The sequence below is a fragment of the Pongo pygmaeus genome, chromosome 7 (assembly GCF_028885625.2).
Source record: "Pongo pygmaeus isolate AG05252 chromosome 7, NHGRI_mPonPyg2-v2.0_pri, whole genome shotgun sequence".
Classification (NCBI taxonomy): domain Eukaryota; kingdom Metazoa; phylum Chordata; class Mammalia; order Primates; family Hominidae; genus Pongo; species Pongo pygmaeus.
The window spans coordinates 70,502,743-70,624,638 of record NC_072380.2 but is presented as its reverse complement, the minus strand read 5'-3'; the positions used below and the strand labels follow the sequence as shown (position 1 = coordinate 70,624,638).

General features: G+C 38.0%; 2 protein-coding genes and 1 non-coding gene across 9 annotated transcripts; 2 read left to right on the top strand and 1 right to left on the bottom strand.

Moving 5' to 3' along the window:
- The first annotated feature begins 1,584 nt into the window (after positions 1-1,584).
- LOC129043329 (small nucleolar RNA U13) lies at positions 1,585-1,688 on the top strand. Its single transcript, XR_008504420.2, has one exon. It is a non-coding gene; the product is annotated as a small nucleolar RNA U13 (small nucleolar RNA).
- Positions 1,689-4,337: 2,649 nt separating this feature from the next.
- On the top strand, positions 4,338-79,633 carry NSMAF (neutral sphingomyelinase activation associated factor). The gene is given in 32 exon segments (XM_054497746.2): positions 4,338-4,579; positions 4,581-4,618; positions 20,414-20,503; positions 28,111-28,189; positions 28,285-28,352; positions 28,432-28,468; positions 32,105-32,155; positions 39,890-39,961; positions 40,246-40,293; positions 40,399-40,451; positions 53,968-54,097; positions 55,857-55,928; positions 57,660-57,768; positions 60,274-60,450; positions 61,526-61,605; positions 62,128-62,218; positions 62,315-62,378; positions 63,594-63,645; positions 63,744-63,864; positions 64,254-64,385; positions 65,712-65,754; positions 66,060-66,223; positions 67,943-68,051; positions 69,327-69,385; positions 72,656-72,723; positions 73,518-73,585; positions 74,019-74,142; positions 75,427-75,510; positions 76,539-76,689; positions 77,143-77,245; positions 77,383-77,492; positions 78,933-79,633. Coding segments are annotated over 32 exon segments (2,868 nt in total). The 5' UTR covers positions 4,338-4,453; the 3' UTR covers positions 79,028-79,633.
- Positions 79,634-80,305: 672 nt separating this feature from the next.
- On the bottom strand, positions 80,306-109,487 carry SDCBP (syndecan binding protein). 7 transcript variants are annotated; one of them, XM_063668792.1, is made up of 10 exons: positions 109,341-109,387; positions 101,393-102,912; positions 98,110-98,175; positions 92,231-92,309; positions 90,898-91,007; positions 87,143-87,304; positions 84,989-85,164; positions 83,395-83,566; positions 82,553-82,644; positions 80,306-81,471 (listed from the first exon to the last, which is right to left on the bottom strand). In XM_063668792.1, exons 2-10 carry the CDS (start codon positions 101,438-101,440, stop codon positions 81,417-81,419), a joined length of 960 nt encoding a protein of 319 aa, XP_063524862.1. In that variant the 5' UTR covers positions 101,441-102,912; positions 109,341-109,387; the 3' UTR covers positions 80,306-81,416. The 7 variants fall into 7 exon arrangements, with proteins under 7 accessions (XP_063524862.1, XP_063524864.1, XP_063524863.1 ...); XM_063668794.1 differs by having other exon boundaries at positions 87,143-87,301; XM_063668793.1 differs by having other exon boundaries at positions 98,110-98,172.
- Positions 109,488-121,896: the final 12,409 nt, after the last annotated feature.

Below are 121,896 nucleotides of genomic sequence, written 5' to 3'. Positions count from 1 at the left end.
GGATGGACATTTTTGAAGTGAAAGTGAGGGAGTAGGGAGGGGGAAATCAGGGGCTGAATAGAGTAAGGGAATTAAAAATCTAGAAAGGATCGGTCTGTGTAAATGTGATTAGGTCAGCTGTGTCTGCTAGCTGGTCATTACTGAAGTTGAGATTCTATTTTCTCACAGAGCCTGTAAGACAAGGCCCTATACTTCCTAATGATTGCATTTCAAAGGAATAGATTTCAGGTCCTTGAGAAAGATACTGTGAGTTGTAGGAGACACATATACATCTTAAAGGGACAGCGAAGTGATTCACAATTGTAAGCCCTTTTTGGCAAATGTTCTAAGACAGGGTGGTCAGAGTACACCTTTTACTATGTCAGATGTTGGCTTTACTATGTCAGATGGGGCCTATGTCAGATATTGGCTGGAATGAATAGTACATTCTTTTTTTTTGAGATGGAGTCTTGCTCTGTCACCCAGGCTGGAGTGCAATGGTGCTATCTCGGCTCACCGCAACCTCCACCTCCCGGGTTCAAGTGATTCTCCTGCCTCAGCCTCCCAAGTAGCTGGGATTACAGGTGCCTGCCACCACGCCCGGCTAATTTTTTATATTTTTAGTACAGAGGGTGTTTCACCATGTTGGCCAGGCTGGTCTCAAACTTCTGACCCCAAGTGACCCGCCCACCTTGGCCTCCCAAAGTGCAGGGATTACAGGCATGAGCCACCCATACCCGGCATAAGTAGTAAATTCTTTTAATTGCTTTGCACTTTCTCAGACAGGTACATTAAGTGGGGCTGGGTTATGCTAGGGATGTGGCCTCAAGCTGTTAGAAACTATGTTTGTTTGTTTAAGTCTTTTAATGTGGGGGATGGGGACTGGACTAAATTATTTGTGCGGGGAGTCTGGTTTTTACAGGCCAAGGTTGAGGCCTAGTTGAGAAGTGGGTTCAGAGGAATTTGGCTAGAGTTGGGTTAAGGAGAGATTCTTTAACAGTCTCTGCCTATTCGATCACATCTAATCTTCCTCTAATGTTTAACTTCAAGAAGATAACTTACATTCTGGGTTTTTGTTGTTGTTTTTTCCTTATTCCAGCCAAATTAATCTCTCTCCTCTGAACTCACAGAGCCTTTTGTAGTATTTCTCATAAAGAAATTGATCATGTACCTTTTGACAAATTTTATTATCTTATTTCATTGTGTACCTGCTCATGTATTTATTTCTTGGTTACCAGACAGCATCACAATTTCCTCCAGGAATGTTGACCTAAAGTGTTCAGGTTCTGCACAGCACTTGGACACATGGAAGGGACTCAGTCACAGTCAAAGAGTACCCAGGCACCTTCATTCATTCCCAGAATTTTTAATGGGTGTGCTCACTATACATAACATTTTGTCCAGTGCTGCTAGGGGTCAAATTCAAAAGACCCAGCCACAGTTTTTATTCTTGGTTTCCCTACCTTCTCTTCACAGTCCTGCGACTTACTAGAGAAAGTTGATATGTACATTTACCTTGAAGCTTTTAAAAATGTAACCCTGCAAAACCTGATCTTTAAGACAGTATGAGATATGTTTCCACAAGCATACAATTTAGAGGTTTGGATCCTTTTGTAGTTCATAAGTGTGATGATTGGGTGTTCATGTGCAGCTGTGAGATGTGCCGCCCTTGAACCTTGTTACGAGTTTGGCACATTACCTGTTTAACGTGAAAAAGAAACTTAGAGGCTTGCTATTCGAGAATCCCTCAAAGTTAAATAACCAGAGGCTCATTCTCAGCATATATTAAGAAGTTATAACCACATTGAGATACCACTCATACCCACTAGAATAGCTGTAAACAAAAGTCAGGTAATAACAAATACTGGTGAAGATGTAGAGAAACTGGAACCCTTCTACGCTGCTGGTGGGCATGTTAAATGGTACAGCCACTTTGGAAAACAGTCTGGCAGTCTCTCAAACATTTAGACATGGAGTTACCATATGACCCAGTTCTATGGTGGGCAGGCCTATACAAATCTATCTCAAAGTCCCGGGATGCCGGGAGGTGGAAGAAAGAGGCTGACAAATAAAGTTCCTTGGGAAGAAACATTTAAAAGCACTAAGGAACAGAAGCCATGTCCATATCTGTGTCTTGGGCAGCAAGATGAGATGGTGGATTGCTGTGCTATTAACCCCCAGACTCAATCCTTTTTTTTTTCTTTTGAGACAAGATCTGTCTCTCTCTCTGTATTGCCTAGGTTGGGGTGCAATAGTACGATCATGGCTCACAGAAGCCTCAAACTCCTGGACTCAAGTGATCCTCCTGCCTCAGCCTCTCCAGCAGCTGGGACTATAGGTGTGTGCCACTGCACCCAGGTAATTTTTATTTTTTATTTTTTGTAGAGACAGAGTCTTGCTTTGTTGCCCAGGCTGGTCTCGAACTCCTGGCTTCAAGCAATCCTCCAGCATCAACCTCCAAAAGCATTGGGATTACAGGCATGAGCCATCACTCCAGCCCCTTAGGGCTTATATACCATAGGGGAGGGGTGGTTCAGAAGGGATGTGTAGGACAATTGAAGTATAATAACATCAAGTTGTTTGAATTAAGGACAGAACATACTAGGTAGATACCTGCTCTTACACAAGGAACAATAGATAAAGTAGAAATCTTAGAGGCCTTCCCAGAATAGGGGTCAATCAGAAGCCAACACGGAAGATTAGCTTCCAAGATGGAGCTGCTTTCGCCTCCACATCCAGCAATTCCACTCTTAAATTCCATTTCCACTCAACAGAAATGGAAACATAGGTCCATAAAAAAACTGTACATGACTGTGTACAGCAGCCTTATTCACAATAGACAAAATGTGGAAACAACTGAAATGTCCATCAACTGATGAATGGATAAACAAAATGCAACAGAATATGCTCCAGCAGTCTAAAGGAATGAAGTACTGTACAGATACATGCTACGACATAGATGAACCTTGAAAAGCATTACGCTAAATGAAAAAAGCCAGACACAAAAGGCCACATATTGTATGGCTGCATTTATATGAAATATCCAGAATAGGCAAACCCATAGAGACAGGAAATTGATTACTGTTTGCTAGGGCTGGGGTTTGGAGGGTAGAGTTAGGAAGAGTGATAGCTAGAGGGTATGGGTTTCTTTTACATGTGATGAAAATGTTCTCAAATTGTGGTGATTGTTGAACATATCTGGAAATATACTAAAAATCGCTGAATGGTACACTTTAAATGGTTGACTCGTTTGGTATGTGAGTTATATCCCAATAAAGCTGTTACATAAAAAAAAAGTCATGCGACCAATTATTTCAACAATCAAGAGACTGTGTTAAAGATTCTTTGCTTGGCCAAACTTCAGTTAGGCTTCTGAATCTTCTCCCAGGTCCTTGTGTGCACTTCCTTGTAAATGCAGTGTTAGGAAGTAACACTGCCACGGCAGTTTAGCAAGAATCCCCCACCCTCCATATGTGATCAAAATTCTTTACTCCCTACCCTTGGTATCTGACCCCCTGGCCTGCTTTCACTGGGACTCCTGTTAGGTTGGTTCAAGCCAGAATTCCCCCCAGAATTGATGTTTCCTCTTAGCAGTTTTCTGAACACCTGCTCCTTGCTCCTTGGCTATAAATCTCCACTTATTCCTGGTGTATTTGGAATAGTTATGATCGAGTTGCCTTCACCCCTTTAACTTCCGTCTTTTTTTTTTTTTTTTTTTTCACAATTGAGGACCCCAAACGTTGTTATTTCAAGTCCTTGTGGCCAACAGATTGGTGGTTTATGGACCAGCATCCCTTTTTAGGCGTAAAATATTTAAAACGCAGCCTGCAATGGTTGGTAAAGTGGTGAAACGTTTAGTGTGTGAGGTCGGATCCTAGTCTGGCCGTTGGTCCTGGCGATCCTCTGAGGCGGCCTGAGTTTGGGGGCGCCTCGTGTCACCGCGCGCCCCTCCTCCGGGCCTGAGTCACGGTGCCGCCGGAGTCCCCACGCGAGGATGCTGCGGTGAGCGCGGCCGGGACGCCGCGTCGGGCTCTCGGCAGCCCAGCGGCGCCGCACGGGAAGCCAGGCCGGCAGCCGCGCGCTCCCCAGCCGGCCACCAATCCCGCCCTCCCCGCCTCCTCCGGACCTCCTCGGCGGGCGGCGGCGGGGCCTGGCTGTGCGCTCTGCGCTCGCCCGCGCCTGCCCTCCATGGCGTTTATCCGGAAGAAGCAGCAGGAGCAGCAGCTGCAACTCTACTCCAAGGAGAGGTGCGCGCCCAGCTGAAGAAGGGCCCAGCCGGGGGCCTGGTCGGGGCCGGTCGTGGGGACGCCGGCCGGAGATCTGAGGGACGGGAGGCGGCGTGGCGGCCGGGCACGGAGGCAGGGGCCAGACGCGTTGTCCAGGGCCTGGGCTGGGGGCTGTGGCGGAAACCTGAGGTCGGGGTGAGAGGCCGGGGGCCTGGTCTGGGCCGGAGCCTGCCGGGGACAGGAACCGGATGACGGGCCAGGCCAGATTCCGCGGCAGAGCCGAGGCACGCCGAGCCAGCCGGCAGTGCAGGTCCCGGCGGCCGCGGGCAGCTCACCCGGAAGGCCGCGCGGGGTCCGGGCGTGCATCCCTACCCGGGCGCCCGGCACGCGAGCCCGGGCGTTCGCTGGGGAGGGTGAGTACGCTGCCCGGCGGGCACCCCCTTTCTAATCCTTCCCCTTAATCGGGTCCAGGCACTCGGCGCCGGCGCCGCAGAGTTGGTCGCCGGGCGGCACCGAGCAGGCCGGCGACCACCCGCTCGCATTGCTGCGCCTTTTTCCTGCCGACTCCTTTAGACACAGGACTAGCTCCATGCCCTGGAAGGCTGGGAGGGGGGCCGCCAGAAAGGCCTGATTCTGAGGAAAGCCAAGGTCCTGCCTCCCAAACACTTGCTCCCCGCGCAGTGGACCTTGTGTTGGAAAGCTTTGCGGTCGAAATCGCGGTGCGGCAGCGGAGCACTCATTCTCGCCGGCATCCCAGTAAGGATTTGGGATCCCTCGAGCTAAAATGGTCTCACAGCAGTTCCCTTTCAGAGATTCTGGACCTGTCCCCAAGGGAAGTCTCATAAGAAAGCTCACTTTGGCTTTATGTATAGTTCCCAGAGCATTTTTGGTGACAGAAACAACTTGCTGGGTCTGCAGCTCAGATGCCAAAAGGAAAGGGGGGCTGAATCATTTTACAAACACACTGTTTTGATTGTGACAGTTACAGATCTTCCAGTGCTGCTAGCCTGTCACGTTGTCTCATCAGTGAATACCAGCAAAGCAGGTTACACGTGGGAATACAAGTGCAGACTTCAAGATTTGTCTGCACCTGTTTTATAAGGGTTGACTGGACCCCTTTGATGCAGACATTCATCCTTCTCTAATCTGTAATGTTGGTCTAACCAGTGTGTCCACAGTACGAAATGTCATTTTTCTACTGTAGAGAAGAAGATACGATACACAGAAAACATATCTCAGATATGACTTTCAAAAATGTTTCTGGTGATGTGATTGGGTTTTAGTCACAGAAAGTGTTGTTTATTAAATAAGTGAGTCCTAACTATGTAACTCACACTTGGGGATGCCTTTCTGACTGAATTTGTAATGCATTTTTCTTGTGGGAAGAGCTTGAGTGGAGTTTCTTTGTTTAGTACCAACAATATTAAGACTTGTTTGTGCTCTGTGTTGAGTGGGTGAACATTCATATTTAAATTGTGAGAACTTTGACACACTTGAATTGCCATCATGTTGTATGATATGAGTCATTCGTGCCAATACTGTGGCCTCTTTGATATACAGGGAAACGTTTTATCGTTGGTTCTGGCTGTTATTTCGATGAAGTAATTTGTGTTCAATTTGGCTAGCTCATACAGCTCCGTGGTGTCACACAAACCTTGAAACCTGTACTTACATTTCCATGTATATGCTGCTTTGTTAGAATTCATTGATTAGACAACAGCGTGATAGGCTGGCAGTGTTCAGAGAGAACTCTAGCTCTCGCAACCAAAACATTTATCTATCCAGTCAGGAGGCATCAACTGTTCCTGAGCATCAGTCATCTGAAAAAGTTGGCGCCATGTGTTTTATATTTATTTGAATTATAACTTGCTGAGTGCCCAAACTGTTTAGTGCTCTGCCCCATGGCTTTGCAACCTGGGCTGATGGGCATACTCCATTCAATGCATAGAATACACATTTGAATGACAGGAATCTGTCTCACATCAGGTATGCACTAGAATCAAGGAGTCTCTTTATAAATCTTAGAATTCATTCTGAAACAGAAGAATATTTTAAGGCAACTTTATTAAGCCCCAAATTTACCATTTCTGCCCAGATTTTTCCGGGTTTATCCCCTTGCGTCAATAAACACAAATTAGCAAATGGATTGGATTGGTCATTGGCTCCAGCATACCCAAGAAAATTGTTACTTTCCTTGGAAAACTTGAAGAGGGGTTGTTTCAGAGGTTACCCGTGAGAGGTCTCAACCTGTTCATTGTAAGTTCACTGGCGGCTCTCATGGTAATTAAGGGATTTTAGATTTCCAGAGCTACCAAATATTGACCCCAGAAAAGAAACTTGAAATGAGCATTTATTTCTCTTATTGTTAGGTTGATGTACTTTGATATTCCTGCAAAAGCAGAAGCATAGAGACTGACTAGGAGATTCTTGCATTGGTGGTTTAAACCAAGGTGGTGGCAGAATAAATGGAGGAAAGTGGATGGATTCTAGATGTTTTTAGGAAGTGTGATTGACAAGTCTTGGTGTGGTGTATTATATGTGAGAGGTGATAAAGGAAGAATTCCAGCTAGGATTATCTGATAAAATACAGCACACCCAGTTAAGTTCGAATTTCAGTTAAACAACGAATAATTTTTTAGTATAAGTAAATGCGATAGTATATGCAATATTTGGTATATACTTATGCGAATTTTTTTTTTTTTTTTTGAGACAGAGTCTCGCTCTGTTGCCCAGGCTGGAGTGCAGTGGCGCGATCTCGGCTCACTGCAAGCTCCGCCTCCCGGGTTGACGCCATTCTCCTGCCTCAGCCTCCCAAGTAGCTGGGACTACAGGCGCCTGCCACCACGCCTGGCTAATTTTTTGTATTTTTAGTAGAGACAGGGTTTCACCGTGTTCGCCAGGATGGTCTCGATCTCCTGACCTCGTGATCCACCCGCCTTTCCTCCCAAAGTGCTGGGATTACAGGCATGAGCCACCGTGCCCGGCCCTTATACTAAAAATTTTTAAAGTATATTATTTATCTGAAATTCAAATGTAACTGGGCATATGATATTTATTTGCTAAACATGGGAATTCTACTTTCAGACTTCTGGTTTGAATAACTATAAAGTGGTGCCATTTATTGGTGATGTTTATAAATAAATGTTTTGGTAATTTTAAGGATTAGAAAACAGACACTTGGCCATTCGAAATAAGTATACTTATATCCTAGTTAAGATTTAGGTGGCAGGCCGGACACAGGGCTCACGCCTGTAATCCCAACACTTTGGGAGGCCAAGGCAGGCAGATCACGAGATGAGGAGTTCAAGACCAGCCTGGCCAATGTCTAATAAAAATACAAAAATTAACCAGGCGTGGTGGCGTGCGCCTGTGGTCCCAGCTACTCAGGAGACTGAGGCAGGAGAACTGCTTGAACCTGGGAGGCGGAGGTTGTAGTGAGCCAAGATGGCGCCATTGCACTCCAGCCTGGGCGACAGAGCGAGACTCCATCGCAAAAAAAAAAAAAAAAAAAAAAAAAAGATTTAGTTGGTAGGAACCATATTGATTTTATTGTTTTTTAAAAATGTCCTGTGCAGGTGTTGGTGAGGGTAAATTGAAAACATTTTTTAAAGGCAATTTACATGTCTTCCTTGGATTTGTCAGGGATGGCAGGTGTATACAGTAGATGACGATATTATACAAACTGTTTTTATTTAAGACATTTCTATTTTAATATGAGATATATTAAAAGGTGGGAAGATCGCTTGAGCCCAGGAGTCCAAGGTTACAGTGAGCTATGGTCATACCACTGCACCCCAATCTGGGTGACACAGTGAGACCCTGCACCCCAGTCTGGGTGACACAGTGAGACCCTATCGAAAAGAAAAAAAAAAAAAAAGACATTTCTATTTTATGATTTAGAAGTAGACTAAAGTAGGCGAATTGTTAAATTTTTTTGCTTTACTATCCACCGTGGAGTGTTGGGATGACAGCTATTTCTTGGGTAATGTAGAAATTTAGATACTTGCCCAGGTGCCATGGCTTACACTTGTAATCCCAGCACTTTGGGAGGCCAAGGCACAAGGATCGTTTGAACTCAGAAGTTTGAGACCAGCCTGGGCAACATAGGGAGAACTTTTCTCTATTTAAAAAATAAATAGGCCAGGTGTGGTGCCTCATGCCTGTAATCCCAGCACTTTGGGAGGCCAAGGTGGGTGGATCACTTGAGGTCAGGAGTTCGAGACCAGCCTGGTCAATATGGTGAAACCCTGTCTCTACTAAAAATAAAAAAAAAAAAACTAGCCGGGTGTGGTGGCACACACCTGTAATCCCAGCTACTCGGGAGGCTGAGACAAGAGAATCTCTTGAATTTGGGAGGCAGAGGTTGCAATGAGCTGAGATTGTGCCATTGCACTCCAGCCTGGTCAACAGAGTGAGACTTTGTTTCAAAAATAAATAAATACATAATAAAAAAGAAATTTAGATAGTTGAGATATGTTTCCTTCTGAGGAAGAGTCATAGTTTTATCTCTGTAATGTCATAGAATAAATTCTTAATTGTGGTTTGTAAGTTCCACAGTTTGCCACTCAAGGATGGAAATTGGTGATCTTGAATTCTGTATTTGGTGCCTACATATTACATTAATAGTTTAACAGGCACTTTGAGGTTTCAACTTTGTTTCGGACATTCCATGAGTGTATAAAGTGTATAATATTCTTGATTATGCTAATATTAACTTTCTTTTTTTTTTTTTTTGAGACAGAGTTTCCCTTTTGTTGCCCAGGCTGGAGTGCAATGGCACGATCTTGGCTCACCGCAAACTCCGCCTCCTGGGTTCAAGCGATTCTCCTGCCTCAGCCTCCCGAGTAGCTGGGATTACAGGCATGCGCCACCATGCCTGGCTGATTTTGTGTTTTCAGTAGAGATGGGGTTTCTCCATGTTGGTCAGGCTGGTCTCGAACTCCCGACCTCAGGTGAGCCACCACGCCTGGCCTAACTTTCTTTTACTCAATATGTTTGTTTAATCAATTGTGTCTATATTTATTTTATAAAAAGCACTTGGCGAGAGGGCAAAGTGATTGTGGTACTTCGGTTTAATCTTTCATTTCTAAGGCTTATCATCCCAGTCTTTTCAGATCTGTTTGTGGGATATACCAGGTGTTGAAAATGGAGATCAGTGGAGATAAAGTCAGGACTTAATTCGTCAGGAATGCCGATAGGTCCCAAGAAATCTACCTGACTATGACTTAAAGAAATAGGGTTTTTTTTTCTCACATGAAAAACAGCGGGAGAGGAAATAAATGTTGCAAATTTCTTGGTTAATTTAGACTCTATATTGACTTTACCCAAAATGTATTACTAGCCTACCCACTTACTTTCCTTTTATCTCAAATTAACCTCTTCCAAAGTGGCTACCATTGAGAAGTCACAGGAATCTATTCATTAAATGGGTTTTGAGTATGTAAGCTATATAATTTTCATTAAAAATTTTTTTAATGTGATATAAAATAGGAATGGTCATTTAAGGAATTCAGTGCTATTTTTCTTCTAAATACCATTGTCATTTCATCTTTTAACCATCAGATATTTAGAATTGTGTCTTAAAATGTCCAACTCATAGATTTTGAAAATTATCTTTTTGTTATTTTTTTTAACTTGTATTCAGTAAGTAACTTAGAATTGTTATCTTCTTGGTGAGTTGAATTTTTTATCAATATATAATGACCTCTTCTAGTAATTTTTTTTCTATTTTGTCTGATATTAATATAGCTATATCAGTTTTCTTTTGGTTATTTGCTTTGTATGGGATTTTCCATTGTTTTACTTTTCACTATCCTGTGTCCTAAGGCTTTAGGCCTGTTTCTTATAAATAGCTTATACTTGGACTTTTTTTTTAATGATTCATTTTGATAATTTTTATCTTAATGAATTAGTTTAGTCTGTTTACATTTATTATTACAAATATATCTGAATTCACTTTTATTTTTTAGTTTTGTTCTTTTATTTTGCCTTCCTTCCCTTCTTCCTTTGGATTAAATAAGGCCCCCTTGCTCTCTTTCATTTTTCCCCAAAGAGTATGGAAGTTGTATATTTTATTTGTTTTTCTAATGCTTATCCTTAAAACGTTAGCATATTAAATTTAAGATCTGAAGCTAATCATTATCTTTACTCTCCTCTCTACCAATGTAAGAACGTTGGAACACTTAACTCCTGTGCCCCCATCCTCAGTTATACTCTGTTATTGTCCGGTATTTTTTATCTCTATTTTAAACCTACAGATTGTGCATTACTAATTGCCTGGTTAATGCTTCTGTAGTTTTACATGCATATTTACCATTGTTTTTGTTCAATATTCCTTCTTACATGTCATGTCCTCTTTACGGAATTATTTTCTCTTTCCTGAAGAATATCCTTTAGAAGTTCCTCTGATCAGGGTTGGATGATGATAAACCACCTCTGTTTTTGTCTGTCTGAACATATCCTTATTTTGCTTTTGCTTTGAAAATCTGTTTTGCTAGATGTTTAATTCTCTCAGCATTTTGAAGATTATCCAAACAAAGGCAAAGGGCTAGGGAATATGCACCAGACTTGCTGGAGTGCTCTGGGGTGTTGGGGGGTACCTCACAGAGAAAGGTCAGTGATAGTTGTGCCTTGTCCCCCTGGGGCAATCTTCAGCTACTTGGCTGGGCCAACTTCAGACTTGAGGAGAAACCAGCACTCCAGGAGTGACCAGGGGCCAGAGTACAGTAGGACCATACTGTGATGGAACCTTGGCTCACTCATCCCAGCTCAGCATTTGTGGCTGCAGGATATCCTCACCTCCTTGCTGGCTTGATTGGGGCTAAGTCTGTATAATGTGGCAGAGTTTTTTCCTGATTGGGGAAACACCAGCCTTTTTCCTGGCATGGTTAGGGGGCTGGGGTTCAAGCCTTGTGGTTGATGAGGTTTGATTGCCTTAAACACAGTCATAGCAGTTTTCCCTGAAACTTTGCAGGAGGCCACCTTCTCTTCTGGGAGACCAGCCTGCAACAAACCAATATTGTTAAGTCTAATTGTTCTTTGTAGGTAATCTCTCTTTTCTCTGGCTGCTTTTAAGATCTCCTCTCTGTAGTGTTTTGCTGTCTAGATATAGATTTTTTTTTTTCTTCATCTATCCTGCTTGAGCTTCCTAAAGCTAAAATAGTTTTGGAAAATTTGGAGCCAAGCTGAGCTAAGGCTAGAACAAATGTTCTCTGATCCAAATCCAACCTCTTTTCCACTGTACCATACTGCTTCTATTTTAAATACCAGGTTGTGGGCTACTGGCCAGTGCTTATTTTTATGGTATCCTTGAAGTTTAGACTGATTCAGGAATGAATGAAGCCTGTTTTATGTAGATATCAGAATCTTGTTAGTCAAAGTGTGGTCCACAGGCCGGTAGCGCATGTGTGCCTTGAGCTTGTTAGAAATGCACATTCTTAGGCCTCACCCTGGAACTGCTGCCTCGGAATGTGCATTTTAACAAGATCCCCAGATGATTGTGTGCACACTAACCTTTGTGAAGCGCTGCTCTAGATAACAGTAATTCAGCATTCATCTTGATTTTTTACTTGTTTGCTCCTTCCAACTGAACTTCCTTCTTTAACTTCTTGATAGTACATGTAAAAAGGCTGAGGGAAGCCTCCTGCCCTGCACTATGACCCTTGATGAAGAACCTGGAGGACTTTGAGAGCATAGATGACATTTTTACCATTTCTTCTCATAAATTGCTGAGACTTGAAAATAGAATTGACTGGCTTTATGGATGGTGTCAGTGAAAGGGATTTTGATATCTGAACCATCTTGGCTGGAAGTCACTGCATCTCACATAGTCAGGGAGAATGTAATTTGCTAGAGTCTAGCTGAGTGATAGAAAGCTTTAACCTAATTACTGAAGGGAAGGGCTAAAAAGGCCAGATGAAAGAGTGGAATTGTTTAAATTCATGAGAACTCTTTCTGGGAGGGAAGAAGGGCCAGTAATTTATAGGAGAAAACAACTGGTACAGGAACCAGAAATGATACTTAGTCCCTCAGATGTCTCTCTGCAAATGTGTAGAACATGGATAATAAAATGAGCCAGGTCTTTTAACGAAAAAGGATTAATGTGTGTTTTAGGTGTCACTGGAGTTGGGTAAGATGAGACCCAAGATAGGAATCTAGTGTTGAAAAGCTGCAGACCTACCAAAAAGGAAAGACCTGCCAGGAGGTGAGGCAGTGGGCTCTGAATGTTAAGAAGGTATACATCTGAAGGGAAATCTATGAAACCCCAGGAAAAAAACCCAGAGAACACAATTGGAAAGAGGAACAAAGATAACATGGTTGTGTTCTTTTGTTACAGGCCACGTTAAGTGGGTGGAAGAAATGGTGGCTGTGTACTTGGTGTAAATGGGAAAACAGGAAGTGGCAATAGAGATACTGGCTGAAATGCTTAGTGAAATCTAAGTACAGTTTATTGACTTCCTTTGTTAAAGTTTTAATTTATCCTAAACTTGAGAACTTTACTTAATTCTGAATATTAAAGACAAATTATTAACCAAGTAGCAATGAAATGAACCATCATAAAAAGCAGTCATATCAAGTTGTTTATTGCTGGAGCTCAGGAGAGTTGAGAGGGATCCTGTCATACATAGAACCTAGATTTTTAAGAAAGCAGATATTGAAAGTTCCAAGGAACAAAAAAGATAGGTGCTGTTACTGGACAGTTTGGAAAGCATATTGACCCAGGAAGTTTGTGAAACTGTCAAAAATACAATTAAGAACATCTAATCCAAATGATCTTTTGTGAGGAGTTACAGAAAATTAGGCAAGCTTGCATGTTGGAAGGAAGCTAAAAAAGAAAAAGAAAATCAGGCTAGCAAATAAAGAATGGTTGTACGGGTAGTATTTCTCTGAGTTTATAATTATTAGTTTTAATATAAAACAAGAAGGTTATACATAGTTAATTTCAAAAAGGTTAAAGCCCCAAATGAGTGGAACCTTTGAAAAATGGTACAGATTAAAAAAATAAAAACAAAAAAACTTCCAAAGTTGCCTTTGGAACTAGGAAGTACTGGGCTGCTGCCTAGGCCTAGCCTGGTACCAGGTGTAACATTGATTTATGACAGGGAAAGCTCTTATTTTGTACTCTATTAATAATACTAATCTTCAGACTGAAAGAGATAGGATGAACTTTCGCAAGATGGGTGAAGATGCAAAGGGTACCCAAGTGCTTATGTCTCCTGGCGTAAAATCCTGGGAGAGTTTGAGTGTAGAACCACGAATTATCTCAATGATCTAAGAACTTTGAAAGGTGCTGAAAGAACATGTGTGCATAAATAGGTTTAATGCAAATTCTAGATCAGACAGATTATTTATAAACCACTAGAAGAGGAAGTTGTTGTCACCAGTCCGCAGCATGAACGTCATGCTGCTAATTCAAGAGAGGTTTAATTGGCTCACAGTTCTGCAGGCTGTACTGGAAAGAAGGATGACACTGGCATGTGCTTGGCTTCTGGTGAAGCCTCAGGGAGCTTTTACTCATGGTGGAAGGTGAAGTGGGAGCAGGTACATCACATCGCAAGAGAGGGAGCAAGAGAGAGGAGGAGGAGGCTCCGGACTCTTTTAAACAACCACAGCCAGATCTCATGTGAACTAACTGAGCATGAACTCACTTATTACGAAGGGGATGGTGCTGAGGCATTCATGAGGGATCTGCTCCCATGATCAAGTCACCTCCCACTGGACCCTACTTTCAACATTGGTAGCTCCATATTAACATGAGATTTGGAGGGGACAAACATCCGAACTATATCATTCTGCCCCTGGCCCCCTAAATCTCATGTTCTTCTTACATTGGAAAATACAATCATTTCTTCCCAGTAGTCCCCCAAAGTCTTAACTTATTTCAACATCAAGTTCATAGTCCTAAGTCTCATCTTACACCTACCTCTTTCCACCTATGAGCCTGTAAAATCAAAACAGTTGATCTACTTTCAGGATACAATGGTGGTACAGGCATTGGGTAAACATTCCCATTCAAAAGGGAGAAATCTGCCAAAAGAAAGGGGCAGTAGGCCCCATTGAAGTCTGAAACCCAGTAGGGCAGTCGTTAAATCTTAAAACTCCAAAATAATCTCCTATGACTCCTTGTCCCACACCCAGGGCCAGTGGTGTAAGAAGTGGGCTCCTAAGGCCTTAGGCAGCTCTGCCTCTGTGGCTTTGAAGGGTGCAGCCCACTTGGCTGCTCTCACAGGTTGGAGTTGAGTGCCAGCAGCTTTTCCATGCTGAGGTTGCAAGTTGCTGATGGCTCTACCATTGTTGAGTCTAGAGGGCAGGTGGCCCCCTTCTCATAGCTCCACTTGGTGGGGACTCTGTATGGGGGCTCCAGCCCACTTCTCCCCTTCACACTACTGTTGTAGAGGTTCTCTGTATGGGCCCCATCCTTGTAGCAGGCTTCTGCCCGGGCTCCCAGGCCTTTTCACACATCCTCTGAAATCTAGGGGGAAGCTGCCAAGGCTCCTTCATGCTTGCATTCTGTGCACCTGCACACCTAACACCACATGGCAGCTTCCAAGGCTAATGTCTTGCACCCTTTAGAGCAGCAGCATGAGCTGTACTTGTGGCCCTTTGAGCCATGGCTGGAGGTGGAACAGTGGGTCTGCAGGGAGCAGTGTGTGGGGTAGTGGGAACCTGGGCTTGGCCCCCTAAGCCCTTCTTTCCTCTCTTAGGCCCTCTGTGGTGGGAGGGACATCCTGAAAACTTCTGAAATGCCTTTGAGGCCTTTTCCCCATTGTTCTGGATATTAGCCTTTGGCAACCTTTTAGTCATGCTCATCTCTCTAGCATGCAATTATTCCATAGCTTATTCCATAGCCGGCTTGAATTCCTCTCCTGAAAATGCTTTTTCTTTCTCTGCAACATGGCCGGGCTACAAATTTCCCAGAGTTTTATGTTCGGCTTTCCTTTTAAATGTAAGTTCCAACTTTAAGTCATTTATTTGTTCCTGTATCTGATTGTTGGCTTTTAGAAGCAGCCAGACCAGTTCTGAAACCCTTTGCTGCTTAGAAATTTCTTCCGCCACGTACCCTACCTAAGTCCTTACCCTTAAGTTCAGCCTTCCACAGAGCCCTAGGAACATGGACACAAATGCAGCCAAGTTCTTTGCCAGTTTATAACAAGGGTGACCTTTGTTTCAGTTCCCATTCATTTCCTTATTTCCATCTGAGACCATGTCAGCCTGACCTTCACTGTCCATATTCCTATTTGCATTTTGGTCACAACCATTTAACCAGTCTCTGAGAAGTTTCAAACTTTCCCTTGTCTTCCTGTTCTCTTCTGAGTCCCCCAAACTCTTCCAACCTCTGCCTGTTACCCTCTTCCAAAGCTGCTTCCATGTCTTTACATATATCCATAATAAAATGCCCTACTCCCTGGTGCCAATTTTATGTCTTAGTCTGTTTTTGTTGTGCTATAAAGAAATACCTGAGGCCGGGTAATTTACAACGGAAAGAGGCTTAATTGGCTCATGGTTCTGCAGGCTGTACAGGAAGCAAGGCACCAGCATCTGCTTGGTTTCTGGTAAGCCTCAGGGAGCTTTTACTCATGGCGGAAAGTGAGTGGGAGCAGGGTATCCCATGGCAAGAGACAGAGCAAGAGAGAGAAAGGGAAGGTCCCAGACCCTTTTAAACAACCAGAGCTTGAGTGAACAGATTGTGAACTCGTTTATCACCAAGGGGATGGTGCTGAGTCATGAGGGATCTACCCCCATGATCCAATCACCTCCTACCAGGCCTCCACCTCCAACATTGGGAATCACATTTCAACATGACATATGGAGGGGACAGAACATCCAAACTATATCACTGTCCAGTGTATTACTGGGGGGATGTTTCCAATGGTGGGTAGTAGGACTGCGATCTTGCCTTGTCTATAACAGTTTTCTTAATTTCTTCTTTATTCCAGAAATCATTTTCGGAAGCTTCTTAAAAATGGCCAGTTTAATTAAATCAACTCTCTAGTAGGGGCACTGTAGTCTAGCTTCATTCAAGGCTGGTGTTGGGGTATTGAGAGTAGAGGTGGCAAATACACAGCACTCCTGTGCTTTCCTTTGCCTCTGCACACATCACGAGTGTCATGGCATCACAGCACTTCTCCCAATGAGTTTGGGTTACACTTCTTATCACAGTGAAGCCTGTTAGAGAAAGCATTGACTAGCAAAACCTTCTGGATCCACTGTAAATACTGTTCATCAGCTGAGTGTTGAATAATTGTTGAGTGGAATGCAAGGTTACTCCAGCTATTTTAAGTTCTGGTTAGGTGTTGTACAGTAGGCTTTAAAATTTAGGTGACGTGAGAATAGGAAAACATCTTTTTGGGAATGTTGAGTTGCTCAATGAGGAAACTTCTCTAAAGAGAATGAAACCACACCTCTGTAAAGGAGGATTAAACTAGGAATATATAGGGGCAGGGCTAAGAGTCTTCTAAAGAAATAATTTACAGTCAGATACAATACCAAAGGATGAGACCATCCAATTACAAAACAGTGATTTTAATTTTTTTTTTTTTTAAAGCATGGACTCTTTTACTCTGTAAAATGTAGTTTGAAAATCATTGTTCTAAAAATCATGAAACTTAATTATAATAATTTTTACATAGAAAAATTTTAAAGCGGGTATAACAACACTTTAGTAAAAAGAAAACATAGGCTCAGAAAAGTTTCATAATCCTTTAACTTCAAACAATATGATTTGGTTATATCCCTTCACTATGTGTTTTACATTTCTTGCAAAATATGCATATTGATAAATTAAGGAGGCTATAATTAATTCACTTATCAAAATGATGACTTTAGTTCTAAAATAGTTGATATGATTATATTTTAATAATTATGTGGAAGAATTGTCTCTGAAGGCTACTTGTGCTTCATAGAAATAAAATTATGCCATTGTCTTATTGAAGAATACTTACTCTATTCTTCCCTCTCTATAAGAGAAGGAGTGAGGAGATTAGGAAAGAGAAGGAAGGATGCGTAACTCCAATTCTGTCTTGTGACTATATTGAAATTCAGATTAAGTATTGATAGTGTGCATTTTGTTTTGCACTCTGGCAGTTTACCCTGTAATTGATTCTTGTTCATGGATTTAAATACGGAGGACAGGTCAATAAAAGTTACAGATTAGGATGGTAAAACTGGTTTCTGCTATCATTTTTAGTTTTTTGAGTTACTTTTCTTTTGGTTCGGATGATGATGATGATGATGATGATTTTGAGACAGAGTCTCGCTCTTGTTGCCCAGGCTGGAGTGCAGTGGCATAATCTTGGCTCACTGCAACCTCTGCTTCCCAGGTTCAAGCAATTCTCCTGCCTCAGCCTCCTGAGTAGCTGGGATTATAGGTGCCCGCCACCACGCCCGGCTAATTTTTGTACTTTTAGTAGAGAGGTGGTTTCACCATGTTGACCAGGCTGGTCTCGAACTCCTGACCTCAGGCAAACCGCCCACCTCGGCCTCCCGAAGTGCTGGGATTACAGGTGTGAGCCACTGCACCCAGCGTTTTATTTTTCTTTAATGAGTATCTCTTCTGGTGTCATGAATATAACTTCTTCTTCGTAGGGATATTAATTATAGTCTTTTGACCTTTTCTTCTGTTCTCTGCATTGTGTTTAGTCCTTCAAGTTGCATTCTTCCTGCTTGCTTTGGCTTTGTTCTTTCATCCTAGAGGCTGTGATCTTGGGCTGTTCATTCATATTTAAATGTGAAGCATGTAATTCTGTGTCACTGGGAATGGGCTATTTCAGTTGAGTTTCACTGTGGGTTGATGTTGTAGAGACCTGGCTTTTTCTCTAAGGCTATTTAGTTTTTTCCAAAACTAATGTACCAGACTCCTGCCTGGAGTGATATATGGATGAAGCTGGAAACCATAATTCTCAGCAAACTAGTGTTCATCTATTCCATGTTTTGCATAGTCATCCTCTTTTCGCACTACAGTCCTGCTCTCCACTGTGCCTGATGCCTAGTGTGGAGCCTCTTGTTCCACTTTTTTTTTTTAATAGAAAAACCACATGCCAGAGTGCAGTATGGTTAACCCATCAGGAAAAGAATTGGGGGCCACTACCCTCATTCACTTTTAACCACCCCTCATGCTTTACAAACCGTGTCCTCTTGGTACCTGATCCTGCAATTTCTTTTTTTTTTTTAATTATGCTTTAAGTTCTGGGGTACATGTGCAGAACGTGCAGGTTTGTTACATAGGTATACACGTGCCATGGTGGTTTGCTGCACCCATCAACCCATCATCTACATTAGGTATTTCTCCTAATGCTATCCCTCCCCTAGCTCCCCACCCCGCCAACAGGTCCCCCTGTGTGATGTTCTCCTCCCTGTGTCCATGTGTTCTCATTGTTCAGCTCCCACTTATGAGTGAGAGCATGCGGTGCTTGGTTTTCTGTTCTTGTGTTTGCTGAGAATGATGGTTTCCAGCTTCATCCATGTCCCTGCAAAGGATATGAATTCATCCTTTTTTATGGCTGCATAGTATTCCATGGTGTGTATGTGCCACATTTTCTTTATCCAGTCTATCATTGATGGGCATTTGGGTTGGTTCCAAGTCTTTGCTATTGTGAACAGTGCCGCATTAAACATACGTGTGCATGTGTCTTTGTAGCAGAATGATTTATAATCCTTTGGGTATGTACCCAGTAATGGGATGGCTGGGTCAAATGGTATTTCTAGTTCTAGATCCTTGAGGAATCACCACACTGTCTTCCACAATGGTTGAACTAATTTACACTCCCACCAACAGTGTAAAAGCGTTCCTATTTCTCCACATCCTTTCCAGCACCTGATCCTGCAATTTCTGAACTTTTTGGAAATCCAGTGACTTGAACTGGTTTTCTCCTGATGGTGCCTTCTCTGGAGGCATCTGAAATTCTGATTTCTGAGCACTGCTTATTCGCCCGGTCTGCTTTCCATTTCTCCCAGATTTGTTCATGTCTCTTCTGTGCTTTAATAGCTCTCCAATTTGCTTTAGCCTGTGGGTTTTAACATTTAAAAATAGTTTTATTCACATTGTAGTGGTGTTTCAAGAGGCAGTGAAATAAACATATATGTGTAATCTACCATGTTTAATGTAAATTTCTTCCTCCAACACACTGGAACTTAAGGCCCATCTCGAGTCCCACACTTTTCATGAAAGCTTTTGCCTGTAACTCATTGATGTTTCCTGGTCCTTATCACAAAACAAAACAAAAAAATGCCTGTTTTCATTTCTTTGTCATGTATTTGTTGCTGTAGCCATACAACAAAATTAATAATTTTTCTTAATGACTTCTCTTGTTTTTAAAAGTTTAAATCACTTTCAACTTTAAAAAGAACTATATTTCAATCCCATTCAGTTTGGTTTACTCATTTTACTTATTAAACACCCATTGTGTAGACAGCATGGGCTGGTTATCACAGGGGAATATCTAAAGATCTGTTGGCTGGGTCGGTGGCTCATGCCTGTAATCCCAGCACTTTGGGAGGCCGAGGTGGGTGGATCACCTGAGATTGGGAGTTCGAGACCAGCCTGACCAACGTGGAGAAACCCTGTCTCTACTAAAAATACAAAATTAGCCAGGCATGGTGGTGCATGCCTGTAATCCCAGCTACTTGGGAGGCTGAGTCAGGAGAATTACTTGAACCCAGGAGGTGGAGGTTACTTGAGCTGAGATTGCACCATTGCACTCCAGGCTGGGCAACAAGAGTGAAACTCCATCTCAAAAAAAAAAAAAAAAGATCTGTCTCCTAGAGGCATGTGTTCTTGTGGGAGTAACTCAGATAACCATGAGACAGATGTTGGGGGCAGGGAGGTATGACAGGGAAGAGGCGGGGAAACCTAGCATTGTTCACTCAGGGGAAACAAATGCCCAAAATTCCGTAAGTAGGAAAGCGCTGAGCTTTGTTCAGATAAGGATAAGTTTAACTTCACAAAATTCAGGGTTTCTGTAAAAGAGTAGTACATCCACCTGGTGAGTGATTTTATTTTTGACATAGTAGTTATTTGGACACAAGGCAGGCCCAGCTATGTACTTCCCGCCACTGGGTAGAGAGGACTGCCTGTCATGATATACATGCTTCATAAGTGTTTGTTAAATTCATGAATGGAAAAGCTTTTTGGGATCAGACGTTTTAAATATATTGCCTTCTTATACTTACTAAAAAATAAACTGAAAGTTGTTTTCTCCCCCCGAATCCAGATTTTCCTTGCTGCTGCTTAACTTGGAGGAATACTACTTTGAACAGCATAGAGCCAATCACATTTTGCACAAGGGCAGTCACCATGAAAGGTAAGGAAGCTTCGGTATCTCCTTGGACAAACAAACCTTTCTGATATCTGAACTTTTAAAGTTAAATGTGTGATCATATAGGTGTTAACTAAAGAAAAAATTAGGCTTTAAAAAAATTAAAGTAAATATTATTTAGACTTTTATTGAGGATTATAACCTAGGAGAGTCTTTTGGAGAGTTTTTGCTATGTTTATTATTTTATCTCCCATGAAGTTTTTTTCATCTTTTCTCTTATTAGGGAAGTAATGAGAAGAGTGTATTTAAAAGTTGTAATTGTAACTTGAAACCTTTTTCAAAGCTAAAAAGCATTTGTTCCAATTCTGGGGTAGTAGATATCTTAAGCTTGATAGGACTCCAGTCCATCCCATCATTATTTTGTTGCATCCCTCTTGTGGTTATGCAGTATCCTCTGTTCTCAATTATTCGGGTGACAATGTTATAAAGTAATGATTATAAACCACAAGAGTGGTATAAAATCAGCACTTTCAAAATGAGTAATGCGATTTGAACTAGAAGCAAGATCTGATTTCTCAGTATCTTAATAACTATTACTCACTACTATAAAAACAGATTGTTTCTTTGACTTTACCTTTTGAAAGCTATGTACAAAAACGTGTGATGAAGCTTTTTGTTTGCTTAAAATGGCAACTTAGAATTAACTAAGATGAAAATTGTTCCAGCAAAAGTGTATCTGCTAATGATTTCCTTTTGGGAGGTTACTTAACAACTGTAAGCCATAACTTAGGAAATTCTTTGACAGTAGATAAATCCGTTTATTTTTATTATTCTTCAGGTTTTATCCGTAAAGGATCAAAAACACGTGGTATTTGTTTAAATACAAGCTAAAGTAAAAATCACTTGGTTTTTTTGTTTAGTAGCTTATGACATCTATTTTCTTGGCATTCAATCAAATTAGACAATTATTCATCCCTGAACACAGCACCTTGCTTTCTTATCTCTGGAATTTTGCTCATATTCTTTTCCCTAATTCCATATCATTTTCCTTCCAACATTCTTCTATCGTATATCATCATAATGCCTTGCTTAAAATTAAATGTACTTGTTTATTAATAAAATACAACTACAGGTAGCAAACTGAAACCTGTTTTTATAATTTTAAAGTAACTATTAGGGCAAAATGGTACAGCCCCATGTAGGTGTATTTGGTAATATCTGGTAAGATGACATGTGCATTAACCTATTGATCTAGCAATGCTACTTCTAGGATACAATTTCAAAGAGAACTGGCAATTATATAAATGGACATATGCGCAAGGTTATTTATTATAGCACTACTTGTACTAGCAAAAGACTAGGAACAATCCTACAGGAGACTGACTGAACTGACTGATAAGGAATGGCCACATGATGGAGTACTATGCAGGTTCAACAAGGAATGAAGTTCTTTGTAATGCTGTGAAGTGATCTCTACATGTATTAAGTGTAAAAGCAAGGGACAGGATACTGTGTGTCATAAGCTACTTTTGTCAGAAGGGGGCAGATTTATCATTAGGTTTTTAAAAATCGGAGGCATAAACTGAAAGCTAGTGGAGATGGTTATCTACACAGAAGAGGGGAAGGATCAGGAGAACAATATAGAGATGGAATGAGGACTTCTCCAAATGTACCTTATTGTGTAACTTTCGTTTTGGAACCATATAAATATTTTATAGATTTTTACTACACTTTATCTTAGCTAAGAGGCTGAGAGGCCATCTTTTGTAGATTTTTAATATAGAATTAAATTTAAAAAGAAACAGTAAGGCCAGGTGTGGTGGCTCATGCCTGTAATCCCAGTACTTTGGGAGGCCGAGGCTGGTGGATCACTTGAGGCTAGGAGTTCGAGACCAGCCTGGCCAACATGGTGAAACCTCGTCTCTGCTAAAAATACAAAAATTAGCAGGCGTGGTGGTGCACCCTTGTAATCCCAGCTACTTGGGAGACTGAGGCAGGAGAATTACTTGAACTTGGGAGGCGGAGGTTGCAGTGAGCCAAGATCATGCCACTGCACTCCAGCCTGAGTGACAAAGCAAGACTCTGTCTCAAAAATCAATCAATCAATCAATAAAAATAAAAAAGAAACAGTAAACCCTAAAAATCAAAGAGAAAATGAAACAGTTCAGGTGTGGTGGTTCACACTCGTAATCCCAGCACTTTAGTAAGCCAAGGCAGTACGATCTCTTGTGGCCAGGAGTTTGAGACCAGCCTGGTCAACATAGCGAAACTCTGTTTCTGTTTATTACAGTTATATATTAAAAAAAGAAAAGACAAGAAACAAATGAATTTAATTATAAAGTTGGAGTTAGCCACAGAAAATTATTTTAATCAACTTTACAATATAATAATTGGACTGTGTATCTCTGGTAAGATGAAAAAGAATTGCAAAGAAGTTGAAAAAGAATGTGAAGTGATTGTAAACTTTCCAGTTGCAATATTGTTGTTAATAGTATACTATTAGTATTATTATTTTGAAACTATTTTATACACGCATGTATATGTATTTATATAATTGGATAAAACAATTGAATAAGTATGGCCAAGACTCAGATTTTCCAGTATAAAAGAAAAGGGACATACATGTAATATTAAAGAAATAAAGCCTTTTTCATGCACTTTCTTCCTTTTTTCCAGCTTTATTGAGATATAATTGATGAATAAAAATTGTATATATTTAGGGTATACAATGTGATGTTTTGATATACATACACATTGTGAAATGCTGACCACAATCAAGCTAACTATCATATCCATCGCCTCACAGTTACCTTCTTTTGTGTGTGTGGGAGTAAGAACATATAAGATCTACTCTCTGAGCCAATTTCAAGTGTACGATACAGTATGGACTGTAGTCAATAGCTCTACATTAAATCTGCAGAACTTATCCTGGATAATGGACAACTTGTGCACTTTGCCCAGCATCTCCCCATTTCTTCCACCCCCTTTAATTTCGTGAAGTTTAACTTACTCTTGCCTTAACAAAGCTCTGAGCTTTCCCACCTAAAAAATTTTCATAAGTTCCATTCTAGTCTCTTCTTTGAATTCAACTCTTTTAGATTCTACATGAAATCATGTAGTATTTGTCCTTCTGTGGCTCGCTTATTTTACTTAGCATAATGTCCTCCAAGTCCATCCACATGGCCACAAGTAACAGGATTTCCTTCTTTTTTGAGGCTGAATAATATTCCATTGTGTGTATGTATGTATGTCTATTTTTATATGTTTTATATCCATATATATATCATATTTTCTTCATTCATCTATCAATGGAGACTTAGATTGATCCCAAATCTTGGCTACTGTAAATAATACTGTAATGAACATGGGAGTACAGATACATCTTCAACATAATGGCTCCATTTGCTTTGGATGTATACCCAGAAGTGGGATTGCTGGATAGTATGGTAGTTCTATTTTCAGTTTTTTGAGGAACCTCTGTACTGTTTTCTTTAATGGCGAAACCAATTCACATTCCTACCAGCAGTATATAAGGGTTCTCTTTTCTCCACGCTCTTGCCAACAACTGTTATCTTTTGTTTTTTGATAATAGCCATCCTAACAGGTGTGAGGCAATAGCTCAATGTGGTTTTGATTTGCTTTTCTCTGATGATTAAGGCTGCTGAGGATATTTTCATATGCTTGTTGGCCATTTGTATGTCTTCTTCTTCTTTTTTTTTTTTTTATTGAGACGGAGTCTCACTCTGTCACCTAGGCTGAAGTGCAGTGGTGTGATCTCTGCTCACTGCAACCTCTGCCTTCTGGGTTCAAGTGATTCTCCTGCCTTAGCCTCCCAAGTAGCTGGGCGTACAGGCGCGTGCCACCACTTCTGGCTATTTTTTTTGTATTTTTATTAGAGACGGGGTTTCACCGTGTTAGCCAGGATGGTGTTGATCTCCTGACCTGTGAACCACCCACCTCGGCCTCCCAAAGTGCTGGGATTACGGGCGTGAGCCACCACGCCCAGCCATTTGTATGTCTTCTTTTGAGATATGTCTATTCAGGTCCTCTGCCTGTCTTTTAATAGGCTATTTGTTTTCTTATTATACTATCAAGTTGTTCGAGTTTTTTATGTATTTTGGATATTAGCCCCTTATCAGAAGTATGGTTTTCAACTATTTTCTCCCATTCTGTAGGTTGTCTTTTGACTTTGTTAATTATTTTTCTTGCTGTACAGAAGCTTTTTGTTTTATGTAATCCCATTTGTCTATTTTTGCTTATATTGCCTGTGCTTTTGGAGTCATATCCAAAATATTGTCCAGACCAATGCCGAGAAGCTTTTCCGTATTTTTTCTTTCAGCAGCTTTACAATTTCAGGACTTACATTTAAGTCTTCAGTTCATTTCAAGTAGGTTTTTATGTATGGGATGAGGTAAGGGTTCACTTTTATTTTTTTCCACGGGGATATCTAGTTTTCCCAACACCATTTATTAAATAAACTATCTTTTCTTCATTGTGTGTTTTTGGCACCTTTGTGGATGATTAGTTGACTGCATATATGTGGATGTATTGTGTTCCATTGGTCTGTATGGCTGTATCATGCTGTTTTGATTAATGTAGCTTTGTAGTATATTTTGAAACCAGGTAGTTTGATGCCACCAGTTTTGTTCTTCTTGTTCAAGATTACTCTGGACCAGGCATGGTGGCTCACACCTGTAATGCCAGCTACTCAGGAGGCTGAGGAGGGAGGATCACTTGAGGCCAGGAGTTGGAGACCAGCCTGAGCCACCTAGCAAGACTCCATCTCTAAAAAAACTAAAAATTAGCTGGGCATGGTGGTGCACACCTGGAGTCACAGCTACTCAGAAAGCTGAAGCAGGAGGATTGATTGAGCCCAGTTTGAGGCTGCAGGGAGCTATAATCATGCTACTGCACTCTAGCCTGGGTGACATAGTGAGATCTCATTTCTTCAAATGAAACAAAACAGATTGTTTTGGGTGTTTCGTTTATTTTGTGATTCAATATCAATGTTATTTTTTTTTTCTGTTTCTGTTAAAAATGCCATTGGGAGTTTAATAGGGTTTGCTTTTAATTTGTAGATTGCTTTGGAAAATATGGACATTTTAGCAATATTAATTCTTCCAGTCTGTGAACACCAGATATCTTTCTATTTATTTGTGTCTACTTCAGTTTCTTTCATCAGTGTTTTGTAGTTTTCAGTGTACAGACTTTTTACCTCCTTGGTTAAACTTATTCCTAAGTGTTTTATTTTTCCTTTGGTGCTTTTATAAATTGAATTGTTTCTGTAATTTCTTTTTTGGATAGATCATTGTTAGCGTATAGAAATGCAACGCTGGTTTTTGTATATTGATTTTGTATTCTTCAGTTTTACTGAATTTGTTTATTGGGTTGAATAGTTTTTTTGGTAGAATCCTTATGGTTTTTGTATACATATAAAATCATGTTATTTGCTAACAGAGACAGTTTAACTTTTCCAATTTGGATGCCTGTGCTTTCTTTTACTTGCCAAATTGCTCTGGCTAGGATTTCCAGTACTATGTTGAATAGTAGTGGTAAGAGTGGGCACCTTTGTGTTGCTTTTCTCTTTAAATGACAGTATTTCTTACCTCTATCTTTTGAAAAGGCCTAGAAATAACTCAGTTGCAATCAGCACCAAGAATCTGGTCTCTTAATACCACTTCCCACTGAAAGGATGGGGGTTCTTTGGAGAAATTGCTGATTCTAAGTCAGAGGCAGGGAATATGTAAGATGAACCTGGGACATCCTGTCATACTGGCAAGTAAGGAAGGTATCAAAGACTACTGTAAATGAATTAAAAGGATGCAGGGGCAAGTAGAAGATGCTAACATTGGGTCAAAAATGGGACAATGTAAGCGTCAAAAAAGAATAACCTCTGCAGTGGATTGAAATGTTTCATAAATGTTAAAATTCATGAGTACGTAATTTTATAAATATGTGTGTTTGTGTGTGTGTGTATAATCTTAACCAGTTATCCTCGAAGGATAGGAAGACAACAACTCATTTTTGTGACACTTGATAAATAAAGGTAAAGAATCAAGCATTTTTGTTATTTTCCTTGTATAAATTGTACTTCAGGGTAGCCAAATTGCTGATAAGTAAAGTTGTTCTTTGTTGTCAAATTCTAGCTCATAACGTAGAAGGAATGATAAAATTTCAATGCCTAATGGAAGAATGGATTCACAGCAGGGCTTGGCAAACTATAGCCCTTGGGCCATATCTGAGCTGCCACTTGTTCTCGTAAAGTTTTACTGGAACACAGCCATTCCCATTTGTGTACATACTGTGTGTGGCTGCTTTCCCTATAACAGTGAAGTTGAATGGTTGTAACTGAGACCATATGGTCCACAAAGCAAAAATATTTACTATCTGGCTCTTTACAGAAAGTTTACCAGCCCTTGATCTAGATAGTAATTTTCAATAGCTGCTAAAACCTTTAGGTGAGAGAAGCTGCTGGGAAATTTTGTAATGGCTATATGGAGATTGACATCACCTGATCCTCTGGGTGCCTCTGGATGTGAAGGCAGTACCCGTGTACTACCTTTGAAAGTATTTTTGTCAGAAGATCTTATAAATAATTTAGAAGCAATGCATAGGTTGGAAGAATACCACAGAGATGCATTCAGCCAAATTCATAATGTGGGAAAATTATTTTAGGTTAAGAGATGTAAAAGACATGTCAACTAAATGTATAATGGACTTTGTTAGGATTTTGATTTGAGCCAACTGGCTATGAAAACACATTTACGAAATAGAAAAATTTGAACACTGGTTGTATGCATGATGACATTAAGGAATTATTAATTTTTTAGAGTGTGTTCATGATTGGTCACTTATTAAGAGAGGCTATCTTCAGAGATTTTTGCTAAAATATTTGTGGATAAAGTATATGATGCCAATAATTTTCTGTGTTATTCAGCAGGGTCCCAGGGGGTTATACACAAGACAAGAATGACCACATATTGACAATTGCAGAGCTAGGCCATTGGTACATGGGAGTTTTCTATTCTATCTGTATATGTTTAGAAATTTCATAAAAGTTTTTATGTTACTATTGGATAATTTTGGGTATTAGAAAAGTAAATGCAGTTAACAATTTGGAAAAATGATATGAAATGATATAAAATTTCAAAAACCCTTTGAGAAAGAATTGCAAACTAAGTCATAACCTTCAGTAGAATGGGCCTTCTCATCTGTTTAGTACATGTATATTGAGCACTGAGAATAGAAAGCCAAAGTAAATATTTACTGCTCACAAAAGAACAGGCAGTGTTACTCTGGGGTGGGATGAGTGTAGGTATTCTCAGTGTGTAAGACTATTTCTCAATGTGATGTTTCTTGGATTCATTAAGTTTCTAGCCAATAGATGCTGTAAACTATATGGAGATACACATATAAATCAAAGAAGTTTAATTAAAAACTCTCTAACATTTGAATTGTAAATGCCAATATGAACCACTATTCTGTGTTTTGTTTTACCAGTTAATTTAAAAATAGAGACGTTCTCTTTATATGCATTGTTGATCTTTTATTATGTGATGCTTTCGTAACCTGCTTTCTAGTTAAAATGTACTATGATTGTCTTCTGATTTTTGTTATGCTCATCAAACAATCTGTTGTACTTGGATCCCTAGGAAAATCAGAGGCTCCTTAAAAATATGTTCAAAATCGGTGATTTTTGAACCAGATTCAATATCCCAGCCCATCATCAAGGTAAATACATTTTAAATACGAACAGAAACATTCCTATTTTTTGTGTATGTCTTACCTTTCCTGATTTTTATAATATTTCTCTCAATTTTATCCAGATTCCTTTGAGAGACTGTATAAAAATAGGAAAGCATGGAGAAAATGGAGCCAATAGACACTTCACAAAGTATGTCATTTTCACCACTGTTTAATTTTACTTCAACCAAAAAGCTGTATATATTTAATGACTTTTATCTGTATTTTAGGGCAAAATCTGGGGGTATTTCACTCATTTTCAGTCAGGTAAGCACATAATAAATATTTTTTCCTAATCTGAATGAACATTCTTAGATATGTGCATGAATGAAATCATTTGTAGAGATATCAGATGAAGACCACGGAATAGAAATCGAATGCTTTTAGAATTCAGTCATTGAGAAATGTAGTTTTAAAAAGATGTGATCCCTAATGGGCTTCTTCATGTTTATTAAGTGTGTGGTATCTGTGGGCTTGCGGTTTTGTCCTTGGAGCTCTCACGATTTATGATTTACGAGGCTTGAAATGAAGGGATGCAGCTCTTCCCGTAGCTTCCTAGCTATTTAGAAGGTGAGAGGCCATTGCCATGCCACTTAAATGATCTCAGGGACTTAGGACAACCAAGGCAATGACTTGGGATTGGTGGTCTTGTATCATTATGACCCTTGTGGTGATAACCTTTTGTTCATTCCAGATTTATTCCCTTTACATTTACGCACCCACCACTGCACTCAATATAGGCAGGACAGCATTGGCAATAAAAGGTCAATTAAAACATGCTTTTTCTCCTGTCATATTATTAATTAGTATGTAGATTTAAAAAATTGTAAATAAGAAGGGACTACTTTCTTTTGGCTCTGGGTTTCATCTGCTTTGTCTTTAAAGCGAAAGGGTTAGCAGATGTTGCCTTGACAGCTCTCGTTCCTTGGGGTGTTGAAGTGTTCAGAGAAGAATTGTTCTGGGATGAAGTAAGGGGTAAGAAAAGCTGTGGGAACAAAGATGCATTGACTTTCTGACTTCAAAACTTGACTTAAATCCTCTCATGCAACAGAGCAGAGTGTCCCTAGGAGGCAGATGGGGAGGGGAAGAGCATGCTCCCAGCACTTTTTCTATCACTGAAGCCTTTTGTTCACAGAACACTTTTAACATGCGTTGAAAGTTATGTTATGAAAGCTGAGAGGTAGCAGATTATTTGATTTTCTACATCTACCTTCCACGATTCTATTAATTTTAAGGAAGAAAACATTTCACAGGCTTCCTCGACTTCATGTTGTTTTAACTGGTATATGTGAAGACAGTGACAACCATCTACTGCTCTGGGGACCAAACATCGTTATTAATAATTCTGGTCCACCTCCATACTCTCATGTCTATCGTGTCATTTTACTTCATGACCTGTTTCCACAAAACCCATATCTTGAAAGGAAGAGGTACTTTTTGACTTGGAGATAGGGTTTTCATTATAAAACTATACATTTTAGTTATTTTAGTAAAAATTTAATAACTTTGAGCTTAGGAATAAAGCCCCCAAATTCCTCCACCTACTTTTAATAGTTTATGGAAGAGGTCTTGTATGAAACCAGCTCAAAACCAGCCCGACACAAGCTACTCTTTCAAGTATTATTTAAAGCTTCCTGTGTCAAGTATACAACCAGGCAACTTTTGGGTTTTTTGATTATATACTAGGTCACAAGATCTCAGAAATATGATATGGTGCTTTATATTTAGAGAGTTTTGCTTCCAATTTTTTTTGTTGCTGCTAAAGAAGGGTGTGTGCATGTTTATATGAATAACAGATTCAACTCATGGATTCAATAAGTATTCTATTCAAGGCTCTGGCAATCTAGGGAAGAACAAGATATCTGAAGCCTTTTGCTCCATGGACTTTACTTTTCAATGGGGGAGACAGACAATAAACAAATGACTCCTCTAATGTCAGGTAGTGACAAATGCTATGAAGAAAATGAAAGCAAGACAGAAGGCTAGAAAATGATAAGGAATGTTCTCGTGCTGCTTTAGAAAGAGTAGTCAGGGATGCCTCACTGAGAAGAGGCCACTTACCAAGAGACTCAGAAGGCTTAAGGCATTGAGCTGTGCAATTATCACAAACACTGGCATTCCAGGTACAGAGAGTGCGGGGCAGAGAAGCCTGAAGGTGGGCATGTCCTTGACAGGTGGGAGGCGCAGGAGTGTGAGTGCTCCTGGGGTGCACGAGTCAAGGAGAACACTCAAGGGAGGCTGGAATAGGGGCAGGGACCATGTCATGCGAAGCCTTGCGGGCCAAGGTAAGGACTTAGAATAAAGCGCAGAGAGAAACTGGAGAGCTGAAAGAGAAGGGGCGTGTCTGATTTGTATGTAAGTCTCTCTGGGGGCTGGGTAGAGAACGCGCTGTACAAACCAGGGCAAGAGTGGAAGCAAGGAGACCTATTGGGGTGTTCCAGGAATCCAAGTGTATTGAATCACGATGGTGAGAGGTGGTCATTGTCTAGGTATATTCTGAAGAAAACCCAACAGATGTGCTGACGGATTAGTCGCAGGGTATAAAAGGGAACAGTCAAGAATGACTTCAATGAGATGGACAGTAGTGCCCTTTACAGTGATAAAGAGAGTTGGGAAGGAGCAGGCTTCAAGTAGAATGTGAGATTTAAGATGGCCACGAGAACTCTAAGGGGAGATGTCCAGCAGGCATTTGGATGCATCCATCTGGGTTTCAGAGAGGAAGCAGAGGTTAGCAAGACATACTGGGGAGCTGGAAGTTTCTAGAGACTTTTTAAAGCCCTGTGGCTGGATAAGATTTCCTGGGGACTGAGAGTGGACAGAGTGGTGTGAGAACTAAGGCCCTGCAACTCTCTAACTTAAGAGATTGGGAAGAAAGCAAGGTCCAAAAGTAGATGGAAGGAGTAGCCAGTGAGGTTGGAGAGAAGCAGGAGCAGGTGTCCAGGAAGCCATGTGGAAAACTGCTTCAGGAAGAGCCATCAGCTCTGTCACATGCTCCGAGAAGGAGAGTCAAGGAAGACTTGAGAATTGATTATATGGTGATGTGGAGATCTTATGCACTTCATGTGACCATCTAAAAGTGGTTTCAATAATATGGTGGGGATGAAAACCTGTCATGGGCCCAAGGGAAGGCACAGATAGCTCTTGCAATGAATTTTGCCACAAAAAGGAACAGAAATGGCAAAAGGAGGATGTGAGATTCAGGGGAAGTATGTGTGTGGGGTGTGTGTGTGTAAAAGGGAGAGAGTGCAGTATATAATCCTAAGAGCAAAGTTTTTGAATATCTGACAGGTTTGGGGAGGTGTTCACATTCTGTGCCCTAGTAGAGGGGCTGGAATTTGAGAGCTCAGGCAACTTCCATTGTTGCAGGAGGAAAAGCAGTGATGAAAGTACAGGTACAAGGAGATTGATGGCTCTGGTAGATGGTGTCACTTATTCCACATAGTTATTAATATACTATGTGAGGACCGGTGGCCCAGTGCATGTGAAAACACCATGTGCCCAGATTACCTTTAAGTTTTCTTTATGTTAGTGAACATATTTCATACCACAGTAACTTTGTTTTACCTGTTTCTTCAAAAATCAGCACCTGGATTAGCCTCCTTCCCTGTCTGCTTGGTTACTTGGTGCAAGTGATGGCATTCAAAAATGTCTTCTATATTTATTTATCTTGTAATTGTTGCTATCTTGTTGCCTGGATGATTCTCTTTTTAATTTGATATTTGTTATTTTAACATCAGTACTTTAAAGCCATACTAGTACTAATACTAAAGCAAATACTTCTGGAAATAGAGATTATATAACAATGATTTAAAACTTTTGATTTATAATGTTCTGGTTTGTAGTTACTCTTTACAATGAAACATTTTGGTTATTATTTTACAAGTATTGCTTTTTTTTGCTCAGGTATATTTCATTAAAGAACATAATGTTGTGGCACCATATAAAATAGAAAGGGTAAGTAAAGCTTTTCATGTATTTCCAGCAATTTATATAGTCATTTTGAACAATAAAATTTTGTGACTCTGTTAACATCTTTAATCAAATATAATAATAATGAGTATTTAAAAGCTTCTTACCTGGAAGTTATAACAAAATTACCCAAGGGAGCCACAGATTTTAGTTCAAGAGAATTCAATTAACTTTTTGACTTAAAAAAAAAGTGCCTAAAAAAAAACACCCAAATTAGGTTAGAAATTAAAATCAGAATATGCATTATTTATAAGATTGTTTACTGGGTGTTACTGAGAATTTATTTACCAGTACATTACTAAAAAATTTAGTTTTAAAAATATTCTAGAAATATTTACTGGTTATAACATACTCTTATTTGAGAACTCAATAATAATTTGTAAGTACTCTTAATTAGGTAGAAACTATGAGTAGACTTGGATACAATGTCTGGTTCCCTGGGACTTTTCACTTAAACATAGACATTTCATTTAACTATTCTGTACTTTAATTCTTTATGCTTCAGCTTAATACATAGTAGAGGGATAACTCCTACTAAAAGAGAGTTTTTACAGGACCTAAGGACAGGGCTAGTGCTCCTTATGACATCTGTGTGAATAGGAAAAGCTACCGTTTGTGGGCAAACATAGTCCCACAGGCTGAATCTGAATTTCAGTTTCAGGCCAGTCTGCAATCTCTTAGGTGGCACAAATTGTATACTCAGTGGCCTCTGGGTTTTACGGACAAGAAATATTTGCGTGTGCTGATTAGTCAGAAATTATAAATACTGAGGTTTAATTATTCTCAAGTGGTGCTTTTGGCATTTTGGGCAGGATGGTTCTTTATTGTGTGGGGCTGTCACTTATATTACAGCTCTTTCCCCTAACAAATGCCTCTCGTACACTGCTCCCCTTGTTGTTGTTACAGCACCTCCACACATTGACAAAAGCCTCTGGGGGCAGTAGGAAACCCTACCCCCAAATTGAGAACCACTCACCTGGGGTGCCCTCCCTCTAAAGGCTCTTGTGAGAGCCAGCTGAATTGCATACCTGCACATGGTTCATTGAAAGATTATGTGAAAGGAAATAAAAGTGAGGTTGTCTGAGTAAAGAAAAGCTCTTTTGCTCCAATGTGAATTATAATACCAAAGCATTCTCAGATTTAAAACAAAAAAAGGGTGAGGTGGAATGACAGCAGCAAGATGGCAGAATAGGAAGTTCTAGCCCCTTCTTCCTCCTGTGAAGACACTGATTCAACAACACATGGACAAATTCCCTTTGTGAGAAACCTGGAAACCAGTTAAGAGGATCCTGTACACCCGGTGAGCATGAAACTAACCACATCAAAGCCGGTATAAAAATTTGTGTCACTATCTGGCCATCATCTGTCCCACACAGCACCACATGATTGGGAAGAAATTTCCCAGCCTCTAGCTTCTCCCTGGAGAGGGAAAGAGAAAATTGGACTATACTTCCAGAGTTCTGACTTTTCAGGGGAGCTGCCCAAGGGACTGGCTTCTGTCTCTTCTGTCTCAGAGTACAGATGGAACCCTGCATACTCTAGATGCCTGGAACCACTGATAACAAAAGAGAGCTGGGTAGCACGCTACGGCTTCAAAGGACCTGTGGTACAGCAGACATATAGACACGAAAGACAGCAAAGGATTCCAAACTTCTGAAAAAAATGAAACCAATAAATTTCTCTAATTAGGAATCTACATGCATAAGTCCAGAGAAGACACTTCTAGAAAAGGTTTGAGAGGCCTCCAGCATCTCTAGCCAGGCTGATTAATGAAGGTCTCTTTCTCTGTGTGAAGCCAGTCCTTAAAGACTGGAGAGGTAACTGTTTTTGTTGTTGTTGTTGTTTTTAATGTGTGGATATTAGCACAAAATTAGAGGGAGCACAAAGAATCAGAGAAAAATAGTCCAATCAAAGGTACAAAATAAATTTTCAGAAACCAACCCTAAAGAAAAGGGGCTATATTAATTACCTGACAAGGAATTCAAAACTATTGTCATAAAGATGCTTTATGAGCTCAGGAAAATTATGCATGAAGAAAATGAGAATTTTAACAAAGAGAATATTAACAAAGATAAAATATAAAGAGGAAATGAACAGAAATTTTGGAGAAGAATGTAGTAACTTAACTAAAAAGTTCACTAGAGGAGTCCAGCACAGACTATAAAGCAGAAGAAAAAATCAGCAAACTGGAACACAGGTCTTTTGAAATTATCCAGTTAGGGGAGCTAAGAGAAAAAAGAATGAAAAAGAGTTAAGAAAGCCTAAAGTACTAATGACACACTGTCAAGTGGACCAAATACATAATATGCGAGTCCAAGAAAGAGAAGAGAGAGAGAAAGAAACAAAAAGTGTATTTAAAGAGATAATGGTCCCAAACTTGCCAAAACTGAGGAAGGAGATGGACATCCAGATTTAAGAAGTCTTCCACATAGGAGGACTTCAAAGATGTCCTTACCAAGATGCATGATAATCAGATTATCAGAAGTAAGAGTTAATTTTGAAAGCAGCAAGAGAAAAGTGACTGGTCACAGAAGAAAGTCCCCATAAAATGATCAGATTTTTCACCAGAAAGCTTGCAGGTCAGAAACTTGGATGATAAATTCAGAATGGTAAAAACAAAACCAAATAAAACAAACAAACAAAAACACCTGCCAACAAAGAACACTGTATCTGGCAAATTGTCCTTGAAAAAAATGGAGAGATAAGGACTTTTCCAGATAAACAAAAGCTCAGAGTTTACCGCCATTAAATCTGCTTTATAGGAAATGCTAAAGTGAGTCCTTCGATTTGAAACAAAAAGATACTAAACACCAACATGAAAGTGTAGGAATTATAAGTCTTGCTGGTAAAGGCAAATACAGAATACTGTAGTGCTGTAATGGTGGTGTGTAAATCAGTTTAATTCTGGTATACAAATTAAAAGACTAAAGTATAAAAACCCCATAACTAGAAATCTGTGTTAATGAATACACAGTATAAATGGATGTAATTTGAGATATCATTAACATAAAGGGAGACAGGTATCTGAAGGAATAGTTTTTGTATGTGACTGAAGTTAAGTTGTTAACAGATTAAAAGAGATTATTATAACTGTAAGATGTTTTATATAAGACCCATGGTAACCACAGAGAAAATACCTATAGAAGATACACAAAAGAAGAGTTTTTCCAATATTATCGTCTAGAATTTTTATGGTTTCAGGTTGTAGGTTTAAGTCTTTGATCCATCTTGTGTTGATTTTTGTATAAAGTAAGAGATAAGGATCCAGTTTCATTCTTCTACATGTGGCTTGCCAGTTTTCCTAGCACCATTTATTGAATAGGGTGTCCTTTCCCCACTTTATGTTTTTGTATGCTTTGTCAAAGATTAGTTGGCTGTAAGTATTTGGCTTTATTTCTGGGTTGTCTATTCTGTTCCATTGGTCTATGTACCTATTTTTATACTAGTCCCATGCTATTTTGGTAACTATAGCCTTGTAGTATATTTTGAAGTTGAATAATGTGATGCCCCCAGATTTGTTCTTTTTGCTTAGTACTGCTTTGGCTATTTGGGCTCTTTTTTGGTGCCATATGGATTTTAGAATTGTTTCCGATTGACAAAGGTATTTTGATGGGAGTTCTGTGAAGAGTGATGGTGGTATCTTGATAAGAACTGCATTGAATCTGTAGCTTGCTTTAGGCAGTATGATCGTTTTCACAATATTGATTCTACCCATCCATGAGCGTGGGGTATGTTTCCATTTGTTTGTGTCATCTATGATTTCTTTCAATAGTGTTTTATAGTTTTTCTTGTAAAGCTATTTTACCTCCTTGGTTAAGTATAACCGTAAGTATTTTATTTTATTTTTTTTGCAGCTGTTATAAAAGGAATGGAATTCTTGATTTGACTCTCAGCTTGGCCGTTGTTGGTGTATAGCAGTGCTACTGATTTGTGTCCATTGATTTTCTATCCTGAGAATTTACTGAATTCATTTATTAGATCTAAGAGCTTTTTGGATGAGTCTTTAGAGTTTTCTAGGTAAATGGTCATATCATTGGTGGACAGTGACAGTTTGACCTCCTTTTTTCCAGTTTGGATGCCCTTTCTTTTTTGTCTGATTGCTGTGGCTAGGACTTCCATTACTATGTTGAATAGAAGTGGTGAAAGTGGGTAACCTTGTCTTGTTCCAGTTCTCAGGGGCATAGGCAAAGAATTCATGACTAAGAACCCCAAAGCTAATGCAACAAAAACAAAAATAAATAAACGGGACCTAATTAAACTAAAAGGCTTCTGTACAGCAAAAGAAATAACCAGCAGAGTAAACAGACAACCCACAGAGTGGGAGAAAATTTTCGCAAACCACACATCTGGCAAAGGACTAATATCCAGAATCTACGAGGAACCTCAAACAAATCAGCAAGCAAAAAACAAATAATCCCATCAAGAAGTAGGCAAAGAACATGAATAGACAATTCTCAAAAGAAGATATACAAACAACTCGCAAACATATGAAAAAATGCTCACCATTACTAATTATCAAGGACATGCAAATTAAAACCACAATGAGATACCACCTTACTTAGTGAGAATGGCCATAATTAAAAAGTCAAAAAATAATAGACGTTGGCATGGATTTGGTGAAAAGGGAACACTTTTACACTACTGGTAGGAATGTAAACTAATACAACCACTATAGAAACAGTATAGAGATTCCTTAAAGAATTAAAAGTAGAGCTACCTTTCAATCCAGCAATCCCACTGTCAGGTATCTACCCAAAGAAAAAGAAGCCATTATGTGAACCAGACACACGCACACACATAGTTATAGTAACACAATTTGCAATTGCAAAAATATGAATCCAACATAAATGCCCATCAACCAACAAGTGGATAAAGAAAATGTCCTATATATATACACCATGGAATACTACTCAGCCATAAAACAAAATGAAATAATGGCCTTTGAGCAACTTGGATGGAGCTAAAGGCCATTATTCTAAGTTAAATAACTCAGGAATGGAAAACCAGATTATTGTATGTTCTCACTTATAAGTGGGAGCTAAGATATGAGAATGCAAAGACATAAGAATTATATAATGGGGCCGGGCACGGTGGCTCATGCCTGTAATCCCAGCACTTTGGGAGGCCAAGGTGGGCGGATCATGAGGTCAGGAGATCGAGACCATCCTGGTTAACACTGTGAAACCGTGTCTCTACTAAAAGTACAAAAAATTAGCTGGGAGGCAAGTGCCTGTAGTCCCAGCTACTTGGGAGGCTGAGACAGGAGAATGGTGTGAACCCAGGAGGCAGAGCTTGCAGTGAGCCGAGATCGCACCACTGCACTCCATCCAGCCTGGGCGACACAGCGAGACTCTGTCAAAAAAAAAAAAAAAAGAATTATATAATGGACTTTCGGGGCTTAGGGGGAAGGATGGGGGGTGATGAGGGATAAAAAACTACATATTGGGTACAGTGTACACTGCTTAGGTGACAGGTAAACCAAAACCTCAGAGAACTTATTTATGTAACCAAAAACCACTTGTACCACAAAAACTATCAAAATAAATTTAAAAAAAAATGAGGAAGGAATCAAACTATGTCATGATAAAATGTCAACACAAACACAGATAGAGGACAACAGAGGACAAATGAGCTACAAGACAGAAAACAGTTAAAATGGCAACAGTAAGTCCTTCCCTATCAATAATTACTTTAACTATATCAAACTCCCCAATCAAAAAATATGGAGTGCCTGAATGGATTAAAACAAATAAGATCTAAAACTATATGCCATCCGCAAGAGACTCATTTTCGGTTTAAGGACACACATAGGCTGAAAGTGAAAGAATGGGAAAAAAATATTCCATGCTTGGTAATCAAAGGAGAACAGAGCTGGCCATACTTATATCAGACAAAATAGGCTTTAAATAAAAAACTTTCACAGGAGACAAAGAAGGATATTATGTAATGATAAAAGGGTCAATTTGTCAGAAAGATAAATAATTACAAATGCATGCATTAGTCAGGGTTCTCCAGAGAAACAGAACCAATAGGATGTGTGTGTACATACGTACACACATATATATATACATACATGCATACATGCATACATACATATGCATATACATATATACAGACATATACACTCATCTAGGGGTATATTGCTGTATATATGTATATACACAGAGAGAGAAATTGATTTATTATAAGATATTGAATCATGTGATTATAGAGGCCAAGAATTCCAGACCCAGGAGAGAGCCAATGTATAGGGTTTAGTCTGAGTCTGAATGCAAGTCTGAAGGCAGGAGAAAACCAATATCCCAGCTTGAAGACAGGAAGAACGAGTGTTTTTCCCATTTAGCCTTTTATTTGATTTAGGCCCTCAATGGATCAGATGAGGCCCACCCACATTGGGGAGGGCAATCTGTTTTACTCAGTCTCCTAATTCAAGTGCTAATCTCATCCAGAAACATCCTCACAGATACACCCAGGGATAATGTTTAACCAAATATTTGGTCACTCTATGGCCCAGTCAAAATGACATATAAAATTAATCATCACCATATGTATGTACCCAACCTCAGAACATCTAAATATATGAAGCGAACATTGATAGAACTGAAGGGAGAAATAGATAGCAACACAATAATGGTAGGAGATTTCAATACCACACTTTCGACAATGGGTAGAACGTTCAGATAGGGCATCAGTAAGGAAACAGAGGACTTGCACAACACTGCAGACCCAATGGACCTAACAGACATGCAGAGCTTTCCACCCAACAACAGAATACACGTTCCTCTCAAGCACATGGAATATTCTCCGGGACAGATCACATGTGAGGTCACAAAACAAATCCTAACAAATTTAAGAGGATTAAAATCATATTGTGTATATTTTTCCAATCATAATGGAATGAAACTAGAAATCAACAGCAGAAGGAAAACTGAGAAATTCACAAATATGTGAAAATTAAACAACATTCTCTCGAAAAACCTATGGGTCAAAGAAAAAAAACAAAAGAGAAATTTTAAAATCTTGAGATAAATGAAAACATGATATACCAAAACTTAGGCGATGCAGCAAAAGCAGTATAAACAGGGAAGTTTACAGAATTAAATGTCTACGTTAAAAAAGAAGAAATACCTCAAATAAAAATCCTAACTCTAGGCCAGGCGTGGTGGTTCACACCTGTAATCCCAGCACTTTGGGAGGCCGAGGCGGGTGGATCACCTGAGGTCAGGAGTTCGAGATCAGCCTGGCCAACATGGTGAAACTCCGCCCTGTCTCTACTAAAAATGCAAAAATTAGCCGGGTGCGGTGGTGCACACCTCTAGCCTCAGCTATTCGGGAGGCTGAGGCAGGAGAATCACTTGAATCCAGGAGACGGAGGTTGCAGTGAGCCGAGATCATACCACTGCACTCCAGCCTGGGCGACAGAACAAGACTCTGTCTCAAAAAAAAAAAAAAAAAAAAAAAAAATCCTAACTCTATATCTTAAGGGTTTGGAACAAGAAGAGCAAACTAAACCCAAAGTTAGAAGAAGGAGGGAAATAATAAATAGAGCAGCAAATTATGTAGACTTGCTCCCCTAGAACTCTCATTCCAGGGGGGAAGTTACACTAGGTAAAACATGCAGATTTTATCATAGCAGGTTCTGTACACGTGTTCTTAAAGTAGCATAGTTTGGCACACTGCTTCTCTTCCTGTATTTTGATATCTTCCCCTTTTTGTTAGGGCAAAATGGAATATGTTTTTGAATTGGATGTTCCTGGGAAAGTGGAGGATGTTGTGGAGACGTTGCTTCAGGTAAGCACTTGCTGGGTAGAAAATTCAAAGCAAACTGAGGTAGAAACTGTTTTTATAAATTTCGTATTTGTATACCTTACCCAAATAATCATCTGTTTTCTAAATATGTAGCAGATTGACTTAAAATGTTGAATTTTAAAACTATATATTAGGAAGAAGCCATAGGTATATCAGAAGTAATCTTGACTGTTAACAGAATGATTGCTGTTTCTCATTGCTTCTAAAGAAATACTTCATATCATCTGAGAGAAAAAATAAATTCATGTCTGTTTATGATACTGTAGCTTCACAGAGCATCCTGCCTTGACAAATTAGGTGACCAAACTGCCATGGTAAGTATTCCTAACAATGTCTGTCTTTGATTGTCAATTAACTTGTATTGATATTTTACTTATAAATACTTATATTCATACTTTTTTCTGGTTCTGTTTTAATAGATAACAGCTATTTTGCAGTCTCGTTTAGCTAGAACATCATTTGACAAAAACAGGTAAGTTTCTAATGATCTTTCCTAATTAGAAAAGCAGTGGACATTTTCATCTGTTTGCCTCATTCAGCAAATCCAAGCCTGGTGTCATCATTGGTCTCACCCAAAACCTGCTTGTCTTAGAGAATGGCTCAGCCTCAGTGCAGGAGAACTCTCTAGGGCTTCCTCAACTCTTCTCCATCCTGATGTCTGTCAGTCAGAAAGGTCTGTTAGATGCTTCAGTTTCTGCTTCTGTGTTTTCACATTGTGTTGCCTCAGTTCAGATCACCGTCACCTCCCACCCAGAATACTAGCACAGCTTTTAGCTCACCTCCCTGACTCCATCTTCCCTTCTCCACTTTTCTTCTCCTCCCTCTACCTGACATTGTTTTACAATATGTTCTTTCTAAGGGCCAGGTGCAGTGGCTCAGGCCTATTAATCCCAGCACTTTAGGAAGCCAAGGTGGGAGAATCACTTGAGCTCAGAGTTTGAAACCAGCCTGGGCAACATAGTGAGATCCTGTCTCTGCAAAATCAAAAATCTAAAAATTAGGCTGGGCACGGTGGCTCATGCCTGTAATCCCAGCACTTTGGGAGGCTGAGGCGGGCAGATCACGAGGTCAGGAGTTCAAGACCAGCCTGGCCAAAATAGTGAAACCCTGTTTCTACTAAAAATATAAAAAATTACCCAGGCATGGTGGCAGGCACCTGTAATCCCAGCTACTCAGGAGACTGAGGCAGAAGAATCACTTGAACCTGGGAAGCGGAGGTTACAGTGAGCCAAGATCATGCCATTGCACTCCAGCTCAGGCGACAGTGCGAGACTCCATCTAAAAAAAAAAAAAATTAGTTGGGCATGGTGGTGCACACCTGAAGTCCCAGCTACTTGAGAAGCAAGGTGGGAGGATCCCTTGAGCCCAGGAGGTCGAGGTTGCAGTGAGCCATGATTATGCCTCTGTACTCCAGACAGAGTGAGACCCCATCTCAAAAAATAAAAATAATAAATTTAAAAATGTCCTTTCTAAACAACTTATTTGATCATATCACCTGCCCATTTAAAATTCTTCAAGATTGAAACTAGACTCCTTCCTTACACCATCTACAAAAATTAACTCAAGATGGATTAAAGACTTAAATGTAAAACCTAAAACTATAAAAACTGTTGAAGAAAACCTAGGAAATACCATTCTGGACATAGGCCACAGCAAAGATTTCATGATGAAGTCACAAAAGCAATTACAACAAAAACAAAAATTGACAAATGAGACCTAATTAAACTAAAGAGCTTCTACACAGCAAAATAAACTATCAACAGAGTAAACAGACAACCCACAGAATGAGAGAAAATATTTGCAAACTTTGCATCTGACAAAGGTCTAATATCCAGAATCTAGAAGAAAGAAGCAAAAAATGAACAACCCCATTAAAAAGTAGGCCAAGGTCATGAACAGACACTTTTCAAAAAAAGACATACATGCAACCAAAAAACATCGGAAAAAACGCTCAATGCCACTAATCATTAGAAAAATGTAAATCAAAAGCACAATGAGATACTATCTTATACCAGTTAGAATGGCTATTATTTAAAAAATTTAATAAATTTTGAATGGCTATTATTCAAAAAATAACGTGCTGGTGAGGTTGCAGAGAAAAGGGAATGCTTGTACCCTGTTGGTGGCAGTATAAATTAGTTCAGCTACTGTGGAAAGCAGTTTGGTGATTTCTCAAAGAACTTAAAACAGAGCTACCAATTGAACCAGCAGTCCCATGATTGCATATATACCCAATGGAAAATAAATTGTTCTACCATAAAGATACATGCACATGTAGGCTTATCACAGCACTATTCAAAATATTAATAGCAAAGACATAGAATCAACCTAAATACCCATCAGTGGTAGACTGGATAAAAGAAAATGTGGTACCTATACACCATGGAATACTTTGCAGCCACAAAAAAAGAGATCATGCCCTTTGTAGCAACATTGGATGCAGCTGGAGGCCACAGATGGCGCTGGAGCAAATTAATGTGAGAATAGAAAACTAACACTGCATGTTCTCACTTATAAGTAGAAGCTAAACATTGAGTACAAATGGACACAAAGAAGGGAACAATAGACACTGAGCCTGTTTGAGGGTGGAGGATGGGAGGGAGGAGGGTGAGGATCGAAAAACTGCCTATGAGATACCACACTTATCACCTGGGTGACAAAATAATCTGTACACCAAACCCCCAAGACATATATTTTATCTATATAACAAACCTGCATATGTACCCTGAAACTAAAATAAAAGTTAAAAGATAATAAGAAAAATTAACTCTTTGAGAGTAGGAACTTGTCTGGTCTCTTGCATCCACAGAATATGGTATATTACAGTCAATGAAATTAATGGATTCTCTCCATTTTACTGCCATTGCATTTTCCCAGACCCCCATTAGCTCTCCTCAGTCTAACTGGAATTATTTCTCCTCCTCCAGCCTCTTCATATGGTCCACAAATTATCTTCCTAAAACAAACATGATAATTGCCCACCAACCAGCTCCTAGAACAGTAACAAGCAAGAGTTTTCAATAACAGTTAATTTAAATACCTGTCTTTCACTGACAATATCAAAGGTTACTATACCAAGAAACAAATAGTCTTTTACAGCCATACACTTTAAAATTCCCTGGATTATTTCATATTGCCGAGAGAAAGTGATACAATAAAAGGCCATTAAAATATAAATAAAATAAAAATTTTCAAGACCCCCCATCCCCAGTGCCTTCAGGATAAAGCCTAAACACCTTAACATGGCCCCAAGACTCTTAGGTGCTAGCTCTTATTTACTACTAGTCGTTGATGATGCATCTTGAATTCCGTGCCCTAGTTATTTGCATTGCCTGCAGTTTCTGTTGTGCCACATTGTCTGTTACCTCTGAGCCTTTGTTCTTGTTCCCTCTGCTTAGAAAACTCATCCTCCTTCTCTGCACCTGGCTGTTACTTATTCTTCTTATTTCAGCTGTGCTCTCAGTTCTTCTAGAAGGTCTTTCCTGAGACTTCAAGTTGCAATAAGTACCTACCTACGGCGCTCTATAGGGTCCAAGAGAGTACACTTCTACTGTTCTAATGGTTTTTTCATTGACTTTCTTGGCTTTTCTTAAGTATACATTTTGTGCAAAGATAACATTTTTGTATTATCCCATTCTCCTACTTGTTTATTGCCTTATATTAAGGAGATTTAGGTGATTCGTCTGTATCTTCGTCTCTGGTACCACTAAGTTAATTATTATACCTTTATGGTAACTATTGATACCTGGTAGTGCAGGGCCCCAGACCTTATTTTCCTTTTTCACTTATGTCTTCAATATTCTTGGTCTTAGGCACTGCCATCTGAATTTAGAATCAGCTTGTCAATTTCCATAAAAGCAATTGTGCTGGGATTTTGATTGTAATTGCAGTGAATCTATAGTCTTCTCTCTATTTATTTAGGTCCCCTTTAATACATTCCTTATGATTTTCTTCATAAAGGTCTTTCCTATCTTATGTTATTTATTCCTAGTACTTCATATTTGTGATGGTATTATAAATGGTATGTTATTAAAATTTCATTTTCTGTTTATTGTTGATATATAGAATGCAATAGGTTTTAGTGTACTCATTTTGTTTTTAGCAACCCTACTAAACTCTGTGACCAATTCCATTAACTGTATATTTAGATTCTTTATATTTACAAAATCTTATCTATGAATTATTTGCAGTCTCTATTCACTATCATTTTTATTTTTGATTTTTGCATCTGTAATCATTCATCCTTAGGACAAAGCAGAAAGTACTGGTTGAATAGGTTCATTTATTTATGGATTATTATGTGCTAGGCTTTTGCTAGAAGCTTATGTTTATAAATGAGAGTAGTTTGTAATATTCTATTTTATTGCTACCTTTGTGAGATTTGGGAATCAGTCATCTTGACCCTTACCCTACATTTTAATGTGTTAAAGAACTTGCCAGTAAAGCCATCTGGCCAGTAATGTGTTTTTTGTGTTTATGTTTGTTTGATTCTTTCTGTGCTTCACTATATAGCATTAATTTTATTTCCATTTTTATACTGGCAGGATATATTAGGTAAGTGAATTGCTTAGGGAAGAATAGCTTCCATTTTAGAAAGGAAAGGGAATAATAATAAGAAGAATTAGCTTCTTCTGACCTACTTAGAATGTGTCATTTTTCCAAGTAGCAATTTAGACTTCAATTCTGGGCTTCAGCATGACATTCATTTAAAAAATGGTTCACTGTGAACGTTTTAACGTATCCAGTTGCTGAAATGTTAGGCTAAAGAATTTGGGGGAAGGGATTTTTGCGATACGAAATGAAATATTACAATGTTGTATACTTTCTCTAGAAGAAAAAAAGGTAAACTGCTAAGATAAGCTTTCATCATATTTCTGCGGAGATAATTTTTTGTTAAAGGAATATAAGGAAAACTATTTTTAATACTTTTTATTTTGAAAAATTTTAAACTGTAACAAGTTGAAACACTAATACAATGAAGGCAGGTCCCCTATGATTCATCAGATGTTAATTTAACATTTTGCCAAATTTTCTTTAAGTCATGCCTGCTCCTACTCACATTGTTGCTCTCTGTGTGTTATTTGTATGTATAAATGTGTATGTTTGTATTATATATATAATATGTATGTATATATTTTTTCTGAACCATCTGAAACTAAATTCCGAGGTATCATAACACTTCTCCCATAAGTACTTCAGCAGGTACTTGTTAGAAGGATATCCTCCATTCCTTGATACCATTATCATATTCCATTAGCAATAATTCCATAATATCATCTAATATATCATATAATAAATAAAATCATAATAAAATATAAAATCATTAAAAATATAAAATCATAATATCATCTTATAACTTCATATTAAAATTTCCCCTTTTTTAAAAAAAATTATAGTTTAAGTTCTAGGGTATATGTGCACAAGTGCAGGTTTGATACATAGGTATACATGTGCCATGTTGGTTTGCTGCACCCATCAACTCATCATTTACATTAGGTATTTCTCCTAATGCTATCCCTCCCCCAGCCCCCGACCCCACGACAGGCCCCGGTGTGTGATGTTCCTCGCCCTGTGTCCAAGTGATCTCATTGTTCAGTTCCCACCTATGAGTGAGAACACGTGGTGTTTGGCTTTCTGTCCTTGCGATAGTTTGCTGAGAATGATGGTTTCCAGCTTCATCCGTGTCCCTGCAAAGGACATGAACTCATCCCTTTTTATGGCTGCATAGTATCCCATGATGTATATGTGCCATGTTTTCTTAATCCAGTCTATCATTGATGGACATTTGGGTTGGTTCCAAGTCTTTGCTATTGTGAATAGTGCCACAATAAACATACATGTGCATGTGTCTTTATAGTAGCATGATTTATAATCCTTTGGGTATATACCCAGTAATGGGATGGCTGGGTGAAATGGTAATTCTAGTTCTAGATCCTTGAGAAATCGCCACACTGTCTTCCACAATGGTTGAACTAATTTACACTCCCACCAACAGTGTAAAAGTGTTCCTATTTCTCCACATCCTCTCCAGTATCTGCTGTTTCCTGACTTTTTAATGATTGCCATTCTAACTGGCATGAGATGGTATCTCGTTGTGGTTTTGATTTGCATTTCTCTGATGACCAGTGATGATGAGCATTTTTTCATGTGTCTGTTGGTTGCATAGATGTCTTCTTTTGAGAAGTGTCTGTTCATATCCTTTGCCCACTTTTTGATGGGTTTGTTTGTTTTTTTCTTGTAAATTTGTTTGAGTTCTTTGTAGATTCTGGATATTAGCCTTTTGTCAGATGGGTAGATTGCAGAAATTTTCTCCCATTCTGTAGGTTGCCTGTTCACTCTGATGGCAGTTTCTTTTGCTGTACAGAAGTTCTTTAGTTTAATTAGATCCCATTTGTCTATTTTGGTTTTTGTTGCCATTGCTTTTCGTGTTTTAGTCATGAAGTCCTTGCCCATGCAAGGATATTGCTTATGTTTTCTTCTAGGGTTTTTATGGTTTTAGGTCTAACATTTAAGTCTTTAATCCATCCTGAATTAAAAATTTACCCTTTTCTACCCCAAAAGTCTTCCTTAAAATACTTTATTTTGTAATGATTGTAGATTTAAGAAGAACAGACCAAAAGATAGTACAGATTTCTCTTTCATGCCCCACTCAGAATCCCTGTTCTGTTTAGTATGTAGATGCTGCCATCTTTTGTTGGACATAGTCCTAGATATTTGATTGTTTGATACTATTGAAAGTTTATTTTCCAACTATTTGTTACTGGTTTATAGAAATACAGTTCTTTTTTTAATTGGCCTTGTATACTATGACTCTTCTAAATTTACTCATTAGTCTTAGAGTGTTTTTTGCTAGATTCCATGGAGTTTTCATGTACATAATCATTTAATCTGTGAATAATGACAGTTTCACAGAAATCCCTATGGCTTTTATTTTCTATTTCTTGCCTCATTGCACAGTTTTATTAATAGATGTGGTAGAAATGGACATTATTGCCTCATTCTTGATCTTACAGGAAAAGGGCTTAATGTTTCATCATTCAAAGATGATGCTAGCTGTAGGTTTTTCATAGCTGCCCTTTAACAGAATGAAAATGTTCCTTTCTGTTCCTAGTTTACTGAGAGTTTTTTCAATAATGGGTTTAGAATTTTGTCAGATATTTTTTCTGCATTCATTGACATGATCATATTTTTTTCTTTATTCTGTTAATGTTTTGAATTACATTGATTGATTTTTTTTCAATATTAAACCAACCTTGTATTCATGGGCTAAATCTAATTTGAGAACATGATGTCTTATCTATTTTACATATTACTGGATTTGCTTTGCTAGTATTTCTGCATCTATATTGATGAGGGATATTGCTCTGTAATTCTCTTGTAAGGTATTTTTCAGGTATGGTACAGGTTATGCTGACCTCATAATAGTATGGAGGTTTTCTTTATCTCCTGTTTTCAGAAAAGGTTTGTGTAGGATTGGTGTTATTTCTTCCTTACATTTTTAATAGAATTTATTGATGAAGCCGTCTAGGTCTAAAGTGTCCTTTGGGATTCCATTTATTTACTAGGCATAGGACTGTTCCATTTGTCTATTTCTTCTGTTACTGTTTTGGTAACTTGTGTATTTCAAATAAATTGTCCATTTCATCTAAATTGTCAGACGTATTGGTATGAAGTTGCTAATGTCCTTTTAATGCCAGCAGCATCTGTAGTATCTACCCTTCTTTCATTCATTATGCTGATACTTTGTGTTTTCTCTCTTTAAAAAAAATCAGTATTGCCAGGGCTTACCAATTTTGTTAATCTTTCAAGTGACCACATTTTGACTTTGTTGATATTTTTCTGCTTTTTCACTTTACTTATAGTTGATGTCTACTTTTATGATTTCCTTCCTTCAGCTTGCTTTGGTTTTAAACTTATTCTTGTAGCTTTCTAAGAAGAAAGTCTAGGTCACCAATTTTATTCCTTCCTTTGTAATAGAAGCACTTAAACTTATAATTTTCTCTTTAAGCACTGCTTTAGCAACATTCTGCAGATTTTGATATGTTTTTTGTTACCATTAATGTAAAAATATTTTGTAATTTTCTTCATCATTTCTCCTTTGGCCCATAGGTAATTTAGAAGTATGTTGAACTTCCACATATTTGGAAATTTTTAATAGATATTTTATAGATACTGATTTATAATTTAATATCTGATCAGAGAATATGTTCTGTGTGATTTCAGTCTTTTGATATTTGTTCATATTTGTTTTATGGCCCAGCATATGGCCTATCTTGGTGAACATTTCACATGCCGCTGAAAGGAATGTGAGCTCTGCAGTTGTTGAAAATAGTATTCCATAAGTGCCATATGGGTCCAATTGGTTGATGGTCGTTTGGATCAAATATATTTCATTAATTTTTTTTGTTGACTTGTGCTATCAGTCACTGAGAGAAGGATGTTAAAATTGTCAGTGGTGATTTATTTCTTTTCTTATTTCTGTCAATTTATGCATTTTGTGTTGTGAAGCTCTGTTATTAGATTCATATACATTAAGATGAGTAATGTCTTCTTAATTAATTGATCCTTTCATCATTAGGAAATGTCCCTCTTCATTTGTGATAGTCTTTTTCTTGAAGCCTGCTTTGTCTTCCTTTAAAGTAACCACATCAGTTTCCTTATGTGTTGTGATTGCATGATACATCTTTTTTTGTCCTTTTACTACTAACCTGTGTATTTATTCTGTTTTAAAAAAATATATACTTTAAATATATAGTTGAGTCGCTTTTTATGCATTCTGACAATCTCTGCTTTTCAATAAAAATGTTTAGATAATTTATAATTATATAATTATACACTAGCTGGTTTTAAGCCTAGTATCTTAGGATAGTCATACATCACTTAATGACAGGGATATGTGTTGTGGGATTCAGGAGGACAAGAGAGGGACCTTGGGTTAAAACAGGAGAATCTTTTATTGAATGCACCCAGGCCCAGCTGACTCAGCGTCCAAATGACTGGGCCTGAAACAAAGACAGCACTTGACTTTTATACACACTTCACCAAAGGGGTGGGCCAGCTTGAAGCAAGCTTACAGTAGTGTGAAAGCAGGGATACAGAGGCAGGACAAAGACAGATAATCAAATTGGAACAGGTTCATAACTCAGGATTGCACATAACCATTGCTATGCAATCCAGATGTCCATTATCTAGGTTTGCCTAGGCATGGGCTTATCCTATAACATTCACTATGGCACCCAGGTGGCCGTAACTTGGGCCTGCTCAGAGGCTCATGACCTTCACTCTACTGCTTAGATAAAACAATACTTGAAGTCAGTAGTTACAGAGAAGAGGAATCTGTAAACTCATTCCATAAAACAAAGGAAAATTTGTTTTTCTTCTCCCTATGTTAAAGGAGTGCTGGGAGAGTCTTCAGAGCACATTAGATAATATTATCAAGGCTTTTCCTGGGTCTGGGCTGCGCCTGTTGCTGCCTCTGAGACAAGTCAGCCTAATACAGGAAAACTTATTTCTCTTTCTTTTTAATTTTATTTTTCTTTAATTTCCCGCCTCATATGTTATGAGAAACGTGTCGTTAGGCAATGGTCATTGTGAGGACATCATAGGGTGCACTTATACAAACCTGAATGGTACAGCTTACTACACACTTAGACTATACAGTATAGCCTATTGCTCCTAGGTTACAAACCTGCACAGCATTTTGCTGTACCACTTGAGTATCCCTGATTCAAACATTTTAAGTCCGAAATGCTCCAAAAGTCCGAAATGCACTCAAAAATTTTTGAGTACCAACATGATGGTCAAAGGAAATGATCATTGGAGCAGTTTAGATTTCAGATTTTGTAATTAGGGAGGCACACCGATATGATACAAACATTCAAAAATCCAAAATCCAAAACACTTTTGCTCCCAAGTGTTTTGAATAAGGAATACTCAACTTGTACTAAACGCTATAGGCAATTATAATATAATAGTATTTATGTATCTACATATAGAAAAGGTAGAGTAAAAATATGGTATTATAATTTTATGAGACCACTATTATATACAGTGTCATTGACCAAAATATCATTATGTGGCACACATTGTTTCTGTATTTATTTCTTGGTGTCTCATTTTTTTTTGTTCCTCTGTTCCTCCTTTTCTCCCTTCTTTTCGGTAATTCTAGTATTTTTCAGGACTCCATTTTATCTACTCTATTGACTTTTTAGCTGTAGCACTTTGTGTTATTTTTAGTGGTCATTCTGGAGATTACAATATGTACCTTGTGCCAGAGTGTACCTTCAGATAATATTATTTCATGCTACTTTACACCAATACAAGAACCTTACTCCAATGTATTTCCATTTAGCCTCTCCTGCCTGTTATGATCTTATCTCGTGGCTAATTTATGCATATTCCATAAAACCCACAATACAGTCTTCTTATTTGTGCTTTAAAAATCAATAGCTTTTTAAAGAATTTAGATACATACATGTGTTTGCATAGAAATTAAAAATACTAAAAAATATTTTTAATACTTAGATATTTAGATGTTTATAATTTCCAGTCTTGTTTCCTTTCTGCAAATCTAGTATTTCATCTGGTATCATTTTTCCTTAGTCTAAAACACTTTTTGTGGCATTCATTACAAGCTGATCCATTAGAGATTAATTCTCTCAGCTTTGTCTAAGAAGAAGATATTTATTTTACCTTCATTTTTGAAGGGTGTTTTTGGATATAGAATTCTAGGTTGGCAGGTTTCTTACCCCTTGAAAGATTGTCATTCCATTGTTTCCGGTGAAGAGCCCCATGATTTGAATTGCTGTTCCCTATGTACGATGTGGTTTTCTTGTGCTCATCCTGCTTGAGGGTTTCAGAGTATATGATGGGGAAATTCCTACTATGCTGTCAACACAAAACCCTTCAGTGATCAGCTGTGGGGCTTTTTCCTATACCAAGGAGTTCTCTGACACCAGTTGGGTATTCTACAATTCGATTCAGACATTGTCTGCCTGGAGTTAGCACAGACCCCAGAGGTTAAGAGCTCAGTCCAGTAAGGCTGCCCGCCTCACCTCCGATGCCAATCACAAATCCAAGTTGTCACCTGTGCTCTGACCAACTAGCTATAAATCAGAGATTCCCACAACACATTCCTTGGGTTTGATCACTAGAATGGTTCACAGAACTCAGAAATATTTACTTATGTTTACCAGTTTATTATGATAATAAAGGACATGATAAAGGGTACAGATGAACAGCCAGATGAGGAGATGCATAGGGTGATATCTGGAAGGAAGGGTCCTGAGTGCAGGAGCTTCTGTCCCTGTGGAGTGAGGGTACATCACCCTCCTGGCACATAGATGTCTTCAGCAACCCAGAAGCTCTCCCAGCCTCATAGTTTAGGGGTATTTATGGAGACTTCGTCACATAGGCATAGTCAAATATTAACTCAGTCTCCAGCCTCTCTACCTTACCCTGAAAAGGGCGAGTGTGGCCAAAAGCTCTAAGTCTCTCATCAGGGCTTGGTCCTTCTGGTGACCAGCACCCATCCAGGATCCCATACACAGTTGCCTCATTGGAGCAAAAGATGCTTCTGTAACTCAGGAAATTCCAAGAGATTAGGAGGTCTATGTCAGGAATCAGGACCAAAGACCAAATATTAGAACAAAAGATGGACCTAACACCTCTGTCACTCGGGAAATTACACAAGTTTCAGGAGCTCTGTGCCACGAACTGGGAGCAGAGACCAAATGATATAATTTTTTTATTATGTCACATAGAGTTTCAGAATAACATGCATCTATGAACTGATATCTTTCATCAGTTCTCAGCCATTCTCTTCTCCATTTCCTCTGTTCTGTTTTCTGTCTTTTCTTCCATAATCAGTTATACTTAAGTTAATATGTTTAATATATTCCTTCAGATCTCAGATACACACTCCTATATATTTTTTTCATTCTTTTTTCTCCTTTGGTTTTGTTTGAGTTAGGACACTTTTTATTGACCTGTTTTCAGCCTTACTGGACCTTTCCTCCACTGCATCCAGTCTGTTGTTAAGATTGTTTAGTTAATTCTTTGTGATATCAACATTTTTATTCCTATATTTCCGTTTGGTTCTTTTTCATAGTTTCTATTTCTCTGCTGAAACTCTCTGTCTTTTCACATGTGTTGTCCATCTTTTGTTCTTGTTGACCCTTTTCTCTTTTTTTTGAGACAGGGTCTCACTCTGTCACCCAGGCTGGAGTGCAGTGGCATAATCATGGCTGACTGAAGCCTCATCCTCCCGGGCTCAAGTGATCCTCAGCCTCCTGAGTAGCTGGGACCACAGGCACATGCCACCATGCCTGGCTAATTTTTTATTTTTTGTAGAGATGGTATCTCAGTATGTTACCCAGCTGGTCTCAAACTCTTGGGCTTAAGTGATCCTCTTGCTTTGGCCTCTCAAAGTGCTGGGATTACAGGTGTGAGCCAACATGCCTGGACTGTTCTTGATCCTTTATCGTATTTACTATAGTTATCTTAAAGTCTTCCTCTGATTGATCCAATGTCTGGCACACCTTCTATAGAGTCTTTTCTCTCTTGAGCATGAGTCATATTTTCTTGCTTCTTTGTTATGTATTATAATTTTATTGTATTGTAATTTTTTTATTGAGCAGTTTGTTAAAAAGGAAGTGTTGAGACCAAACTAAATAATATTTACCTCCAGAAGTGGTCAAGCCACCTCTTATTCTGTCAGGCTACTTGTACAGGGAGGCTCTGTCAATCAAATCTGTCACTGAGCTGCATTAAGACTTTGTTGCACCTGTGGTTAAATTTAAGCCAACACTGCCTACAACTCTATTGAGGGAGTGATAAAGACTTTCTCTTCCACAGGACTTGGGATCTCAGCACTTGAAGGATTCTAGAGGTATCTGTGCTTTATAACTGAGCCATCAGGTTTCTGAACTGTGGGAGATTTCCCTTGTTTTGCACCTCAGTCAACAGCATTTTTGGATCTCTGGGGAGCTTTCTTCACTCTCCAGTCTCAACTCTGGCTTTCCATTTCCCTGAAGATCTCTCTTCATTCTGCAACCCTTACTCACTTCTATCATAGGTTGCTCCTCCTCCTGCCACTCACCTGTTGATCTTTTCTTTCCTTTTTGCAATCATGTTCATTTAGGTTGCTTTACATGCTCAACATTCCAGTGGGTTTTAAAAAGCTATGAAGATTGTTCAGTATATCCAGTTCATTTTGGTTGTTAGGGTGAAAGCTTCAACAGTCTCTTATAGCTTTCCCATCCTAACTTGAGGTGGAGATCTTCCCCTGTATCTTTTTGTCCTGTCACTTATAAAGAGATTTATTTTTAACCCAGTTATTTCGGTAATTGCCTTAAAATGTTGATGATTTGGTTATTTTCCCTTATTTTTTCTTAAATCAGTAAAGCAGAATGAGAAGGGACTTTGTTGATTAAATATTTTAGGAGTGGGTAGTGAAGAGATCATTTTTCAGAGGTTTTCTGCAGTAAATTCACAGAGGGATATACTAAAAAATATACAAAGGAATATACAATTACTCAAATATATTATAATTCAAGTAATTATAATTATGTAGTCAGAGCCTTATAAAGTGTAGTGCGAAATAAATGCCACTTGTGTCAAAATGGTTTATAGGACGATAAAAATAATGACAGAAAAATAGGAAATAATTTAAATGTAAGAATAGTTTCAAGGCCTATTTATTTTGGGGGGAATGAGTTTAGCTAAGGGTTATTTGGTATTATTTATTTGTCTGTCATGGCTTCTGTGGTAGATAATCTCACCTATTTCTTTGAAAAATGAGTTTTTATCATGCCATTTCTAAAGAGACAGTTTTATCTAAGCAATCAATTTATATTACCATTTTTCTTATATTAAATGTAGTGTTTAGACAAATGTCATAGAAAGTCACACTGTAGCCCCCTTAGATAAACCTAGAAAGTAGATAAATTTCTGATTTTTCTTACTTTTGCTGAAAATCCTATTTTCAGGTTCCAAAACATTTCTGAAAAGCTGCACATGGAATGCAAAGCAGAAATGGTGACGCCTCTGGTGACTAATCCTGGACACGTGTGCATCACGGACACAAACCTGTATTTTCAGCCCCTCAACGGCTACCCGGTGTGTAGATCGCAGGGTCAGGTGGGGAGCTGCCCATGTTTAAGCTGTTTCCAGACTATGGCCTCACAATGCCAGGGACCTCACTTTTTGATGAGGATCAAGTCATGTCCCCGCCCACCCCCTTCACAGGCAGCATCTGTGTGTTTTACAAACACCGTGTGTAATCGTGATGTGGAGTCTCCGAAGTTTGAATTCCTCTGATCTGTTTTCAGTCATGTCAGGGGCACTTGCTCTCAGTGTGGTGAAAAGAAACCCTGCTCCTCCCTATTTTAGTAAAGGGTCGCTAGAGATTTAGACCTTTCTTCTAGGAGGCATTTCCAAGAGACCAGTGAAATGTACTATGATTAATAAGAAATAGATTTTGAAATATATTTGCTTATATATACACAGATGTTGGTATTTCTTGCTTCTGCTTAATGATGAACAACCTCAGTAGATCTGAATTTTTCCTGAAGGAGCACTATGAGCAGGTCCAGCTAGTGCAGAGGTGCGTGTGGAGATCCTGCCATCTGGCAGTTGTGGGCTCCTGCTAGGATGTTGGAAACAATCTTCTCTTTCACAATGACACCAGACTTACAAGGCCAGAAAATAAAGATAAACTTAGATATCCATGCTGAAACTTGTAAAGATTTGTTGCTTATCTAGATCTGGCCACTTTTTAGCATGATCCATTAAAAGAACAGAAATCCTAACGTACCCTGGTAGTGCTGTGGGGCCATTTGGCAGGGCCCAAGAATTCTGCCAGAGAAAGTTCCACCTTGGAAATTTTCTAGGCTGGTCATTACAGGGCACTAAAACATCTCAAACTCTCCTGAGTGAAAGATTATGCTATAGCGATTGTGTCCACTAGGTGGTGGGGCTCACTTTCCTAGTTCTCCAGTAGACACTGAATGCTGCTAGCACAGCATTCTCAGGGAGTGTAATAAATTGGCTTGGCTGCTACTATTGCTCGGGTCAGAAATTTTGAGAAAAAATGTCTGTGTACCCTAGCTTCACAATCCATGATATGGGCCTTTACCCCTTCCCAATACTGGCCAGGATCCTTGACCGGTCATTTCCAAGACCTGACTCTGGGCCTCCAGGGCAGTTTCCACTGTCGGACAGACTGACCTCTGCACACCCATCATCCCTCCCACTTGGGAGGAGGACCACGGAAGCATAGCCATTAGCCAATCTCTGCCTTTTTAAACCTCCTTTCTCTCTTACTAGCGTTTTAAAATTATAGAAAAGCAAGACGATTTTCTTATTCATTAACAAAGAAAAAATTTAGGGCCTTGCTTTATACTTTAGTAATTTGTGAGCCTTAATACACTGTAATTTTTAATGAGATAACAGACAGGATTCTTTAAAAAAAGATGTGTGTCAGTACTAAGCAAACTATTTGTCTAAAAAAAGATAGCAAGATTCCTGAGAGGTTATTTATGCCGGTTCTTTATATTTCTTATCACCGCACAATCTAACCTGAAAGATATCACCCCACCCCAAACTAACCTGAAATGTCCCTGAAGATAGATGATTGCATTATCACTTGGGGGGTGCCACATGGCGGGGAGGAAGACTTGCCCAAGGTCATAAAGCTAGTGAAAGATGTCAGAGCAGAATGGGAAACCAGATATCACCTTGTTCCAAGATTTCCTTTTCCAATAGTTCATTAGGAAGGCAAGATTTGATGATTTTTTTTTCCCCTTTCTGATACTACAGAACAACTGCTAATTGTGTCAGAACAATAATGTTTGAGATTGTCTTTCTACTTTTAAAGAAACCTGTGGTCCAGATAACACTCCAAGATGTCCGCCGCATCTACAAAAGGAGGCACGGCCTCATGCCTCTGGTGAGTCCTTGGGAGGCTGTGCTGGGGCATGATTGTCACACTTTCAGTTTAGCCAGCAGTTTATTGACAGTAAACACTTATGGGATGTCTGAAAGTACAAGTACATTGTCTTGTAAGAAAATAGACTCTGATTTTGCTGTTCTTTCTTTTGGAGAAGCTAGAAATTCATAAAGAAATAACTCCTTCATGTAGAGAAGAGGTTCTATTATGAAATATTTTTGGCTCCAAGAGCAAGAGGTCTAGAGTGCCCTTGAGTTTCTCATTCCTGCATTGTCAGTTTCTGGGCTCAGGCTAGAATGATCTGTGTAAAACCAACCCTGTGCTGTACTTGCCTCCACCATTCATAGCAGCTAGGTCTCAAAGCAAAATCTGGAAGATATTACAAAATTACTTCTTTAGTGGAACTAGTATATTCACAGTTAACTTATATTAATTCAACCTTTGGGCTGAATGACAAAATAACCATTTAAAATCATATAGGCAGTTCTTTCCACCATTCCCTGAATAAGTGTGTTTCTATACTTAGGTCCTATTTTTGACACATGTCTTACTTTAGTAACCAATCCCTACAGAAGGTATGATTCCACGTGTTTTAATTCGACACCAATAGAAATTCATTTTTTCTCCTTTGAAGATTAACCAGTAACTTGGTGACATTACAAAAGCATTGTGGAAGTTTAACTCTTATTTTTGTACTTTTAATTTGTGAAATTCTACTGTTTTGCTGCCTATTTTACTTAAAAGGCCATTCTTCCATTTCCAGCACTAATAGCAGATCAGGGAAACAGATAGTATTAAAAATCTCCTCCTTTGGGTATAGAGCTGCAGTCAGAAAAAGAGAAGAAATTAACATTGATTAAGTGCTTTCTATGTAACAGGCAATTTACATATAATGTTTCATTTATTTGCCATTATAAGCCTTGTGAAGTAGATAGTATTGTATTTTACAGGTGAAGAAATTGAGACTCCAGGGGTTAACTTCCTAAGCTCCCAGCTAGTACATGGTGAAAGCCTGTATTTGAACCAAGGATAGCTCTGGGCTTTCATCCTGGTTTTGTCTGTTCCTTTGCTAGCTCAGCCTTACTAACACTATAGTCACAAAGCTCATAGGTTTTTGTAAGATAATAATAATGTATTAATTGAATGGGTTATTCAATTATCAATTTGTTAGGTGTGCATAATTATTATTTATTAGCTGGGCATGGTGCGCCTGTAGCCTAGCTACTCGAGAGGCTGAGGTGGGAGGATCAATTGAGCCCTGGGAGTTTGAGGCTGCAGTGAGCCGTGATCACACCATTGCACTCCAGCCTGGGCAACAGAGCAGGACCTGGTCTCAAAAAATATATGTGTCATTTAACTTATGAAAGAAAGCTAAACATTTATGTTTGAAGAAGAGATGTGAAGACATGGATCAGCTATTTTTGAATTTCAAAATAACAAGTTCACAAAAGCTATTATTAATGAAAATATTCAATACCCAAGGTGATTTACAAAGTTTAGCTGAGATACTATCTTGTTCTCAGAACATTTATAAACACAGCATATATATACACACAAACATATATGTGTATATAGATCACTGAGTTAAATTTATAGATTGAAAACAGGAATATAAGTTATAAAAATAAACACAAATGTTTAACTGAATGTTTTTGTAATTATATACTTATATTGGGATTGCAAGATGAATACAATGCTATTTATTTTATTCTTTTCTTTTTGAATTTATAGGGCTTGGAAGTATTTTGCACAGAAGATGATCTGTGTTCCGACATCTACCTAAAGTTCTATGAACCTCAAGATAGAGATGATCTCTATTTTTACATTGCCACATACCTAGGTTTGGTGCTCATCCTTCATTGTTTCTTTTTTTTTTTTTTGAGACTGAGTCTCGCTCTGTTACCCAGGCTGGAGTGTAGTGGCGCGATCTCGGCTCACTGCAACCTCCGCCTCCTGGGTTCAAGTGATTCTCATGCCTCAGCCTCCCGAGTAGCTGGGACTACAGGTGCCCGCCACCATGCCTGGCTAATTTTTTTTGTATTTTTAGTAGAGACAGGGTTTCTATTCATATGAAGGTAGTTCAACTCCTAAGGATCTGGGATAGGAAATAAGAGAAGAAAAATGCTATTTCTAGAATCGTCTCTTTGTGGTTCTAATTTCTTCTCATCAGTAACTATACTTGCCAAAATAATATTTTTAAAATTCTGAGAAATATAAATTCACTTTGATAATAGTTCATTCTGAATGTATGTTTTAAAAACTCTAGATAAATATATTTAAATGCTCTTATATTTTAACATCCTCCAAATTGAATGGATTTTGAAGAATCCACTCAAATATTTTTATGTTCAGTCAGGTCTTACATTAGTTTATGAAAACCAAGACTCAGTTTTGTACTGTGAGGCAGTGAGTTATTCACATGTTTGTGATCATTGATTGTGGTCAGAACCACAAAGCTGAAAGACTGCAAAAGGAACATGTGAACATTCTATGCTCAATATACTGACTTTGGAGTGGAATTTGCTTTTTAATTAATGATATTTCCTCAGTTTTTCATGGAAAATGTGAATTTTCCCACCTTTGCCAGAGAAAATACTTATATTATGATGTTCAAGCCCAAAGTTTTTTTATTACATTGCAAGGCTAAATTAAATTATTCTAATTTACAAAGTTGCTAGATAACTGGAAAGGAATTATCTTTAAAAATGGATTTTGGGGCTAGGCATGGTGGCTCATGACTGTAATCCCAGCACTTTGGGAGGCCGAGGAGGGAGAATCTCTTGAGCCCAGGAGTTCGAGACCAGCCTGAGCAACGTGGCTTGACCTCATCTCTACAAAAAAAATTAAATATTATCTGGGACTGGTGGCGTGTGCCTGTAGTCCCAGCTACTCGAGAGGCTGAAGTGGGAGAATTGCTTGAGCCTGGGAGGTCAAGGCTGCAGTGAACAGTGATCACACCACTGCAATTCAGCCTGGGTGACAGAGTGAGACCCTGTCTCAAAAAAAAAAAAAAAAGGATATTGGGATTTTATTAATATCATCTTAATGTGTTTGCTATTTTAGTGTACCACAAAACTATTTGTGAAATTTGTAGTAAAGTACATCTTCCCTTAGAAATGAAATTTTACTTCAAGGAGGAATACTTGGCTTTCAGTAGGGAACATATTTTATTTTAAAGTAGGTTTATATATATATATATATATGTAAGTAGTTATATATAGTTATATATAGCTAGTATTTTGTTCGTACATTAAGCTATTCAAGGTAACTTTATGTATAAGTATAGCTTTGTTACAAGTTTAATTTCCTGTCTCGTGATCTAGGTTTTTAAGTTTTATTTTTTTAACTATAACAAGATTACAATAAAAAGATCAACTTTCATGGTGAGTCCTAAAATCTCAAGCCAAAAACTTTGCCATGATCTAAAATATCCATCTTCTAAGAAACTGTCAGTTCTCACTGAGTTTATTCCTAAGATTGTTCATACTTTTTCTGAGGGGTTTCAAAAGTAGAAAACGAGGGGGAAGTGTGTTTTGATTTTTGAAGCCGTTTCCTAGTAGCTGATTAGAGAAGAAACTTGGTAAAAGTAAATGAGAATAAATATTAAGAGTTAAGATGCTTAATGCATCAGGAAAGGTTGAAAGCAGAATTTTCTGAACAAAATGGAAAATCCACTTGTAGGACAGTTAATTCATTTTACACTCTGAAAGGGAAGTTCTCATTGCTGCATTTATCTAAGATCTCATTTTTCTTGAGGTATTTCAGGGGGCAGGTCTGGTTCTTTCAGTTTGAGAATTGGTCCTCCTGCCAAATGCCTGTTTTCTTCTTTAACAATTTCTTTTCTTTTCCTTGGTCTTCACATGCATAAATAATATGTAGTCACTGACAAATTAGCAGTAGTACACCTCTTCCAGGCCTAAAAGAAAACTAAAAGATTGCTTTAATTTCACAAATAATAAATAAGCTTTCCCAGATGGCCATGGGTTTTTAAATGCATGGAGACACAGCACATTTGGAGGGATTCTTTGTTACTGTATAAATATTACCTATTAACATGTAATATTTATGTATTTGCTCTACACTTTTGTATTTGTTTAGGTTATATCATATTGTGGAGGGTAGTGTAATAGCTCAGTGTATTTAATAATTTCCCCTCCTTGATCTTGGAACTATTTATACATAGCTGAACAAATACTTTATGAAAACAAGTCAGCAGCCTACTTTTCTTTTTCTTACAATGCATTTTTCAAGAATGCATAGGGAGGGTGTACACATGAAGCCCCTAGCTTTTGCATACTAAGTTTGCGAAGTTAAGTGACAGACCTCGTGGGTCCTCTTCCCCCAGAACACCATGTGGCGGAGCACACTGCTGAGAGCTACATGCTGCAGTGGCAGCGTGGACACCTTTCCAACTATCAGTACCTCCTTCACCTCAACAACCTGGCCGACCGCAGCTGCAACGATCTCTCCCAGTACCCTGTGTTTCCATGGATAATACATGATTATTCCAGCTCAGAACTAGGTAACTGCCACACGTGGAATTCTGACCAAGTTGAGTGGGGAGTGGTCATCTGTATTGTTTTTAAAGGAGAGAATAAATTCTATTTTATAATTGTGATGTGACATGTAAACAAATTACAACTCATTTCAGTTGTATTGCTAAGGACTGCCAATTTCCATTCCAAGATACTATATAAGTGTTATGTAAGTGTTTCATGTATGTTTTTTCCACCATACTTCTTGAAGGACACACAGAGAAAAAATGGGCATGATTTTAATCCAGGGTTATCATTATTACTTATAAGTACCATGTTTTGAAATATTTGCTTCTCACTTTGAAAATTTCACTCACCTTATCATATTATTTTTAAAAATCACATTAAAAACTGTGATTATTTGTTATAGAACACTTGGAAAGTCCTGAAATAATCAAAGAAGAAAATAAACATCATCCATAATTATATTACAGAGATAACCATTTTACCTTTGGGGCGTATCTACTCTTCTCTTGCTACCTCAGATTATTTTAAGAAAAATGTAATTGTATTGTAACTTTATTTTGTAATATTTAAAAATTATATATTGTGAAGTTAGTTCCTTTTGACACATTATCTTGAACCTTTGTACTTGAAAGAGATAATAGATTTTCTAGAAATATGAGAATGTATTTCTCTGAAAATATTTAGCTCACTAGTTCTCAAATAGGCTAATATTGCAGAATAATAATATTCACTAGAATTCGAATGTAGAAAGTAAATCTTGGTAGAAGAATATGGCTTTTAAAATTTTGTTGTTGTTGTTGTTGTTTCACTTGGAATATATATATGTTCCTTAATCAGAAACTTTTTTAAAAAAATTAATGTTCAGGGCATTGTCAAATTAGAGATACTGCTCTTAAGTGGTTGTGTCTAACTTAAAACTCAAAATTGCTAACCTTTTCTTTACATCTATATAAATAACTAACAAAAATAACTCTCATGGATCGCTCTCAATTTTTAAAAAAACTTTTGTGGAAGTAAATGTGTATATTTGAATTAATTCAGGAGGTTAATGGTACTAAGTATAAGCTGAAGTTATTTATTGATTTATGTTTATAGATTTGTCAAATCCAGGAACCTTCCGGGATCTTAGTAAGCCAGTGGGAGCCCTAAATAAGGAACGGCTGGAGAGACTACTGGTATGTGGACATAGAGATTCTTGGTTTCTAAGCAACACGAGAAGCCATGGCCTGTGTTTTTATGGAAGGAAATTCGTTTCTCCAAGGCTTAGGGGAATTACACCAGTGACTCTACGTAGAGTTTTTTCTTACTTTTCTCCTGACCGTGAATTAGCTGCTCACCATTTGCATTTCTTGTCTGCAGTTTAGGAAGGAGGAGGGTGACCTGTTTACAGGTTCACTGAATTATTTTCATGAAGGCATTCTGTGGTAAATCGCATAAGAGACGCATAAAATCGGTTCTATTTAATCTAGTGCCAACATTTTGTTACCATTAAGCCAGGGAAACCAAAATACTTGTCTCAGGAATGCTGTTTAGCCACAGATTTTCTTTCCCTCTTATCTTCTCCTTTTCTTATCTAACAGAGAAATTAAGGAATACGGTATATCTATGTTATGATTTCTTTTAGGCTTTTACTACTTGTCAGTTATTATTTCATAGCCAACACTTAGCACTATTTTTTTTTTTTTTCTGTATTCTAGACACGCTACCAGGAAATGCCTGAACCAAAGTTCATGTATGGGAGTCATTACTCTTCCCCGGGTTATGTACTTTTTTATCTTGTTAGGATTGGTAAGATTCTTTATCATTACCCCCAATTAAATTTTATTTCACTGTATTCTTCGATGATTCTGTGATCTGACTTAACTCTGACTTTTTCCCCTCTAGCACCAGAATATATGCTGTGCCTGCAGAATGGAAGATTTGATAATGCAGATAGAATGTTCAACAGGTTTGATACAAATGCCTCGCTTATCATTTTTAACACTTTCTGATTGTATATATACAACATACTTGTTTCAAAGCACTGGATATAATAAAAAAATGTCAAGAAATGTAAAAAATCACTAATTGTTCTATCTGTTCCTCTCAGGCTTTTTCTAGACATGTATATGTGTGTGTAAATGTGAGAACATATTTTAAGTACAGCTTTTTGTCCTGCCTTTTGTAGCCTAATATTAAATCTTAAAGTTTTTCCCATATTATTAGATATTCTTCAAAACAATGATTCTTTTTCAAAATTATTGTATCACATTCTAACATATGCCATATTTTATGTCGACTTCTTTTCTCCATTGTTGGGCATTTAGATTGTTTCCCACACTTTATTATTCTTGATAATTTTGCTGTGAGTTGAATACAGCTTCCTGTGTGTATTTAGATGGCTTTACTTTTTAAATTATAAAAGTAATATTTTCTTGCCAAAAAAATCAGCAACTATAAAAAAGGAAAAAAAAGGAAGTAAGTTTACTTGATATCCCACCACACTGAGATAATAATTGTTGATAATTTTTTGGTATGTCCTTTTCATTTTTTTTGAACTCTACACATATCTAATAATAATTCCTTTTGAGACAGAGTCTCGCTCTGTCGCCCAGGCTGGAGTACAGTGGCGCAATCTCAGCTCACTGCAACCTCTGCCTCCCGGGTTCAAGCGATTCTCCTGCTTCAGTCTCCTGAGTAGCTGGGACTACAGGCGCGTGCCACCACGCCCAGCTAATTTTTGTATTTTTAGTAGAGACGAGGTTTCACCATGTTGGATGGTCTTGATCTCCTGACTTCGTGATCCACCCGCCTTGGCCTCCCAAAGTACTGAGATTACAGGCGTGAGCCACCGCGCCCTACCAGTGGTGCTAATCTTTCAGTGTGTAGGCACCCTGCTCCATTTGGCCCTTGGATGAGGCAATGTGTATATGGTAGCTAACGGTGTGGACTCGGACTCCATGCCCACTCCCGCCATGTGACCCTGGAGAAGTTACATAAACTCTCTGGGCCCCAGTGTTCCCTTTTGTTAAAGTGGGACACTCAGAGGGATGGTTAGAACTATGTGTGAATGACAAACAGAAGTTAATACAGGTAAAGTGTAGAACAGCCCCCAAGTGCATAGGAAATGCTGCTATTGCTATTTCCTTAGCTGAAAATAGGTGAATTTTTTTTTCATATGTAGTATTGCAGAAACTTGGAAAAACTGTCTGGATGGTGCAACGGATTTTAAAGAGGTAAGCAGTTAATAAAGCTGATGAGTAACTGGACTTGGGGTTTCTAACTGCTTTAAAACATGTTTGTTGTTCTTTTTATTTTTCCCCCAAACTTTCAGTTAATTCCAGAATTCTATGGTGATGATGTGAGCTTTCTAGTCAATAGCCTGAAGTTGGATTTGGGAAAGAGACAAGGAGGACAGATGGTTGACGATGTGGAGCTTCCCCCTTGGGCCTCCAGTGAGTCCCCCCTTGGAGGTGTTGTATTATAGATACCCTTTACCAAGTAGTGCAATTTCAGTAATTATTTTATTGCTTAGATTTTTAAAAATCACAATGTAATTCTCTATCTAAATAAGGAGATATGAGCCCTATTCCATATCAGAAGCATTCTATGAGTCTATGATGTAAAAACATTAATATATATTTGAGAGACCTTCATGTGAAAATGATTCTTGCCACTTTCTTCCCCAAAAAACTTACATTTCATATGACAGAAAAAAAAACTGCATTAAGAAATATGGACCTCTTGCCTGTCCTAGAAGCTTCATATACATATAGATAGACAAGAGAAATGGGAGGAAAAAAATGAAGACTCCATGATTATTCGATTGAGTCTAATCTAATAGGTCCTGAGGACTTTCTCCAGAAGAGCAAAGATGCGTTGGAAAGCAATTATGTGTCTGAACACCTTCACGAGTGGATCGATCTAATATTTGGCTACAAACAAAAAGGGAGTGATGCAGTTGGGGCCCATAATGGTATGTAATATTCATTGAAATTTTATTTAGCATTGGGTGAATATTTAGCATTATTCATTTTCATTGGAAAATGAAAGCAAACAATACCAAAAAAAAAATGAGGCCAAAGCAATTAGTCTTATTTCTTCAGTGGAAGCATGTTCTGTCAGACTCCAGTGTCCACTGGCTGCATGACCCTGGATCAGATATTTTTTTTGTTTTCTTTTTGAGATGGAGTCTTGCTCTGTCACCAGGCTGGAGTGCAATGACACAATCTTGGCTCACTGCAACCTCCGACTCCCTGGTTCGAGCGATTCTCCTGCCTCAGCCTCCCGAGTAGCTGGGATTACAGGCACCTGCCATCATGCTCAGCTAATTTTTTTGTATTTTTTTTGGTTGAGACGGGGTTTCACCATGTTGGCCAGATTGGTCTCAAACTCCTGACCTCAGGTGATCCGCCCACCTCAGCCTCCCAAAGTGCTGGGATTACAGGTGTGAGCCACTGCGCCCAGCCCCTGGATTAGATATTGAGTAACTGACAAGGAGGGAGGACTTTTGCCCAAATAACACCAAACTCATCCTGGCCCCAAGAGGTCTTTTTATAAAGTCGTCTAATTTTAGCATTAACTCTACATCCCATTGAATAATTTCAATTAAAACTCTATAACAGTGTGATAGAACAGTGGCCTCAATTCCTATGGAAGACCTAGAGTTTCTTTTCCTTTTATTTTTCTTTTTTTTTTTTCTTTTTTTTTTTTTTGAGACAGAGTCTTGCTCTGTCACCCAGGCTGGAGTGCAGTGGCGCAGTCTTGGCTCACTGCAACCTCTGGCTCCTGGGTTCAAGCAGTCCTCCTGCCTCAGCCTCCCAAGTAGCTTCCAGAGTTTTTTTTTTAATTTAACAGAAAGAAAATAGCAGCAATATACCTTCTCTTCAGTTTCAGTGCTTATCTTCTTCCACGTTTCTCATGTGTGTTTTCTTTTTTTAATAAATGAACTCATGTATAATCCATATCTCCCATGTTCATAACAAGGAGCTGTAGCTGGAAATTCAGACCTAATTTTTTACATGGAAATTCCGTCTTATTAATTCTATAAGTCATGGTTCCTCTCAGGAGAAAATAATGCCGACTGAGATGACAGGTCCTCTACCTAACAAGTAGATTTTTGTTCACCTGAAGATAATATTCAAGTTGGTGTTTACTGCAGTTGGATATTAGTCTGTTTTGCAAAGTGAATAGCAATTTCCTTGAACATGAGTTTTAAGTTGTTGCAGTGTTTAGGTTCTAAACAGTGTATATTACATTGAAATAGCACATCGTTCAATAGTGTTTTGTATGTCTTTTTCAGTATTTCATCCCCTGACCTATGAAGGAGGTGTAGACTTGAACAGGTACTTATATGTCAATAAGGCGTTTCTACTTGCCAAGATATGTCTTTATCTAAATTATTAATGTATTTATTTGAATGTTGAGGTATGGAAATTTTAAAATGAATTCTATCTTGCTTTCACTGTTGTGTTATTGAGCATCAGAAAATATTCTGAAGGTCTGTAATGAGGTTTAGACAATCCTGGTACATAGTTGCTGTCATTATTTGAGGGTTAATCCCTCCTATTGATCAGTACTATTTGAAATGCGTGTTTTCAAGGAACTCAAACCTAGTGGTTCACTACATTATTTGTGTTCTGTCCCAAAGCATCCAGGATCCTGATGAGAAGGTAGCCATGCTTACGCAAATCTTGGAATTTGGGCAGACACCAAAACAACTATTTGTGACACCACATCCTCGAAGGATCACCCCAAAGTTTAAAAGTTTGTCCCAGACCTCCAGTTATAATGCTTCTATGGCAGATTCCCCAGGTAAATTTTGTAAAGAGAATAAACGTGAGCACCTTTTGTTTCTCTTCTGTGATGAAGATATTTCTGAAGAGGAGATAAGACATATACTGTTGTGCTACTTAGAGATGATTGTGTTCTCCTGCCTTATTGCAGTTCTCCGGAAAACAAATACCTGTTTTTGCTGATGTTGTTTGTTTTCAGCTATAGACTGTAAGGGAAATCAAATCGCTTTTATTTTCTGGCAATTGAATATGAGTGAAACTTGGCCATATATGTTTTGATGTGGTTCTCTTTCTCTTCTGTGTCTTTGAAGCTGGTGTTTGATCCTTAGCTATTCGCCTTTTCATTCTTACAGTCCTGGCTGTCCAGTCTGCCCTCCCAGTCACTGTCAGCCCTGCTGTCTTCCAGAAAGGACTTTCTCTGGCCCTAATTATGCTCTTCTATACCCACATACAGATCTTTTTTTTTTTTTTTGAGACGGAGTCTGGCTCTGTCCCCCACGCTGGAGTGCAGTGGCGCCATCTCGGCTCACTGCAAGCTCCGCTTCCCAGGTTCACTCCGCTGTTCTCCTGCCTCAGCCTCCTGAGTAGCTGGGACTACAGGCGCCCGCCACCATGCCCAGCTAATTTTTGTATTTTTAGTAGAGACAGGGTTTCACTGTGTTAGCCAGGATGGTCTCGATCTCCTGACCTCGTGATCCACCCTCCTCGGCCTCCCAAAGTGCTGGGATTACAGGCCTGAGCCACCGCACTCGGCCCCACATGCATCTTGAATTCAAAGTGCTCTCTCTTCTTCGTTGGATTTCACTTATTTAACATTTGACAAACATTTACAGGGTATCTGTTCTGCACTGGGCATGTGCTAGGCACTAAATTGAACTTGACCCAGTTCTCACATCTAATATTTGGAAAGGTAGGAAAGAACACTCACCTTTCTCCAGTTACCCAGGTTTTAGATTTTACCTAAGACAACTTCAAACCTACAGGCTTCCAGAAGGAGGATGACACTTTGTGGAGCCTTGGGAGCAAAATCACTTTTTATCTCCAATCCTCCTGTCTGTTCCAAGGACATCCAGACATTTTAGGCATACATAGCTGAGCATTCTCTCAAGCATGGAGAAATAGCTTCCTGGAGTAGTTACATGACCCAGGGGCAGCTTCTTTAAGAGAGAATACTCTAGAGGGTTAAATCAGGAAGATCACAGGATTATCTTGTGATGCTGTTTCAAACTGCACTCTGCTTAGTCACCAGGCCGTAACCACTGTCATGTGATTGTTTTAAGAGGGTAATTGTTTCAGCCCTTCTTAAAGCAGAAGTAAAAGGATTACTCCTGCCAGAAGCCCTTGCAGTAATTGATTTCATCTCTGCTTTCCCCACCCCAAACCAAAACAAAACTGCCTCATTCTTAGGCAACTGTCAGGTTTTTGAAAGAATGTTGACAAGGAAATGATGACTCAGTCTTGTATTTCCCCAAATTCATAAGTTAGAGGCCAAGTGAAAACTTTGCAAACATTGATAAAAGTATAAAAAGACTCTAGTATTATTCAAAGATACTTTTTATCTTTCTCTATACAATTTTTTCCTTGACTAACATGGAACCATCTAACAGGTACATTTCAAAGCAGTTACATTGTGACAGGGTGTTTCGTTTCTTAGTTGTTTGATTTTAATAGAAAATATTGTGAATCTGATGCTGTTGTCTGTTGGTAACTTAGTTGACTTAGCCAAAATTTAATGTAGTCTCTCCAGGTGAAGAGTCTTTTGAAGACCTGACCGAAGAAAGCAAAACACTGGCCTGGAATAACATCACCAAACTGCAGTTACACGAGCACTATAAAATCCACAAAGAGTAAGAATATCTCTGCTTCTTCTCAGCAGCTGATAGTCCTGGCAAAAATTAGGGTCTTGGCATGGGATTAAACTATTTTAAGCTGAGTCAGAGGGAAAATTCCCTTTCAATGTTGTCTTTATTTTTAAAAATCTCCCCAAAATGTCTATAGTGATCTCCACCTGAGGTGGATGTAGTAGGGAAAGTTTGGCACGAAATGATTTGTGGTGGCTACCATGCTGTCATTTCTGCAGTCTGTCACTTCACAGTACAAGATGTGGTCGGCAGAGAGCAGCCAGTTTTGTGCCTCTCAAATTGGAGTACACAGCTCCTTGAATCTTTGATGGGAGAAGTTTGATATATACCCCACAAGTGTTGAATTTACACATAATGTAGGCAAAAAGCCACCTTGTAAAAAAATTAGCTCTCTCAGAGAACATTGCAAAGTTCACATGAATTTTAAAAACAATAATTATAACAATAATTATGCGTCTAAGAAATTGGGCTTGCTGTTGGACCCAGAGATGATATGTGTGTTCTCTGCCCTCTGTCATTAAGACCTTCATGTTCTCTGGTAGAAAGGCTTGAGAAGCACTGACCTAGCCTGTTCATCCTGCTACAGAGAGGAAACCCAGGTCCAGAGACTAGGCCCCACCTTGCTCCATGACCACAGACAGCCCCTCCGGCATACAGGTCATGGGTGGGGATGGGCATGCTGCTCTGCATTAGATGGATGGCTTCCTGTCACAGTCCAGCCTCCCGAAGAGAAACAAGGAGTTTTGGCTGATTCATGATGACAGTCTTTTCTCAACTCCTCTGAATGGCACATAGGAAGGGACCTTGTAATCCAAGGTAGTGAAGACTGAATGATCCTTTAAGAGGACAGGCTGGAACCAATTTTCCCATCATTGAATAGTCACTGAGTAAATTAGCTTCGGTTATCAGCAAGTGAAGTGACTGTGAAGAAGAGTTTGTCCTTTTGGTGATGGTCAAACGAGAGGGAATAGAAGGAGAAGAGTTTTCCAATTGCCAGAAATTGTCAGAAATATATAGAGCATTGCATGTGGAACACAGAGAAGCAAAGAGTGGGGATGTTTTCTAGCCACAGGTGTTGCCAGAACATTAGAAGGTGCCAAGCAGTGATTTGGTAATGGCAGGTTTATGCTGGGACAGATCCGGCAGACATGCTGTGAAGAAAAGAATTAAGGAAACTTGGTAAAATTAAATCAAGGACATGAAACAAAGAGGGTATCCTAACACATGAGTAGTAATTTGTGAAACTTTGTTTTTGAGCAGAGCAGTTACTGGAATCACGGTCTCTCGCGATGGATCTTCAGTATTCACAACATCCCAAGGTCAGTGTTCCTCCCTGAAAGGCGGCTTAACCAAAATCCTAGAATGTCTGAGTTCTTTATTATTTAGCTCGTGGTCAAGGACTGCGCTTGCATGTGCTGCCTCCACATAAAGTAAACTTAGAGCAGTTCCTCTGTGGTACATTACATAGGGTTTCATCGTAATTTGCCAAAAATAATAATGAAACATCTTTCTGTTGCTGATGAGGTTTCCCAGAGTTGAGGATAGAGGACAGAAACAGCCTCCTTTCCACACCCTTGCTGGGTCAGGCCCTTCCCGCCTGCCATGAGAGGTGCCCTGTCCACTTGTTGGGGTTGGCTGTGAGTAGCAAGTGCTGTATCAGAAATTGGTGTGTGCCTGTCAGTACATGGAGATACAGATTTGCTGTTACAGTTTGCAGTTTTGTCATTCAGTGTATATTTCTTCGGGATATTTGATTTAGCTCAAAATCAAATTCATGTATTATTTAATATGCTTATACATTATCAAAATTATAAAAACCCTTGCAGTGTGTCATTGATATGACTTACAGCTGTAAAGCAGAAAGCATCCCTTACTATATACACCATTGTTCTCTCCCTGGTAGTCTGCATTATATATTATTTATTAAAGTATGTCTTGGCCTTGTCATGTTGAGAGCACTGTGTTGGCACTCTGGAAGACACAGAGATGAAAGGATAGTATCTTTGCTTCCTGCTTCCATGAGAAAACAACTTCTTCTGACAAAGTTTGTAACTTTTTAAAGTAAGGCTACTCGTTCTTTGGTCTTTATCATAGGAGATTATATTTTTCATTCATTAAGACAAAATGCTATCCAACTAAACACTTTCAGGAAAATCAGAATTACTGCTCTCAGATTCTGTTATCATTGTTTATGATCTGTAGCATTTCATTCTGTTCTTTTTCAAATACTGTCTTGGATTGTATATAAAAAAAATTTTCCACAAAGCATAGAAGTGATTCTACACAGTAGACCAAAAGGAAGTTCACGTGCAGTTCCCAAACTGGCCCATGCCGGGGTCACCGAGGCACTTCTCTGATAGAAGGAAGCAATCTGTATTTTGCCAGGATTTCTACCTGTGGAGTTTGCCAAAAATTATAGCCTCAGACAAAGTGCTTTATCTTTAAGCAAAACCTGTGTTCTCAGCAGGATTTGTCTGGGATGGCTTATTAAAGCATTCAGCTCAGTTGTACTTGTATGACCTTGTTAACCATGAATTTGATGAGCGTTGTGGCTTCAAACCACTGAGGCTTATTAAGCATTATGTCACTCCTCTGTGGATTTTCACAATAAAGGAGAGAGAGGGTTTTTTTTTTTTTTTTTTTTTGAGACAGAGTCTTGCTTCGTCGCCCAGGCTGGAGGGCAATGGTACGATCTTGGCTCACTGCAACCTCCGCCTCCTGGGTTCAAGCGATTCTCCCGCCTCAGCCTCCCGAGTAGCTGGGATCACAGGCACCCACCATCATGCCTGGCTAATTTTTGTATATTTGTAGAGATGAGGTTTTACCATGTTGGCCAGGTTGGTCTTGAACTCCTGACCTCAGGAGATCCGCCTGCCTTGGCCTCCCAACGTGCTGGGATTACAGGCATGAGCCACCGCTCCTGGTTGAGAGAGTTTGAAAATAAAGTCAAAAGCTTTTGTTTTTTCTGTTTGTTTTTTCTCATATTTAGATTTTCATAATTCATATTACTGGTTTATATGTATCCTGATGGTCACCCCAAAATTACATATGTTCTTGTAGTATACAGTATGTTTAGGTACGTGGGCATGCACAGAACCCACCGCTTATGAACTTAGCTTTTACTGCAGTCTTTAACATGATCAACTCTAGTACAGGGGATCCTTGATTTCAAGAGAAACATCTTTTTTTTTTCTTTTGTTATTTTCTTTTTCCATTTTTTTCGTTCCCTGACTGAGAAATGAACCCAGGTTGCTGCAGTGAGAGCATCAAATCCTAACCACTAGACATCAAGGAGAGAAAAACATCTTTATATAACCGACTGGTTTATGTTTTTTTTGTAGGATGTCCCAAATTAATCATCTTAAATAGATTTTGTGGTGAATGCTCAGAATTGCCTAAGAGAATCAAAAGCAAGGTTGGGAAGACTATCAGATCTAATTATACTGCTCAGGGGAAAGTTCAAGTGATACTGTGTTCATTCTTCTGTTTTCATTTTCAAATTAATGCTGAACAGTGTCTTATTGAGGCTCATGTTTATAAATTGTCAGGAATTCTGTGTGTTGGGGTTGCAAAAATTGGGTTGAATTATTAAGTTATACTATGCAGAAGAAATTATTTAAAGATCATTCCGACATCGTGTTGTGTAAGTTAGAAAATAGATTGTTACATATCTCAAATATAGGATGTTCGAAGCACATTAGAGCCTTGTAATTTGTGACTCTTGGGTTTTAAGAGGTTGTTTTGAGGCCGGGCACGGTTGCTCACACCTGTAATCCCAGCATTTTGGGAGGCCGAAGGGGGCGGATCACTTGAAGCCAGGAGTTCGAGACCAACCTGGCCAACATTGTGAAACCCAGTCTCTACTAAAAATGCAAAACTTAGCCAGGCGTGGTGTGCACGCCAAAAATCCCAGTTATTTGGGAGGCTGAGGCGCAAAAATTGCTTGAATCTAGGAGACGGAAGTTGCAGTGAGCCAAGATCACACCACTGCACTCCAGCCTGGGCAACAGAGTGATACTCTTCCCCCCTCCCCCAAAAAAAAAGTAAGGTTTCTGTTACACAAGAAAATTAAATGCTTGGATTTTTAATTTCTACTTTATTATTATTTAGAAAGTCAGTGGTTCCCTTCTATAACTAATGTTCAGTGCAAGGGTATCTCACTATAACTATAATTGGGCAGTTTTTTTTAAAGAAAACACATCGTCAAGATCTTTTTGTCTTATTTAGTATTAAAATTACTATTTCAATGTTGCTATTAAGATTGGTGTTTTCCTCCCTGTAACTTTCTGCATATACCAGCTACGACATTTCTGCCTGCAGTCATGCTGAAATGTCAACAGTATACCTACCATGTCTGTGCTGGATTTTTAAATTGATGTTTTTGTCATCGGGGTTACAGGTCATAGAATCTTAATGTTGGATGAGGCCTTAGGTCATTTAGCTCTGTTTACATTCGGTTTTCCATAATATTATACTTTGGAATATAAAGTGTACTGTTGGCCACCAGGAACAAGAAGAGTAGCTGTTCTTTGACGTCTGTAATGGTTAGGAAATCTTTCTTACATGTCTACTTCTCATTATTAAATTAGATTCCACCTTGAAGATGTTTTCTAAAGAATCAAAAATGCTACAAAGAAGTATATCATTTTCAAATATGGTGAGTTCATTTTAATAGTATTATGATAGAAATCCGTGTAGTAGTTTGTTTTATACACACCCATACGATAATACTTTATTTCTCCCAAAACAATTGAGTTTATTCCTGTGTAGTAAATCTACCAAATACCTTAGTTAGATTACTTCTAATTTCAATGTAAAATTTTTTTTCAGGTTGCCACTTTCTCATACTGTTGTGATTTCATTTTTAGCTTAAAATACTTGGAGAGCTACCCAGTAGAATTCTACTTAATAAACCTTTCCTTTTTTTAGCTGTCAGACTAAATGTTATGTGCTACTTCACTTATGCATCTCTGAGTTGGTAGGATATCTAATATGACGAAACCAATTCTTCTGAAAGAACACATTTTATTTTTAATGTAAATCATGCAAAAGATCTGGAAATTCTCTAAAGAATTTTGGAAGGTTTTCTTACTCACACAAGTCTATAGTCCAGAGGGGGTATTTTCTTTCTTGAGGATCATCCCCGGCCTGCCCCCAACTGGAGATTTACTCCAGAGTGTGAGTGGGCTTCTTCCCGCCCAGGGCAGGACCCTGGAGAGTTATCAGGCTAGGTTGTAAATACCCTTGACATACGTGGACATTCCTTCCTGCATTTGGGAAAAAACCCTACAGCTGGAATTAGCCAGTTGAGAAAATCTGCGTAAATAGGAGGAGAGCCACCATAAAGCCAATTTGAGCATTAACTTTTCGGGAAACTTATAAGATAGCTTTACTGTGTTAGAGACTTACTAATTATTACAGATTGTTAATGTCAAATCATTTGTATTTCAGGCTTTATCATCTTGTTTACTTTTACCAGGAGATGCCACTGTCATAACTTCTTCATGGGATAATAATGTGTATGTATCTGTGTACCCTGCTCTGTGATTCCACGTGCAGAATAGCTGCCTCTGTGGACATGAGGTGTGAAAAGCCAGAAGCTTTCCCTGCCAGGACACAGCACTATTTTCTAAAGGGAACAGATATTAGAGATGAGGACAGTATGGTTGGATTTGAATATGATTACTTGGATTGAATAATTTCTCCAATTGGAGTCTGTTTTTCTCTAAGTTTTAAATTGAGGTGAAAACACAGATGAGCCACACATGGAAATTTCTAATTTTAAATTCAAATTTTGAATATTTTGATTTAGTAATTTGAGAACAAGCAATTTGTAATTCTAGTGAGCCTTAGTAAGTATAGAATGAAACAACATAATGTTTCTTTAATATATGTTTAGGAGCCTTAAAATTAAGCCAGACTACTGTTTTAATACTTCTCATTATCTTTTAGCTATTTTTATTCCATAGCATTTGGAAGACGCCAGGACACATTAATGGGACATGATGATGCTGTTAGTAAGATCTGTTGGCATGACAACAGGCTATATTCTGCATCGTGGGACTCTACAGTGAAGGTTCATATATAATTTAAAAAGTTTTTTTAACTTGGTATGCTATATGGCATATATATAATTTTTAGCTTAAAATGTACATACAGATATTATAAGCCACTCAACTACCTGTTGTTAATGTGTTCAGTCACTTCACTCTTTTTCACAAAGCATGTGATTGTAAGGATATTGAATGTTATTGCCTGTGTTTAAAAAATATATATAAAATATATCTATAATATATATTTATATATTGTTTATATTTAAAATATAATATCTGTTATATACATACATTTATATATTTTTTATTTATATAATACATATTATATATATTTTTTAAACACAGGCAATAACATTCACTATCCTTACGTATCACATACTTTGTGATATGTACATTCTTTTTATTTTTTGTTTAAAAAAAACACCTCCTTATTTATTATTATTTTTTTTTTAGAGACAGTGTCTTGCTGTGTTATCTAGGCTGGGGCTAGAGTGCAGTGGTAGGAATTATAGCCACTTCTTAATATAATAAGTTTATCATGATTTCTGTGCTGTGTATTCCATTGTGGGATGAATGGTCTAGCATTCATTCAATAGCAGAGTTAGAAAGAAATGTGTAGTAGCAGCCCCTTTCATCTGCCATGATCAGAAATATTAGTTGATTGTAGTTAATTAGAAAATGTCAAGTTAAAGTGAGGAATCATTAAAAGACACATTTTATTTAAACTTAAAATATCTGAATGCTCATTCATTCACCATTCTTTTGATGTAGGAGTATGTTCGGTCTTGTCTTTGAAATCTTACATAAATCACACCAGCTTTCATTATTTTCAGTTTCTATTTTGTGTTGGTGTAAAAGAAAGCAAGAACCTAAAATTGTTAGAATTCCTCCAGGAGTTTTTCAGAATTTTTCTTCCATTCTTTTAGACAAGTTTATTTGCCTGTACCTATTTTTAGTTATTTTGGGTGTAACATCCTTTTTGGTCTTCTCAAAACATTAATAGTGTTCTCAAGACACTGTAACACTTCTACACTCATATTTCCTTAGTTCACATACTAAAGTCACACGATTACAGCAGCAAGTGCAGGTGATAGAAACACACAGGTACAAACAAGGGATAGTAAGCAAGCACATGCTGGTGGGAAAAAGTGCAGGCATAGGGAGGAGGAGCTGGAGCACTGTGCAGCTTAACTTTATCGGCAAATCTGTTAAATGGAAATTGAGCAGAGTAGTTTTTCTTGAATGCATTAGAAAATGACTTTTTGTTAAATGTTTTAAAATACCTTCTGCAATATGTTCCATCCTAGGTGTGGTCTGGTGTTCCTGCAGAGATGCCAGGCACCAAAAGACACCACTTTGACTTGCTGGCCGAGCTGGAACATGATGTCAGTGTGAGTACCAGCAACAAACTGTGCAGAAAACTGACTTTAAAAGTCTAGGGGTTGGGCTGGAAGAAGGTTTTTGGTTTTGTTGATGTTGTTTTGCTTTATTTGGTTAATGGAAGATTATAGGCTAAATCTCAGTTCTTTTCTTTGTGTTGACTCTTTAGGTTTCCAAGTCTACTTTGTTTTGTTTTATTTTTTCTCCAAGTTACTTCTTTGCACATTTCCCTGAAAATTAGCTACCATCCAACTAGAATTCCAAAATAGTAGTTTCTGAGCAGGACGTTGAATATTTGGTACCCTCAAACTCTTTGGGGCAACAAGATAGGGCCTATGATCCTTCATGTTTTCTGATCCAGAAGGTGGAAGGGAACCATCTGTCCAGGAGACACCCATCCAACAGTGGGGGGCAGTGACCAGCTGTCTGGGATGGTCAAGTGCATGCAGCCTGTTGGCAGAGCCAACAGGCACTCAGTTCTCACTTGGCTCTGTTTTCTCCGGGTCACGCTGCTGCATATTATGCTGTAGTTGACAGTACTGCCTTTTCTCTAAGGTTGTGAACTGATGCCTAATTTCCATGGTCTTCAGATTAGCTGAGTTTGAGAAATATTTAGTATGTAATTCATGATGATGTGCAAGTATAGCCTCGAGAGATTCCCCCACTGCCACAAATCCCTCAAATAATCATGGACTGGCTGTGCTTCAGGCAGTTTGGCGGCTCACTATAATTTATTATTCATAGAGTTATCTTTCTGAGACTGTCAGTTTTAAGCTATTTTAAAACAGCATTACCTTTACTCTAGCAATACTTCATTTCTTCTTGTATTCACTAGCTTATAAAGAATTTAATTTCATTTTTAAAATAAGTTATTATTCAGTAGGATGATGTTGAAATACATCTGCATTAGCAACACCAGCACACTGCACAATAGAGTTTAATTTATATCATGATGACTACATATTTGAATCAGACTAGAGAAACATAGCTAATGACCATAAATCTAATGGAATATGTATCAATGTGTTTTCTTCCTTAGGTAGATACAATCAGTTTAAATGCTGCAAGCACACTGTTAGTTTCCGGCACCAAAGAAGGCACAGTGAATATTTGGGACCTCACAACGGCCACCTTAATGCACCAGATTCCATGCCATTCAGGGATTGTATGTGACACTGCTTTTAGCCCAGGTAGATATTATCCTTTTTAAAACAGATAATACTAGGTAAATTGGAATTTTGAAATAAATTGTTAATTTTGAAATAATAAAATTTACAAAGAAAAACACTATTTGCTGATAAAAGAGATTTTGCCAATAGCTAACACTGCTTTATGCCAGGGTACAGTATACTTGTGGCATTTGTATCAGGTAGAAAAGCAGGACTGGGTATTTTTAATTCCTCAACTCATTAGAGAAATTAATTTAAGATAAAAATGAACTCATAATCAAAGGGTCATCTCATCCCTACATCTTGGAAAGAGCTGGAACCATTTCAAGGAGAGGATAGTCGTTGCTTAAGTACAAGGATTTTGAAGAAAACGAATGTGGAGATTAGGCCACTGGACTCAGAAATAAAATCCAGAATAACATAAACCACATTCTGAAGCTGTCACTCATATCTGAGTCTCACCTTGTGTTGCAGATAGTCGCCATGTCCTCAGCACAGGAGCAGATGGCTGTCTTAATATCATTGATGTGCAGACAGGAATGCTCATCTCCTCCATGACATCAGATGAGCCCCAGAGGTATAGTTTGTGAGTTACTGGGGGCAAAGACATTTACAGACGCGTTCATGGTCACTTCATTTGGGCTTACATTGGCCAGTTTAACATAGTCCTTCCTTCATGATGAAGAAAGGACTATTTCTGAACCATTCTTGCAGGTGCTTTGTCTGGGATGGAAATTCCGTTTTATCTGGAAGTCAGTCTGGTGAACTGCTTGTTTGGGACCTCCTTGGAGCAAAAGTCAGTGAGAGAATACAGGGCCACACAGGTGAGCAGCTACTGCAGTTGTCTTAATCTTTGTTCTCAAGATAATGAACTCAAGCCTGCCTCTTCCATCAGGGAACACTCTCTTTTTGGGCAAAAAACACCCATGGTTTTTCCATGTTGTAAACATGTCCCTGGAGCCTCTTGATTGGCCAGGTGATCTGCATCTCATAGGTTACTCAGGATTTAGATTTATGTTAACAGGCATCGGACTCCAAAAAGGAAGTCCATAACTTTCATATGGAGAATTAAAAACCATCGTAAAGCTATTATTTTTCTTAAAGATAATAGTATGATCTTAAATTTTTAGAATAGTAAAAAGAGAAAAAAAATAAACCCAGAAACAATACAATAGGAACTACAATGAAAATTAAGGCTTCTTTCTACCGCTGACTCCTACCTCCCAGTCCTCCTTACAGTACTTTACCAGTGTGTGTCCTGTGAATAAGAGAGGGTGTATGTGTATAAAATTGTTTATGTGAAGTATAATAAACTGCTCTGCCCATGTTTTTCATTTGGTAATATTTCTTGGAAATTCACTAGATTGTTTGCTTACAAATTCTTGCTTGCTTTCTGATCATTTGGAGGACTTGGTTTTTAATTCTTATAGTGTCTCTTGTTACCCCTTGACTTCCCACTGTAAGCAGTAACTTCCTACCTTCATTCTCTTCCCTGTGTCACTCGACTTCATATGGTTCTTCTTAAATGTATACCTTAAAAAGTCTGGGCCAGGCTCAGTGGCTCAGGCCTGTAATGCCAGCACTTTGGGAAGCCAAGGTGGGAGGTCAAGAGTTTGAGACCAGCCTCGGCAACATAGCGAAACCTCATCTCTTACTAAAAATCAGAAATATTAGAAAAGTGTGGTGACACATGCCTGTGGTCCCAGCTACTTAAGAGGCTAAGATGGGAGGATAGCTTGAGCCCCGGAGACAGAGGCTACAGTGAGCTTGATCATGCCACTGTACTCCACCCTGGGTAAGAGCAAGAGCAAGACTGTTTAAAAAAAAATGAAATTCTTTGTGACTTTTGTTCTCAACTTAGTAACTTTAATGTGATTTGACCCCTTCCAGTGGAAAAGGAAATAAACCAATAACCTTACACCAATTCCCCACCTTTTCCTTCACATCTGTCACCTTTTGTCATACCTGTATTATACTTACTTCGCCAAGGTATTTATTTGCATTCTGTTCTATATCCATAATTCCCAGTTGTTTTAGCTTTAGATTTACACTTAAATGGTTTATTATTCCTCACAAGATCTTTGTACCAAGCAATTATTTTTAATTTATTCAAGGGTTTTATTATAGGAAGCAGACAAGAAAAAACAGAACTTACTTCACTTGTTTAGTAAATAAATAGCAAAGCAAGAGTAAGCATCAGAATAAAGTTTATCTTTGGGTGCCTCCTGGTCAACTTATAACTAACCAAAATGTCTTTCTCTCAGGTGCTGTGACATGTATATGGATGAATGAACAGTGTAGCAGTATCATCACAGGAGGGGAAGACAGACAAATTATATTCTGGAAATTGCAGTATTAAGTGCCTTTTCCTCTCCTGAATATTAAATTGAACTCTATTTAATGCATTTTTAAACCAAACTTTTAAACAGACTGGTGAATGTGCAATGTTAGTAATTAGAAGTTTTACCACATGGAAAATTTGTGGTTTTAAACTTTCTAAATCATGGTGACTTCATTGAAAGCCATTAGTTGCCATTCTCTTATGGCAGATAAAATGTGGCAGTGTTAGGGAAAACATGTTACACTGTATGGCAGATGATCATCCCCGTATGATGATTGTCAGAAGACAGGACTAAGTAGCAGAGAATAGCTAAGAGATAAATTGGGCTGGGGAAACTTGTCAGAAAGCACTGAACAATTAAGAATTTTCCAAGAAAATGTGCAGTATTCTCTGCTACTTCTGAATCTGTTTTGTCTTCCTAATCTATCACAATTGTCACCCATCGGGTTTTGGGTGTGTGTTTTCATAGAGTGGTTACTTTCTAAAATGCTGTACCCAGATTCTAAGAACCTGGAGAAGGATTAGCAGTTCTTATAACAGTAAGTTTACTGTGTATAGGAACGGTTTGTATTTCATTATAGCTATTCAGCTTTTCTACATTAAAAATATTTTTCTCTAAAGAAAGCTGTTTTCATTTTATTTAACTTAAGACTAGTGTTTTTAAGACCACAAGTCTAGAATCATCTTCTAGAAAACCATGTTTAGTGATATAAATGTAATTCCATTACTTTTGAAATTATCTTCAGACTCAGGTAGATAATCAAATATTTTTGTTTTTCTCTTCTAAATTTCAAACAAACAAGGTAAGCTGTATAGCAGTAGCAGATTTTCTTTTATATTCAACCTCTGAACCATGGTAAGTGTGTGACATTTTTTCTATACTCTTTCTTTCTTTAAAAACATTGTTGTATCATCTTGCAGGTAGTATGACATAGGAGAAAAAACTTGAGTCAGACCACACTAATAGAATTTCCAAAGTCAGTTTCAAGTGTTATTAAATATTACCTGGTCTCAGGTATTGCTAGGGACAATCAATCAGTAGCCTCAATGAGTTCCTGCTGCATGGCAGGTGTGAACCAGCTCTCTTGGCCCTGGTAATCTGGGGTTCCCAGCTGCAAGCAATTTTCCTGACACACACTCAGTCTCTCAGCACTGAGAGCTGCTCTTAGGGCCCCTGAATGTCAGCTTGTTCTGGGAGATGATGTCTCCCACAGCTGAAAGTGAATTTCACCTGCCTGTCTTCTAGATCATGCATAAGTTTGGTGAAAGCAAATGATGCAGTAATAGACTAAAATGTAACTTTATGTATACATATTTAATTAGAACAGACATAAACCAAAAAGAAGAAAAAAATCAGGATAAAGTGTCAACTATCATTTTGTTTGCAAGGAGGAGTCAGGAAAAGGAACAAGTTATCAGAAAAATATTCTAAGACCATCCCAAAGTAGCTAGGTTACATAATCTTAAGAGTCAAATGCCAAAATTAAGTATTATACCACTTAATCCACAAATGAACAAAAGGGGAGTCAAAAGTTTATCCTGTTTAGTGTAATAACGTTTACATTACATATAGTGATTCACTTCTTACAAAGTGGCACTGGCAAGTTTTAGAAGAAAGAAGTTTCCATTATGCGTTGACTAAAAAATCTCAAAAACAACTAAGCAGCTATGCTATAGCTCAGTAAGTACCATTAAACTGTTCTGGGCTAGTGTACATTTCAGGTTAATAATAGAGAACTAGATTTTGGGTTTTAGAAAGGCAGCAATAATTATATTTTGGCTTTTAGTCTAGATGCTTAACATAGTTAAGGCGACAGTTTAAGCATATTAAGTGAAGGTAGTTAAAATTTAAGAATCATCACAATCTCTTGAAACCTACATACACTGTTTAATGCTTACATGGAATGAAACCAGTGTTCTTAATTGGCATTTTACACAAACACACACACACAGAATTTTTAAAAAAAATCAAAGGCAATCATTCTAAATGTACTATGGTAGCATGTTAAAAATGCAAATATGCTATAGAACTAAAGTAATATGAACAGCACTACTCATTACCTAGGAGAAAGGTGACTGGTTTTCACACAAAGCTAAGCCTGTATCAGTCATCCTAATCACAATGGCTTATAAAAGCATCAGGTTTCCAGTAGAGAAACTATTCTAGGAAAGTCAGTAAATCTCTTGAAAGTTTCACATCTGTAAAACCAGGATAAGGCTACAACTATTTTGAAATCTGAACAAGGTATCAGATGAAATAGTAAGATTCCCAGCCATAATGTAAGATAGAAAGGTCCTCATGCAGCATATGCTCGCTGGCTCCGGAAAGGCTTCACGTGCATAATACAGAAGTTGCCAAAGAAGGAAACTGGAGATGTTCAGCCACATTTCCATGGTGCCGTGAATTTTAAACCTCAGGAATGGTGTGGTCCATTAGGCTTTTCATAATGCTTGGTGCCATCCTACAAGAGAAGTACTTTTATTATATACCGAGATTCTGGTTTTTGTTTTTCAAAAATGCTACGTTAATCCAAGAAAATTCCCAATTCCAATTTAGCACCTGTTAGCATCAAATGTAAATAGAGAGAAGAGAAAGATCTTTTAAATGAGTCCAGAAGCATCTCTGGTAATCTAGTTGTTCACAGACACTCATTGGGAAGGCTATCTGTATTTGGCTAGAGAAGTTAGGATACAAATGAATTCCTGTACATTCAACATGGTGATTTTTAAAAAACAGAAAGAAAATGACAAGGCTGTGATGAGTTGAGGTAGAGGGATCCATCAGTGATTCAAGAAAAGAGAACCCTAGAACAATTAGTCATGACAATAACTCCTTTTTACCCGCTCCAAGGGTAGCTAGGTGCATTCTATCCAGAAGCCAACACAAAAATTTCATTACAATGGTTATGTTTATGAATCTTTTAACTCTCATTTTCACATGCATAATAGAGCTTCTGAAAGAAGGATTCCAAGCTGGCTTGACAAAAACAGCTATGGTAGATGCTAGGATATGAAAAGCTCTATAGAAGTAACCTTGTTGCCTCTTTTCAGTTCTGATCACTTGGCTTTCTAATCCTCAGTTCCTGAGCACAGATAGCACCAACACACCACACTTCTCTATCTGCCTCCTGAGATTCTGGAGAGAAGGGAAACTTACTCTTAGCATTCCACCAGCAAGAATTCTCCATTACGAACCACCACAACTATATTTATACTGAGCAGAGGGGTGGTAGGCAGTGCAACTGCAGTCAATTGTACTGCAAATTGAAAGCTGAAAGCATGCCCACTTCTCCTTGCATACCTTTTTTCTACTAGGCATTATAAAAACTGAGGAAAGTATATGTGAATTTTATTCCGTACTTGGGAAGTTGTAAGAGCTCATCCTTACCAACCCCTCTGATTTAAATAACTTACTTCATATTTCTAGACAAAACACCAGTATCCATTCCTTAGGTAAAAGAACCAAAGGGCTGAGAATTAAAGTATAGTGCTTATATTAAGTCACATGACCATATGCATTAAGTTGAGGAATTGTTTACTTACCGCTTAATAATATGTTCAAAGATAAAAGCAGGCATGATTGTAATAGTAACTACAGTCCCAGATGTTGACAGTATGTCTGCAATTTGAGAGTCCTGATAAAAACACATATTAAAAATTAATTCCACAGAGGCTTTATTTAATAAATACAAAACTATGCCAGTCTTGGTAAAGAAATACAAAATATATGTCCTGTTATGTTTTGTTAGTATCTCTAAAATCCTGCTTGGTATTTCTAATTTTTTCTAGTATTTCTTACCAAGTTTAATTGTACACTATTTTACAGCTAGTAACCAAATTGCTTAAGTAAATTGAGTTGAATATTTTAACCAAAAAAAACTTTTCCTTTCTGAATATTAAATAATTTTCCCCATATACAATACTACCATCTCCTCTTAGTTAACTGTGTATTCTAAATCAAATTCTATGAAATGAGGAGGTCATGCTTAAAACTTTTTGACCTTAAGACAGACTTATTTAGGAATTTGTGGAGGAGAAAAACTATAAAGTATTAATATGAACCAAAACTATTATTCATTTCGTTATATTCCTGGATTGAGAAATGCTGGGCCACTATTCATATTCTAAATCTTTGTTGCCCATATTTCCACAGAATTCTAGTGTGAGGTACTTCTGAGATCATTTATTCCAGCCCCTTTGTTATAGGAACTGTAGTTCTAGATAACAGCCCAAATAATTCCGGTGACTGGCCAGAGTAAGAGTTCAGGCCCCACGTTCCCCATCTCCCACCTAAGTCAATATGAAAACAGCGCCACCTAAATATAGTCAAAAGACAGACATTTTCTAAAACTGCAGCAGAACATGGCACAAAGTTTGTTCCTTACCTTCAATCCAATGACATTCTGTCCATTGATTTCACAGATGTTATGTTCCGTGAGAAGACCATTTCTGGCTGCAGAGCTATCTTTCACTATGGATGTTATTTTTCCATTTTTAAAAATAAAACCAACATGTCCAGTGCTATCCTTATGCATGGTAATCGTCCGTTCAAAGGGCCTACAAACATAATGGGTTCAATTAAAAACTTAATTCTAAGGTAAACATTTTAATGGATTTCATATACCATAAATGTTGCCATATTGGATACTTTTATAATAAACACTGTTTCTAATAAGAGCAACTTATGGCTCTGATTTTATACATTCACGGAACATCTTTGTGTAAAAGTTTTTTTTAAGTTTATTCATTATGGTTTGACTGATTTACTAATTAACATTTCCTTCTTTAAGTATCAAAGACAACTGCTTTATATGGTTTTATCAATATGTTTTTCCTTTATAATTAATCAGACTTTACAGCATTAAGAATGAGATAGGCTTTACTAAATCACAGTGGTAAAAATAATTTTTATTTTTTATTAACTTTTGGTATTTTCTACAGCCAAATCATTTTTAGGAACTATTTCTTTTATTTAAAACCTTTAAAATATTTCTCACATCTTGATTTTGAAAATTTTATACATTGCTATATTTGAAAAGAAAAACTAGAGCAGCAGTAAGACTTAAGTTCCTCAAGTCCCTTTGGAAAGGGAGGCATGCAGCTATTATTAAAAGGCATCCAGCTGTCCCTCTAGAGTTGTTATACCAGTTACATTTGCTTGATTCTCTATCAAACTCTGTTATCATGTTATCATAAGGGTTTTATGATAAACTTGTGTTTACATTATTAAATTCAGAAGAGGCATTTCTTCCTGTTAGTACAACTTACTCTTTGAAACTCTGCTTACATAGAAAGTAAAAAGGACATTCATCTGAAACATTTACTAAATACCTAAACTGAATGAGAAACTGGAAACACAAAGATAAAAGAGAAGTTTCACTGAGAAGGAACAAAAACTCAGAGCTTACTATAACAATGCGATATATGTCTACCCTTAATTGAGTACGGAGTAGACAAGAAAATAAATGGAGGCCCCTATTTCATGTGCTAAATGTTTAAGTTCTAAATGAATAAGCTGCTAAATAGAATATTCCATGTTCTTGAAAACTACTGCTTCATAACTACCCAAAAGTCTTGATACGGTTTTCAGAACTCCCACACTACTTGGAAGTCAGCAGGGCTCTGACCCTCATAATGAGGGACCACTGTGTGTGAACACCCTAGGCTGGATGTATCTAAGCAGTAAGTTGGAAAGTGAGCCCAGAGATGCCCTGCAACTCAGTTACTTCTCCAACGTACATTTTCTATATTCTAGAGAGATTTGTCCTATAAACTCTGAAATAAGGTATTGTATCAGAATGCTTTAAAAACAAACTATGTAAGAAAAATCTGCACCACACAACTGCAAAACTATAAGGCTCATCAATAACATTTGATCATTTTCTGCAACAAAATAATATATTCACAGACTCTGAAAGCCCAAAAAAAAACGGAAAACTAGTATTGAATTTTCATTTGAGCTGTTTAGTAACAGCTTACCTGTCACGAATGGTCATGGTAATCTTCTCTCCAAAAGCCTGTTTGAGCACCTTGTGCGCTTTATCAGAGCTCCATCCTGCACAGTTTTCACCATTGATCTGAAGTACTTGGTCCCCAAATCTCAGACCAACCAATGAGGCTGGAGAATTAGCCTGGACTAGCTGAACAAATATACCCTAGATAATAAGAAAATAATTTTTGTCATTTACCACTACTATGATACGGTTTTAAATGCTGGAAAATTAGGAAACAACTGTTTATGTTGAAAACTCTACCCCAGTGACAAAAAAAAAAGGAAAAACTATATGAGTATATTATCACCTCAAAAGAAACTGAAAAATTTATCAAGACAGCAACTCCAAAGAATAAGGCAAAAAAGTGAGATTTCAATGGCAATTTCTATACCAAATCATAACCCACCTGACCAACCACAATCCCACCCCCCCTTCAACTTGGAATACAAAACTAAGGAAGGTACAGTAGGACAACTTTAATAAATGCAAGCATCTATGAGTCTGATAGAATACCAAATTATCAGTACATAATCATATTTAGGGGAAAAGCAAGTCACATGTTAGAAAGTTTGATGAGTTCTTTTACAGCTTAATAAATGACAGTTTAAGGTCATAATTCTACCTTTTGAGCTGAAGCATTCCTTTACCCATTTGCTAAATTGTGTATCATCAAGTAAGATTAAAGTTTATTTGTTAGACTAAAAAGATGGGCATATTAAATCCATATGCACAGGCTTATAAAGAACACACAAAGAAATAAGTACAGAAAACTCAAGTACTGTTAACCAACAACTACACTTACATGGATATTTTTACTTATGTAAAATCTCAATCAGAAGTTGAACAAAATATAAATAGATAAGTATAAAAGAAGAATAAGCCTGGTAAAATATAAGTGCATCTACTTCTACAATCCTAAGCTAGGTCACATATTTCTATCACACATCTGTTACATTGTACAATGATACTAGGTAGCATCCCATAAATGAACAAATGCCCTTTGGCCAAGTGAACAAATCCACTGCAACTATTACCTACAGTGGGGCCAAGGGGCCTATGAAAAGTATCTTTTCTCTTTAGAACAGAGGAAAGAACACAAGAGCAATCCTGGCGGAAGGAGCAGCAGTATACTCTATTCCCTGAAGATTTTGGAGAAAGGGCAGCAAAGTCAGAGCATCCCAACCAAGCACACAGATGTATTTTGAGTAAGATACAAGTGAGCAAGGCCATCATCGATGGCCTCAGCCCCCTGGGTGGGCAGGCAGGGCTGGGGCCTCCTGCCAAGATCAGCCTCCTCCATTTACAGCAGTGCACCACACTTATAATTTTCTATGTGGAAAGGCTGGATGCACTAAGCTAGAGATGTATGACTGAAACTGAATCCAATAAGGTAATGGCTAAAACTATAAATTGGGGTAAAGACTCAGCATGTCCTTAAAATTCTAAATGGTTCCTCAGAGAGTAACCCTGTTTCATATCTTCAGTATGTTAAGGTGAGAGGTAATTATAAAGTCAAGTAATGGCTGCCCTAATTAGAAAGAATATTCCATGTTTTTTTACTCAGAAAATGACATATTAAATTCAAATGTGAAGGATGTTAATAACAAATCTGCAAAAACCATCTCACCAGTTAAATACTGATCATTTGGTTTAAAAACGCACACACATACGGGAGGCAGAGGTTGCAGTGAGTCAAGATCACACCACTGCACTGCAGCCTGGCGACAGAGCGAGACTCTGTCTCAAAAAAAAAAAAAAAAAAAAAAAAAAAAAAAAAAAAAAAAATGCACACTGACATTGACTCTCATTGGAAAGTTTTTTCTTAACCTTCACATCTGCTCTATTTAATTGCCACAATTCTGTTATACAAACTATAATATATGTAGGCCAGTGAAATGTATTCCAGTTAGAATATTCAGAAAAGAAACATCTTTCAAAGTAATGTGGTCAGAAGTCCCAACTATGCCTCTGCAAAATAGAACATCCCCAATTGAAAACATTTAAGTTAGCAGATTTAAAATATTCTCAACTACAGATGCACTATTATAATTAAAGCATTTCCATTTCAAATTATTTTTACATTAATCACTTATTATGTAAGATATTTAGACAAATTCAAATAGGTATTTAAAATACTTACATTATCTATTGATTTAAGCCTGAGTCCAATTTTTCCATCTTGATCCTTACACAAAATGACTTCACGAATCCCTTGCTTAATTTCTGCTCTACGAATTCCAGCATCATTACCAGTTACAGGAGCCACCATATAGTTCATACTGGAAGGTCTTGCTACCAACTGCTGACAAAACCGTATACAATGTGTCAATATCTAGAAAAACTCTCCTTGAAAAAAACAATGATAATTAACTGGAACTTACTCAATTTTGGCTTTCCAAAAAGCAATCCACAAATAATTTCCTTCAGATAAAGTTTGATGTCTATGAAAATGGCACTGGCTCTACTACTAATTCTTCACTAACTTATTCCCACACATATCATCTCTAATAGATTCAATGACTCTCTGTTGCCCTTTGAATTCACTGGCATTTGTTTCACTGGTATATTGGCTTGTCTTCATCTCAAATGTATTATCTTTGAACTTAAAGGCCATATACTTTTGAAACATTTTCCAGACGATTCTTTATGTCACGATCTTTAACAATCTACTTATCCTTTCAGAATTTCCATAAAAGGGGCAAACTTCTTACCTCACTGTTACTGAGAGGATTAAATGAAAAATGCATGTTGTATGGGCACTGGCACACATAAGACAGTCAACTATTATGTCTCTTCCCCTCTAGTAACCATCTGTGGATTAATAAATCATGCACAAACCAGAATGCCCCAGAATACCTACATTAGGGGCCTGTGTCATGTACCATGTTTCAAGTTTCTAATTTTTTCAAGTTTTCCTTACCAAAACTGGTTTATTTTAAGTGGAACCTTTCCCCAACCAAAAAGAAAATGGAATAATATTAGGCCATTAAAAAAAGGAAATCCTGCCATTTGGACAACATGAATAAATGTAGAGAATATTATTCCAAGTGAAATAAACCAGACACAGAAAGACAAGTACTGTCTGGGACCCACTTATACGTGGAATCTGAAAAGAGTCAAACTCACAGAAGTAGAGAGTAGAAGGAAGGTTGTCAGGGGCTGGGGGTGGGCAGGGCAAAGAATGAGAAAAATGTTGGTCAAAGTGTACAAACTTTCTCAGTTATCATATGAGTACGTTCTGGAGATCTAATGTACAGCATAGTTAACTATAGTTAGTAATACTATACTGTATACTTGAAATTTGCTTAGAGTACATCTTAAGTGTTCTCACCACACACCAAAAGAAATGTAACCATGGAGATGACAGATACGTTAATAACCTTGACTGTGGTAATCATTTCACAATGTGTGTGTGTTTGTGTGTGTGTGTTTATCAATACATCAAGTTGTATTGATATATACAGTTGAATATATACAATTTATATTTGTTAATTATACCTCAGTAAAGCTGGGGAGAGGAAGATCTGGATGGAACATCAAGAGAAGAATAAAATATGTGAAATGAAAAATTCACTAGATATGAAGAGTTAACAGAAATCTCCAGCAACAAATTAATTTAAAATAGAACAGAAGAAAAAGAAAAGGCGGCACGCACTGAAGAACCCTGGAGATGCAGACACAAAAAATGAAGGTTTATATCACCCTTCTAGGTATTTGGGCAAAGGGATCTAACCATCCATGTAGTGAACAAAGGTCTAAATTTTAACTACAGCCTCATGACCAGTTACTAAAATAAGAATCAGAGCAGCTATGACTCTGTTCTTCTTTGTATTTGTATATTTTCTATAAATATAGCAATTAATCTTTCTGTTCCTCTATACCTTTTTTTACCTTTATGTATGAACTGTTGGTAGTGGTTAACTTTACACTTTTGCCTTTAAATTAAAAATATTCTGTTGGGAATGTGAATACTTAGAAGGGTAATTAATATCATATAGTAATCAGTACCATGACGACTGCCCAGAGATGGCCACATTAACTGGTATCATCCCTTTCTAGAGAAAGGGTGAGAGCAACTTCATTTATATTGAAGGGTACATGGCTTCGTTTTGTACACTCCTGAATTAAAAATGATTTTTATATTTTTAAAGATTGTAAATAAACAAATAACAATAAGAATATGTGATAAAGATCATAAGTGACCATGAAAGCCTAAGGTATTTATTATGGAGCCCTTTATAAAGTTTGCTGAACTTTGATTTTATGAAGAAGTTCATCTTTCCAAGGAGAAAGTATAAAGTTGTTGTTGTTGTCACATGAAATTCAAATGTTTGTACAAGTGTGTGGATATACTGAGTAGTCAAAGGAGTAGGTGATAACAGATATTAAGCGACTGTTTGTCGGCTCCAAATCCACCCTTCTAGACTCTACTTGGTGATGCTGGGCCTAACTGTGCAAATTATAATTTCGTTTGTCAGTGACTGGAATGACAAGCACCTTGTTCCTTCCTGTGTGCTTCCTGCTTCTGTCAGTACTGTGTAAGCCTGGCCCTTTACACTGGCAGCAGCAGCTGGTTCCAGTCCGCAACTTTTACTGACGCTCCCAGAACCAGCCTCATTACAACCCCTCAGAGGCACTAGTAGTGTCCCCTCATCCAAGGTCTGAGTCCCAGCTCTGTGGGGCTCTTCCCTCAAGCTTCTAGGTTCTGCTAACTCCAATCTCTCTCCTGTGTTATCCCAGTCCTAGGAGAAGCAGCTAGCTATCTGCAATTACATCTATGTCCATTTATGTGTTTTTCAATTTTTCAACCTCTTAAAATACCTACTATTATTTATTTTCCCAACTGCATCACCATTAACACAAGCAAGTTTTCAATAAATATTTGGTAAATACATAAATGCCAGGTACTGTATATGCATTGGGATATGGCAACAAGACAGACACAGATTCAACTACAATTATAATAAGTGGTACAAAGTGCTATGGTCATAGCAATAACCTTAATAAAAGGTTATCAGATCCATTATAATTAAGCTAGACTCTGGAGTCTAATTACATGCAGCTTTGAATTTCAAAAAGAATGTTAAAAGATTAAGAGCAGAGGCCGGGCGCAGTGGCTCATGCCTGTAATCCCAGCACTCTGGGAGGTCGAGGCAGGTGGATCACCTGAGGTCAGGTGTTTGAGACCAGCGTGGCCAACATGGTGAAACCTGGTCTCTACTAAAAATACAAAAAATTAGCCAGGCGTGGTGGCGCGCGCTTGCAGTCTCAGCTACTTGGGAGGCTGAGGCAGGAGAACTGCTTGAACCCAAGAGGCGGAGGTTGCAGTGAGCCGAGATCATGCCATTGCACTCCAGCCTGGGTGACAGAGTGACACTGTGTCTCAAAAAATAAATAAATAAATAAAAGATTATGAGCAACAAAGATATGATAGACCTATATGTGTATTTCAGAATGATTAACTTAGCAGCGGCTTAGTACTGTCTGACATTAACTTACTAGAGGAAATTTAAGAGAGTACTATAATAATGAAGGCTAGAAGCATAGAAACCCTGAATATGGTTATAGTAAGACTAGAATGGATAAAAAACAGATAAAATGAATACAAGAAACAGAAACAGAATCAATAGGACTTAGTAACTGACTAAATGCAGAAGACAAAGGAGAACGAACTAGTAAAAGGTATCTGAATCTAAGTCTTAATAAACTCAAAACAGTGTAGCACCAAATGAAGTAGACTATGTAAGAAATGATATCCAAAAGGAAGTCTAAACTTTCTGAGAAGTGAGGTTCAATGCTAGTAGTATATCTGTGAGTTAGCCACAAAGAGGAAAGCTTATATTAACATGTAAAGTATGATTTTATATAATTCAAAATTAATTACAGTATACATACCCCCTGAAGTGGTGCACCAGAAACCACGGCCATATTTGCACGTATTTCTTCTTCATTTAAACTCAGCCCCATGTATTGAGAGAGCTCCGGATATAGTCTGGGATAGAGATCTAAAAAGTAAATGAATAAATTAAAAAGCACTTACAGAATACACAAAATGAAAACTTCTTTTATTATGGGCTTCTGCGTATTAACAAAATTACTTAAGTTATAAAATCTAGAATGAATTTAAAGTAGCAATTTGGAAAGGCACCTCCCCATCTCTGTAATAATCAGAAATGGAAAATACAGAAAATGTTTAAAATTCATAAAATATGAAGACATCTGAACTGAAACAACCAGAGATTCCTAAACACTCAAAAGTAGAAATAACTTTTCCAAATAAACTATCTTGCCTTTCCTGTTTCTTAAAATAAACTTACTTGATTAGGAATTTAGTAAGAATGCCACTGATTCTCCAATTCAGAACAACTGACCAAAATATCTATTTGTCAAGTCAGCTACTTTATAACTCATTCTGTAAACAGGGATATGGAATGATTCCTATAAACAATTTTTTTTGGAAGCTTGTAAATTTATTTAGTGTCTTATCATTTTAATAATTTTAACCACATTCCAATGAAATCCTGGAAATGGTATTTTTAAATATTAACATTATTTCACTTATTAGTAGTTACATACTATTTCCAAAAGCTCTTTTTTACATGAGACTTAAATTATCTGTGACTTAAAATGAATTTTCTATGAGGCACAATGTTATAAACTGTTGTAAGACAAAATGACAGGCCACAAAAACTTATTTTGTATCTTAAGCCATAGTATTTAGGAGCTCTGTCCTGAATCCCTCTGAACCTTGAAGAAAAAGGAACCAAAGACAGGATACAGAGAATGAATAAAGGCCTCAAGATTTAGGAGGCTTCCCAAAGAGGAGGTGGTTGGAAATTTCAGAAGCTCCCATAGGAAAGACAGAAGACAATTCAGAAAGTTCAACAGCAGCAGCATGATAGTTCTTAAATGTGAATTCATATAGTTCTCATATGTGAATTCATGTATATAATTCATAAATTAATCAGCCACATGTTAGGGATTTACAAGTCAGTCTAAAATTAATTTTCATTAAGCCATGAAATACATCCCCATATCCACAGTTCACTATCTTAATTAGAAAAAGGGTTATTTTTTGAAGTAAACTTTTTTTTCTTATTCGTAACTATTTGAGCTTAACTACCAATTTTATGCAGCCTGTCCAAAAAAAATCTTGGATTCCTTATCTGAGCAAAAGAAGATAACAATATTTCTGTTCACAGAGAATGAACTCAAAGTATAAACCTACTTCCATCATGAGGGATGGGAGCAGAAGCTTCTGACAAAATTGCTGGATTGGCAGGGTTTGCAGAAAAAGCAGTTTGAGCCTGAAAAAGAAAAGAAGAAAACTCTAACAATATGCTATACTTACTTTATATTCTTATATAATTTATAAGCTAAATCCAGTACTTCCAAAAAGAAACTAAAACAATGAAGATTTATGTAAGAAAGTTTAATTTCAAACACGTCAGCAATACATTTTTCAAAGGAAATCTGCAAATCAACACTATATTTGATATTCTAAATACTTTTAAGGCAATCACAAAAAAATTGTAGAAGTACCATTCTACATGTCTTATAACCAGTATTTCATAGTGCTGCCACAATAAATTAATATTTTCAAAGTGCATTCTAAAATGAATAAATTTTACATTTTCATTATTCTTTTACTAATTAGTCCAAATAAAAATATTTTATTTGCATAAGAAAAAAGCTTACCCATATTCATATAAAAGTCACGTATCATAAAAACACCTAAAAAATTAATACTAAGCATGTCCACTGAAATCATCTTTATCTTCATTGCAGCAAGTATAGGAAGGGGTTTATGCTAAATACTTTTAAAATATCAGAAATTATGAAAATAGCACAGTTTATCACTGACATAAATCGATGATGACAAGGTAATGTAATTTGTAACTGTTAAACAAACTTGCCAAAATCACTCTGACACACTCTGACACTCTAGCATTTATCAATGCTACTCATGCTCAAGTATCCTCTTCTCAGGGCTGTCTTGATGGCCTACATCATATGAAGTATCTCACTGATGGAAATACTTTATCCTTTACAATTAGATCTGACTTTCTGAAATAGCTATCTGTCATCAGAGACAAGTTTGGTAATAAGTTGTATGACCAATCTCTATCAACTTTTTACTTTATTGGAAATGTATCATTTTAAAAATGAAGTTCATAGTAGTATCTCAACCTACCCCTAAAATCAATGTCAAGAGTAGTCCCAAAGATTCTTGGAGATATGAAAGCTTAGTTTAAATAATTAAAGCCTACAAAAGCTTTGAATGGTACTAAAATTATATGTTCTGATATACTTGTTGAGTCATCCTTTAATATTTATTATTTCATAATTTGTTAAACATTCTAGATTTAAACAAAATACAGCATGAAAATCTTTGTAACTGTAAATAACAATCCACAAATTGAACACGTGTTGAACTTTGAAAGTTCTTTCACCACCGATTAGCTAAAAGGAGCTAGTGGCTTGTTATATTACTTCTTGAATCATGTCTAACAAAAAAAATACTGTGCAGCACTGGGGAAAAAAAAAAGAACTATAAAGACATGAAAAGACATGGAGGAAATTAAGTGGATATTACTAAGTGAAAGAAGCCAATCTCAAAAGGCTACATACTTTATGATTCCAACTATACGACATTTTGAAAAACGCAAAATTGTGGAGATAATAAAATATTAGGCCAGGCACAGTGGCTCAGGCCTTTAATCCCAGCACTTTGAGAAACTGAAGCTGGAGAGTTGCTTGAGGCCTGGAGTTCAAGACCAGCCTGGGCAACACAGGAAAACCCTGCCTATGCAAAAAATTGTTTTGGCCAGGCACAGTGGCTCATGCCTGTAATCCCAGGACTTTGGTAGGCTGAGGTGGGCAGATCACCTGAAGTCAGGAGCTGAACTGACCAACATGGCATGTTGTCATGTTTGTCATGGCCAACATGGCAAAACCCCGTCTCTAGTAAAAATACAAAAATTAGCCGGGCATGGTGGTGGATGCCTGTAAATTCCAGCTACCCGGGAGGCTGAGGCAGGGAGAATTGCTTGAACCCAGGAGGAGGAGGTTGCAGTGAGCCAAGATCGCACCACTGCACTTCAGCCTGGTGACAGAGCCAGACTCCGTTTTGGGGGAAAAAAAATTTTTTTTTAAACTAGCTAGGTGTGGTGGTGCATGCCTATAGTCCCAGCTACTTAGAAGGCTGTGGCAGGAGGATGGACGCTGCAGTGAACCATGACTGTGCCACTGTACTCCAGCCTGGGCAACAGAGCGACATCCTGACGCTAAAGAAAACACAAAAGCAAAAGCAAATTATTGGTTGCCAGGAGTTCTAGAAGGGAAGGAAGAACAGGCATTAAAGAATTTTTCGAGCAGTGAACCTATTCTGTCTAATGCTACAATGGTATACAGTCATGTGCTGCCTGTTCTGGTCAATGATGAACCACATATACAACAGTGGTCCCATGAGATTATAAAAGAGCTAAAAAATTCCTACTGTCTAGTGACATCATAGCTGCCGTCACACAGAACAACTCATTACTTTGTGGTGATGGTGGTGTAAATAAGCTTACTGCACTGCCAGTCATATATAAAAAAGTATAGCACCTACAATTATGCATGGTACGTAATACTTGATAATGATAATAAATGACTATGTTACTCATTTATGTATTTCCTGTGTTATACACTTTATCTTTAGAGTATATCTTTCTACTTACAAAAAAAGTTAACTGTAAAACAGTCTCAGGCAGGTCCTTCAGGAGGTATTCCAGAAGCCACTATTACCATTGGAGATGACAACTGCATGCATGTTACTGCCTCTGAAGACCTTTCAGTGGGATGATGTGGAGGTGGAAGACAGTGATATTGATGATCCTGACCCTGTGCAGGCCTAGGCTAATGTGAGTGCGTGTCTCAGTTTTTAACAAACTTACAAGCGATTTTTAAAAACTAAAAATTTAAAAAATAGGAAAAAAGCTTATAGAATCAGGATATAAAGAAAATACTTTATACAGCTGTACAATGTTTGTGTTTTAAACTATGTTATTACAAGAGTCAGAAAGTTAAAAAATTAAAGTTACAGGAAGCTAAGGTTAATTTATAATTCGAGAAAGAAAAATTTTTAAATAAATTTAGTGCAGCCCAAGTATAGAGTATTGATAAAGTCTACAGCAGTATACGATAATGTCCTAGGCCTCACATTCACTCACCACTCACTCACTGACTTACCCAGGCCAACTTCTAGTCCTGGAAGCTCCATTCATGGTAAGTGCCTTATACAGATGTACCATTTTAAATCTTTTACATTGTATTTTTACCATACCTTTTCTGTGTTTAGATACACAAATACTATTGTGTAACAATTGCCTACAGTATTCAGTACAGTAACATGCAGTATTACTGTATCATACAGATGCAACATACAGGTTTGTAGCATAGGAACAACAGACTATAGCATATTGCCTAGATGTGTAGTAGGCTATGCCATCTACATTTGTGGAAGTACACTCTATAATGTTTGCACAACAAAACTGTCTAATGAGGCATTTCTCAGAACATATCCGTCTTTAAGCAACACGTGACTATATACACGTCACTATACATTTGTCAAAATCCACAGAACATGTAACACCAACAGTGAACCCTAATGTGATGTAATGTAAATATGTAGACTTCAGGTGATATTAATGAGCCAGATGTACCGCTCTGGTGCAGATGCTGATACTGGGGGAGGTTGTGCATGTGTGAGGACAGAAGGTATACTGTATTTTCTGATCAATTTTGTTGTGAATCTAAAATTGCTCTAAAACACAGCTTATTAATTTAAAATACTTCTCCTTTGTATGTAGTTATGATTTTCTATTCTTTCATTGCTATTGTTTTTAATCCAAGGAATGCTGAAGAATACATATAGAAAGCTCCCTGCAAAGTTATATAAATTTAATTATGTTATTTGCAGTAAAAATGAAACAAAAGGATGTAACCCAATTTTAAGTACTATAAACCATTAAATGTAGCTACTTATTTCAAACTTACTTTGAAATCTGACACTACTAAAAAAAGGGGTTGGGGTGCCCCAAGGAGCATGCCAGGGCCTATTGTTTCTGCCATTAACAGAAAGGATGTGGAAAAAACATGCTTGTAGCGTCACTTCTGCCAAATTCTGCCCACCATATTAGGAAACTGATAAGCTCTGGTTCTATATATCATTATTTATTAAAAGCTTACTTTGCATAAGTAGAGGAAACCACAGGCTCTTGTCAGGATTTGGAATGGAGAGAAAAAGGTCTAGGGACTGTATGATGCTAAAAGCCACAGCTTAATGGCTACTGCAGAATAGTTTACAAAATATGAATGGTTGGTTCATTGCTGTAATTTAGCTTTGCTGTGGTGTTAAAGGCCAGCAGATGAGAAAATGAATACTACCTTCCTTCATAATACCGTTTCAGGAGAATCTGAAGAATAAAAACAAACATGAGTATCATCCACCTTAGAAAATGATGCAAAAAAAAAAAAAAAACCAGCCAAAGAGTTTAATGGCTAGATTAGGAATATTTTTAAATTCAGGGGTAATAAAAGAACCATGTTTCCCACTCCTTATTCACTGTTCTATCTCCCAGCTGCTTTCTGCTCCGAACATAAAACATTCTTTAATGTAAATATCTATGTAATTCACTTCTGCTTAAAGACGGCAGCATGATACAGATTGTAGCCCTCTTTATTTTTCATTCCAATATTTGTCAATATCAACTCTTCTTCTGCTGCTGTTTTCAAAATCAAAAGCCTCAGCTCATATCTGACTACAGTGAATTTACATTCAATTCCATAAAAAGCTAACAAAAGATGAAAACAAAGAACAGATTAGTCATTCTTACAGGTCCATCTAAAAATCCTTATCAGTTAATGTGTTGATGTCATATTAATGGCTAAGCAGTTATTCTGGAAAGCTAAATATTTCAGATAAAAGCCTTTTAAAAGAAAGAGTGCTTGTTCAGATGAACTATGTGGAAATAAAACCACATGAAGAAAATACTGACGAAATACTAAAGAAGTGATAGGAACATGTAAAAGATGACTGAATAGGCCACTTGAAACTTTGAGGCATCAAATCCTTGGCAGCTGAACTGTAGATTTCAGAGATTTTACAAACCTCATTTTAATATCCATACTGGATCTATGATATAAAATAATTGTTCATAATTCAATTATCAGTAAGTAAATCTCACTTTCTAGTAAATTGAAGACAGGGACCCAATAAAATGATCTTCACGGTAAGGAGTTTTCATTTATCTTGTCAAATTAAAACAATAAACAACAGCTGAAGAAATTCTAAATTGGTAAGAGATCAAGTTGAAAGCTAACCGTAAACAGACAAATTCATCATATACTACAAATTATCCCCAGTTAAAATAATTACCAAAAATTTCCCAGTTAGCCAGAATTGGTCCCAATTCCTCACTTCGTTCTTAAGCAGAATCATTTGTCTTCAAAGCTAATACTTATACAAAGGACTATAAAAATTTTCAACTCAATGCAATTAGAAATACTGCAATCTCTACACAGTCATTTAGAGAATGAACAAGTGAAATGTCTGTTGCTCATCTCTCAAAGGAAAGGAATCACTACACTTTCCCTGTGCTTTTACATGACTGCTCTTCTAAAAGTAGCATGTACTCCACTATTTCTGTAATTTTAACTTCAATTAAGAGACATAGAATTAAAGAATGGTGATACCTAAAGATCCAAAAGAAAAATATACCAATTTTATACAAAACTATGAATATCTAAAAAATTGGAGTCTATTTTGTCAACTCAAATATGTTACATATAATTTAAATTTTAGCCAGAAAATTAAGCTACATGTAAAAAGTATAAGTCGAATTAAAAAAAAATCTCATGCCTATTAATTCACAGTGAAATGAAAAAAAAACTGCTAGTTTTTCTGTAAACTTTTCGGTCTGCAATTAATAAAACTAAAAAAAAGTTTATGAAGTGTAAAAATGAACAAATATATCTGCTATTTAGCTATCTTGCTTTATTTCACCTATAAGTAGAATGCATGTTACTGTGTTTGTTTTGAAAAAAGTATTTAAACTATCATACCTGAATTACTTTGTCTACCTTCAAGTCTTCGAGAGATGGATAGAGAGACATTTTTGCAGGATTCTTCTAAAGAAAAAAAGAAAGTTTTATTACCCTGATGTCATAGAAATTGAAATAGTATACACAGCTAGCCACAGACACATAAACACGTAGAACTATTTAGCGTAATAAAAAACATTTAAATTGCAAAACATTAAAAAATAAGAATATACAGGCCATACTAAAAGTTAGCTGATACTTAAGAATTACCAAACTACCTCTCCTTCCCCTAATATTATTATTGAACTATATCCATCACCAATTTTTAAAATTCAAGTAAAAGTCCCTTCATTTTACAAATTTAGTAGAATAGTTACGTGACTTACTCCTAACTTACACAAGTACTTGCAACTTAGCCAGGACTAGGAAACTACCCTTAGTACAATGCCTGTGGGCATTACACAGCTACATTTCCTTCTAACAATAAAAGCCTAAAAGCAGATCATATGCAGTATCAATACATGAAACCTCTATTACTAAGAAAAATATATATACACATATATGTATACAGAAGAAATTATATCAACTGCTAACAGATTTTTCTTCAGAAGACAGATGGTAAAGGAGTGAGGAATAAGAGGGAAATTTTTACTTTTCATTTAAAATACTTCTATATTAAGTAGAAGTATGTTTTTTAGTTATAAATTGCTTTTTGTAATAATTTAAAACACAATTCTCTAAATGTATTATATGAATGCATATTTTAAATTTTATTTAGCTGTTTTGAGATGAATACCTGATCCTTTCACTCAACCCAATAAAACAGAATATATGCTAAACTGGTATACGGTTTAACGTAAGATTCTTGATTCAGGTATCAATTTATTACCTCCCATTTCCAAATCCACTTCTTATTGCTTTCTCTCCCAAAATGGAGCTGAGCTCTTTCAACATTGCTCTGTTACCAGCTAGCATGATGTTAAGCCTTGTCAGTAGAGGCAACTGGAGGTACACTGTAGGAGGAAGAGCTTTTCTCTTCATGGTTTCCAATGTACTACTCTAGCCAGACTCCTGCAAGGAGTAGTTTCACAAGCATGCAGAAGCTCACCCCAGCACTCTGTTGACTAACTCTGCAGCAGAATGCCACCACCAAGGAATCTCCCCGAGCAGCTTTCTCAAGCCCTTCACGTGGCTTCTGCAGCAAATTCCAAGGTTCAGAATGCCAGAAGGAGAATAAGTTCCAGAAGCATGGTATCCAGCAACTTCGGCATCTGCCAGTGACATCTGTCCCCTCTTCAACCAGACCTGAATCTCAGCCCCAATATGGGAACAGCCCTAGAGTTAGTGGCTACTTATTAAGTCTGCTCTTACAGTATTCTTCCAAGTTGTCTTGTCTTCTTACAAGTCAATTTCTATTTCTTCAATCATGTTATAACTAATAATTCTGTGTATTAAACCTCCACTGTTAAAATCACTACATGATCTCTGTCTCCTAGTTGGACAGTATGACATAGTTTTTTTTTTAATTAATATAATTCACACACTCTAAAATTCAGCCTTTCAAAGTATACAATCCAATGGTTTTTAGTATATTCACAGACTTCTACAATCATCTCCACTACCTATCTTTGAATATTTCCATCCTCCCCAAAAGAAAACTCATGCCTCCCCATTCTACCCTCCTTCCAGCTCCAGGCAACATACACTTTCCCGCCTCTGGATTTCCCTGCTCTGGATACTCAATCTAGAATCTAGAATATGTGGCCTTCTGCATCTGGCTTCTTTCACATAGCATATGTTCAAGGTTCATCTGTGTTGGAGCATGTATCAGTATTTCATTCATTTTCATAGCGGAATAATATTCCATTGTATGTATACCATATTATATTTATGCTGTCATCAGCTGATGACATTTGGGTTATTTGCACTTTTTGGTTATTATAAATAGTGCTGTTAAAAATGCCAATGAGCATTTAAATTACCAAATAATGTGTAAGTTTATACACTTTTTTAATAAATGCATCTTTAATTCTCTTGGAATATAGCTAAGCATGCAACTGCTGGGTCATATGGTAACTCTAATACCATCCCCTTGATGATTACAGGATTCAACATATGAATGGAGGGACACAGTTGCAAACATTCAGAGCATATCATAGACCACTATCATACATGATTTACAAATACTTTTCTTATTCTGTAGATTGTCTTTTCATTTTTCTCACAGTGCATTTTGCAATATGAGGCTTTTAATTCTGACGAATGTGAATCTATATTTCTTCTTGGTTGCTTATACTTTCGATATAACATCTAAGAAACTATTGCCCAACTCAAGGTTATGACGACTTACCCTTATGCTTTCTTCTAAAAATGTTATGTCTTTAATTCCTGCATTTATATCTTTTATCTATTTTATGTTAATTTTGTACATGGTGTGTGGTATAGATCCATACTCATTATTATCCATGTGGAAACCCAGTTATTTCAGCACTTTTTGAAAATAACATTTTTGAATTGTCTTTGCACTGTTATTGAAAATCAAGTGATCATAACTGTATGCACTCTCAATTCTGCAATCTCAATTCTATTTCACTGATCTATATGTCTATCCTTATACCAGTACCACACATTCTTCAGTACTGTACATTTGTATTAAGTTTTAAAATCAGTTAATGTGAATCCTCCCACTTTGTTCTTTTTCAAAATTGTTTTGGCTATTGTAAATCCCTATCAATTCAGTATCAGTTTTAGAATCAGTATATCCATTTCTGTAAAAAAATAAATAAAAGGTGTCCTTAAATCTAAAGTGAGTCTCTTATAAACTGGGTATAGTTGGTTCTTGGTTTTATTTTTTTAATCCATTCATCCCCTCTATGTTTTGATTGGAGAGTTTAGTACATTTAAAGTTATTACTGATAGGGAAGGACTTACAATGATATTTTGTTAATGATTTTCTATCTTGAAACTTTTTTGTTCTTCCTTTCCTCTCTTGCCATCCTGCTTTTTGTTTCATTGTTTTTTTTTTTTAATAGATATGCTTTGATTCCTTATTTTTGTGTGTATTTTCTATAGGTATTTTCTTTGTGGTTACCATGGAGCTTACATAAAACATCTTCTAATAAACCTATTTTAAGCTGATAACTTCAACTGTATACAATACTGCTTCTTCTCATCCATCCCCATACTGCATTACTGATGCTACAAATTTCATCTTTTATGTTGTGCATCTATTAATATTTTTATAGTTATAGGCACTTATACTTTTGTCTCAGACTTATATATCAGAAATAAGTGATTTACTCACCACCATTACAATAATATGCAGGTCTGTATTTGTCCATAGCTTTATCATTTAATTTTATACTTTCATGTTGAACATCCTTTTGTTTCCATTTAACAGACTCCCATTAGCGTTTAAGTCAGATATAGTGGTGATGAACTCTCTCAGATTTTGAGAATCTTATTTCTCTTTTACTTTTAAAGAAAAGTTTTGCTACATACAGTACTTTGCTGGCAGTTTTTCTTCCAGCAGTTTGACTATATCATCCCACTTCTTTCTGACCTGCAAGATTTCTGCTAAGAAATCCACTTAGAGTCCCACAGAATCTCCTTTGTACATGACAAGTTGTTCTTATCCTGCTGCTTTCAAAATTCTTTGACAATTTGATTACAGTGTGTTTCCATGTAGATGTCTTCGGATTGTTCTACTCTGGAGTCCACTGGGCTTCTTGAAATCCGGATGTCCACTGCCTTCCTTCAATTTGGGAAGTTTTGGCCATTATTTCTTCAAAAAAGCTTTTTGCTCCTTTCTCTTTCCAACATATGGAACTTCCATACAATCTACATTGATAAAATTGATGCTGTCCCATTAGTACTCTAGGCTGTCTTCATTCTTTTTTTATTCTTTTTCTTTTTGCTTCTCTGACTGGATAATTTCAAATGACCTGGCTTCAAGTTCACTAATTCTTCTCCTTGAAAAACACTGCTGTTAAACTCCTCTAGTAAATCTTTCAATTTGGTCAAAGAAGCATATTGCATCTGTTACAATGTTTGTTTGGTTCCTTTTTACATTTTCAATCTCTATGTTGATACCATTTTGTTCATGCAGCATTTTCCTTGGGTCACTGAATGTGTTTATAGTGGTTAGTCTGAATTCCTTCTGAGATAATGAAGATATCTGTGTTTCCTTAAAGTAAGTTCCTGGATATTTTGACCCTTTGATTGTGCCATGTTTCCCTATTTCTTTGTGTGTCTTTTAACATCATGTTGGGATCCAAGCATTTGAAAAAATATCACCCCTCCCAGTCTCTGTGGACTGGCTCTGTACAGAGAAAGATCCTCACTGATCAGCCTGACTAGAGATTCTGCATGCCTTTTGAACCTTTCCTGAGGATGCTTCTTCTCGACCAGTGTATATAAATTCTCAAGATGAACTTGTTGGTTTCCTTTTTCAGGATCTCATAATCTTTTGCTCCCTGTGCTATCTGTCTGTGGTACTTCAGGTTCTCTGGAGCTACTGCAAGCCACCTAGCTCTCTTGTTTTCAGAGGCCTCCAACCTGGTGCCCTTTCCTGTCAGTGGGCTTTTAGAGTATGTCCACTCCTGCCTGTGCTCCAAGTCAGGTGAAACAGAAGTGGGGGTAGCTCTCTGAAGTGCTGGAATGTTGGACACATACTCCACTATTCTCTCCCTAACGCCTTTCATGCCATGCCATACCTAGGGACAGGCTGCTGAGCTGTATCATCCTCTGTCTGCCCTACCATAGGTCCTCAAGAGCAGCAACAAGTCTTCCAGCTCTCTGTTGTTCTCAGTGGCTCCCAGGCACCTGGAATACACCAGCCCCTGTCAGCTTTCCAAGACAAGCAAGACAGAAGCCAGTCCCTCAGCCCACTGAAAAGGTGAAACACTGGACACATATTCCAACTCTTTTGTCTCCCCAAGGAGAAGCCAAGAGTTGAGGATATTCTCCTGCTGGTTTCATGCTAAAGGAGGGGGAGGGACCATGGTGAGTGCCTGCTAATCTAAACTGTCAAGTTTGTTTTCAATGACCCTGCAACCTGGTGCCCTTTCCTGTCAGAACTTATATTCAGGCAAAATAAAAACCAGACCCTTGGGCAGACCTCTGAAAAATCTGAATGTCACACATACGTTTCGGTCTTCTCTTTCCCTGCCCAGGGAAAAACCAGGAGAAGTTTCCTCTTGTTCATGCCATGCTGAGCTATGGTGAGTAAGTAGGGGAATGAACTATGGTGAGTAAGTAGGATGAATTTTCCTACCATATTCACTGTAGCTGGTTTACTGCTCACCTAGAATGCAGGAGCCTCTTAACTAGTTTCCGGATTTCTCACAAAGAGGTCTGGTGTGTGTATTGTTATTGAATCAGTATTTCTGTGGGGAAAAGAAGCATATGAGCTTTCTATCGCACCTTCTTGCTGCTATTACACATCTTTTATTTGTTTCTTTTCTAATTTCTCTGGCTATAATCTCCAGTACAATGGTGAATAGTAGTGGCCTGGTACAGTCCTTAAGGGAAAAACAAAATCTGGGTTTGTGGGGGAAAAAAAAAAAGTAATAATAATTCACATTCTTGAGAGAGCACTATCAAATATGATTTAATTGTATTAATCCAGGAGAACAAAGTGAATTATCTTCTTTGGGTTCAAAGGATCAATTTCCTAGCAGCCTTTCCCCAAACACAATTTTTTGCCTTATTTAAACTTTCAGCCATTCTATCAATATAAACAAAATGCATATGATATATAATATACAAAATTCAAAGCAAGTTGCAATATCAACAACCAAAATGCACTGAAAAGAATGTTACCTGGCCATCTAATATTATTTCTATTTTTGATTTCTTTTTTTGATTCTGTCACTGGCTAACTTCAAAATCCCACTGTTCTCATGAAAAATGAAATGGTTTCCTAACTTTTCTCTCCATAGAAGTTTCTCTTCAAATAAATATTAACTGAAGTTGTCTGAACAACTCTTGAGTTAATTCACATACCAGCAACTCAAGCCTAAAAGAAAAATGGACTTTCAAAATTTTTTTTAAATAACAAATATTACCGTAATTTACACTTCTGAAAAAAGTAAGTTTCAGGTTTGCTTTAAGTGTATTGATCTTAATTAACTCTATTTTTTAAATCACAGAGCATTCCTCAATTTTACTTTCTTGACCCATTTCATTAAATTTCTTTCCAAGTATTAAAATGTTGTAGCTGCAAACCACTGACTATTTGCCACCCAGGTCACATGCTTCCATGCCTGCATATTTCTGTAAAAGGTGCATTCTCTTCCAGTAATGTCCTTCCAGGACTTCTCCACCGATCAAAATCCTAGTTAGCCTTGAGGCCCAGGTCAAGTGTTACTTCTTAAAACAGGGTGACTTTGATGGCTTCAGTTGGATATTATTTGCTCCTCCCAACTCCTCTCAACTCTGCCTTAGATTATAGCCAGTACATGTTTATCTCCACTACTTGAAGGCAGGACTCACATTTAATTTATTTACACAGCATAAACGCTTTTTCCTCATCCTCAAAGATATCAAATGCAGCTGGGCGCAGTGCCTGTAATCCCAACAGTTTGGGAGAAAAAGATGGGTGGATCACTTGAGTCCAGGAGTTTGCAACCAGCTTGGGCAACATGGAGAAACCCCATCTCTACAAAAAATAAAAAACACTAGCCAGGGACAGCGACACATGCCTGTAGTCCCAGCTACTCGGGAGGCTGAGGTAGGAGGACCACTTGAGCAAAGGAGGTTGAGGCTGCAGTGAGCTGTGGTCACACCACCACATTCTAACCTGGGTGGACAGACTGAGACCCTGTCTCACCAATAAAAAAAACTTTTTAAAAAGAAGATACCAAATGTTAGTATTTTGACAAATGTCATCAAAACAATAGTAAATAAGATATCTTTAAACACTTATTGAAAAGATCAAAATATTCTTAGGGCAAGTCCGTACTTTTGAACCTAACAGTGTAAAAAGCCTTCCAGGAAAATGATAAATGCTTTATTTTTCTGAAGGTTCTCCATTAAGTCACTTGTACATTATATTTAAATCTTTGACCTAATGGGAACTGTCAGAAACACAGCCTTTTTTCAAGAACCACAATGCTAACTCCGGGAAATCCTTCTAATTGTGGCTGGAATTTTATAATGACCAATAATGAGGCTTAAGAGGATTCTAAAAGTAACTATTACATCAGTGTAAGAATCTCATTTTACCTCACTTGCAACTCTTATCAAACATTATTACTGTACGAACTAAAGAATTTTGTTTCTAGGCTTTCCTTCGAGCTCAGTAATCACTAAGAAGATAAAACTCCCACTACTCTTTAAGAGTTTGATCAAACCTTCCTGACCACTACAGCTTTTTTCCACTGGCCTAATTCCTTGGAAAAGAAATGGTACAGCCCACATACCCTTTAACCAGGTTTGGCCCACACTACATTATTTGCAATCTCTGTGACTCACTTCATGCCTTATGAAAGGCCCCTAAACCCAATGTATCTCAGGCCTCGGAAGTAACTCCCAAATAGTTTCTATTAGGAGATCTTTCAGTGGTTGGGATAGTTTCGGACTTCTTCAGAACACCAAAAGGCTATATATATATTATATATGTGTATATATACACATATATAAAATACATATATTTTATATATATATATAAAAAAATATGTATGTATTTATATATTGTCTGCCTCAGTACCAAGTTTCCCATTTGTCCCTCAACCCCTTCAGGGCAATATCAGAGTAACCTCTTTGAAGTCTTTAAATATGTGTACAGAACAAAGGCCCTCAACTTAAATACTGTATGTGATATTTTGGAATTCTAGTTTATTCGCTCTCTGGACACAATATTCTGATTAATGAAGTAGGAAACACTGGCAAAGTTTTCCAAATAATATCACCTAGAATGGCAATACTCATCATTTTCTGAGTTATTAACCTCACCCCTTCTCAAACCACCAACTACAACTGGTCTCCCTTAAAAATGACATGTGACTGTTTAAGGTGAAATAATGTTTATTCGCTTCTTTTAATCTAAGCTATTAAAACAGGAGTTCCCAACCCCCAGGCCATGGACCAGTACCAGTCGGTGGCCCATTGGGAACCAGGCCACCCACAGCAGGTGAGTGGCGGGTGAGCCAGCATTACCACCTGAGTTCTAGCTCCTGTCAGATCAGTGGCAGCATTAGATTCTCACAGGAGCAGGAACCCTATTGTGAACTGTGCACGCAAGGGATCTAGGTTAAATGCTCCTCATGAAATAGTTTCATCCTGAAGCCATCCACCTATCCCATTCGTGGAAAAACTGTCTTCCATGAAACCAGTCCCTGGTGCCAAAAATGTCAGGAACCGCTGTATTAAAAACATCTTGGGATAATAAAAACTTAGGACGGCAGAATCATTGATTTTTTTTAAAATTACATGACAGTTGATAAGCAATTAGTTGAATTCAAAGATGTTGCCTATTTCAACTACTGATATCTTCAAAACCAGGAAAATTTGGAGTAATAATTTGGGTTTCTTTTGTTGAAGCAGTTATTAAAATTTCTAGTAAAGTTGTGTTTCATTATCTCTTTAATTTCACTTCTGCGAACTATTCATAAAATGACTGAAAAATGTAAAAAATAAAATTATCAGGCCAGGAACCGTATGGCTCATGCCTGTAATCCTAGCACTTTCAGAGACTGAGACAGGAGGACTGCTTCAGCCCAGGAGTTCAAGACCAGACTGAGCAACACAGCAAGATTCCATCTCTAAAAAAAATAAAAACTAAAAAATGAAAAAATAAAGTGTCCATTGGACCCAGATGGTAAGCATTCCAGATGGCTCATACATGAGGTCTAGAAACACAATTTGATATATCCTAAGCAGTCTTCCAGAGCAATGTTTCTCAATCTGGCTAATCATCACAGCCAAATTACCCGAGGCTCTAGTTATTATAAAAACAGCTTCCTGGGCAGACACAGATTTCATGGAAGGACTTAGGAACTCTTCCTTTTAATAAGTATCCTGGAGGTTTCTGATGATCAGCCATTAAGAAGTATGTCCATATGAAGTCCACTCTAAGTAGAATAATTAATCCTTACCCATAGGATTCCATTTCTCACCTAGTGAACTGGCAAAAATCCAAAGTTTGACAACATTCTCTGACAGCAAGGCTTTGAGAAACACTCATACACTACTAATGGGAGCGTAAACTAGTACAATTACCATGGAGAGTGAGTTTGCAGTTATCTTACCGAAATTCTAAATTCATATACCCTCCAACTCTGCAGTATCACTTCAGGTCTCAAAACCTGAAGTGTAAAAATGTATGTGCACAAAGGAAGCAACATATGTAAAAGTTTATTCACCGCAGCACTGACTGTAACAGCAAAAGACTTGAAAGCTATATATGCTGATATTAGAAAAGCTCCAAAATATTATCACTAACTGGAAAAATAAGAGCGAAATGTGAAGCAGTATATAAAATGTTAACGTTTGTGTGAAAAGCAAGGAGGCAAATACAGCTTATATGTTTGCCTGTGTAGATATAAAATTTGCCTAGAATACCTAAGAAATGTAAAAAAGTTGCCTGCCTGCCAGAAGGAGACTTGATACTATATACCTTTTTATGCTGCTTAAATTTTGAGACGTGACTGTTTGTCTACTCAAAAACAATACATTTACAAAAGATGTTGGCAGCACTTGAAAAGAAATTAATAAATGCTAACGTAACTATTGCTAAAAGTAGAAAGTATTTTAAAGTTATTTAGGGGTGCTTTTCTTTTTTAGAATCTCTTGGCATTTAATACCTATAAAAAGTTCCCAAATCTGGCAAAAACAGGGAAAATATTTGTGTCACGCTCATTTTAAGAAACTCTTTAATTAAACAGTACATTTAACCGGCAACCATTGGCAAATTCTTCCCCTTTTGTTCATCTTTTTCCCCTTTTTATATCTTTTCCATTTAATGCCCAAAACTAAAAGTTAATGTCTCCAAAGTTATATTTAGTTTATAATGGAGTGACTATTTACTGACCATTTTAAAAGTCATTCTACTTCTTTTTATTCTGTGCCACAAACCACTTGATTTATAATATTTATGTACCATTTAAGGCACAAATTTTATAGAATTAAGTTGGTAACACAGAACACAAAAGGACATATTTTCTACCGTTATCCCTCAATCTTAAACAGGAAAATAAAAAGACTGAACAAATTTGAGTTTTAACTAATCACATATACATTTAGAAATCAACTTAATTTAAAAGGCCCGCAGTTGTTTTTCAAAGTAAACTTCCTGCTTTAATCAACGATTTCTTTTTGAAACAACCGGATGTTAAGAGTTTGGTAAGCCGAGCATATTTTCTAAGCAATGTACGTAATGGAAAAGGTAACAGTAAATGTGTATGTAGTTATACAGACTAGATAATCTACAAACTCCTTTCAAAAATGGACACATTAGAAGACTCCATGACTCAATAATCACCACTTTGGTAAAAGTGAAAACTTTCCACATCCATATGCCTTCCCTTTCCCATTATTACAAGGAAATCCTGAAAGGAAAGCTCTGAGTCATCGTATCTCAGGGGTCAGATCTCAGGGGTATTTCCTTCTAAACACACCCTACTGGAAACGTTTCTCCCTCAGGTCCAACATCTCCAGGAAAAAGCTCAAAGCGAACAACCTCTCCCCACCCCCTCCCAAAAAAAGTCAAGGCTTCGCCCACTAAACAAACACTTCCTTCCTCCTTTCAAATCCAGGACTTTCCGAATAACCCAAAAGAAGGGCGATTAAGTACAGCCCTAGAAACGCCGAGCACTGGGAGGAACCGTGGCCACAGGCTCTTTCTTATCTCGAGATCTTATCGAGGAGAAAACAAGGATCGAGAGACGGTCCCAGGAAGAACCCCAGAGCTGGGGCGGGGGCTGTCGGCGTTCACCCGGCCGGGCCTCCGGGCTCCGCCAGCCCCAGCCCCAGCCCCAGCCCCAGCCCCAGCCCCAGCCCGGGCAGGAGCCCGAAACCCGCGGGGTCGCGGCAGGCAGAGCGCGCTGCTCCCGCAAACTTGTCCCCCAGCCAGCAGGGCGCAGGGAGGGGCGCGGAGCCCCCTGAGGAGAGGGCGTCGCCGCTGCCTCGCGAAAACGGCTGCGACCAAGATGCGGTCTGTGAAGTGGCCCGGGGACCGTCACGCCTCTGCCCCAAGTCCCCGCGCCCGGGACCTGGCACCGGCGTCCCTCCTTGCCCCCTTGGCCTCTCACCTAGCCCACAAGGAACCGCTCGCCGCCGCCGCCGCCTCCGGTCACTGGCACGGACTTCTGAGGCCCGAGGATAAGAGAGCGGCGCGCGCCCGAGGACCGCCCCCGGGGCGCGTCACGGCACCGCCCCCGCCTTCAGCCCGCGCAGGCGCACGTTGCCGGGTCAGGTGATCCCGTCCCCAAGGTAACGGGGTGGTAGGGGTAAAGAGGCCTGGGCGTGGGTCGTTCCTGCAGGTCCAGGTATCCGGCAAAGTGAGGCGGTCCATGCCGCCCGCTCTGCGCTGCCCGCTGCCCAGCGGTTATGCTCCCAGTCTTCTCCGCTCTTCTGCAGTTCGTGCCCGCGGGCCCCGTGCCACCCACTGACTACTGTGTGTATCGCTGCTCACGGTCGCTTGGTTCTCGTCGCCTCCAATTCAAAGAGGTCTCGGGAGCCCCTGTTCCCTCTTGGGATGCCTTCGACTTCCACCACTGCTGCCCTAGTCTCACTCTCCGCTTGCTGTGCCTCTCCACTATAGGCTCAGAAACGTTTCTCTCACGACCCCTTCTCAACTCCTGCTTTATTTTTCTGTTGGAAGTTTGGATGTTGGGAGTGGGGAGCGTATTACTCTGTCCGCCTAAGCTAATATTCCTTCGCTGTTGAGAGTTATGTGTGGTGCTGCGCAAAAGTAATTGCTTCCCAGTACAAAAACATAACGATCATTTCTTGGCTGATTTTGTGCCAGCCATAGCTCTACGAACTTAATGTATAGTCTTATTTGGTCTTCACATCAGTCTATAAAATAAAGACATCCCATTACAGACAAAGAAACTGAGGCACAGTTTACCCAAGAGTAATCATAATTACCATGGAATACCGTAGAGTCCTTGACAAAATAGCATTTACAAGCAGTTTATTTCTAGCTAAATTAGTGCCAGAATAATTTAATATGTGGCAAAACTAATAAAAATCTGAGTGTAAAAGAGGTGACAACTAAAGATGAAAACTTTGCCCTCAGTAAGGTTATATAGTTAGGCTGATGAAATGGACATTTAAAAATAATTACAAGGTAGATTGGGAAGGAAGAAATAAAACTTTTTGCTTTCAGATGAGATGATTATCTAACATAGAAAATCCGGAAAAAATTGACACTCCTCGCCTAAAAAAACAGAATGAAAAGCAATTATAGCAAGTTTGCATGAACAAGTTTAAAACAGGCTCATTCTAAGCCAAAATGCTTGGGACCAGAAATGTTTCCAATTTTGGATTTTTTTTTGCTTTTGTAATATTTGCATTATATACTTATGGGTTTACCATCCCTACTCCAAAACTCAAAATGCTCCAGTGAACATTTCCCTTGGTACTCATGTCAGCACTCAAAGTTTCATATTTTAGAGTAGTTCATATTTTGGATTTCTGTACTAGGAATAGTCGACCTGCATACACGGTCTGTTGTTTTCTTATATACCAGCAATAAACAGTTGGTATTTGAAATTAAAAACACAATAACCACTGACATTAGCACCAAAATAAAATGAAATATTTAGGTATAAATCTAACAAAATATGTAAAAGGTTTATACAAGAAAAACTACAAAGTTCTAATTAAAAAAAAAGTTCCAATGAAAAAAACTACAAAGTTCAAAGGAGATCTAAATAAATTTAAAGATATTCCATTTTCATGGATAGGAGTACTTGATATTTAACTGTCAGTTCTGCCCAACTTAATCTATAGATTTGATACAATCTCAATCAAAATCCCAGCAAGTTATTTTGTGGATATTAACTGATTCTAAAGTTTATATGGAAAAATGAAAGACCCAGAAGAGCCAAACCAATACCAAAGGAGAGGAACAAAGTCAGAGGCCTAACAGTACCTTAGTTCAGGCTGTTATAACAAATTGCCATAGACTGGGTGGCTTAAACAACAGAAATTTATTTCTCACATCTCTGAAGTCTGAGAAGCCCAAAATCAAGTTGCTGGCACATCTGGGAATCTGGTGAGGGCTCACTTTTGGGTGTGCAGATGGCAGTCTTCCCATTGTATCCCCACATGGCAGAAAACGAGACAGATAAAGCAAATTCTCTTCTATCTGTTCTTATTAGGGCATTCATTTCATTACGAGGGCTCAACTCTCATGAGCTAATTATCTCTCAAAAACCTTGGGTCTAAATACCATCACATTGGAGATTAAGCCTCAACATAAATTTTGGGGGGACACAAACATTCAGTCCATAGAAGTACTTGACTTCGAAATTTACTATAAAGCTATAATAATCAAGAGAGCATGGTATTGACAAAAGAATAGACAAATAGATCAGTGGAACAGAAAACAAAGCACAGAACTTGACCCAAACAGATACATTTAACAGATCTTTGGCAAAGTAGCAAAGGACAGTCTTCTCAATAAATGGTGCTGGAACAACTGGACTTCCACATGTAAAAAAAAAAATTGAATCTAGACATAGACTTAACACCCTTCACAAAAGTTAACTAAAAATGGATCATAGACTTAAATTTAAAAGCTGAACTATAAAACTTCCAGAAGATAACATAGGAGAAAATATAGGTGACCTCAGATTTGGCAAAAAGATTTCAGATGAAACAACAAATGTCCAGTGGAAGAAAAAGTTGACAAGTTGGGCTTTACTAAAATGAAAAACTTTTGCTTTGTAAAAGACAATGTCAAGAGAATGAGAAGACAAGCTACAGACTGGGAGAAAATATTTGTAAAAAACATGTCTGATAAAGAATTTGGGCCAAGTGCAGTGGCTCACACCTGTAATCCCAGCACTTCGGAAGGCTTAGGTGGGAGGATCGCTTGAGCCGAGGAGTTTGAAACCAGCCTACGCAACATAGTGAGACCCTATCTCTAAACAAAAAATAAAATTAGCTGGATGTGGTGGCAGACACCTGTAGTCCCAGCTGCTTGGGAGGCTGAGGTGGGAGGATCACTTGAGCCCAGGAGTTTGAGGCCGGCCTGGGCAACATAGTGGGACCCTATCTCTATTTTATTTAAAAAAAATTGTATTCAAAATGCGCAAAGAACAGTTAAACCTCAACAATAATAAAACAAGCCAATTAAAAATTGGACAAAAGATCTGAACAGACATTTCACCAAAGAAGATGGATATGGCAAATAACTATGTAAAAAGAAGCTCAACATCATGTAACATTAGGGAATTGCAAATCAAAACATCAATGAGATACCACTATACACCTATTAGAATGGCTAAAATCCAAAATGTTGACAATACCAAATGCCAACTAGAGTGAGAAACTCTCATTGCTGGTGGGAATGCAAAATGGTACAGCCACTTTGGAAGACAACTCAGAAGTTTCTTACAAAGCTAAACACAGTCTTGCCATATGAACCATGAATCATGTTCCTAGGTATTTACTCAAATTGGTTGAAAACTCATGTACACACAAAAGCTGCATGTGAATATTTAAGGAGGCTTTATTCATAATTGCCAAAAATTGGAAACAAACAAGATGTCTTTCAATAGGTTAATGGAGAAACAAACTGTGGTACATCCATTCAACTGAATATTATTCAACAATAAAAAATGAGCTATCAAGCCTTAATAAGACACGAGAAAGTCAGTCACCTGTAGTCCCAGCTGCTAGAGAGGCTGAGGCAGGAGGGTCACTTGAGCTTCAGAGTTCAAGGCTGCAGTCTATGACTAGACACTCCACTCCAGCCTGGACAGCATAGTGAGACCTCATTTCTAATTTAAAAAAAAAAGGAGATTGATAAATGTATTTTTCTAAGTGAATAAGCCAGTCTAAAAAGACTACATATTGTATGGCTCCAACATTGTGACATTCTGGAAAAGGCAAAATTATAGAGACAGTAAAAAGATAAATGATTGCAAGGGGTTTGGGGGAGATGCAGATGGGTGAGTAGGTGAAGCACAGGGGATTTGTATGCTAGTGAAGCTATTCTGTATGATACTATAATTGATACGTAACATCATGCATTTGTCAAAAACCATAGGACAGTATGTGGTATAATAAATTATATACATAATATATAATATATATAAAATTATATATATACACACGTGTGTGTGTGTGTGTGTGTGTATATATATAAAGTCTTTGTCTCTGGTTCCTAGTACAGATTCAAAAACCCATGGAATACCCTTAGTGATAGGAATGTCTTTGTTATGCTAATGAGGTAGTTCGTGTCTGGGGAGTGAGGAAGAGGGGCCTTAAAAAGCTTCAGGATGGAGGCTTGTCACCAGAAACACTGAGCATGTGATTAGGATTAGAACTACTGAAAAGAGTAACATGATTAGATTTGCATTTGAAATGATTACTCTGGTTACTGCTTGGAGGATAAATTGGATGTGGGAATAAGTCTGGGATGTGGGGAGTTGTACTAGGAGACTGCTGCAGTCGTCCTGATGTGACAATTATATTGAAGATGGGAAAAGATCAAAAATTTTAAAAAGATTAGGATAAAGAATCAGGAAGACTTTGTGGTTGGTGGGATGTGGATTAATTACAGGGACATGTCTAAAATGAATACCAGGATTCTGGGATGAGGAAATATGTGGATGTTGGCACATTTGCTGAGATGGGGTTCACTAAGATGAACAGATTTCGGAGATGGGAAGATTAGAAGATTCTCTTGGGATTTATTAAATTTGGAATAGCTTGTGAGTTACCAGTTGTGCTAGGCTGAATGATGCCCCCGTCAAAGATGTCCACATCCTAATCTGCAAAACTGTAAATATGTTACCTTATAGAGTAAAAGAAACTTTGCAGATGTGATTAAATTAAGCATTTTGACATGAGGAAATAGTCCTGGATTATCAAGGTAGGCCTGATGTAATCATGAGAGTCCTTATAAGAGGGAAAGGTTGAAGGTTCAAAGTTGGTAGAATTAGATATAAGGAAGAAAGCAGAGATTGAAATGATGTGACCATGAGTCAAAGGACATCAGCAACCTCTAGAAGTTGGAAAAGATAAGCAACAGATTCTCCCCTAGAGCCTCCAAAAGAAACCAGCCCTGTCTACACCTTGACAGAATCATCTTGAACTGTTGATCACCTATGTCTGCAGAAGAATGAAGACTTACTCCCTTGTGAAAGAAGGAAAAGGATGTGAAAATCTGTATATTGAATGATGAAAGCACTGACCATTTGTTTTTCATCTGCCTATTGGCTTCAAGGACACTAATAGTCAGGTTTATACCCATCCCTTGCCCCTGCTCAGGCAGAAGATTGAAAGATGTCTCTCTGGAAAAACTAAGTAACTCAAGAAAAAAGACTTAAAGATACTGACAGGTGGCCTCATCCCCCTATAATGAAGTCCCATCCTTGCCCTAAGTTATCTTTTTGTCCCCTCTTAAAAGTGAGCAGATACCCCAAGATTCCCCAAAATTTGAAAAAGCCTCTAGCATGAAAGGCAGAAGATAAAAGAAACAAAAAAAAAAAAGAAGAAACAATGACACAGATGGTTAAAAATCTATTATGAATCTTTTTCAGAAAGATAAAAAAGATATTTAATTCATAAAAGAGGAACAGAGTAATATTTTAAAGGAACATTCAAAATATTATGTTTAAAAAAGATGTTTGAAATGAAAAAGTATTATGACAAAATTTAAAAAATTTATATACTCTAGCTCTCTTCTGATTAAAAGAAAAAAATTTATCGAAGGTGTGGGAGATAAAGTCAAATAAGTCTTCCAGAAATGAGAACTAAAAAGATAATAAATGTAAGAGAAAAAAATAAGATAATGGATTGATCCAGGAAGTTCAGTGTCCAAATACTAGAAATACCTGAAAGAGCATATGGAAAGGAAGAAACTCTATCACACGAATGCACAAACAGTACCAGAGCTGGATAACAGGTGTCTCCAGGTTAATAGGATGCACTAATTGCCCAGAACAATTAACTATAAGAAAGACTCACAGCCGGGCGCGGTGGCTCACGCTTGTAATCCCAGCACTTTGGGAGGCCGAGGTGGGCGGATCACGAGGTCAGGAGATCGAGACCATGGTGAAACCCCGTCTCTACTAAAAATACAAAAAAAATTAGCCGGTCGTGGTGGCCGGGCGCCTGTAGTCCCAGCTACTCGGAGAGGCTGAGGCAGGAGAATGGCGTGAACCCAGGAGGCGGAGCTTGCAGTGAGCCGAGATCGCGCCACTGCACTCCAGCCTGGGCGACAGAGCGAGAATCCGTCAAAAAAAAAAAAAGAAAGACTCACACAATAACACATCATTGTGATATTTTAGAATATGAGAGAAAAGAGAGACCCCTAAAAGTTTCCAGATAGAAGAAACAGGTACATACCCATGACTGGAAATCTTAATGGCATTGGGCTTCTCAACAGAAATGCTTGAAGCTAGTGGATAATGGAGGAATGCCTTCTGAATTATAAGAGAAAGTTATTTCTAACCTAGAAGTCTAAACTGAGCCACATATGTCCTTCAAGTGTGATAGAATAAAGACATTTAATCCATATAAGGAATCAAAGTTTACCTCTCATGCTCCCTTTTTTAAGAAATTAAAGCTGCACTTGCTCCAAAACATAGGATTACAACGACAAAAAGGAAAAGGAGGTGAGAGCGTTCCCACAACACCAGGGCACGAGAAAGAGGCAAACAGAGTTACACAATGTTGTTGAAGGGAGGGCCTGGGATGACAGTTATGTAGAAGGCCCAGAAAGCAGAAATCCATGTTGGAATTGGATGATAGAGGGTGCTAGAAGGAATGTCTTAGAGAAAAGTTGTGTGTTTGGACATAGTGAGGGATTCTTGCTTCTGGTAGAAAATGGGGAAGGGAGGAAAGAGGTAAATTGACCAAAATGTAATCACATTACTCTACATGACTCATTTTTGAATAATATTTATGAAAACAAGGTAAGATCAACATATTATTAGTGTAGGCCCAAACCATGATCATAGGTTAACTATGGATGCTAATTTAGTTATTTTCCAGAACATGTTGCTTTCTTTAGGACTTTCAGTAGTCTGATGCAAAAATAAATCCACAAATATAAATATACTGTTACCAAAGATATTATTGCATAAAAAATCTCTTTAATATTCCGTGCTATGCCTAAAGTACAGCATTCTTTATTCAAAATGATACTTCTTAGGTCTCTTCCTGGTTTATAATGTTGCTTATGGGTAGGAGTAAAGGTGAGAATAATTGCCATACATTTTTATTAAATTTTCAGAACTGATAATTTAATTTTTTTGAAATATCAACATAATACTACCATCATAATTAGCACTATTGCTCTTTCTGAAGATTTTATTTCACAGTAAATGATTTTTTAAAAGTTGATCATTTGCAGGTCACTTGCTCTGTTGAATTATGGAACTTCCTCTTCCTTTTAAAAATCTCAGCCACATGACAAATAAATCAGCCTGCCCTAAACTCCTTATAATATCAGCCTTTGTTCCAGAACACATTTCCCCTCTCAGGGTTTTATGTTCCATCAGCAAGATTATGAACAATGTTTTGTTGACCAGTGAAACCACCACTTAAAACATTCTTCAGCTGACTTTCCTGGAACAAATTTATTTATGTACCATTAGAGGATCTCACTCGAAAGAAAATATATTCCTAAGAAGAAATATGTAAATCATATTTCGTCAATTTAGTCACCTTCTAAATGTGCTTCCAAGGGTGCTATTTGAAAAGAACATTGAAATAAATCATTTTGTAAAGCCTAGACACTTTTGAAAGGTGAATAATTATTCCTTATTTAACATGATTTTTAAGTTTAGATTTAGTATAGCTGGGCATTTTAAAATAGAATATTTTTAAATTTTTGCATAAATTATAATAGTCTCTATTGCTAATTTTTTTTTTTTTTTTTTTTTTTTGAGAGGGAGTCTCGCTCTGTCGCCCAGGCTGGAGTGCAGTGGCACAGTCTCGGCTCACTGCAACCTCCGCCTCCCAGGTTCACACCATTCTCCTGCCTCAGCCTCCCGAGTAGCTGGGACTACAGGCACCCGCCACCACACCCGGCTAATTTTTTGTATTTTTAGTAGAGACAGGGTTTCACCGTGTTAGGCAGGATAGTCTCGGTCTCCTGACCTTGTGATCTGCCCGCCTCGGCCTCCAGAAGTACTGGGATTAGAGGCGTGAGCCACTGCGCCCGGCCTCTATTGCTAAATTAAACATTTCTCCAGGTAGTTATAATTCTACAAAGCTTTTTTTTTTGAGACTGAGTCTTGCTCTGTTGCCCAGGCTGGAATGCAGTGGTGCTATTGCGGCTCACTGCAACCTCCGCCTCCTGGGTTCAAGCGATTCTCCTGCCTCAGCCTCCTGAGTAGCTGAGATTACAGGTACGCACCACCATGCTCAGATAATTTTTGTATTTTTAGTAGAGACAGGGGTTCACCATGTTGGTCAGGCTGGTCTCAAACTCTTGACCTCGTGATCCACCCACTTCAGCCTCCCAAAATGTTGGGAATACAGATGTGAGCCCCTGCACCCGGCCTATAAAGCTTTTCTTAAAGTTCTTCCATCATCGAATATTTTGCCATAGAGAAGAAATTATTTGTAGTAAAGATTCTATCACATTCATGACCCATACCTTTTACAGGTCGTAAAAATATTGTTGGTTGACATACCAATAAGTTAAACCTAACTTGTAAATATAAGTTAAATTAACTTATAATACAGCATTTGGATTTTCTTTCAAAGATGTGTTGAATTCTGCTTTCCTAAAGAATTAAAACAAATTTTACATATTTAGAAATGTCTCCCCTTTACAAAATAAGACCATTTTATGGGGCTACCAAAAACCATTAAAGCAAAGGTAAATTGACTTGTGACTTTTTTTTTAAAGGAGTTTTAGTTGCTGACTGGGTCATTTGTTTTATTTCAAGGTCCCATTTTCTACTTTCTTGGACAGGACATTATGAATATTTATGTGGAGAGAAATTAACAAATATATTAGCATACTTTATAGGATGTTTATAACAGAAAATATAAAGAGGTGATCAATAATATAGAAGAATACACTATCGTAAGTTGGAAATAGCCATGTTGGGAAAAAGGATACAGCTCCTTCTACATCAGTGTTCAAAACAATTTTTATAGAAACCCTAACTACAATATTTTGTGGCTACTTATATTGTTTAATTTATAATATCTGTAATATTTAAGAGCATCTGGGTTCTGTTGAGAGAGTAAAATCATTTAAGTCTCCGAATGCCTCCACATTCCATAGAAAACATGCCACACTTGCATTTGAGCTGCCCGGGGATCCATCATTTATTGGCTGATCTCTCTCTACCAGACAGGAGTGTACTCTTTCAGTATGTTAAAACTTGTTTTTGCTTTTAACTATGGAATTCAATTTGGGATTCTTCCCTAAGTTGTGAATACACACACCCTTAAAAAGAATGCCATATCCTCGGTTCCAAGTTACACATGACCAGAAGTGTTCCAGATGTTCAGAGTCAACTATAGCAGTCGTATTTGTGCAGCCAGGGTAATGCATAATTTCTCAACTGTATTTATACAGAAAATTACTATTGCTTCTTTCATTCATTTAGTTTCTTGTATGTGGATAATTAGGAATTAAATTTATTTGACTTTTGGATATCAGCCTTATCCTTCAGCTATTAATATAGTTCGTAACTGTATAATTTTACATGGAAGCAGAAGTGATCTTTTTTCACTTTTCTTCCCTGTGGTTTCTTCGGTATCAATCATTCTTTCCTCTGACCAGAACTTCTTGAGGCCTGGGGCTGTACTTTAAATGGTCTTTGATGCCTGGCACAGTGCCTGAGGGAACTGAAAAGGGTTGCTTCTAGAATTACCATATTTTCTTGTTTGTAATAGCAACATTTTAAAAAACCATTTTAACAATTCAGAACTTAAGATGTCTGTAATTATCAATGTCAAAAGAATATTCCCACTGTTGGGCCGAAAAGCAAGTTGAGACTGTTTCCTTCACCTACCCACATGTGACCTTCAGCCAGACTCCAAAGGTATCCCTTCAGCAGATTGTCACCTCAGTTCCATTGTTTGCATTTATAGCGCTCAACAGTGAAATTTCTAACATAAACGAGGGATTCCTAATTTTTGCTGAAATTCATGCCTTCAAAAAGATTACACAATGAAGTAACTCAAAACCATGAGGTAAGAGGCAGCTTTCAATTAAAGGCAATAAAACGAGGCCAAAAATGGATGGGATGTCCCTATCTCATCCTGCACATATTTTAGTTCTAGTTTCCTCTCTGAGGATTAACCCCATCAATGATTGCCCCATGAAGTCCCAACCTTGACGAGAGAAGCCTGCTCACCAATAAACCTAATATCTGCATACAAGGTGTATCAAATGAGCAGGAGACTTTTTCAGGATCAAGATCTAAGTTGGGCATAAGGAATTAGGAGAAATAAGTGTTTTGTCATTGTGTAAAACCAAAGGTCTGCATAGAGGACACACAACTTGAGAAGAACCACGTGCACAATCAAAATCGTAGAGCTCTTACTGTGTTTTGCACCTGTGAGGGAGGTGCAGCAATAGGGCTTCCTGACCATGCTTTGGGGAGATAGAGCAACCACCTGGAGTGAGGCCACTGGCAGAAAAGCAGGATGGTGTTCCATGTGGTTACTGCAAGTAAATCTATTAAAACTACCTGATTTTTACTGGGACTTTTGTTATTATTGTTACTATTTTGAGACTGAGTCTCGCTCCATCCCCCAGGCTGGAGTGCAGTGACGCAATCTTGGCTCACTGCAACCTCCACCTCCCAGGTTCAAGCAATTCTTGTGCCTCAGCCTCCTGAGTAGATGGAATTACAGGTGCCGAATACCACGCCCAGCTAATTTTTGTATTTTTAGTAGAGATGGGGTTTCACCACGCTGGCTAGGCTGGTCTTGAATTCCCAAACTCAGGTGATCCACCTGCCTCGGCCGCCCAAAGTGTTGGGATTACGGGCATGAGCCACCGTACCTGGCCAGGACTTTTGAAAAGTAACAGGATGACATCCATTTTTACTTAAACCCAAAGAGCCAACCTAGGACACATGATCCATTCTACCTAGTGGGAAATAAAAGTACCGTCAGCTCTCCATATTTTCACAACTAATTCTTCTTGGCGTTCCCAATATATCTGTGAAAAACACCTTTAGACATTACTTTTTAAATATCAGATAGTCCCTCAGTTCTAGTCACCCCCAGAAGCTCCCTCTCCAGAGCCTGGTCTGAGCAGTTTGTGCTTCAGTTGTCCACACAGCTATTTTGCTGGGACTTAGTTCACCATCATCTTGGTCTTTATCCCACGCTCTCCTATGCTGAGTCCCTGATTCCTGTGGTCCCTTGTTCACTGTCTCATTTTGGATGAGCATGTCCTCTAGTGACTTTCTGAGAAAGGAAGCATGAAAGGTAAAATGTTTAAGGCATTGCATTTTTCAAGATTTGATTCTAGATGTTAAATAAAATTATGGAAGGAAGCAGGTTAAAAAGCCAACCCTGACTGAAGAGTTGATGTTAAGATGTGAAAAAAGAGTATCAGTTATAGTTTGCTCTGAAGCTAGTCTTCTTGCTTTCTTACATACAGCCATGTCTTTGTAAAACCACATGTGCATTCACACCCAGCTTTGCATTCTACAAAAGCATACACTGGAAATAACTGGGCATATGGCACAAATAGGGCTACGGACAGACCACACCACCCAATTTTATAACAAGAACACCAACAAAAACAGGAAGTCTCTATAAAATACTGGCTCAGTCAATCTCCACTAGCAGCCTACCCTGAGTAGCTTTTAAACTCAGGGGCTTGCTCTTTTGAGATGTAGGGGTATTTACTTTCAAGATACCAGTTTTATCAGTGTTAAAAATTTGTTTCAGGGGCCTTCCTAATGTTTTCAAACAAAACTGGATTTTCTTTTTTTCTTTTCTTTTTTTTTTTTTTTTTTTTGCAGCTTCTTTAGCTGTCTTCACACTTCACCAGATAGCTTAATATCATGAAATACATAGCAGTTCCTGAAACCACTAACCCAGCCTTTGTTTCAATAAAGAAAGGTGCCACTGCAGAAGTTTTTTCCTTAAGGTGTTTGCATATTGCTAAGGCTTGCTTTTTAATTGTTTAGGAAGTTTCCCCCCTGATTTCTTGGAAATCACATACTGGGATAATTACATGCATATCAACCAAAACAATTTCAACATTATTAGATAAATATCACTCTCCCATTTACGAGTTTTGTATGAGCTGATTCACATTACCAAAACATATGTGGTAGCAGAACAAACTGGATGTTTTGTTCTTTGAAAGACTTTAGGGAATACACCACCCCTAGATTTTGGATTGCATTTTTTTTAATGTTTCCTGATTCCTCTGAATCCACTCTCCATGTTTCCTTTTTTTTATTTTTCTCTATGCTCAAGGGAAACGTTGTTTGATTTAATTAGGATGATGTTCAGCTGTACACAGAAACCTAAAATAAAGTCACTTAAACAAGATAGACATTAATTGCTCTCACATAAAGGAAATCTAGAAGTAAAATCATCTCGTGATGTAAAAATTCCTGTTCTGCTCCAACCGTCACATCTATATTCCAGACAGCAGAAAGGAGGAAGAGCAGATGGGCCACA

Coding starts and splice junctions, on each gene's coding strand:
- SDCBP (XM_063668792.1), bottom strand. CDS start 101,440: ATGATAAAGCTATGGACAAATACAGACCTGCATATTATTGTAATGGTG. Junction 98,176..101,392: donor TGCATATTATTGTAATGGTG/GTGAGTAAATCA, acceptor TTTTTTCTTTAG/AAGAATCCTGCAAAAATGTC. Junction 87,305..90,897: donor CTGGTGCACCACTTCAGGGG/GTATGTATACTG, acceptor CGGTTTTGTCAG/CAGTTGGTAGCAAGACCTTC.